Here is a 144,179-nt window from a genome sequence, read left to right as displayed (position 1 = left end):
TTAAAAAGGGGTAGAGAAAATTATCTATGTGTAATTTTTTTAATAATTGATAGAAGATGCCTCGTAGAAGAGATTTTTTGGGAGAAACATATTATCAACAAAGGAATGTCTGTGATGACTTTTTAAAACAATTAGGTGGGTCAACTAAAGATGTTCTTCAAGGTAAGAAATTAGTTCATGTTACACCTCATATAAAGACTATAGAGAGTTTATGTGATAGAGGGAATTGGACACGAGATGCATAAACTACAAATAATGGGTTGCAACTTTTCAAGAAGTGGTTTTCATAGAGAAACCTTTTTTCCCCTCATGAGAATGTTTGGAATTTTGACCTAGAAAAACTAGTTATACCTGGAGTTTTTATGCATTTAGATCTTTTAACCCTAGTTGCTAAAATCTATGATCCTATTGCCCAATGTGTTAGGGATGTAGGTGGAAACTATAAGGTTAAGATAATGCCTGAGAAAATTCATGAAGTCTTTGGGTAGGAACCTTTCTCTGCGTATCATGAAACCATTGATTTTAAAAGGTTAGAGAAAACCTATGCAACTTAAAAGGTTTACATTAGGAATGGACCATTAACAAAACATTTGGCAATTATTGGAAATTAACCTATGGTAACATCCTCAACTCCAAATCCTTTCTTAGAGGACTTTTTCAACTCCCGTGCCCTAGAGGTATATATTTCTTTTTGTAGGGTCTTTGGGGAGGATGAAAAAATCCATATGCCTATCAATTTTATATATATTATGGTTAAGATTCTTATCTATGGAGTAAATGTTATTTTTTATTTTACCTCTTTCCTGGCTGAGGAAATTCATAATGGATTGATTGGAATCAGTAAGGGCAAGGTTGAGAAACCTTTTAGTTAGTATTCAATGTTAATTAACATGTTTCTTTTCAAATTAAGGAGCCACTTATTTTGGTGAACAAATGAATTTGACTACAACACAAGATGATGAGAAACTACGTGTCCAATTATGGAGTGTAGATATTACTTGGGATAAAGAGGATGACAATTTTTTTAGTTTGATAGATACTTTGCATCAAAGCTAAGAACAATATTATCTCATGACAACACAAGGATCCTAAAAGCATTGTTCAAATTCATCAAGCTAAGGGATTTTACTACAAGATTAAAAGTTTCCCATAATTGGGGTGATATTATTCCTTACCCTTTTTCTACTATTTTAAGAATTTATGGTTTCCAAGGGACACCTCATGTTTTTCCTTATCAAGTTCCTCTTAAGGTTGATCTGGTAGAGGCTTTGTGGAAAATTGGTGGTTTGGAGGAAGCTAAACTAGTAGGAAGATCTACATTGAATGCTATATTTTATGACTTTGAGGGTTTTTATGAGATGTTCAAAATGAGAACTAAAGCTAAACATCATGCTCATAAGTTCTATTATCCTGAGGATGTTATCAAAAATGAGTTTTCCTTGTAGGAATAAGAAGTTAAGAAAGAAAAGTGGAGAGTCTACAGAAAGATACTTCATTTTTTGAATGTTTTTGAAAAAGATTATAATCCCTTAGTAGATGCTAAGACAATTGGTGACAAGATTAATAAATTAATAACATTCTTTACTAAAATTATGGAAGAAATGAATAAAAAGAAGGCTACTCTAATCCAAGCATATCTTGATCAATCTACATAAGTAATGAAGAGATTAGCCTTCACCCCTACCATAAAACCTGGTCAATATATCATTTAGAGGAAAGTAGGGTATTGTATTGGTAGGGTAGAAGAATATACAACCAAAAAGAGAAAATAAATAATTTCCTGCCATCCTAGTGAGTCAAGTGCACCTCCCCCTTCAAAACATAAGAGACCTTCATTTAAAAATCATCCTTCTAAACCAAAATTGAAAAATAAGAGGATTGAAGGAGATGTTGTATTAGGAAGTGTTGAATACACACCATCTCAAACCCCTCTCCATTTGGAAAGTGAACATATTTTGGAAGAGCACCTGGTGTACTTGGGAAGACAAGGTGATCTTCTTGTTACTACTTCTGAATTAGAAGAAGGGATGTTAGAAGAGAACCCTATACCAATTATATATCTAAATATAGGTGATTTAAAGTGGAAAGAACTAGATCCAGTTGTTAAATAGGCTTGCAAGAACTTTTTGTCTAATAATAATTTCATTAGGTCTAGATCTTTCATCTAGTTTCTTTGGAGGTCAAAATTTTCAAAAATTGAGGAAATATGTAATAAAAGACAAATATAGTAACCAAATAAGGAGGAATTTGTGATCATAGATGAGATTAAGGTAGAAATGATCTAGGAGTTTGGTAAGATTACTCTAGAGGAGGGAAGAATAAGGATAGAAGAAGCTGGAGTACAAATTCTTCCAAATTGGGACATTGCAGATGCCTGGTATTTGATGTAGTTAGAGAAGAAACAAATACCATGTATAAAATTGAAGAAGAGGCTAGGAAAGAATCCAGGGGAGTTAAATATAGTGAATACCATGCTGCATTAGTTTTGTGGTTTTTGTAGAGAATGAATAAGTCCTAGTCTATGGAAAAGTCAGACACTGATTTAATGGGTAGCTTGATTGTGAAAAGGGTTGAAGAAACTTCAAATGAAGAAACTATTGTCATGAATAAAGAGAAAAAAACAATTTCACTAACAAGAACAAGAAAGGAAAACAAAAAGATAGATGAGCTACATGTTAGGTATGAAGAAGTTTTGGTAGCCTATAATGAAGAAAGGAATACATGAATGGAAGTTGAAAGAAGGATTCCTATTCATGAAAGGAAACATATTAAACAATTAAAGATATGGGAGTCTTCTCACAAAATGATTGCATCATCACTTGCACCTCCACCTATGACTTGTCCAATTTTTGAGATACTAGAGGCCCCATTACATTTGGAAGGTAGTACTTAGGAAGAATTGGAAGAAGGAAAAGCCAAACTCAAGGTTGCACAATTAGAAGTGTTACAAAGATATGAAGATAAAATCAGAGATACACTTCTATTTTTAGTCAATTGAATTAATTGGGAATTATTTCATTTTAGAATGTCTAAACTGGTAAATTTGTGGGTTATAGTAAACCAAATGAAGTTATATTCATAAAAATCTTGGATAAGTGGATCCATAGAGAGCATAAATTTGATGACTTCTTTTTGGCCACCTAAGAAGATCCACAATTGAAAGAAAAAATAGAAAAGACACATCTTCTAGTGACTAGCTTAATGAAATTTGATATAAAAAGTGAAATATTGTAGAGGAAGATGAAGGGTTGTTTCTCTAGATATGCCAGTAATAATTTTGATATTTTCTCTCACATTATAAATAGGAAAACTTGTATTAAGCCTAAAGAAAAATGGGGAAATGAATTAAAGCAATTTTTGTGACCATGAATAAATGATAGAATAAACAAGGAAGACAATATATTGTTTACATGAATGGTTGAAGAATTCACAAATGTCCAAATATTCTTTGATTCTTCTAGGACAAAGTATTATGGTGAGAGAAAAGGAGATTATTGAATTTGATTGGCCAGATGATACTATTTGTAATGAATAATTGATAAAGTATGGCTCAACAAAAAAGGACCCACAAGTAGAGGTAGAAGAAAAAGGGGAAATAGGAATAACCCCACAACTCACATAAGAGACAAAATAGGAGAATATACAGGTGGAAATTAGTGAGTTTGATTAGCATGAAACTGAAGGAACTTTTGTTCCACTAGAGATAAAGTAAAATTAGGCTACATATGGCTAATGATTAGCAAAAGGGAAGGAAATTGTTATTAAAATAGAATATCTTACTTTTGTGATTCATCCACTATGGGTATACCTACATGAAAAATGCTAGATGTGTCATTTTTAAAAAGAAAATTTCCCATGAAATTGTTTGTCCTTTGTGTAACAACGTTTTGTACTTTATTAAAAGGAAGGTGTACTTTCTCTCTAAATTTGAAGCTTGTTGTAACTCACCTATATAAGTGAATTCCCAGAGCTAGAGAAGGGTCCAAATTTTTGTGAAATGAATGTATTATCTTTTTTGTATAGTATTATTAACCACATCTCCTTTTTTATGGTAGCTGAAAATAAGAAATTTTGAGTATTTTCTCATGAAAGTTGACACTGAATTGTATATTTTCAAGGAAGATAATACAAATTGAATACATGTTGGTGACTCAATTTGAATCTTGTCTCTTGTTTATGTTGTTTTTAAAATTTTATGAGATTTGATAACAAAGTTTATTGAGTTTTAGTTGTTGAAAATAGATTGATACAAGTATGAGAATGTGTTTCAATCATTGTTTTATCACTGATATCAAACCTGCTACTTGCTGGTAAGACAATTGTTTAGTTGATTTGAGTACTATCATTTGTTTGATTGATGAAGAGGATTTGATCAAATGAGATAACAAAAGAACTTAGAGAAAAAGGTTGAGTTATGGTATGAAAAAGAAGTACAAATATTAGTTAAGATAATAATGATATAGTGCATTGATTATCTACTTAAGGTTGCAAAGGTTAGATACACTAACTAAGTCTAGAAGAACAAGTAAAAATAATTGAGTCTACCAAGCTTTACTGATTGGACAATAGGTGCTGAGAAAAGTTAGTGCAAGTTGAGCAGAAAATTAGTTGGAGTCAAGAAAAGTTAGAGTTCAGTGTATTCTGAGTGATACAGTGTAAGCCGAGTAAAGTTTAGTTGATGCTGAGCACTAGTAAAATTTAGTGTTTGCTGAGTGATCTAGTTGAAGATGAGTGGAAGAATGGTTTGGAAGCTAAGTGACAACATATTGATTCTGAGTGCCATTATTCATGTTAAATTGTATAGTTGACAAACATGAGCTGACTATTTTTTTTCTTGAATTTTGTGAAGCGTGTGGAAGATAACTATGATGAGTTGGTGGCACAAAATTTATGCTAAACTATTTTGAGGCAAATTCAAAGAGGATTGAAGGAGAAGTTTCTAGAAAGGACTAAAATGAAAATATGGGTAGATTCATTGAATCCTACCTAATCCTACCTAATCCTAAAATGGACGATAGAGGATATATGACAAAAGATCTTAATTTTCCATTTATAGAGATGGCTGGTTAGAAGCAAGGTTGGTCAATGTTTGAGAACCTAAGTTAGACAAGAGGTCTAAAGTATTGCTTCATTCAAAGACTAAACATAAGAGACTTCTATTGGAAAGAAAAGCAAGAAGGCTTAAGAGTATGAATTCTTGAAGGGTGAACAAGCTATTAGAGTTGAAGTGTGTGAAAGCCAAGTAGAATGGAGGACTAAAACAAAGATCTATAATCTACAAGTGAGTTGTAAATTTGTTATCCTATCAAGAATTACTATTACTTTCTACTCATTGTACTAGTCTAAGGTAAATCTTTTGGATTAAGGTTGACCTAACAATCATTTGTAAATCCTTTAACCAGGTGAAATTCCAAGTGGATGATCTAAAGTCCTCTAACAAGGCTCACTCCTAATAGGTTGATTGAAATCCTCTAACTAGGTCATGTTTAATAGTGTGTATTGTAACCTTTAATAGGGTTGGCCTTTCATAGGGCATCACTTCAAAAGAGTGAGAATGAGTAGTATGTTATTGGTGGTTTTTTCCAAATTGGGTTTCCACATAAAATTATTGTGTCAAATGTGTTATTGAATCTATTATGTTTCATGCTTACATTTCTGCAAAGTTGATTTGACAATAACTTACAAAGTTTAAGTGATTGTATGATCCAATGGATGCATGCATGCATATGTTTTATGAATATGGGTTCACTAAGCCGTGAAAATTTTTATTTTTACATTTGGACCTTGGATAACTGATTCACCCCCCTCTTAGTTATTCTAAAGAATTCTAACATTTAGTTTTATTTCATTTGGATTATATCTTCTTCATATCTTGCTAATAATCAAATTGGTTATGTAAATGCTTGATGTGAATTAACAAAATTGAGTATTTCATAAAAAGAGTCTGATAAGAATGAGATTATGAGTTGAGTATTGATTTCCTTTTCACAAAGTGGGAAGATAGATACAACTTTACATGTCAATTTTGTGAGTAAATAGCCCAATGGATAAAACATGAGTCATACAAAAAGTTGATGGGATCTTGATAAGCTACAGGGTGTAAAATTCATAAATTAAATCTTTTAAATCTTTATTGTTTGTAGATTTGAAAAGGTAGCTTGCACCTAATTCATAGAGTTTTAGGGTTTTAAGAAGTAGCTTTTTTTCATCCTTTCTACAGTCCTTGAATTAGAAGAGTTAAAGAAAAATCCATTTTTTATGCTAAAATTTATGTTTTCATATTGTTGTTGAGGAGAAAAGTAATAAATTCCAAGGTGCACCCACCTAAATCTTGCAGAATTCAAAGGAAAGAAGATTGAAAGGTCTTAATAGTTGGTCTTGTTAATTTGCTTTGAATACTCATTGTTGGTGTTGTAAAACTACTGAGCAACAAAATGCTCAATACCAAAAGGATAATACTTATGCAACCTAAGGACTAGCTATTTCCTATTTTAAATTACACATACAAACCATTTGGATCCAACATTAACAAAACCAAGAATGGTTTTCTTCTCTTTAGGCTCTGCAAAACCAAGGTGGGTATACCTAGGGATGATTCTAAAGCAAACTATTGTATGAAATTATCTTAGTTTCATTCTGATTTTCATCTTCTATCCTTAGGCACATACACAGTTTATCAACTACTTTGAAACTCTCAAATCTATATGCATCCCCTGTAAGCATATCTGGTCCTAATTCTCCTAGAATTTACAAGTATTTTTGGGAATAGTAGCTATCTGTGACCCAAAAAACTAGATGTAAATGAGTGATGACTAGCATTACAACCTTGAACAAAATAATACATGAATGATTTTGAATTTATAATAGTTTTAACATGTAGAAACATAATTTACATGTGATAATTTTTGATTTATAAGACTAGTACCTTATTCAGTGGGCAATAGAGTCGATTTATTAGTAGGAGACCTTATTCAACTAACTTGTAATTGAATCTATCAACTATAATAACCTATTTCCATTCTTACATGATATCCTCTTCATAAACTCATGAATTCTACAAATTTATTGAAGCATTTACATAACTCATTGAATTAAAAGCAACAATATAATCAATACACACCCCATCTAGAATGCATTCAATCAGATGAACATTATCCAAATGATCTCAAAACTGATAAATTTATGAAAAGGAGACAGAAAATAGTAACATAGATTTTGGTGTAAATATCCCTTTGTACTATCCTTCTTGCTGACTAATACAATAACTAATAGGAACTTAGTAAGGAACCTAGAGGATCATATTGACTCTGCATTTTTATTTTTTATCAGAAAATATCTCTGAAAATAAACTCAGGAATAACTACATATGACAGGACCAAATGTACTTGCTTAGAACAACTGAAGACATACCAAAATTTTTGGACCATCACAATGCCCTAAAAACTCACTTATATAGGCATGAGTTGTAACAAGCAACAAGATAATGTGATTTACAAGTGTCCTTTACACAAGAGACATGAAACACCTATTAGAAAAGACAAAACTCTAACCAACAAAAATACATGCAAATCAAATATTCCTTTGCGGGTCCCTTTCTATTACATTTCATTATTTTGATTTGGCTGCAACTCTGATTCCTTCATGTGTGCAACTGCTAAGCCCACCAATGACGAAATCTATTTTGAATATTGGAAACTAATCTCAACCATGGGTTTCATCATCATTATTCTATATTGTGAGAGTCACTCTTACCTATCACTACTCCTTGGTTATATCGATATCCCAGGGTAATGAGATTGTCACTTAATATGAAGCATTAGAGTGTCAGAGGCAATGTGGCTATCAAATATAACAAACTGAGCATTTTCTGCTTCCTCAACCTTATCTGCATTCAAAACCATTCCTCTACCAAAATATGTCCCTCTTTTGAAAAGAAATACGTGCATTAACAAAAAGTAAAAGTAATTATATGCATGAAACCCACAAGTATAAAATCTTCTTCATCCTCTCCAAAAACTCTGCACAGGGCTCTATATATCTCTACTACCTTGGTATTGAAGTATAATTTCTTGAAAAATTCTTTAGAGAATGATGTTATTGATGACAGGATTCTAATCTTGCCAAGTTCACCCTTTTCTCTTTTCACTACCTTAGTGACTCAATCATAGTTCTTTACCATGGTCTCAAGGAGATTATAATCCACAAAAACACCCTGGATTACTAGTCTTCCTCAGTTAAATTTCCATATACTACCCAGTGGAGTAAACAACTTCTTCTCTACAAACCATCTTTTGAGAAAATTTAAATCAAATTGAGAGCTATCAGCATCCTGGACCCAATTGCCTTCATTAAGCAATCCCCCTACTATCCACAACCTAAGATTTGATGAGTCCATTGGAGGGATTTGTTGAGTATACTTGTAGGACTGGAGCACAACATAAATTATGGTATAGCTACTTAATTGAAGTTCTTTCTTATTTCTTTCTGCAATTCTGCAACCTTTTCATGAAATAATTTCTTCACACACTTTCCAAATACAATCTTCTCATTAATTACTTCTACTCATAAAAGGCTTGAAATCTTTACCCACATAAGGTGGGACTGCAAAAATCTTTTGTGTTATACTATGTTCTGTTTTACACATGCAAAGCTTTCATATCAAATAAATACATAGAGAAGCACCACCTTTTGTTTTTAAAATTTGCACCATCGATCTTAAAATATCCTATGATCAAGGGATATAGAAAGAGGTAACAAGTATTCCACTTCACAAGTTGGTCAGTCAATCTAATGAGGGTGGACCACGTATATAGCTCCCTTCCTGGTGGCATCTCCATTTGGACCCATTGGCAACTAAGGACACATGTTGACAAGTTGCTACCTTTCTATACATTATAGAATGAGCACCTTGCCATAGCGAAGTAATGACATCCATTGATTTGATCTTGATCATGTGGATGACATGCAACTGTGTTGCTCAAAAGAATAGTGGTGGGCCCCATATTCTCTATCTTGTTGTACGTATCCTTCGAGAAACTTTCCATAGCAAGATAGCAACAGTCATTGATCTGAAATCAATCCAAGGGTAAAGAAACTGCATAAACTTCTTTTTCATGGTGAGATAACGAGAATCGTTGATCTTAGCTTGATCTGATGATCAAAATCCCTCTTGCATTTTATGAATGGGGGCAGGTCCAGAAGACTGATGACGTGATAAATTCTACATAGCTAGCAAAATAAAAAACAATATTCTAATTCCAATCATCTTTCTATGTTGCTTGGGTTCCACCATATGCTCATTTCATAGAAAATCTCTATATCGCTAATGGCGAGAGACCAAATTTTTTTGATTAGCAAGGTAGCAAGCTTCAGTGACTTAACAAAACTTAGTGCCAGAAAAAAAAAGCATGCCACATCATAGTTACCCACTTAGTAGTTCTGGCACAACAATGATATCATCATTTATTATGCCACTTGGGACTCTTAATGACCACCAGGAAGTTTGACGACTGTTGTGATGTGGGTTTCTAGGTTGATCGCTACCTTACTCTCTACAAGAAACTTGAACTTCTCGATGACAAAGACATGAATACCAAAGCCTGAAATATTCTTGGGATCCCTAGTTACTTTTCTAGCTCAGGGAGCAAAAAAAGTTCATGTGACTAAAAAAAAATGCAAAACATTTCCACTCACTGCCTCTATTTATTCAAGTACTGCAACTTAGTTTGATAGTGGTTGTTATGTCGTGATGGTCACTTAACTCACATCTTATCATAACAAAAAAGTGATAGCCCTCGATCTTGCCATGATCGGGTGGTGCTCCTTAAAAGGAAAAGAGATGCAGGGCATGGAATTTAAAGAACATAAGGGGATATTCAAAAACTTTTTTTTTTCTTAAAGTTTGCATGTCAAAAACACAAGATGCCTAGGGTTCACTTAAGGTATTATATTGGTTGTGTTGAGAGACAAACCTTGAGAATTTAATAGATTTCAACAACACATGAATCAAGGCATGACTAAGGTATCTTAAAATTATGAAAATTGTGAAGACTAAAAACCCTAGTCTGCAAAATGCAAAGACCTAAACTGCATTTTCACCAAAATTTTAGACTTTTTCCACACTGTGAAAAATCAGACCAATAGTGGCTCTATCTTGGGATAATAGACTACTTGAGTCTATGCAAGAATTTAGAATCTATGGAAGAGCAGACCACATACTTGACCCTTTAAATGAAAACTTTTTCAGAGAGCACAGAGCAACACACAGAAACAAGAAACCAGGCTATATAGAGAAAAACACAAGGATCTACAAAATATACACAATGTACAAGCACAAGGAAACCCTAAACTACTATTCATGGAAAAGCAGATACCTTAAGAAAAGTATCTCTTCAAGAATTGTCCATGAACTGGCAATTCAAGAATATCTCCAGTTAGATTTCTCAAAAAATATGAATCTCCTCCATGTGTATGACAAATGTTATATAGGCTGAGCTAGATTGGGTCAAATTTACCATGCTTTCCTTTATCTTCCACTCTAGCATTCAACATCAGTACCATGTCACCTATTTCAAATTTTCTCTCAATGGCTCTTTTGTCATATAAATGCTTCATTTGTGATTGCAACTTGGGATTTCAAATAGAAGACTCTTTCCTTGCTTCCTCTAGTTGCAATATGTCATCCATTATGAGTTGCATTTCATCAATGACATCATCTTCGTATAATTGAACAAATTTATACATCTCTTTTAGCTTATTTTGTGGAAGTCTAGCCTGTATACCATAAACCAGGTCAAATGGAGCACATCCAATAGCCCTTTTCATAGTAACCCTATCAGTCCATAGGGCTAATAGCAATTTTGAATGCAAAGCTTTTTTATTTTCTCCTAAAATCCTCTTGGTGATTTTTAATATACTCTTATTACTTGACTCTGCCTAACCATTTACTTGGGGATGATAGGGTGATGAGTACTCTGTAATGCCATATCTCTTACAAATAATTTTATATTCCTTTGATCTAAAACACATAGCATTATCTGTTACAATCTTCTATGGGCACCCAAATCTGGTCACAATATTATTTAGAATAAAATTAATCACCAACTTACTTGTTGCATTCTTAGTAGGGATTGCCTCAACCCACTTGGTGAAATAATTAGTGGCTATTAAGATCCATGAATGTGCACCACTAGATTTATTTTTGATCTCACCTATATAAAAATCAATTCCCCACTATTGAAATGGTACCTGCACTTCAACTGGTCTCAATGGAAAATTCCTAGAGAATTTTAACTTTCCACTAAACCTTTGACAAACATCACAAACCTTTACAAACTCATGAGTATCTTTGAAAAGTGTTGGCCACCAAAAACTAGCCATAAGAATTTTGTGAGCAATGGTTTTAGCCATATAATGACCATGAAATATGCCTTCATGCATATCTTTCAAAATTCTTTTAGACTCAATCTCATCCACACATTTTAAAAGTACTCCTTCCATATTTATCCACTACAATTGACCCTGCACTATGACATACCTTATGGCTTGTAGCTTGAGGGATCTTTTCTGATTGTCTGTTAATTCAGATGAAGATTTCATATTTTGCAAATAATAAATTATATCTTTGTACCAATCAAAGGTATCCATATCACAAAAATTATCCTTGCAACTATCATCAAGTTTGATTTGGTTTGCCTCTAGATTGGTTTCTATCATCAATTTGGCCAAACCTTGAACCCTAATTAGTTTGGTAATCTAAATATCAACATTAAACTCTTGTATCCTATTACTCCATCTACACCTCCTGCCAGATACCTCTTGTTGTGAAAAAATGTCCTTCACAATAGCAAGAGGAACAAAAGAAATGATAGTAGCTCCTACTAGGTAACATCTAAAATCCTTTACTCCCTTTACTAGTGCATATGCCTGTTTTTCATTAACTTTATACTTAAGTTCTACTACTTGCAAAGAATTTCTAAAGAATGCAATGGGCTGCTCATAACCTTCTTCATTTTTTTGTAACAATACTACAACAATAGTGTGAAATGAGGCAAAAGAAAATATATGAATTGGTCTATCATAATTTGGAGCTCTGAGAACATGGGCATCTTTAATAGCTTGCTTAATTTTCTGGAATGCAATATTAGGTTCGCCATCCCATTTTATCTTAGATCCTTTCTTTAGCATCCTTGATATAGGCCTACTAATTTTTGCAAAATTTGTCACAAATCTCCTAAGAAATTTGATATATCCAAAGAATAACTGAATGCCTTTAACACTTTTGGGTTTCTGAATCTTATCTATTGCTTCTACCCTTTCAGGGTCAATCCTCACCCCATGCTTACCAACTAAATGTCCTAGCAACCTTCCTACTGTAACACCAAAATTACACTTCCTTGGATTAAAAGAAATACCATACTTAAGGGCTCTGATAAATACCTTTTCCAAATGTAGGTAATGATCATTTTCATTCTTGGAATAGGTAGTGAGGTCATCCTAATATACAACCCTAAACTTGTCAATACTATCAGCAAAAGTGACATCCATAGCCCTTTGAAAAGTAGCTCCAGCATTAGTAAGCCCAAAAGGCATCCTGACATAAACATAAGTACCCCATGGAGTAGTAAAAGTAGTCTTAAAGTATTCTAATTCTTTAACAACCACTTGATTGTAACCTAAAAATCCATCCATCATTGACATAAGCTCCAAACTAGTAACTCTTTGCAACATAGCTTCCATGTTTGGAAGACCATAATTATCTTTTAGTGAAGATATATTAAGATTCCTAAAGTCAATGCATAATCTTATATCTCCATTTTTATTCCTGACAGGAACTAAATTGGATACCCAAGAAGAATGTCTAATAGGCTTTATGATTCCTGCATCTCTCAATTTGATTAATTCCTCTTGCATTTTGGGAGCCAAAGTTGAATTTATTGGTCGTTGTTTCTACCTAAAAAGTTTGGTATCTAGTTTCAAAGGGATTTCATGCTGAAAAAGATCCTCCCTATAGGCCTTCAGGTCATCATATGACCATGCAAACACATGTCTACACTTCCTTAATAGGTCTATCAAATCTTTCCTAATTTTAGGAGACAATTTCTTACCAATATATACCCTTTTAGGTGTTTCTTGAGTTCTCAAGTTCACCTCCTCCAAATCTTTTACATTGTATTCATTAATATTCATTTGTGACCTATCCTAATTGTCAAAAATTATTTCCAAAACTAGACCCTTAGGCATTTTATTTTTCTTCAATTGCACAACTTCCTGCCCAAAAATAGTATATTTTCCATCTATATTCTCTACATAAGCTGCATAATTAATTTCTTGTCCTAACAATGTACTATCATAGTTCAACAATCTTAGGATATCTTTATCATCTTCAAACACTTGCCAATTCTGAAGATTATTAGGGATAGAAGGTCTAGTTTGAATCTCAATCTTAGACACATCAACAAATGTAATATCATCAGGTTTTATTGCTATGTTTGCCAATAACTCTACCATCTTATTATTTGTCCTATCTTTCCAAATTATCCCAAATGCATCAAAACATTCAATCATATCCCATGCTACATTTCTATACTATTTTAACCTTTTGTTCTTTGAAACATAAGCATTTCTTACTTGGGATACCACCAATTCAGAGTCTCCTACAACATGTAAAAACTTTATACCGTGCTTATGAGCTAATCTAAGACCTATAAATAAAGCCTCATATTCTACTATATTGTTAGTACAAGGGAAAATTAAAGTAAAAGAGAACTTGTATGTTACCCCTACTGGAGATATTAGCAAAATGCTTGCACTAGATCCATCTTTGCAGCATGCACCATCAAAAAACATAGTCCATACATCACCCTTGTCTATTTTTGTGATAGCTTCCATTTCCATCTAAGACTTATGTTTGGATTTCTTCAAATTCAAAACTTTAGCTCTAAATGCATTGATGTCTATATCGACAAAATTTGTCATATTGTCTTCCATATCCTCCTCTATCATGTATATACTTTTAAGATCCCTATTTAATTTGATCAAATTCCCCTCAATATTAAAAGTGGCAAATGAAAAATCATATTATAGACTCTCACCCATGGCAGCACTCCACTTTCTTGATAACAACATGCCATATTGAGGTGGAATGTCAACAACCAACACACTCATAGTAAGTTCTTTGTCAAGATACGTTGTTAATCTATATGGCAAATAATTTATAGTGCCTATGAATATAACTTCTCTTTTTTCCATAGCACAACATCTTCCTTGAGTTGTATCCACCTTTAAACCTAATTCCTTCATTATTTCAAAAGGCATCACTGTATTGGAGGCACCAGAGTCAATCATGCATTTTTTTAATGTCTTACCATTTACTAAAATACTTAAGAAAAATGGTTCAACATTTCCCAAACATTGATTCATAGAATTATCCAAAAACATTTGAGGAATTTAAGACACAACTACTTCAACTTCACTAGCCTTTACCTTTTCTTTACTACTCTCTTTGGGATTGTGGTTTTCATTGCACTCATGTCTCACATTTGTACTAGTATTTCCCAACCATGTTAAAGCTTTATCTCTATGTTTAGGGATCCTTAATAATTTAGATAAAGGGACTTTGATAGTGATTTGTTATAACATTTTAGTCATATTTATAAAAGAATCATATGAGCTATCAATGGTTGTACTCCTTTCATCATGATTCTTATCAAAAATACTTACCTCACCTTGGTGATTCTTATCACTTGTAATGATTACTTTTGGTATCTTCTCATCTAACTTTTGTGGAACACTATTTTAATTCACCAACTTTAGGATTATTTCCCTTCTTTGGTTCCCACTTTTTATTTGTAATATTACTCTTCTCAGCAAAGATCTCTTTAGCCTTCATAGCTTCCCCTTGTTTAGAATTAACTCCCTTTATAAACATGCCAGCCACCTTATCATTTCCTTCCCTTTTAGCCATGTTTCTAGTCTGTACTTGAGCTATCATGTTTGCAGTAATTTGGTCAATATCTTCCTTAGAAGTCTTCCTTAAAGTGATTTCTTCTTTAGCACTTACCATGTTACATACAGTATCTTCAACATCACTCTCATCAAAGAATACTTGCTGTTGCACTTTACTCTGAAACTGGCTTTGCTCATTTAGATCTTTTTCATAATCCTCATAGTCAGAATGATCATAATGTGATTCAAACATGTTACACCCTACATCCTCTTGATCTTCTTGATATTCTTGACATTTATCTACTACATTCTAATTTCTAGGGAAAGACAAGGCTACTACACAAGATTCAAGAGCATGGGGTAATTGACACACAAAACACCATATGGGTTTAGTAGTGAATTCAGGTTCATCTACTACATTCACAAAGTTTTTAGACAAGAGATCAGGGGTGACCCTATTGTTTGTATTCTTGGGGGAAGGGACATTTGGCTGACCATCTTTCCAGGTGGTAGTATAAGGCAAATTTTGCAACCTATTTTGTCCATTGCAATTTGATTGGTAAGGGACCCTATTTTCAATAGGATTCCTATCATTTTTCACTTGAGGGATATTTAAATTATTTATAGCATTTAAAAATTGACTTATCTCACTAGGCTCTTGCTTTTTCCCACCTATACCTTTGTTATCCTCCTTTCTATTTCCTTTATTTCCAAATAATCTAGGGTCATCTCTCTTACTTTCAAGCCTTCCTAAAATTCTCAAATTATTTTCCACATTTATGGCAATTTTGAAAGCATCTCTTAAAGTCCTAGGCTCTTTATCCCTAAGTTGGTATGCCATTTTACCACCAAGAGCATTCAAATAAGTAATCAAGCATACCTTATCGTCTAATCACATGGCCTACATAAGTTTGTACATTCTCTTCTAGAATCTAATGTTAAATTTAGTGATAGATTCATTAACTAACCTCTTAATATTATTGAATTCAGTCAAAATGTAGCTCTAATTTTTCTTATCACCATATTGTTCCTTGAAAGAGTATTCAATATCCTTCCAATCAACAATAGATAATTCAAGAAGTCTTTTGAACCATTCTATAGCATCTTCAATTAAGGAATAAGCAAACAACTTCATAATAACATCCTTAGCCTCAACCTCGTAATCACTCATCATATCAAGAAAAATCCTCAAATGGTCTTCACAAGATATAGTATTTTTCCCAACAAATTTAGGCAACCTTTTTCTCATTTCTAGTGGAATAGGATTAGGGTAACCAAGGATTCCATCAAAACATATTTTCCTATAGCCTTCTAACTGGACAAATCTTTTATGTAAACCAGGCTTAGGATAATGGTCAATATCTTTCCTCATGTTACACATAGTATTACTAGTACTAGCATCAGCAACAAATTTGTTAAGGTCTATTTTATGTGAAAATGAGGATAAGAAAGGAGAAGGTACCTTAGTAGTATTTTGATTTACATAATTAGATCCAACATCACCTTTAGGCATAGTTGTAGATTTCCTTTTAGCATTTTCCAAGAATTTGATCTTATTGTTTATCTTAGAGATGGCTGCTTCATTTTTTGCAATCTCCAATTTCTTAACCAAGGAATCCTTCTCTTTTCTTTTCTTTTCTAGCTCAATATCTAAAAGTGACATGGATTCATGGATCTGAACAACTTTTGCTGGTTCATTAATCTTAACACCAATTTTCTTTTGTTTTCCCTTATCTTTAACTTTGACAGTATGCCCTATGTCCTTTGCTTTGTTGTTGTTAGCTTCTAGAGCACTGTAGTTTTTAATCTATTGTATTACAGGTCCTTCTAGGTTTAGGTTCTAAGTTTCCAGTAGCTTTTGTTCTTGTATTTTAAGCTATTCAACTTGACCTATAATCTCTAGTTGCCATATGTTAGCTACTATTTCATTTTTCTTCTTTAGGGTAGCAATTTTCCTAAGTAATGTTTGTTTTTCTTCAAAGGCTTTTGTAATCTTTTCCTCCCTTTCCTTTTGTAATTTTTCATTTATAGCTTCTTGATTAGCCAACTACATTCTCAAGACTTAAATCTCATTAGGATCTGGGATAGTAAACTCGAAACTAGGAGTTTTTTCATCATTGAAACTCTCAGGATCTAAATTTTTTGGTGCTACTTCTCCTTGGGAATAGTCAGACAAGAAAGGGTTCGTACTTCATGGAAAAAGATCATTGCTATTCCTTTTGTCTAAACTGAGTGTATTATGTAGCTCTGTAGTTTCTTGGCATATTACTTTGGGTGGGCTAAAAAAGTCATCACTAGATAGCCTAGGATGAGATCTAGAACTCTGGCAAGATGATTCCCTTTCCATAGTAGAAAAATGAACATTCTCTCCCCTTATTTCTTGCCCTTGGGGATAGTCTTCTCTATGCATCTAAGATCTCTTCACAGCCTAATTTTGTCATCCCCTAGGAGGGAGATCAGTTTGTAATTTGATTCTTAGGTTTTTCCTCACATTTTCCCATGTGTTTCTTTTATTTTCCATGATTTTGTGATAACAAATCTTCTAAATTATGACATTGGTTAAAACCCTATGAGTTGTCACCCACCCTATGTGAATAGGAATTTTTTTTGAATGGATCACACTTCTTTCACTAAGTTCCATAGGCAAAATATGAATAACCTTCAAGATCACAGAAAATATCTGAATAAAACATCTACCTCACACTCTACCCAAGGGAAATACAGATCTTAAATGATACACTAGTTTATGACACATAAAGCATTGTCCCCAGTAGAGTCACCATTTTGTTGGTGTTTTAAAACTATTGAGCAACGAAATGCTCAATACCAAAAGGATAATACTTATGCAACCTAAGGACTAGCTATTTCCTATTTTAAATTACACATGCAAACCATTTGTATCCAACATTAACAAAACCAAGAATGGTTTTCTTCTCTTTAGGCTCTGCAAAACCAAGGTGGGTATACCTAGGGATGATTCTAAAGCAAACTGTTGTATGAAATTATCTTAGTTTCATTCTGATTTTCATCTTCTATCCTTAGGCACATACACAGTTTATCAACTCCTTCAAAACTCTCAAATCTATATGCATCCCCTGTAAACAGATTTGGTCCTAATTCTCCTAGAATTTACAAGTATTTCAAGGAATAGTTGTGACCCAGAAAACTAGATGTAAATGAGTGGTGACCAACATTACAACCTTGAACAAAATAATACATGAATGATTTTGAATATATAATAGTTTTAACATGTAGAAATAGAATTTACTCGTGATCATTTTTTATTTATAAGACTAGTACCTTATTTTGGGGGCAACAAAGTCGATTTATTGGCATGAGACCTTATTCAATTAACTTGTAATTGAATCTGTCAATTATAATCACCTATTTCCATTCTTACATGATATCCTCTTCATAAACTCATGAATTCTATCAATTTATTGAAGCATTTACATAACTCATTGAATTAAAAGCAACAATATAATCAAGACACACCCCATCTAGAATGCATTCAATCAGATGAACATTATCCAAATGATCTAAAAATTGATAAACTCATGAAAAGGAGACAGAAAATGGTAACATAGATTTTGGTGTAATTATCCCTTTATATTATCCTTCTTTCTGACTAATACAATAACCAATAGGAACTTAATAAGGAACATAGAGGATCATATTGACTCTGCATTTCTATTTGTTATCGAAAAATATCTCTGAAAATAAACTCATGATAACTACATATGACTGGACTGAATGTACTTTCTTAGAACAATTGAAGACATACTAAATTTTTCAGACCATCACAATGCCCTGAAAACTCACTTATAAATGCATGAGTTGCAACAAGAAACAAGAAAATACGATTTACAGGTGTCCTTTACACAAGAGACGTGAAACATCTATTAGAAAAGACAAAACTCTAAACAACAGAAATACATACAGATCAAATATTCCTTTGTGGGTCCCTTTCTATTACATTTCATTATTTTGATTTGGCTACAACTTTGATTCCTTCGTGTATGCAACTGCTAAACCCACCAATGATGAAATCTATTCTAAACATTGGAAACTAATCTCAACCATGGGTTTCATCATCATTATTTTGTACTATGAGAGTCACTCTTACCTGTCACTACTCCTTGGTTATACCGATATCCTAGGGTAATGGGATTGTCACTTAATATGAAGCATTAGAGTGTTAGAGACAATGTGGCTATCAAATATAACAAAATAAGCATTTTCTGCTTCCTTAGCCTTATCTGCATTCAAAACCATTCCTTTACCAAAATATGTCCCCATTTTGAAAAGAAAGACATGCATTAACAAAAAGTAAAAGTAATTATACGCATGAAACCCATGATTATAAAATCTTCTTCATCCTCTCCAAAAACTCTACACAGGGCTCTATATATCTCTACTACCCTAGTATTAAATTATACTTTCTTGAAAATTTCTTCAGAGAATGATGTTATTGCTGACAGGATTCTAATCTTTCCAAGTTCACCTTTTTCTCTTTTCACTACCTTAGTGGCTCGATCAAAATTCTTTACCACATTCTTAAGGAGGTCATAATCCACAAAAACACCCTAGATTACTAGTCTTCCCCAATCAAAATTCCATATACTAGCCAGTGGAGTAAACAGCTTCCTCTTTGCAAACCATCTTTTGAGCAAATTTAAATTAGTTTGCGAGGTATCTGTAAGGAAACTCAGGTGCGGAAACAGCTTCCTACACTAATCTCATAAGGAAAGTATGATGCAAATCCTATTAAAATCTTCTACACTTACAAATTCAATATCATGTAAACAAAAATATTGCAGCCAACCATGCATACAAAAAATAGATAGAGAAAGAAACACATAAGGCAAGGATTTTCCAGTGGGGAAAAACCTTTCGGTAAAACAACCCCACCCCTTCAGAACCTGCACAATGTATTATCTTCAACATGAGGTTATAATACAATTGCAATGCAAGTTCAACATCAACAACAGAAGACTCCAGTAGCTACTCGCAGTACCAACAATACAACCTTTTTCGGATCTCATCTCTTTGCAACCCTAAAAATGCTTATAACATGCGCTTCACTTTAGGGCTACTCCCAAAAGGTAAATCGTATTAGGGTTTTACCATTCTTTGAGAAAATAGGAACCCCAAAAACTATTGGGGTAGAGTGTACAGTACTCAAATATCTTAGTTGTCACATGTCCTCACCTATCATTGAATCTTCCTAACATAGCTCTTACGTGTCATAGGAATCCATCATAACCATTTTAGTCATAATCTCCTTACACACAATTTAAGATGTCGACACATCAACATTATTTGCAAGAAATACATTTTACAAAACAAATAATAAGAATAGGAATTGTACAAGGTTGAGACACCTTATTCCTAACATTCTCCCACTTTTCAAACACCTTGTAAGAGTAACAGGAACATAACAGGAACTAACCGCTATAGGCCGAAAGGCCCATAGACTTCGAACACCATCTGAACTTCTTAGTACCCACTGGTTTCATTAATGCATCTGCAACATTCTTCATAGTATCTACCTTTTCCAAATTTACCTTTCCATCTTCCACCATATCTCTCACAAAGTGATACTGCACATCAATGTGCTTCATTCTGGCATGGAAAGTTGGATTCTTTGCAAGGCAAATAGCACTCTGACTGTCACACCAAATAGTAATCTGTTCTGCATCAACACCAACATTAGAACACAATCTCTTAAGCCAAATGGCTTCCTTACAAGCATGAGTAGCAGCCATGTACTCAACTTCTATAGTGGACAAAGCAACCATAGGTTGTCGCTTGCTCATCCAACTGTTGGCACCACCAAACATAGTGAACACATAAGCACTGGTGGATCTCCTATGGTCAATATCACCTGCCCAATCTAAATCCACAAACTCATGAATACAAACTGAATGCGAAGATGCAGAAGAGTTACCATGATAACATATGGAGTAATCTGATGTACCCCTCAAATATCTGAATACTCACTTAACTACATCCCAATGTATCCGTTCAGGATTAGCCATAAATTGACTCAAGACTCCCATTGCTTGGGCAATGTCTGGTCTAGTACAGACCATAGCATACATAAGACTACCAAGTGCACTAGCATAAGGTACTCTACTCATGTCCTCCATCTCACTAGGAGATTTTAGACAATCATCTATAGATAAATTTGTTCCCATAGGAATAGGAACACATAGTGGTCTACAATCTGCCATGCTGAACCTGTCCAACACAGACTTCACATACTTACTCTGACTCAACCAAAGTTTTCTGTTAGACCTGTCTCTACTAATTTCTGTACCCAAGATTTATCTAGCTGCCCCAAGATCTTTCAACTCAAACTGTGCTGACAACTAAGATTTAAAATCAGAAATCATACCCTTACCCTTCCCAAATAGCAACATATCATCAACATATAATGCAACAATAAGAAGGCAATCATTTTCAATTCTGAAATAAACACAATGATCTGATTTCGATCTTACAAATCCAATTGACAACAAAAATGCATCAAACTTAAGGTACCACATCCTAGGAGATTGCTTCAAACCATATAGAGATTTCTTTAATATGCAAACTAAGGATTCTTTACCTTTAACAATGTAGTGCTCAGGCTGTGACATATAAATCTCTTCCTCCAAATCACCATGAAGGTAAGCTATCTTCACATCCATCTGTTCTATCTCTAAATCATATGATGCAACAAGACATAACAAAAATCTAATCGATGTCAACTTTGCAATAGGAGAGAATATTTCACCATAATCTATTCCCTCTACCTGTGAATACCCCTTTGCAACCAATCTAGCTTTGTACCTTTCAACGCTGCCATCTGCATAGAATTTCTTCTTGAACACCCATTTACAGCCAATAGATTTTCTCCCTTTAGGAAAAGGTTCAAGGTCCCATGTTTTTTTTTCCTCTAATGAAGCCATCTCATCATCCATAGCCTTAATCTAGGAACTTTCATCTTCCATACCCAAAGCCTCTTTCACAAATCTAGGCTCATCAGTGTTAGTAATCAAAGCAAAAGCACAACTAGAATCTAACATAGAATAACCAAACCTTTCTGGTTGCTTTCTTTCTCTCATGGATCTCCTCAAGGGTTAAGGTTGAGGTTGTTCTTCCTCTTCTTTTGAACTATCAGAGATGCAAGAGCTCTCCTCATCATTAGATCCAACATGGTCTCTCTATTTAGTCTTCTCAGGGGTAGGAGGCAACTGAACAACATCTTTTTCCTTTTCTTTTTCATTTGGTTGTAGCACAATAGGAGATGTTAGCTCTCTAAAAATAACATTTCTACTATACAACACCTTACTAGTCACAGGATCCCAAAGCTTGTATCCTTTCACACCAGCACTGTACTCAATGAAAATACATTTAACAGCTTTGTTTTCCAACTTAGATATTTTCTCCATTGGAACATGTGCATAAGCTTCACAACCAAAAAAATGAAGATGTCTAATTGAAGGCTTCTTACTAGACCACACCTCCATGGGTGCCTTACCAACAAGGGCTGATGTAGGAGATCTATTAACCAGATAACAAGCAGTGGCCACAGCTTTAGCCCAAAACTTTTGTTCTAAACTAGCTCCACCAAGCATACTCCTAGCCTTATCCATTAGTGTCATGTTCATTCTTTCTACAACTTCATTTTGCTATGGGGTATACGGAGTTGTCTTATGCCTCTTGATACCTTGTTCTTTATAGAACTGTTCAAACTCTGCTGAGAAAAAATCACCACCATTGTCAGTTCTCACACACTTAATCTTCTTACTAGTCTGATTCTCTACAAGGGCTTTAAATTCCTTGAATCAACTAAAGACTTGTGTCTTAATTTTAAGGAAATAAATCCATGTCCTTCTACTATAATCATCTATGAAAGATACAAAAAATACAGACTTGGAGATTGAAGGAACTTTTATAGGACCAAATACATTAGAATGAATAAGATCCAAAACATCAGAAGATTTGTGAGAACTAGAGTAAAATTGAACACGATTTTGTTTACCATATACACAGTGTTCACAGAAGTTGAACTTGAGATTGCAATCATTTAACCCCTCAACAAGATTTTTATTTTTCAGGGTTCTGAGACCCTTCTCACCAATGTGACCAAATCTCAAATGCCACAACATTGTCTTTTCTATAGGAAGCTTTCCTTCCAAAGTGTTTGCACCCTTAGGTACACTTGTTGCACTACCATCAGAACCACTAACCACAGTCTTCTTTATTGCTTGTTCAGATGGTGGGGATGAAGTGATAGCTGCTCTCTTCTTTGAAATAGAAGAACTATTACACTGAGAAATGTGTGCATCAAGCTGAAACAAAGTACCTCTCCTAGTACCCTTAGCAAGCACCATAGCTCCTCTCATCATCTTACATCCATCTTTAGAAAAAAAAACTTGCACACCTACATCATTTAGCATACTTACAGATAATAGATTTTGTGCCAAACTTGGAATGTGCATAACTCCATTGATTCCCTTTACTCACCCATCAAGAAATTTGATAGTGACCCTTCCACATCCAACTATCTTTAGGTGAGAATCATCACCCAAGTACACCTTTCCACCATCAAACTCTTCATATTTTGAGAACCAATTTCGATGAGAGGTCATGTGAAAAGATGCACCTGAGTCAACCAACCACACATCATCAAATGCATGGGCTACCAAAGCTACGATGAATGCATCGCCATCTTCTTAAGATTTTTTAGAACCAGAATCTGAGGCTTTCTTCTTCTTCTTAGGCTCTTTACAATCTTTATAGAAGTTCCCAGTCTTATCACAATTCCAACATTTTTCCTTGGACTTATTGGAAGTCTTTGACTTCCCACAGGATTTGGATCTACCCTTATTGTCAAACTTATTGTCATTTTTCTTCCCTCTTTCTGTGGATCTCCCACAAATAGCAAGGGCTTCTTTTTCCCAAATAGAAGCCTTTCTCCGCATCTCCTCTGATAGCAGCGAAGACACCACATCATCCATTTTGAAGGTGACTAATGTGCTTCTGAGAGCCATCACAAGATGGTCCCATGAATCTGATAAAGAACACAAAAGTGTGTAGCAACGATCCTCCTCCTCTAACTTGACACCAGCTGATGTCAACTGTGTAGCCAGCAGATTAAATGCATTTAAATGATCCGTTAAGGATCCACCTTCCTCCATTCATAGAGAATACAATTTCTTCCTTAGGAACAACTTGTTCACCAAAGATTTGGCCTGATACACGGCCCCAAGTCTCTCCCACAAACTATATGCGATTTTCTCATCTAGAACATTCAGAAGGACTGCATCGGTTAAACAAATTCTTATGAGATCCTTAGCTTTATGATCTTTGATATCCCAATCTACTTGAGCTATAGTTTTTGGTCTTGTAGCGCTTGTAGTCGCTTCCCATAGGTCATGATCTTCAAACATGTGTTCCATTTTGAGTTTCCACAACTCAAAATTAGTGCCATTAAATTTCTCCACCTCCATTCTTCCATATGATGAACTCGCCATCTCAATCTACAAATAAGATTCAGGATGCTCTGCACAAGACTCCCACTCAACTTGAGATTAGCTCAAAAAAAAACCCTACCCAACAACTAGGATCAAAAGTTGATCAAGCTCTGATACCATTTGTAAGGAAACTCAGGTGCGGAAATAGCTTCCTACACTAATCTCATAAGGAAAGTATGATGCAAATCCTATTAAGATCTTCTACACTTATAGATTCAATTTCATGTAAACAACAATATTGCAGCCAACCATGCATACAAAAAATAGATAGAGAAAGGAACACATAACACAAGGATTTGCTAGTGGGGAAAAACCTTTTGGTAAAACAACCCCACCCCTTTAGAACCTGCATAATGTATTATCTTCAACACGAGGTTACAATACACTTGCAATGCAAGTTCAACATCAACAACAGAAGACTCCAGTAGCTACTCGCAGTACCAACAATACACCCTTTTCCACATCTCATCTCTTTGCAACCCTAAAAATGCTTATAACATGCACTTCACTTTAGGGCTACTCCCAAAAGGTAAACTGTATTAGGGTTTTACCATTCTCCGAGAAAATAGGAACCCCAAAAAAACTCAAATATCTTAGTTGCCACATGTCTTCACCTATCATTGAATCTTCCTAACATAGCTCTTATGTGTCATAGGAATCCTTCATAATCGTTTTAGTCATGATCTCCTTACACACAATTCAAGATGTCGACACATCAACATTATTTGCAAGAAATACATTTTACAAAACAAATAATAAGAATAGGAATTATACAAGGTTGAGAAACCTTATTCCTAACAGTATCAACATCCTAGACTCAATTGCCTTCATTAACCAATCCCCCTGCTATCCACAACCTAAGATTTGATGAGTCCATTGGAGGCATTTGTTGACTATACTTGTAGGACTGGAGCACAATAGAAATTATGGTATGGCTACTTAATTGAAGTTCTTTCTTATTTCTTTTTGTAATTTTGCAAATTTTTCACAAACAAATTATTTCACACACTTGCCAAATACAATCTTCTTATTAATTACTTCTTCTCATAAAAGGCTTGAAATCTTTATTCGCATAAGGTGTCACTACGAAAATCTTCTATGTTATACTCTATTTTTTTTTACACATGCGAAGCTTTCATATCAAATAAATAAACAGAGAAGTACCACCTTTTGTTCTTAAAATTTGTGCCATTGATCTTAAAAAATCCTATGATCAAGGGATGTGAAAAGAGGTGAAAAGTAATCCACTTGACAAGTTGGTTAGTCAATCCAATGAGGGTGGACCACATGTATAGCTCCCTTCTTGGTGGCATCTCTGTTTGGACCCACTGGCAATTGAGGACATGTGTCGACAAGTCACTACCTCGCTATACATAATAGAATGAGAACATTGCCATAGTAAAGTAATGATAGTTGTTGATTTGATCTTGATCATGTGGATGACACGCAATTGCATTTCTCAAAAGAATAGTGGTGGGCCCCATATTCACTATCTCATTGTATGTATCCTCTGGGAAACTTTCCATAGAAAGATAGTGACGACTGTTGATCTAAAATCAATCCAAGGGTAAAGAAATTGCACAAACTTCTTAAGATGAGGTGTCTCCCACATTCACTATCTCACATGGAGTAAACCACACACTTCTTTTTCATGGTTAGATAATGAGAATCATTGATCTTAGCTTGATTTGATGATCAAAATCCCTCCTATATTTTATGAATGGGTGGTAGGTCCAAAAGACTGATGACATGATAAATTCTACATAGCTGGCAAAAGAAAAAACAATATTTTAATTTCAGTCATCTTTCTACTTTGCTTAGGCTCTAGCATATGCTCATTTCATGGCAACTTGCTATATCACTAATGGTGAGAGGCCTAGATTTTTTGATTAGCGAGGTAGTGAGCTCTGGTGACTTAACAAAACTCGGTGCTAGAAAATAAAAGTGTGTCCCATCATAGTTACCCACTTAGTAGTTCTAATATGACAATGATATCATCATTTATTATGCCAATTGGGACTCTTAATGACAACCAAGAAGTTTGATGACTACCGTGACATGGGTTTCTAGGTTGATCACTACCTTGCTCTCTGTAAGAAACTTGAACTTCCCGATGGCAAAGACACAAGTACTAGAGCCTGAAATATTTTTGGGATCCCCAGTTACTTTTCCAGCTCAGGGAGCAAAAAAAAGTTCACGTGATTAAAAACCAACGTGAAACATTTATGCTCATTGCCTCCATTTATCCAGATATCGTAGCTTAGTTTGATGATGATCTCTATGTTGTGAGGGTCATTTAACTCACATCTTTTCATAATGACAAAGTGACAGCCCTTGATCTTTCCTTGATCGAGTGGTGCTCCTTAAAAGGAAAATAGATGCAGGGCACAAAATTTAAAGAACATAAGGGGATATTCGAAAACTTTTTTTTATTTTATTTTAAAGTTTGTGCATTGGAAACATAGGATACCTAGGGTTCACTTAAGGTATAATTTTGGCTATGTTGAGAGACAAACCTTCAGAATTTAATAGATTTCAACAACACATGAATCAAGGCATGACTAAGGTATCCTAAAATTATGAAAATTATGAAGACTGAAAATCCTAGTCTACAAAATGCAAAGACCTAAATTTCTTTTTCACCAAAATTTTATACTTTTTCCACACTGTGAAAAATTAGACCAAAAATCACTAGGTTATTTAGCTAATTTCTAGGTATTTCTTGCATTTTCATAAGGTATTTGAAATCCTATCAAATGAACAGCTACCATAATGGAAAATATGGAGAAAATGGCTCAAGATAAGGAACAACAGAAAGGGACAATCATCATTGAGGATGAAACCCCTGACACTAAATTGTCCAATGTGACTCTAGCTATCAAAGAGCTAAAAATGATAGTGTCTATCGAGTAAGAAAAAAAGGTTGAAAAATCCTAAATCCATTAAAGAAACTTTCATGGACATGACCAAATTAGTTATTGTACAATCATGGAATATCCAAGGATTAGAGAGAAAGAAATAGATCAAAAGGTAACTATGACTATAATTTAAACACCAATAGTTACTATTTATTACAATGGACAATTAAAAAAAAATATACTTGTCATAGATGTCAAGGAACAAGGAGTGTCAAATATTGAAGAGAAAAGAGATGGTGAGCCTATTAAGGCAGATGAGATCACAGAGGGTCACATTGATAAGAGGAATGCTCAAGTAGATAATTATACTACTAGAGAAATAAGACTACAAGTCTCAATGCCTCTTAATGAGGGAATACATGAGTTAATGTCATCTAGTGATACAAGGACTAAGGAATAGGGTTAGGACCTGAAGAAAGTAGAGGAAGAGAAAGGACTGAGTGTAGAACCCCTTACATAAATTGAAGCTTAAAAAAGTGGTACACTTGAATAGTGGGTAATTGCAACTCAGAAGGAGTCTACTTCAGTAAGTATTGATGCTAATGGTGCACAAGAGCTAAAGAGATCAAGTGTGGATGTCTCATCATACTCACTACAATTAGCATTGTTGAGCAATAGCACCCTAGAGTCTAAAAGGAAGAAGATGTTGAAGAAGAAGGAAAGGTCATGCGAGAAGCCAATGACACTTGATGAAGTAATTGTGATTCCCAAATTTGACACTGATAATTCAACATACAAGAAAATGAAAACCTTGCAAGAATTAATGGAAAGGAAGACTAGGGAAGAGGAATTGAGAAGGGAGCATCAACAAAAATAGGTACTACAAGAGATAAAAGATATTTTTGTTGATGCACATGATATAAAAGATGTTGATGAAAATGTTGGAAACTAAAATTGGAATAATTTTTGTATTGTCATTGCTGTCAAATCTACTAATGAGACATGTTGCTATATGATCAAAATGTCATATCTATTTGATTGATGAAGAGGACTTGTGAAATTTCTCATAACAAAAGTACCTAGAGGAAAGGTTGAGCTATGAAAAGGAAGCTAAAGAAGATATTTGATTAGTTAGACATTGACAAGAAAACGTGATTGTTTAAATCATGTTGATGTTCAAGTCTTGATAGTGAAAACCAAGTTAGATCACTAATTTAAGACTTGATCAACCAATAGAGTAAAATATCAAGGAACTTTGAAGTTCATGCCAAGTGATGCTAGTGTTAGTCGAGCCACAATAAGTGTAGAGAAAATTTAGTGTTGATTGAGCATCAATATTGACTAAGAAAATAGTATTGATGCCAAGCTAGAAACTCTACAATGATCAAGAAAGTTAGTGATGACTGAGTGTCATAACTTGGTAATGACTGAGTGATAGTATTTTTAATGCGTATGAGAAATTGTGATTCCCATCTGACTCAATTGATTTCTTGGGATATGGAAAGTTGTTGAAGATAAGTTTGATTATTTGGATAATTTAATTCAACAAGAGGATTAGGTAAGATACCTAATGAATGAATTCAATGAGAGGTTTCTAGAAGAAAAGGAAGATGAACTGATTCAATGAACCTGATGAATCAAATTGAGAACCCTAAGATCTACGATGAATGTGAAAATGAAAAAGGACCAAAATTATGTATTTAAGGAGGTACAAAGATAATTTTTTTATGAAGAGGTGAGAAGAGAATGAAAATGATATATGCAAAGAAGAGAGCATAACATAGAATTTGTGCATGTTTCTAGTAAGATGGAACAAATCTTCTAAGGTTGATAAGAAAATCTAAGCAGAAGGCTTAATTTTGTTGTGAAGAGAAGGTAGAATGCTTGAAGTGTTGCCAAGAAAATCAAGGACATAGGTGACAAGGAAGACGTATCAAGGGAATCAACATATGAATTGAACAAAGATTTGAAACTATAGAATTAGTTGTAATCATATAGATCAAACCCTACTATTTTATTTCTAATCATTGTAAATAGTTTGTAATGAAATCCTTTTAATCAAAGATTGACCTAATAGTCATTCAGGACTTAACACTCTATGTAAATCCTTTAACAAGGTGACATTCTAATGGAATGATCTAAAGTCCTATGACAAGGCCACTCCTAATAGGGTGACTAAATACTCTAACAAGGTCTCATTTAATAATGTGTATTGTAAACCTTTAATGGGGTTGACACCTAACATGGCTCACTTCAGAAGAGTGAAAAAGTGGTGACATGTTGCTGGTGGTTTTTCCCAAATTGGGTTTCCACATTAAATCCTAGTGTCAAACTTGTGTTGAATGTTTTATGATGTTTTACATTTATATTTTTACATTCAACAAAGTCTATTATCTTAGAATAGTGAACAACTAGTCAATATTGTTATTCAAATTATAGTAGAGACAGAGTTACAACAGGTTAAATAGAAAAAATAATGTTTAATGTTTGATTTTTCAATTGGTACTTATGGACCTTGAGTAACTAATTCACCCCCCCCTCTTAATTACTCTTAACATTCTAAAAATTGGTATCAAAGCTCTGGTGCTTACAAAGAGAAGTTTGAAGGTATTTAAAGCTAAAGATAATGACTCACAAAAGGGAGGTACCAAATTTGAACAAGGAGAACTTTCCTGCATGGAAAATGTTGATGAGGTTACATATAGATAGTATTGGTGATGCTACAATAAGCTTTGTGGAAAATTAATATGTGAAGATAACAACTATTGCTTTGACTACTCAATAATTGAAAAAAAAGAAAGAACACAACGAGGCAATGTTGGAAATTAATTCAATGCTAAGTTATGCTGAGTTTGATAATATAAAAGAATGTGCTAGTGCAAAATAGATGTGGGATAAACTAAAGACCATATATGGAGGAGATAAAAATGTCTTAAGAGCCAAATCAAAGAGCCCAAGAGGAAAATTTGATGAAATGAGAATGGTGGAAGGTGAGAACATAGTGCAATTTTGCATAAGAATCAAGGAAGTTGTTAATTCTACTTGTGGTGCAAATGGAGAGGTTAAAGATGAAAAAGTGATAAGAAAGGTATTAAGAACTCTACTTCCTATATATTCCATTAGGGTCTCTGCAATACAAGAGCTGAGATGCACTCCTGGTAATGGTTTGACTTTGGAAGGTGTAATTGGTAGACTTATTTCTTTTGAGATGTCTAATTTTGACAACTATACACCTGCTACTATTGAATATACTTTTAAGTCACAATTGGTTCTTAGCAAAAGAAAAAATAAACATGTTAAGAGTGATAGTGACACTTCTAATGATGATATTGATGAATTTGAAGCACTTATAGAAAATATATTTGGAAGAGGTAAATACAAATGTAAATTACCTATAATTTATTTTTCATGCACCAAGGTTGGTCATATTGCTGCAAGATTTCTTGAAAGAGAAGACAAGGATGAGAGGAAAGAAAGAAAGTACAAAGGAAGAAGAGATTACTGAGACTACAAGAAGAACAAGGATGACAAAGGTAAGAAATCTTGTTATATTGTTGAATAAAAAATTGAGATTGAATCTTAAAGTAATGATGAAGAAGTTGTTTGTGTTTCTACGAAAGAAGATTCTGATGAAGATGAGAAATCTTCTTTAATTTCATATGTAAACAAAAGTTATAGATGGATAATTGATAATGGATGCTCAAATCATATGACTGGTGATAGAAATAAATTTGAGGAAATTGGACAATACAAGGGTGGCTATGTTAAATTTGGTAATGATATTCCATGTGTTGTAAAAGGAAAAGGTAAAATTTAATTGATTGAAAAAAATCAAGTGTGACAATGTTTACTGTGTAGAAGGACTTAACTATAATTTTTTGAGTGTTTCATAGCTAGAAAAATAGGTCATAGAGTTGAATTCCATCATACAAAGGCCAATATATATGAAACTAATGGTAAGCTAATTGGAAGTGGTGATCAGACAAGAGGTAACTTGTTCTATTTAGATTTATCGAATGAGAAATGCTTTTTTTCACACCAAGAAGATGTTTTGTTATGGTACAAGAGATTATGCCATGTAAACTTTGACAATTTGGTGAAAATTAGTAAAATGAAGAAAGTAAGAGGGTTGCCAAAACTAAAGAAGCCTGACAATGCTATGTGTAAACAATGTCAATTGGTAAAAATGACAATGTCTAGTTTCAAGAGCAAAACATACACATCTAGTGATATTTTAAAATTGGTTCATAGTGAACTTTGTGGACCTATTGATGTTCAAAGATATTGCAAAGATAAGTATTACATTTTTTTTTTTATGATTACTCTAGGATGATGAATGTGATGTTTCTTAAAGCTAATTCTGATGCTTTTTAGCTATTTAAGTGGTTGGATAATTGATAGTGGATGCTCAAATCATATGACTGGTGATACAAATAAATTTGAGGAAATTGGACAATGCAAGGGTGGCTATGAAAAATTTGATAATGATATTCCATATGTTGTAAAAGGAAAAGGTAAAATTCAATTGATTGACAAAATGAAGTGTGACAATGTTTACTGGGTGGAAGGACTTAACTATAATTTTTTCAGTGTTTCATAGTTAGAAAAATCAGGGCACAGAGTTCAATTCCATCACAGAAAGGCCAAGATATATGATACTGATGATAAGCTGATTGGAAGTGGTGATCAAACAAGAGGTAAATTGTTCTATCTAGATTTATCTAATGAGACATGTTTGTTTGCACAATAAGAAGATGTTTGGTTATGGCACAAGAGGTTATGTCATGTAAAATTTGACAATTTGGTGAATATTAGTAAAATGAAGAAAGTATGAAGGTTGCCAAAACTAAAGAATCTTGACAATGCTGTGTAAATAATGTCAGTTGGAAAAAATGACAAAGTCTAATTTCAAGAGCAAAACATACACATCTAGTGATATTTTAAAATTGGTTCATACTGAACTTTTTGGACCTATTGATGTTCAAAGATATTATGGAGATAAGTATTTCATTTTCTTTGTTGATGATTACTCTAGGATGATTATTGTGATGTTTATCAAAGATAAATATGAAGCTTTTTAGTTATTGAAGTGGTATTTGGTAAGAGTTGAAAAAGAAACAGGGAAGAGTCTAAAGTGTTCAAGATCTAATAGAGGTGGTGAATTAATTTCTAATGAGTTCAAAATAATTTGCAATAACAAATAGATTAAAAGATAGATATCAGCACTAAGAACCCCTCCTCAAAATAGGATAGCTAAAAGGAGAAATAGATCAATAATTAATTGAGCTAGAACATTGATGATGGAAAGGAATGTATCACATAAATATTAGAGAGAAGCTATCAATATTGTTGTCTATACCTTAAACAAAGTACAAGTCAAGAAAGGTACATATGCTACACCTTTGAACTATGGTATGGATATGCTCCTAATATGAAATATTTCAAAATGTTTGGAAGAAAATGCTATATATTTAAAGATAATAGGAATGGAAAACTTGATGTCAAGAGTGATGAAGGTATATTCTTAGGATATTCCACCAAGAATAAAGCTTACAAGTGTTTAACACTAAAAAATTGTGGAAAGTACAAATGTGAAAGTTGATGAATTTTCAAAAAAAATGATGTTGAATATAAGGAAGAACCTAAAGATTATAGTACATTCATATATGTGGATGATGGTGCTCCCAACACTTCTACTGAGTAAGTAAACAATATTGTAGTTTCCCAACAGATAGAGAATGATGAGGTGCAACAATAGGTTGCCAAGAAATAAATAGTGGGGGCCGAGAAATAGGAAGAAGATGCCAAGTCAAATAAAGAAAATGTCAACCATTAGGTAGATAACACCAACCATTAGGTAGACAATGTCGAGTGTGTAGAACCAGAACCAAAACCTAAACAAGAAAGAGATAATGTTCTTGAAATTATTTTTCAAGATGAACATGTTGAAGAACAAAGAAGGAGACCACTTGTGGTTGCTAAGTATACAAGAAGATATCATAAACCTAAAAATATCATTGGAGATGTAGAATCTAGTGTCCTGACAAGAAAGAGACTCATAAATGATACATGCTTACTTTATGAATTTGAGCCCAAATAAATGACAGATGCTCTAGACAATAAAGATTGAATCTAGGCAATGAATGAATAAATTAAATAGATTGAGAAGAACAATACTTGGACCCTAGTTCCTAGACCAAAGGAAAATAATGTTATTAGAACAAAGTGGGTTTTCAAGAATGAAATAAATGAAAACAATGAAGTTAAAAGGAACAAGGCTAGATTGGTATTCAAAGGATGTGCTGAAGAAGAAGGAGTTGACTATGGAGAATTTTTTTTCTCTTGTAGCAAGATTGGAAGGAGTTAGAACACTGCTTGCATATTTAGCCAATAAAAACTTTAAGGTATATCAGATGGATGTCAAATCCACATTTCTGAATAGTATACTTGAGGGAGAAGTGTACATAGAACAACTTGAAGGATTTGTGGACCCAAACAAGAAAAATGTGATATGTAAAATCAACAAAGCTCTATATGGATTGAAAAAATCTCCAAGAGCATGGTATGAAGATTACATGATTATTTGGTGAAGATTGGTTTTGAAAAGAAAAATGATAATAGTTTTCTGTACTTGAAGACCAGTAAGAAAAATGAAGTACTACTATCTAATTTTTTTGTTGATGACGTTATATTTGGAGGAAAAGAAGTATTATGTAAATAATTTGCTGATGAAATGAAGAAGTAATTTGAGATGTCAATGTTTGGTGAAATCAATTTTTTTTTTTGGCATGCAAGTATGTCAAATGAAGTTTGGTATTTTTATTACTCAGTCCAAATATATCAAGGATATACTAAAAGCTTTAGGAATGGAAGAATCAAGACCATTGAGCACACCTATGTCTATAGGACATAAGTTATCTAAAAGTGATGAATTTGCTACTATGAACCAAACAATATACAAATTAATGATTGGAAAATTGTAATATGTTGTTCATAGTGGATTGATATTGCATTAGTTGTTGGGATAGTTTCTATATTTTCAAAAAATCCTACGGAAAATCATATGATGGCAGTGAAAAGGATACTGAGATATTTGAAAGGTACAAAATACTATGGATTGTATTACAAGAGAAGTGATAGATTTGAACTAAAGGTATTCACCGACTCTAATTGGGTAGGAAACATTGATGACAAAAACAATACTAATGGAGGTACATTCTTTCTAGGAAAGATATTGGTATCATGGACAAGCAAGAAATAGAACTGTATTTCCCAATCAACAACTAAAGTTCAGTATGTGGTAGTTTTAGTGAACTATTAAAACATTATGTGGATCAAAATTATTAAAAGGAATGAAATAAGAAATTATATATCCAATGGTTATCTATTGTGATAATACAAGTTCTATCAACATATCCAAGAATCTTGTGATGCACACAAAAACAAAATACATTTCCATCAACTATCACTACTTGAGAGAACTAGTTCAAGACAAAGAAGTCAAGCTAGAATATGTGCAAACCAAAGAACAACTTGTTGACATATTCATTAAAGCCTTACCTAAAGATGATCATGAATATTTTAGAGGTAAATGAGAGGTGATTCCCTTAATTAAAGGAACTTAAGAAGAAATGGTGCATTGCATCAAATGTGCTAATTAGAATAACCTACACATTGATGCAAGAAATTCTACTTTAGGAGGTGCCTAAGGTAGTATAGTGAAGAATAAGGAGACCAACATAACATATTAGTCATAGATAAATGACAAAATTCAGCTAGACATGCACTTATCTACATAATCAAGATGTATGAAGAAAATGAAGCCAAGAAAGGTAGTGTCTTTGGTATTGTTGTGAAAAAGGGAGAGAATTACTAAAGAGGGAGAGACTCATAAAGAGATTTGAATAGAAATGGAAAGTATGCATATAAGAGGATGTCTGAAAGAATTACTAAAGAGGGAGAGATACATAAAGAGATTTGAATATAAATGGAGAGGATGTATACACAAGGATGTCTGAACTCCAAACTTAGAGGGAGTTTCTAATATTGCATGAATGAGAATCAGAATGAAATTAATGATATTGGTTGCTTGTGGAAGAGAAATCTTTTTGATTGCATGGTAAAAAAGAGGGAGAGTGTATTCCTATAAAGAAACATATTTGAGGTGTTTCCATCAATGCCAAAGAGGGAGATTGTTAGAAAATGCAAATGAAACAATTGTTGTATTGTCATTACTATCAAATATACTAATGAGACATGTTTCTATTTGATCTAAATGTCATATCTATTTGATTTATGAAGAGGCTTTGAGAATTTTCTCATAACAAAAGAACCTAGAGGAAATATTGAGTTATGAAAAGGAAGCTACAATGGACATTTGATTAGTTTGACATTGACAAGACAAAGTAATTGTTTAAATCATGTTGATGTTCAAATATTTATAGTGCAAATCAAGTTAGATCACTAATAAGACTTGACCAAGCAATAGAGTAAAAAATCAAGGAACTTTGAAGTTCATGCGAAGTGATACTAGTGTCAACCAAGCCACAATAAGTGCCAAGCAAATTTAGTGTTGACTGAGCATCAACATCAATTGAGAAAACAATGTTGATGCCAAGCTAGAAAATCTATAGAAGCCAAGAAAATTAGTGATGACCAAGTGTCAGAACTTGGTAATGGCCAAGTGACAATATTTTGAATGTGTATGAGAAATCATTATTCCTAAACAACTTAGTTGATTTCTTGGGATATGGAAAGCATGTTGAAGATAAGTTCGATGAGTTGGATCATTTAATTCAAGGAGAGGATTAGGTAAGATACCTAAAGAATGAATTTGATGAGAAGTTTCTAGAAGAAAAGGAAGATGAATAGATTCAATGAACCTGATGGATCAAATTGAGAACCCTAAGATCTATGATGATTGTGAAAATGGAAAATGACTAGAATTACCTATTTAAGGAGGTATAGAGATGAAATTTTAATGATGGAAGGATAAGAGAGTGTGAATGATATATTTAAAGAAGAGAACATAACCAATAATTTGTATGTGTTTCCAGTAAGATGGAACAAAGATGTTGAGGTTGATAAGTGAATATAGACAAAAGGCTTAAGTTTTTTGTCAAGAGAAGGGAGGATTCTTGAAGGGTTGCCGAGAAAATCAAGGACAGAGGTGACAAGGAAGACTTATCAAGGTAATCAACACATAAAATAAATAGAGATATGAAATTATAATGTGAGTTTTAATCATACAGATCAAACCCTACTATTTTCTTTCTAATCATTGCAAATAGTTTGTATTGAAATCCTTTTAATCAAAGATTGACCTAACACTCATTCAAGACTTAATAGTCTATGTAAATACTTTAACAAGGTGACATTCTAATGGAATAATCTAAAGTCCTCTGAAAAGGCCACTACTAATAGGGTGTTTAAATCCTCCATCTAGGTCACATTTAATACTATGTATTTTAAACCTTTAACAAGGTTGGCTCCTAATAGGGCTCACTTTAGAAGAGTGAAAAAGTGGTGACATCTTGTTGGTGATTTTCCCAAATTGGGTTTCCACGTTAAATTCTAGTGTCAAACTTGTGTTGAATGTTTTATGTTGTTTTACATTTATATATTTAAATTAAGAAAACTCTGTTATCTTAGGATAGTGAACTACTAGTCAATATTGTTATTCAGATTACAATAGAGATTGAGTTATAGTAGGTTAAGCATAATAGATAATGTTTAATGTTTGATTGTTCAATTGGTACTTATGGACCTTGAGTAACTAATTCACCCCACCCCCTAGTTATTCTAAACATTCTAACATAAAATTCCCCTATTATAGCTCAATTAGTTCATATTATGAATAAGGTAAATGTTGATGACATTGATGTAAATGAAAAAATGCTAAAATGGTCTAAGAAGAAGTTTAAGAAGAAAGTTTTGGAGAAATTGTTAGCTCAAATTGTAATAAGAAAGGTTAAAATTTGTACCTGTAAATAATATAGAGGAAGTTTTAAATAGTATCATTTCTTTGTATAAAAATTCATGTGATGTTGAATTGTTTCAAAAGGACAACCAAGAGCTTATTGGTAGGTAGAGAGATCCTCATCTCTCTATTGTTGATAGTTTGGTTGATATAGCTTCTTAGCTAGAAATAAAAATTTAAGCTTTGGAATTTGTTATAACAAGTTGGGATAATGTATTAACATAGATTATATAGATTCACAAACAATTTTTGGATAAATATGGTTTGACCCCATCACCCCAACAGCCTTGAGTGACAAAAATAAGGGGTAAATGACTCAAAGGGGAAATGAATAGGGATGTGAACATAAATGGGGAAAAGAAAATGACATGGATATGATAAAAGGTATGGTTCTTTGAATTGTTTTGTAATGGATACTCATTTTGAAGTCTAAGTATGTCAGAAGTCATTTATATATGTTTTATATATTGAAGTCTTTTTGAAGACCAATTCATATTCTAAGAGGGGGGGTACTATTTTTAGTTTTGGATGTAATGATGAACTATGACAAAGTGTTTTTTCTACTAATGTCAATAGGGGAGATTGTTGATCCCTAAGGTGTGTTGTCTATTAGTGTCAAACACTTAGTCATTAATATGGAAGAGTTGGTCGGTCATGACTATGACTGAGCCATCCTACAAAGGTCAAGCTATGTATATTGGACTTGTTCATACTTTAGTTAAAGCCAAGAAATTGTTATTTTCAAGAAAGTCTATGGTTGTTAAATACTCATATACATGCTAAGTGAGACAAATGCCAATATAAGTTGAGCTATAAAAAGTTAGTTCATTCCAATTCATACAATATGTACCAAGCATATAGAAGCTGAGGGATAGCATGAGGATTAGTTATGACTAAGCATTAGAGTATTCATGTGCCAAGAAAGCTAGTTTTGGTATATTTGTTTAGAATTGCACAAAAACCAAGTTAAACCATCTTTGGATGACTTAATGTATGATTTAATAATCATGGAGACATTTAAGGAGACGATTACACATTTTTTATGGATCATTAATCTCTATGCAAGGTGATTAGGTAATCAAAAAAATGGAAGGACTAAGAAGCAAAAGTGAAGGATCTGGATCATTTATTTTGATCTAGAAATAGTTAGCTATAAGAGCAGGATCTAAACCTTATTTTCAATTTGTGTGTAAGTATGTGTGAGAGAAGCTAATTTTGGATGCTACAAGTGAAGTTTAAAGGTGAAATCTGATAGAGTGACTAACCAGAGAAGTGAAGGGCAGAATAATGATATATCAAATTAGAGATCAGTTTAGAGATTGGAAAGAGAAGATTTGTAATTAGAATATTAAGTGCAAACTAAAGGATTAGGTATTTGTACATCCTAGCAAATTTTTTAGGGTAAATCTCTTAATAGAGTGGTCCTAATAGACCTTTGAAAATCTTCAGATAGAGTGCTTACTTAATTGCAAGATTAAATGCTTTAATCTAGGTAGTTGAATAAGTCTTGTAAGATCTTAATAGGGAAGAACCCTCATATATAGGGTAGATCATCAAAAGAAATCAAAATTACAAACCTAATAGAAAAACTTGATTTGTACAAGAGTGAATATTTATAGGTGTCATCTTTGTTGGTATTTCTAACAATTGTTGTAGTCTATTAGTGTCAATCACTTAGTCATTTACTAGGCATAGTTAGTCATCACTGTGATTGAGCTACTCTATATAAGCTAAGTCAAGTACATAAGTAAGTATCTACCTATCTCTATAGGAGCAAAGTACTTTTTTGGGTCATAGAGTATTTTTGTATATGAGCTGAGATCATAAGCAACTGAGCAAGTCATCAGTCTTTGAGAAGTTTATTGAGAATACAAGTGTCAAGTTACTTAGTGTGTACTGAGCATAATGAAGGTCGAGCAACAACAATGCCCAAAATTAGGAAATAGGAAAGGCTAAGCTACACAGAGTTTACATGAAAGTCAAGAATGAAGCAGAGTTTTAGACAAAATGATTATCAAGATGACTTGGAAGGGATATTTAATTTTTGAATAGGTTTTAATAGAATATTTAATACTTTCAGGGGTTGTTACAAAATATTTACACATTTTAGATCACAGATCCCTATGTTGTGTGTTTGACAATCAAGATGAAGAGGAAAAAAATGGAATCATCTAGAAAAATCTTCATGAAACTCTTTATATAGCGATGATCGTAACCTAGATCATATGCCAAAAGAGAAGGAGATGAAAAGAGTTTATGTCTGAACATGAAGCTATTGACAAAAAAAGATTGATATAAGTTTAGAAGTCATTAGAAGGTTCTATTATCAGATGAGAGGAGAGGATTAATTAGCAAGGAGGAGACTTGAAATTAGCTTATAAAGCAAACTGAGAGTCAACTACTAAATCAATTTTAACAGACTTGAATCAGGGTGAATCTCTTAATAGAGTAATCTTAACAGATATTTGTAAATCTCCTAATAGATTCCTTACTTTGTTGTAAGTGTTAAATCCTCTAACAAGGTGAGACCTAGCAGCCTCTTAATCTTTTAATAGGGCATACCTCTCATAGGTTAGATCATATTTTATGATCAAGCATTGTAACCTTAATTAGTTAATTTTATTACTATAGTAGTGAAGATTTTTGGGTGCAATCCCCACCCTAGTTTTACCTGCACCTTGGAGGGTTTTTGGGTAAAAAATGCTATGTTATGTGTTTTCCTTTAATGCATATGATTGATTAGATTAAAATGTTACAACAATTTTACATTACTAGTTTCACATGCACAAGTTATTGATAGAAGTGGATGAATCTATGAAAAGTAAATAGTGTTTTAGATTCTAATTCACCCCCCTTTGAGTATCTATGTTATCCCATTTATTCCTCCATCAATTAACAATTGGTATTAGATAACTGGTTCTTTGAAAGAAGCTTAAAGGCTTATAAATTAGATCTTGGAGATTGAGGCTTTCAAACTAGACAAGACTATTGACAACTAGGTGATTGACATTCAAATCAAACTGTAGAAATTGGAGAAGGCAATACAAGATCTGAAGGGTTCCGTAAAAAGGAGAAAGGGAATTGCTATCCAAATAAAACAATACTCTTATGAAGAAGTTGAAACTAAAGGACTATTTGAACCAATCAATCCAAATGAAAAATCATCTATTGATCTAATTGACAAGAAAAAACTCTCAAATGAAGAAATAAGAGGACTGAAAAAAGAACATGAAATCCAATGAGTAAGACTATGATTGAATAAAATAAGAAATATGGAGAAGAAAAGAGTGTGGTTGAAGAAGAAAAAATACTAATGGCTACTAGACTTGAAGAAAGGATATTAAATGTGCAAAATCTCACAAATACTCAACTGGACATGATGAATCAACTCATTCTTGCAAATAAGGAATTGAATCACAAGGACATGGAAATTGCAAATCTAAAATCACAAAATGACATACTGAAGAATGAATTGAGAAATGAGAAGGAATCCATGGAGAGATTCAACAAACCAAAGGAAAAAAATGAAGTAATTTGAAGAGATAATGAAGTCATCAAGTTGTTTTGATGGGTCAGGACATTCTTGCATTGAAAAAGGAGAATCATCCAAGAATGGAGAAATGAGAAATGCAAAGCCAAAGGACAAGACAACATGCTATCACTATGGAAAACTTAGTCATACCACAAATATCTATAGAAGTAAACATGGTATGCAAAATCATAGACCTATGTTTATTGGTTACTAATTTTATTGATGAAAACAAGGGCGTTAGATACACGAGTGTAGGTCAAGACTAAGGAATTCATCTGCTACACTTAGATTTGAAGGTTATTGTTATAACTGTCAGAAATATGGGCATAGAGCATTTTAATGTAGATCAAAAATAAAAAACTGTTGGCCAAATTAGAGGAAGAAGAACTATGCACCTAACAATACATGTTCCAAGTGTCACAAGTTTGGACATCAAAGCAAGAATTGTATGACACAAGTACATTCAAAAAATTAGACATTGAGCAAGTGAGAAATGAAATGAACCAGAAATGGAAAAAGAAAATAGAAGAAAAAAATAGTGGAGATAATGGAGCTAAGGTAACCCAATCCAATGGAGAAGGTGATAATATCATCTCAAACTAAGTGAGAGAGGAATTTATGGAACTATATAATCAATTGATATGTCATACATCAGTTCCTTACATGATAATGTGCCAAAAGTTCATATCTACATATACAAGATGCATAAGAAAAAAATTGTGAAAGGCTACCAAGTGTAAGAAAATTTATTTATGATGATCAAGCATTGCAACATGGACCAAGAATTTCAAGAATGATAGAGACCAAGTGACATGGAAGAGACCAAGCTATAAACCTAGTTGAAAGGCACATATATCAATTGAGACAACTAGCTTCCACTCATCTCAGTACAAAAAAATAATATAGACCCTAATTGATTAGGAAGAAGGTATATAAAAAATTTTGAAGACATTTTTTCATACCTTTCATTCATATTTTTGAGACCATAGAACAATTGAACAATTTAATAAACCAAATTTTTTTAAAGAGTGATTTAATTAAAATGCTTGAATGAGTAAAGAGTGTAAATGAGTATCGAGTATTGAGAGGAGGAAGAACTTAAAATCCTATCTATCATGGAAACTTCATCAACCACTAGAATAAGTCAAGAGGTTAGTAAAATTCAATTGGTGAAGAGTGACACCTATCCTCCAACTAAGTTTCATGCTATTCTAGAGATTCTTATGAAAGGAAACTCTATGGGTGCACTATCTTTGATACCACCTAAGGTCATTATGATCCATGATGTCAGAAGCTATTATATGTGCAAAATTGGAGGAGTAGGAGATAATTAAATTAGAGAAGCCTATGAGAAGCTATGTAATGAAGGAATCTTGAAGGACACATTTTAAATTATTGAAAGGAAAGGGTTAACTCATGCCCTAGAATTCCTAAAAAATTTCAAAGTTGAATGGATAAAAGTTGTTTTGAGCAAAATTCATGATATGAAATATTGGTTACAAAATGGACCAATAGAAATAAAAAAGAAAATGATATATAGGGTCATAGGTTATCCAATCCTAGACAAGAAGAATACCATGTGATGTTTGAGCCATGAAGAAATTGAGGCTAACACTGGAGCTAAGTAGAATGGATGTGGTCTATCCATTGCAAACATTCTTGATCCACTAATTAATTTTTCAATGACAATCATCGCTCAAAAATTCTATGAATTGAGTAGGTTGAACAATGTACCTTGTATGGTTGTGGATCAAGTGTGGAAGATTGTGATGAAAGATCATGGGTATGATCTTGCTGGGCTACAAAAGTTACAACTCACAAAAAATTTGTCATCAATAAGAAAAGAGAAGAATTCAATGTGTAAGTGTTGATCCCTCGTTGTTTGTATTTTCTCTTATATCTAGAATTATTTTCTAGGTATTGGACATGTTATATGGCAGAAAGATAAACTAGTGATGCAATAAACCAATGAGTATATTACTCAATAGGGAGACAAATTTGAAAATGTAATGGATGCTTATTTTGATGAATTTAAGAAAAGAATGAAAATGAGAATGAGAATTCTAGAAGAATTGGTCACAAAGTATTATAGTGACATTTTTTCTTGTTGACATGGACAATAATTTTGTCCAAGTAGTTAAGCTGAGGAAGGCATGGTTACAAAGCTTTGAACATGAAATAGAAAGTGATGTTGTAAGTGAAAACATTGATGTCCTACTTAAAGAAGAGAATAATTTTGAGGATAAACCTTTTGGAAGATATGAGGAATCTAAAGAAAGCATACGTGTGAACATACAGATAGCTTCCAAGGAAAGGAAAAGGAAGAATATGATTGAAGATCTAGAAGCTAAGCTGGGCACCCTAGGCAAGGGAAAAGAAACAATGAAATTGACACAAGGTCTTGGTGAAGATGGAAAACAAGAGAGTGGTGATGAGGAAGATGTAGTAGAAGAAGGTGACAAGGGTAAATCTCTCGTTATTGTCATCCCACTAAGAAAGAAAACTCGAGGAACAAAGAAGAAGCAAGAATTGACACCTCCACCACTGAACAAGCCAAGGACTAGGGCAACTGCTAATGATGACAAGACTATAAATAGTTTAGGAGCACCTTCAATTCCATCCATTGCAAGCACATTAGGAGGATAAAAATTCAAAGGTTAGGGTAGTAGTTGGATCTATAATCTAATGATAGAAATAATGTCCAAATTGTAAGGCAAGGAGAAAATAGGTGTGTAATAAACCTAGTTGTCTTCAAGTTAGATTGAATAGGAGAAATCTAATTTTTTGTGCTTGCTGGTCATAGGAAAGCCCTAATTAGGGTTTTGAGAGAAAATATCTCTTTCCTAAAGATTCCATCATGGGAAAAATCTAATCCTTGGTTGAAGAAAAGGAGGGAGGATTTAATACATGAATTTTTGGGTCTCCTACTAGGAGGAAGAAGATGTTGGGAGTAAATACTAAACCCTCTGGACAAGTATCTACATGTGACTGTCGAGTTTTGGGTTTTTGAGGCACAACTTGGCCCAGGGGTGGAAAGTAAACATAAATCCTTGGATTTAGATGTTTTGACATATTCATAAAGTGTTCCAATAGGTTTTTTTGGAAGATGAATATAATGCCTAGTACTTGCTTTGTAAAAGTGACCTAATTGGCCTTATTAGGCTTAGGAGAGAATTGTAAACAACTTGAGTTAAGGGATTGGTCAGATGTCCTAACTTGGTAAGGATTTTTGATTAATGGATTGAAGAGTTTGGAGGTGTTTAAAGCTTTTTGTGGTGGAGTTCGAGGAAGCTTTCCTTCATAAATCCAAGATTTCTCCTTGTAGCCCTATTTAGAGGTTTGGGTGTGTAGTTTGATTTTCCAAAGAAAATATTGGGGAGTTTGTGTTTCAAACATTTTAGATTTGTATCTTAGTGTTGGAGAAGACCATATTCCATCCCTAAAAAAATTGGTCTTGTGTTTGTGTCTTGTCATGCCTTAAAGAGGTGTTCTAGACTTTGAATTAGATCTACTCTAGATAGTATGGGTTTTGGGAATAATTGTGGAGCCCTAGGTTGTATTGGTAAAGAGTAGTTTTTGTGCACTCCTAAGAAGAAATTTTTGATATAATTAGGGGTCTCTACTCCAAGTGGCATATGAGAAACTAATTATATAATTGGAGAAAGAAAAAATTTCAACCATGTCAGATGGTGGAGAAGAGAATGATAATGAACTTCCTAGTAGAATGACAAATGCTAAACTATTGAGGGTGGTGAAAGAGCATGATTCATAAAAGGAATAAAATGAAGAGAGAGATGGAAAAATTGAAAGAACAAGTCAAGAAAGGATTTTATGGAAACTCTAAGATTGAGAAGGAGGGGAGTGATGAAGAAACCCCTTGGAAGGAGGAAGAATAAGAGATTCCTATAGAATAGAGGTTGTTCCTAGAGACTTTGAAATCCATGGAGAGAAGGACCATGGACACCAAACTCAATCTTCCTATTTACAGTGGGAAGATGGATCTAGAAGAAGTAATGGATTAGATTGATGCACTCACTAGTTTCTTTGATTGTGAGGAGATACCAGAGCATCAGCAGGTTAAGATAACCAAATTCAAGTTGAAGGGGCCAGCCTTAACTTGGTGGAATTTCAATCAAGAAAAGAGGGTGAAGATGGAGAAAAATTAGCTAAGTACAAGGAAGAAGATGGTGACCTTGATAAAGAAAGCCTATGTACCTAAGGAATATGAGATTATACTTCATAAGAAGAGTTAGAGTCTGAAGCAAAAGGATATGGACATCTCTAGTTACACTGAGGAATTCCACAAACTCACTATGAAGTCCAAGCTAGTGGAACCAAAGTGTGTCAAACTTTCTAGGTATATGCAAGGGTTGAGGATGAACATCCACGATAAAATAACTTTGTGCTCTCCTAACATAGTCTAGAAATGTTTTCAATTTGCATTGAAAGTGGAGGAAAAGCTTAAGATGAAGCAAGATCAAAGTAGAAAAGGAAGAGGCCAGAGAGATTTTGGCAATAGAGGAAGAGGATGAAGTAGTGGTAGAGGAAAAACTCCTAGAGACTATGGGGAGACTAGTCAAGAGAATTCCTTTAGTTAGAAAAATTATAGAGGATCCTATAGGGGAAGAAGAGGAGACTCAAGGGGAAGATTTGGAGGGAGATCATTAGGACCTCCAATGTGTTATAGATGTAACCAACTAGGACACTTGGCATATAAGTGTTGTGAAAAGGAAAAGAATTAAAATGATAGGAAGGAAAACCTAGTGAAAGAGGAAGAAAATAAAGAAGAGGAAACATAAGGATCTTATGAAACACCTAAAAAAGGAGAAGTTCTTATGATGAGGAGGACACTATTGAATGCCCCAAGCACTCATTAACCACCTTAGAGGAAGAACTATTTACAACCACTTGCAAGTGTGGGGATAAAGATTACAAGATGATGATTGATAGTGGGTTTACAAATAACTTGGTATTCGAAGAGTTAGTAAAGAATTTGAATTTGAGAATGGTACCACATCCAAACCCTTAGAAGGTTTCTTGTCTCAAAAAGAAGTAACAAACTATAATAGAGGATCAAGCTTGGATGGAATTCCAGATTGGAAAATACAAAGACAAAGTCCTTTCTGATATTGTACCAATGGATGCATGTCATTTGCTACTAGGGAGACCTTGGCAATATGATGTGGAGGCACACCATGATGTAAAGTTGAAAACATACACCATCAACCACAAAGGTGAAAAGGTAAATCTCTTACCCTTACTAGATTCTATAGAAGAACAAAAGGATCCTAAGTTGTTTTTGATGGAAAAGAGTTTCTAAAAGTTATGAAGTAGGAAAAGGTTCCATGCTATGCTATAGAAATTTTTCCTAAGGATGACAGACTTATGAAGGTTGTGAAGGAAGTGAAGCCCTTGAGACATGTAGGTCCTAAGGAAGTTACAAACCTATTGGACTAGTATAAGGTCATTGTCACTAAAGAGTTTCCAAGTGAGTTGACCCCAATTAGAGACATAAGCCATAAAATAGATTTGATCCTAGGAGCAATATTGCCTAATAAAGAAACATACAAACAGACTCTAGAGAAAAAAAAAGAAATGGAAAGAAAAATACAAGAACTCCTAGATAAAGGTTTGATTAAAAAAAGCCTCACTCCTTGTGCAGTACCTTCCCTTTTATCCCCTAAAAAGGAAGAAACATGGAGATTGTGCACTGATTATAGAGCAATAAATAGAATCACTATTAGGTATAGATTCCCTATGCCTAGAATAGAAGACTTATTGGATCAACTAGTGGGAGCAAGGTACTATTACAAGATAGAATTGAAGAGTGGCTATCACCAAATAAGGATTAGGGATGGTGATGAGTGGAAGACTACATTTAAAACCAATGAGGGCTTGTATGAATGGAAAGTGGTTCCTTTTGGCTTGTCAAATTCTCCAAACACATTCATGAGACTCATGAATGAAGTGCTCAAGCCATTCCTTGGAAAAATTTTCATAGTATACCTTGATGACATCCTTATTTTCAGTAAGAGTAAAGAGGAACATTTTGAGCATCTTAACTTGGTTTTAAAAAGATTGCATGAAGAAAATATTTTCATAAACTTGGACAAGTGTGTACTTATGTAGGTAGAACTTGTTTATTTGGGATTTTTAATCTAAGAAGGTAATATAAGAATGGACCCTAAGAAGGTGGAAGCCATCTTGAGTTGGCCTTCTCCTAAGACCATGACTGAAGTAAGAAACTTCCATGGGCTTGCTTCTTTCTATAGAAGGTTCTTAGAGGCTTCAGTTAGTTGTGTGCTCCTATCCTTGAGACCATCAAGGGTGGGAAAAAATTTAGGTTTGTGTGGAACAAGGATTTTGAGGAAGCCTTCCAAATGCTAAAGAAGAAGGTAATGGAGAAACCTATCTTAGTGTTCCCTAATTTTCAATAGATTTTCACTATTTAATGTGATGCTTCTAACCTAGCTATGAGGGCTGTCTTGAGTCAAGAGGGAAGGCCAATAGCCTTTTTTAGTGAGAAGCTTAATGAAGCCAAGAGGAAATACTCCTCTTATGACTTGGAATGATATGCCTTAGTATAATCATTGAAGAAATGGAGGCACTACCTCCTTCCAAAGGAACTTGTGGTTTTCACAGACAACCAAACATTGAGTTTCTTAAATAAGCAAGAGAAACTAAGCCACAAGCATATGCAATGGGTGGAATCAATTCAAGCCTACAAATTTTCAATAAAACACAAGAAGGAAGTTTCCAATAAGGTGAAAGATGCACTAAGTAGGAGGAAACTACTTGTGTAAGAAATCCAACTCAAAGTGCAGGGACCAATGCATTAAATGGCATGTATAAAGAGGATAGTGATTTCAAAGACATTTATAAGGTATGTTCTAGATTTTATGAAACCTATTACACTGAATATGAAAACTAATTGATTTAGAATGGGCTACTATTCAAGGGGCACCAACTATGCATTCCATAATGTTCAATGAGGAAGAAAATCATTAGGGAGAAACATGTAGACAACATGGAAGGACATTTTGGCTTGGAAAAAACCTTGGAACAAGTGAAAGGTTCTATTACTGGCCAAGACTTCAAATTGAAGTGAGGAAGATTGTGGAGACATATACAATCTATTAGAGGACCAAGGGCACATCCACTAATATAGGACTCTACAACCTTTTTCTATTCCTACAAGGCCTTGGGAGAGTTGCAACATGGAATTTGTGATGGGATTTCCAAGATCATAGAAGGGAAATGGTAATATTTATGTTGTAGTGGACATATTTAATAAAATGACCCACTTCATCCCTTGTAAGAGCACTAATGATGCATCAAAAATTGCAAGTTTATTCTTCAAGGAAATTGTCAAGATACATGGTTTACCTCAAATGATATTGTCAGATAAAGATGTGAAGTTTATTGGTCATTTTTTGAGGACCTTTTTGAAGAAATTGGTAACTAATATGAGTTTTATCTCTTCCTACCATCCCCAAATAGATGTGAAGATAGAGATATGTTGGAAACATGAATTTTGATGATACTTCTATGGGGAAGTATTGTAAAAACATGATTAGATCATTATCATGATGATATGTTACATTCATGGCTGTGTTTGTCATTGATGTCAACATAATAGTTTTCTATGGTATCTGATTGAAGAACAACATTAAAGATCAACTTGATATGGATATATACTTGAGCATTTTCACTAAGAGTGGTTAAAGGGAGATCATACTAAGTGTCTAGTATATGTAGCTAACCTCAAAAGCATAAGATAAGTATGGAAGAGGTTATGCAAGTTTCAGTGAAAATTATTTTAAGATAGAGTTTATAGAGGCATGCTTTGGTAAACTTGTTATATCTCTTAGTAAAGTTGTTATTCTAAGAAGCTAAAGTTAAAGATGTGAAGAAGACATTCTAGAGATGATGTAGCTAAGATTTCTTGTCATAATGTTACATGTGTGAAATTTTTTTCAAGTTACAAGGCAGAAGACTAATGTTATTGCTAAGTGTAATGTGTTCTTAATGTGGTCCTATAATAATTAATTGAGAAGGAGTAATAGTTGACTTAGGGAATTATTTTATGGATTTGGTATAAAGGAAGGACATTTTTTTTTATCATGTATGAGTGATGTATGAGATGTATGAATGATTTCAAGAAGCATGAAGAGAAAAATGTGAAAATAAGAAAAGAAAAGAGTGAATGTGAAGTAAACTTCATTGTCGAGGTTTTATTGTATGATTCAAATTTTGATACTTGGATATGAGGTTCATGACCTAGTCTACAAGGTTTGACAGTGATTCATCTGGTTGATAGGACAAAGGAAAGAAGTTAAAGTATAGTTAAAAAAATTATTTTGTAAAGAATAGTTGAAAGATTAGTTGGACAGTGAGTTTGGTGATCTTTCCCCAGAAGTTTGGACAGTGGGTCCTTCTGCCTTCCACAACTCCTAATAGGGTTGGAAAAACTCCTAATAGTGTTGGAATCTCCTAACAGTGATGCAAAGTCTCCTAATAGGGACTCATATGTACTAAATGTTGTAATAGACTCCTAATAGGGTCCATTCAAATATTTATATTAGTACATCATCTTGTGAGCATCATTCCCACTAGGGTTTTCCCTCTGATCAAGGGTTTCCCTAATTAACATATCTGGTTTAATTGTGTATGTGCATATTTGTATGGTTGTTGTTTACTTTGATTGAATGGTTAAGTTTATTTAAATTTGATAATTATCAGATAACTGATTGACCCTCCCCACCCTCTTAGTTATATTGGTGGATTATTGTTTCTAACAATTGGTATTAGAGCATCAAGTCCTTGTAGATAAAGTTTAACAACTTTGGGAGATCCATGGAAAACATATTCATAAAGGATCATCCAAAGTTTGATGGAACAAATTATGGTAGTTGGAAGGAAAACATGAAGACACACCTATTGTGTATGGGTCTAGGATATTAGATTTTGAAAAAATCTGAAAAGACAATCATTGGTGAAAAATATTTGGAATCTTATATTGAGGAAGAAAGGGAACTTTTCATGTTCAACATGAGAGCTAGAGAAGCACTATTATCTGCACTTCCTAAAATTGATTACAATTAGGTAAAATCATTTAATAATTCTCATGATATTTGGAAAGCTTTGGAAAATAGTTTTCAAGGTGATGAAAATTCTAAGAAATTGAGGTTACAAAGCTAGATTTCTACATTTCAAGATGCTAAGATGACAAAAAGGTAATTAGAACGAGAACTAGATCTAGAGGTAATGTATTTTAGCTGAATCCAACTGAAATGACATGTTTGGTTGCTAAGGTAGATGATAGTTGGTTATGGCATAATATATATATTTATATAAACTTTGATATTATTGTGAAAACTAGTAGTATGGTTGCAATTAGAGATTTGCCTAAGATTGTGAAGCCTACTAACACAATTTGCAAGGAGTGTGTATTGGCAAAGTATACTAGAATTTCTTTTCCATTCAAGAAGTTTACTACTACATCTAAGCTAGATATTATAAATAAAGATCTTGGTGGTCCTAAGAAGACTAAATAATTCTATGGTGAAAGGTATTTCATGATCTTAGTTGATGATTTTTCTAGAATGATGTGGGTTTCTTTTCTTAAAGAAAAATCTAAGGCATTTGGTAAGTTCAAGATATTCAAGAATAGAGTTGAGACTGAATTAGGTATGGAGATTAAATGTTTAAGATCAGATAGAGGAGGATAATTTACTTCAAATGAGTTTAACATCTTTTGTGAAGCTAATGGAATCAAAAGATAGTTATTAGCTCCGAGAACCCTTGAAAAGAATGGCATTGTAGAGAGAAGAAACAAGTCAATAACAAAAGCTACAAGAGCTATGTTAGCTGAGAATGATGTATACAATATGTTTTGGAGAGAAGTTGTGAATATGACAATCTACATTATGAACAGAGTGCAAGTCAAGAAAGACACAAACAAGATGCCTTATGAACTATAGTTTGGTCACTCACCTATAGTTAAGTATTTTAGAATTTTTGGTAGTAAATGTTATATTAAAAGAGACGATGATATTGGTAAATTTGATGCTAGAAGTGATGAAGGTATGTTTCTTGGTTATTCAATGAAAATCAGAGCCTATAGATGTTATAATTAGAGAACTAAGACTATTGTGGAAAGTACAAATGCAAGAGTTGATGAGAAATTCAAGATACAAGAAAGAGTAGTTGATTACAATTCTGATGATGAGAATGTTGTCACTAAGCTAAGGAATGATGAAGTATTCTTTGAGACTAACAATGATTTGCAAAATGAAGGTGAGAAAAGGTTGGAACAAAGCTCAGAACCTTCAACAGAGCTAAGAGTTGAGATAACAACCCCTACTTTTGGTAAGAATATAACAAAGAATCATCCACTAGAGTAGATCATTGGAATTAGAGATAAAGGTGTGATGGCAAGAAGCATAATCAATGAAGAACTATGTTTGATATCTCAAGTTGAACTAAATAATGTAGATGAAGCATGCAAAGTTGACTATTGGAAGAAAGCTATGAAAGAGGAACTAGAGCAGATAGTGAAGAATGAGACATGAGAATTGGTTCCTAGACCAACAGATAAGAATGTGATAGGAACAAAATGGGTATTCAGGAACAAGATGAATGAACAAGGTGAAGTTGTAAGGAACAAAGCAAGATTTGTATGTAAAGGTCACTCACAACAAGAAGGAATAGACTATGATGAAAACTATGCTCTTATGGCAAGAATAGAAGCAATAAGGTTGTTCTTAGCTTATGCAACACATAAGAAATTCAAAGTGTATCATATGGATGTCAAGTCAGAATTTTTGAATGGAGAACTTGAAGAAGAGGTATACAGATAACAACTTGAAGGTTGTCCTTTAATAGATGACAAGGACATAGTATGCAGATTGAAGAAATAATTGTATGGCTTGAAGAAAGCACCCAGGACATGGTATGCAAGGTTGGACAAGCATTTAATGGATTTAGCAAAGGCATGGAAGATAGTAATCTATAATGGAAATAAATAGATGATGGATTGATGATTTTGGTAATATTTGTTGATGATTTCATATTTGGAGGAAATGATGATGAAAGTGACAAATTTGAAAAATAAATTAAGAAAGAATTTGAAATGAGCATGATAGGAGAAATGAAATATTTCTTAGGATTACAGATTGTGTAGGACAAAGAAGGAACCTTTATTTCTTGGACTAAGTATTTGAAAGATCTACTAAAAAGGTTTGGTTTGGAAACATGTAAACTAGTTGGAACACCTATGGCAATTGGACACAAGTTATCTACAAAGGATGAGACACCTACTGTTGAGAAGAAGAAGTACATATCTATGATTGAAGGATTTTAATATCTGACTCACACAAGGTCAAATATAGAAAATGTAGCTAGAATTTTTGTGAGATTTCAAGCTAATCCTAGAGAAGCACATTATGCAGTAATCAAAAGAATATTTAGATATCTTAAAGGAATACAAGAGTTTGGATTGTGGTATGATAGATTGAATGATTTTACTCTATATGTTTATACTGATGCTGATTAGGAAGGGAGTATGGATGATAGAAGAACACCAATGGTGGAGCCTTCTTTCTTGGAGGAAGATTGGTTTCTTGGTTAAGCAAGAAGCAGGACTATATCTCACAAAGTATAGATGAAGCAAAATATGTTGTAGTAGCAAACAATTGCAATCAAGCTATTTGGATGAAGTAGATGCTAAAGGATCCAAGGATAGAACTCAATGAACCTATTGTCATACATTGTGATAACACAAGCATAGTGAATATGATGCAGGAGCATCCTGGGTTTCTTTGTAATCTTACACATTAGTTCATTCTACCTAGTTCATATTTGGCTAACTTTGCTCACATTTAATTTTGGTATAGTTAATTATATTTGATGAGGGCTGACTTGTGGTTTCTCTATGTTCTAGAATTATCCGTAAGCCATTTTGGCAAGTATAAGTAGGGTGTTTAGGTTTAGGGTTAGGGCATATTTTTGGTGGGAGAGTTCAAAAGAAAAGAGATATGTGAATTTAAAAAGCTGATTTGGAGATCTAGAAGTTGTACATTTGTAATTGGCCATAACCCAAAAGGCCTTACAGCTGGGCACGTATGCTGAATATTTGATGAATCAATGAATATATCCTTGTTCTCTCTTTCCTTGGTGCTACTCCTCATGTTTGCTTCCATTGTGTTAACTCTTGTAGGGTGGTTTGGATAGCTAGGTGTGCCTTTGGCCTAGTTATTCATCCTTTGCCTGCCTCAGTTGGTATCAGAGCTTGAAGTCCATCCTTGTTGAGATTGGATCATGTAGAACCCTAATTTGGATCTAGTTGTAAGGTGGTAGATCTATGGATTTGACCTATAACTTGTAGAAGGTTACGATCTTGCAGGAACCTGATTTGTAAAGATGGTTTGTGGTAGAGGAAATAATGTTGATAATGCTATATTGGATCAGTTAAGACAAATTACAGCCAGATTAGATGCTATGGAGACAACCCAAAGGAGAGAAGCGTATCTTAAAGATGTAAGTGATGATGAAGCAACAACACCAAACCATAATCCAGAACCTGAAGAAGATCGAGATGAGGAAAGATTATTGCGATTATTGTCTAGGGAAAATTCAAAGCCTACTGAAGAAATTTGTTCCTTATAAAGGGAAATTGGATACAAATATTATGTTGGATTGGATCTCTAATATGGAGAAGTTCTTTGAGTATGAAAACACTCCCAATAACAAAAAGGTGAAGATTGCAGTCACTAGGCTGAAAGGTCATGCATCATTATGGTGGGAGTACTTGCAAATTGATAGACAAAGGAGAGGAAAGGAGAAGATAAGAACTTGGCCAGAGATGGTGAACAAGGTAAAGAACAAATTCCTTCCTGCTGATTACTAAGTTAGCTTATTGAGAAAGATGCAAAATTTGAAACAAAGGGACATGATTGTGAAAGAATATACCGAGCAATTCTATAGATTGGACATCAGATCTAGACATGTGGATGATGATGTTGAGAAAATTGCAAGGTAAATTAATGGATTGAGATCTAGAATTCAAGATGAGATAATTTTTGTGAAGTTGGACAATGTGGAAGAAGCATACCAATATGCCTTGAAGGCTGAGGAGATCTTGTCAAAGAAGCATGAACAAAGACAAAGAGGTAGATGTGGTAGATTCCAAAGAGGTAGAGGTAGATCTCATGGAGAAAGTAGTAGATCTAATAATTCTATGCAAGATAAAGGCAAATATGAATGGAAGAGTGATGATAAAGGAAAGACCGAATGGAAAGGTGGTAATTCTTATCAAGGAGGCACTAATTCTTACCGGGGAAGAGGTAATTCCTATTCTAGAAGTGGATTTCATGGTAATTGCTTTAGATGTGGCGAAGAAGGGCATAGATTTTTTGAATGTAGATCCTCTGAAAGTGGACAAAATAATAGAAATACTGTGATTCAAGAAGACATTGAAAGTTCACCAAGTGGACTTGAAGTTGGAGAAAATCTTATGGTGAGAAGATCCTTATATAATAAAAGAAGTGATGACAAACCTGTTTTAAGGAGAAGTCTTTTCAAGACAAGATGTAAGATGGTTGGAAAATGTTGAAAAGTGATCATTGATAGTGGGAGTTCTACAAATTTGGCATCAAAAGAGCTAGTTACCAAGTTGCAGTTAGAGAGGTTGAAACATCCCAAACCTTATCATGTTTCATGGATCAAAGATGAGCATAAGATATTGGTAAGTGAGAAATGCCTTGTGAAATTTAAAATTGGACATTATGTTGATGAAGTTTTGTGTGATATTATGCCCATGGATTGTTGTCATATTTTGTTGGGTAGACCTTGGCAATATGATAGACATGCTATACATGATGGAAGATTGAATCAATATACTCTTTGGGTGAATGGGAAGAAACAAACATTGTTGCCTTTGATTGAAGTTCCAGATGAGGTTAATTGTACTACTGTAAAGATTTGTATGGTTAATGGGAAACAATTTGAAAAGGAAGTGAAGAAGAATTAGGTTTGTTTTGCCATAATTTCAAGAAAACCAAGTTTTGTCAATGAAGGCCAAGTGCAAGAGAATAATGCTAACCGAGTGCTAGATAGTGGTGACTGAGTGACAGATGGTAGTATTGACCAAGTGCCAGAAGAAATTGAAAAATTGCTCAATGAATATAAAGACATTATTGTTGATGATCTTCCTAATGGATTACCTCCAATAAGAAGTATAAGTCATTGTATGGATTTGATTCCTGGAGCAAGTTTGCCAAACAAAGCACCATATAGATTGACATCTATAGAGAATGAAGAACTTAATAGACAAGTGCATGAGTTGTTGTAGAAAGGTTTGATTGGAGAAAGATTGATTCCATGTGTTGTACCTACTATATTAGCACCTAAAAAGAATGGAGAATGGAGAATGTGTACTAATTTCAGAGCCATTAACAAGATAATAGTGAAATATAGGTTTCCTATGCCAAGGATGGATGACATAATGGATTGTTTAAGTGGAGCAAAGTATTTTACCAAGATTGATTTGAAGAGTGGCTATCATCATATTAGAATCAGAGAAGGTGATGAATGGAAGACTGCTTTCAAGACAAAAGATGGTTTGTATGAATGGTTGGTTATGCCTTTTGGTTTGACTAATGCACCTAGTACTTTCATGAGGTTAATGAATAAAGTTTTGAAAAGATTTTTGGGTAAGTTTGTGATTGTTTATTTGGATGATATTCTGATATTCAGTAAGAATAAGGAAGAAAATCTTGAGCATATTAGACAAGTATTGCAGAGGTTGAAAGAGGAAAAGTTACTGATTAATCTAAAAAAGTGTTCTTTTATGCAAGAGGAGATTGTGTATCTGGGAGTTGTGATCTTAGCTAATGGTTTGAAGATGGATCCTGAGAAGGTTAAAGCAATTTTGGAATGGCCTACACCTAAGAATGTGAGTGAGGTAAGATCATTTCATGGTTTAGCTAGTTTTTATAGAAAATTTATAACGAATTTCAGTGTTGTTTGCAATGCTATGATTGAGACAATGAGGGGAGATAAAAAGCAATTCAAGTGGACACATGGAGCTGATAAGAGTTTTTAGACTATGAAACAAAAGGTTACAGAATTACTAGTATTGGCTTTGCCTAATTTCAACAAAGTATTTCAAGTTGAATGTGATGCAAGTGGTAATGAAATAGGAGCTATATTAAGTCAAGAAGGTAAGCCTATTGCTTTCTTTAGTGAAAATGTGAATGATGCTAGAAGGAAATATTTTGTGTATGATCAAGAGTTTTATGCTATTGTTCAAGCATTGAAGAAGTGGAGACATTATTTGATGCCTAAGGAGTTTGTGTTGTATATTGATCATAAAGCTTTACAATACTTGGGAAGTCAACATAAATTGAATCAAAGACATGTGAAGTGGGTTGAATATTTGCAAAGTTTTACATTTGTGATTAAGCATAAGAGTGGAGTTACTAACAAAGTTGCTGATGTATTGAGTAGAAGACGTTCTTTTTTGATTGAAATGAAGGTTGAAGTTCTTGGTTTTGATGAGATGAAAGAGTTATATGATGCTGATTTTGATTTTTTTGAGGCATGGAGAGAGTGCAGAGCACCAAATCTGGCAGATCACATAAGTAAGTATGATGAGTATTTCATTCAAGAAGGTATGTTGTTCAAAGGAATTCAGTTGTGTATTCCTAGAAGTTCTATGAAGTTAAATCTAATTAAGGAAAAGCATAGTGGTGGATTAGCTGGACATTTTGGAATTCATAAGACATTGGGTTTGCTGAAAGAAAAATATTATTGGCCACAAATGTATAAAGATGTTCAAAAATTTGTAAAGAGTTGTGGAGTTTGTCAAGTTGCAAAAGGAGTGAGTCAAAATACTGGTTTGTATACACCTGTTACTGTTCCTGAGAAACCTTGGACTGCCATTAGTATGAATTTTTTTCTTGGATTGCCTAAGACAATGAAAGGGTATGATTCCATATTTGTGGTAGTGGAAAATTTTTCTAAGATGGCTCATTTTATACCATGTAAGAAGACATCAAATGTTGAGCATGTTGCTAAACTTTTTTTTAAAGAGATTGTGAGATTACATGGATTACCAAGAAGTATTATTGCTAATAGAGACAGTAAGTTTGTTGAATATTTTTGGAAGACTTTGTGGAAGAAGATGGGTACTGAGTTGAAGTTTAGTTCTACATTCCATCCACAAATAGATGGATAGACAGAGGTTGTGAATAGAAGCTTGAGTAATTTGCTAAGATGTCTGGTTGGGAATAAGCCAAGTAATTGGGAGATGGTATTGGCACAAGTTGAATTTGCATATAACAATTTTGTGAATAGGAGTACAGGGAAGAAACCTTTTGAGATTGTTACTGGAATGCATCCTAGAGGCATATTAGATTTGAGAGATGTTGTTGGTGAAGAAAAGAGAAGTGGTGTAGGAGAAGAATTTGCTGATTTTATGGAGTCTTTGCATAAGGAAGTGAAGTTGAGATTGGAACAAAGTAATCAGAAGTATAAAGAGACTGCTGATCAGTCTAGAAGACACCATGATTTTGAGGTTGGTGATGAGGTGATGGTTCATCTAAAGAAAGGAAGATTCCCAGCTAGAACATACATTAACTTGAAGATGAAGAAATTTGGACCTTGTAAGATCTTGAAAAAGTTTGATAGTGGTAATGCTTATGAAGTTGAGTTACTTGATGACATGGATATATCTTCTATATTCAATATTGCTGATTTGTATAAGTATCATGAGTCAAAGGATGAAACTTCTATACCTGATGATTATCCTAAGAAGCAAATCAAAGAGGTTGAACAGATATTGGATCAAAGAGTTGGTAAGAGCACAGGAGGAAAAGATTACTATAAATATTTGGTGAAGTGGAAGAATAGACTAGTTGAAGATGCTACGTGGATTTATCAGTCTGAGTTGGATTCAGCTCAGGGTGTGGCACTTGCATGATTAAGGAGAATCATTTTTTTCCCAACCCTAGTTGTTTGATGCAGGAGCATCTTGGGTTTCTTTTTAATCCTACACATTAGTTCATTCTACCTAGTTCCAATTTGGCTGACTTTGTTCACATTTAATTTTGGTATAGTTAATTATATTTGATGAGGGCCAACTTGTGGTTTCTCTATGTTCTAGAATTATCCGTAAGCCATTTTGGCAAGTATAAGTAGGGTGTTTAGGTTTAGGGTTAGGGAAGATTTTTGGTGGGAGAGTTCAAAAGAAAAGAGATATGTGGATTTAAAAAACTAATTTGGAGATCTGAAAGTTGTACATTTGTAATTGGTCGTAACCCAGAAGGCCTTACAGCTGGGCACATATGCTGAATATTTGATGAATCAATAAATATATCCTTGTTCTCTCTTTCCTTGGTGTTGTTCCTCATGTTTTCTTCCATTGTGTTAACTCTTGTAGGGTGGTTTGGATAGCCGGGTGTGCCTTTGGCCTAGTTATTCATCCTTCTCCTACATCAGAATATGTCTAAGAATCTAGTGTTGCATTCTAAGATGAAGCATATTTCTATCAAATATCACATGTTGAGAGATATAGTTGATAAAAAGAAAATTAGATTGGAGTATGTAAGTACCAAAGAGTAGATTGAAGATATTTTAACCAAGCCTCTTCCCAAAGAGACTTTAGACTATTTGTAAGGTATGCTAGGAGTTATGCCCCTTCCCACATTAGAGTAGATGATGCAAGAGTGAATCAGTCCAATGTAATAGAACATTATTGTCTGTTTGGATTGAATGCTGATGCTTCTTGTCTGGGGGAGTATATATGATGGACAGAGTCATCTAGGACTCTGGTTGGAAGTTATTTTGAATAGTGTCTTTTGACCCTTGAGCTAGTCAAAGACATTTGTTGTAGAAGTTGATGGTTGTTGAAACATTTGCCATTGATGTCAATGGGGGAGAAGTTACAACATGAAAAATAGTTTGCAAGAGGTTATATTTTGAGAAAAATAATTTGAGCATTGAAAAAAAGTTTGATACATAGAATATTGAGGTATATCAATGAGGGAGATTTATTGATGAAGAGGATTTGAAAAGAATGGTTAACAATCTTTTATTCCTACTATTTTTGGAACTAGAAATTTTTCATCTATGTTGCCATCGATGCCAAAGGGGGATATTGTTCGAAGCATGGATGCTGATGGTACTTCTATGGGGGAGTATTGCGAAAACATGATTAGATCATTATCATGATGATATGTTACATTCATGATTGTTTTTGTCATTGATGTCAATAATAGCAATTTTCTATGGTATTTGACAGAAGAACAATAGTAAAGATCATGTTGATACAGACATCTAGTTGAGCATTTTCAATAAGTGAGGTTAAAGGGAGATTATACTAAGCATCTAGTATATGTAGCTAACTGTTGGGCATTCATTTTGCACAAGGTCAATAGCAAGAATCCATTGCATAATTCCTCTCTAGAAAATAAAATCTTTTTAAGGATCCACTCCAAGGTTCAGTGTTTGTCTTGCGATGTACCAAAGTCTTCTTAGTAGAAGATAAAAGTGAGTGTTCACAAGGAGGCCTTTACTAGTTCTAGAAGACTCTTTTATCTTAGAATTGAAGTAAATCTATTTGCTGTCTCAAAATATCACACCAAAAGAACAATATTTTTTGTATTTTCTATTTTTCAATGAATGCAACTCTAACAATGTAGCTACTATGAGGTCCTATTCTAATAGGGGGTTAGTAAAGCAAATAACAAAATTGAAAGAAAATAACAAAACTGAAAGAAAATAATATGAAATTGAAATTCTTAAATGGACATAAGCTACAAAAAACAACACACTGCGAGTTAAACCTTCGAAGAAATTGGTAGGAAACCAATGAAAATAGGGGCAGTGCTTCCTAGAATCCACTTATGCAATTGTCAGTGAGAATCTTTGACAAATCAAATGATATTTCACTCTTCATCATATTGCAAAGCCACATAAAGTGCACTCATTCGAGAAAAAAATCTATGTAGACACAATCAAGTGATCTCTTCTCAAGCTTGTTACATAAGCAGAATTCTTATATCTGTAGAAAACACCAGAACTCAAAGATTGCAAAACCAAAAATAACACAATAAACCTTTGGCTCAATCACAATCTTATGAATAAAATCCATAAAAAAATGACACATTCAGGTGAGAATGAGTACACTCCAAATGTGAGCACTAAAAGCATAATTTTATTGCATAATAATGATAGCCCCAATTACATATTACAATGGATTATTTATTAGAAATCATCTCCTAAATTTGTGTTGAGAGTGAGAGATATCTTCATGCAATAAAATGCTTTTAATTTAATAAAACAAACTAATTATATACAAACTAACCATCTAACTGGTGCTAAGTAAGACTCCATCCCTTTTTATATTCATTAATTGGATGCATGAGCCTTTACATGTCAAAAAAAAAAGAATAAATGAGAGAGAAAGTAGGAGGAAGCCATCAGTAGAAGTTGAAGTTAACTTTGACACATGCCTAGTGAAGGGCCAGCTTCTATTTTTGGTGACACCAAAAATAGAAGCTGGCCCTTCACTAGGCATGTGTCAAAGTTAACTTCAACTTCTACTGATGGCTTCCTCCTACTTTCTCTCTCATTTATTCTTTTTTTTTGACATGTAAAGGCTCATGCATCCAATTAATGAATATAAAAAGGGATTTTGAGTCTGACTTAGCACCAGTTAGATGGTTAGTTTGTATATAATTAGTTTGTTTTATTAAATTAAAAGCATTTTATTGCATGAAGATATCTCTCACTCTCAACACATATTGAGGAGATGATTTCTTATAAATACTCCATTCTAATATGTAATTGGGGCTGCCATTATTATGCAATAAAATTATGCTTTTGGTGTTCACATTTGGAGTGTTGTCATTCTTGCCTGAATGTGTCATTGTTTTGTGGATTTAATTCATGAGATTGTGATTGAGCCAAAGGTTTATTGTGTTGTTTCTAGTTGTGTGATCTTTTAGTTTGGTGTTTGCTATAGATATATGAATTCCAGTGACATAACGAGCTTGAGAAGAGATCACCTAATTGTGTCTCCATAGCTTTTGTCTCGCATGAGCATACTTTCTGTGGCCTTGCGATTTGATGAAGAGTGAAACATCATTTGATTTGTTAAATATTCTCACCGACGATTGTATCAGTGGATTCTAGGAAGTGCTACTCCTATTTTCATTGGTTTCCTACTAATTTATTTGAAGGTTTAACTCACAACGTGTTGTGTTCTGTAGCTTATGTCCATTTAGGAATTTCAATTTCAAGTCATTTCAATTTCATGTTATTTTCTTTATCAACCCCCTATTAGAATAGGACCTCATAGTGACTGCATTGTTAGAGTTGCATTCATTGAAAAATAGAAAATAAAAAAAATATTATTCTTTTGGTGTGATATTTTGAGATGGTAAATAGATTTACTTTCATTCTGAGATAAAAGAGTCTTCTAGAACTAGTAAAGGCCTCCTTGTGAACACTCACTTTTATCTTCTACTAAGTAGATTTTGGTATGTCGCAAGACAAACATTGAACCTTGGAGTGGATCCTTAAAAATATTTTCTTTTCAAGAGAGGAATTATGCAATGGATTCCTGCTATTGACCTCATGCAAAATGAATGCCCAATAGAAGTGGTGCTAGAAGGAGGGAAACAAACTAAAAAAAATGCTCCCAAAAATGAAGAAAATTTGACAAAGTTTCAGAAATTTTTTTTGCACCCTTGCAATAATCTACACTCTATAAAAGTTTAGAAATTACTTCTAAAATTTTCAAAAATTTAGGCATGTAGGTCCACAAGTCCACAAGTTTGCAGCTTCATAGGTTCACAGGTCCATAGGTATGTAGGTTTACAGATCTACAGGTATGCAAGTCTACAAATCTGCACTAGAGGTGCGCTTTTTCTAGAATTAATGCAAGCTAGAGGATATTGATCCAAGATCCCCATTTCAGTGAGCATTAAGGTCTATGCCAAGTGCACATGAGTTTCTCAAGCTTATCCACTTTCATAAACCATGTAGTGACAAAGGAACATCTCGAGTTCAACCACTTCCTTTCAAACTTTCATCATCTTCTTCAACTCCACCTCCACTCCAACCACCTAGTGAACCACCACATACTCCAATAGCTACTCGCCAAAAACCACTGTTAGGTCCACCAAATCCTCTAATGGCCTTTTTCACAAAAATTGTAGACTCACCAATAAACTTGAGAGGTGCACTCCATAACCTCACAAAGAATCCCAAGAAGTTTTGCCCAAGATTCACCTATGGTGAAACGCAAACTGCAAAAGATCATGTCAAGGTTTTCAAAGAAATTTACAACTAAAAGTAGGTGGCTAATGAAGATATGGTTCTTCATTTATTTCCCTACTCTTTGGGAGAAATTTCCGTCAATTGGTATGTCAATTTGCCACCTAGATGCATTGGAGATTGGGATACATTCAAAAAATTATTTTTGGAACAATTCAAAACATTCATCAATCCAGCTGTGATACATCAACAATTCATATCAATAAAAAGGGACCTAGCTGAGATAGTTTTACACTCTAACTATCACTTTCATATGGCCTACCACAAGTTGGAAATGCCATACACCATACCAGTTAAATCCGCTATTTAGATTTATTTGAATGCTATGGACCCTCTTACTCTGATCTTTCTAAGAAGACCTCCTGCAACAAATATTGACACATTGGACAAAGTCTTTGTAGAAGTTAGCATGTTAATGAAGCAAGCCAATCCTAATGGAGGAGGAATGATGCTTCTAGCACAAGCAGTACCTACAATGCCAACATACCCTATGGGAGCACCCACCATGCCTAGCCAGTTCATACCTATGAACGTAGTTCCATTACAGTAGGCACCTACTCCAAAAACTCAAGTGATAACATATCCAAGATATGAGCCTCCAAAAACAACTTTCTTTGAATAGAAAGTGATGATTCCTATGGAAGCAGATAACAATCTTCTTTCGAAAGTTGGTCAGATGAAGAAAACCATGTCACAAATGAACAACGAGCTGACACGTCTTAGATTTTCACAATGACAAAATAAAAACTTCCAAAGAAATAATGCTGGCCCCTACAACAACAATTTTGGTCACAATTACAATAGGAACTTCAACAATAATAGTAACAACAAAAATGGCAAAGGAAACAACTTCAATCCTCCTGATCACAACAATGGAACTCTCAACCAAATAATGGAAGCATTCCTACTAATAACAACAATAAAAATGTTCAATATGTTGATATCATTTAGTATGATGATAGCCAAAATGTGCCTAGCAATGATGGTTCATACTACAATAGTAATCTAGAGGTGAATCAAAACTCACAAGTAAATGACAATCCTCCTCCTATTCAATTCAATGCGATGCTATTGGAATCTCATGATTCTATATAGAATACACAAGTGGAACAACAAGAAAATGAGGAATTCTCATTCTTGTTTAGCCAAGAACTTGACCTTCAACATGATGAGATGTTTGCGTTTCAAAATGACAATTGAAATATGTATAATCTTTGAAATAGAAAGGATCCCTTGATGGATGGGATTCCTCTAGGTTTGCAACCAACTCCACCTAATCCAAGAGAAAATAACAATTTGCCACCAGTAAGACTAGTCCAGGGATGACAACAGTATCAAAATCAAGTGAACATACCAAGAATAATAAAGAATCTAGCTTGGTCTATCAAAAAGTACAATGCAGTAGAAGATCTGAAGAAAACTAAAGCCAATATGTCCATGTTTGACATGTTACAAAATTTTCCACAACAAAGAGAAGCACTCATGAAGACATTGGATAATATAAAGGTTTCCCACAATATGAATGCTATCCCTCAAAAGATAGTGTTGCAACAAGTAAATGTTGTAGAAGTGATGCGCACTATGTTCAAGGATAAAGTTGAGGTACCCCCATTTTTGCTAAGTATAAGGATATATGAGAAGAATCTTCATAATTGCCTCATTGATTCAGGAGCTTCATGTAATGTAATGCCATTATCAATAGCCCAAAGGCTAGGAGTTAGTCCTCAACCCTCTAATTGAGTGGTGATACAGCTGGATAAAACAAAGGTAAAAGTCATTGGTGTAATGAAAGATGTGCAGATACAGTTAACAATTGATCCTTGGATCCAAGATGTTATTGACATACATGTGGTAGATATCCTAGAGACATATGGATTACTTTTGAGCACAGAATGGATGAAATTTTTGAGAGGATGGTTCTCTATAGACTTCACTCAATTGTGGTTTGCATGGAAGGGATTGAACAATCAAATCAAGATAGATGTTGAGCCCAAATTGAAAACAATGATCACAGATTACAATGCTCCAAATGATATAACATTCCTACAATCAGATTTGGGTTCATACAAAGTGATGGTATTAGATATGGTTCCAAACAATACACCTCATGATCAAAATGAAGAACCTAAGGTACCGGTACCCAAAAGTGAAATAGTGACATAGTTCATAGACAATATGGTGACTAGTTTACAATGTTTAGGAGAAGAAGTTGATCCCAACATCCTCCTCCTTCCAAGATTTTGTCGATTACAAAAAGTTAGTCACTCTGAATTCAAATGTTCATTATGTCATGAAGTAGTTGTGAAGGTATTGACCCACATTATGGAAAACAAGGATATAATTACCTCAACACATGAACTCACAGAAAGTCAAAATTCTATGAACTCATCCCGCTTTGTTGAAAAAATTGAAGAAGAAAGTGAAGATCTAAATGTATTGTATAGTGATACCTCTTTAGATGGTGGAGGTTTGTCTTCTCCTCCTCTAGGGATGATCAAAGTCCAGAGAAGAAGATGATATGTGAAAGGTAAATGATGGACCTCAGTAGTCATTCATCCTGAACCTAAAGTTGAGGAAATCAAAGAGCTGGTAGGAGAAATTCAAGAAAAATAAGAAAAAAACACACTTCCTCTATCTATAGGATATGAAGGGGACTCATCAAGTCCCGCACAAGGAAAGTTAAATGGGTTCCTAAGAAACAATCATTCAAGGCTCAAGTGAAAGAGAAGTTAAGGATGAATAAGCATAAAGTTAGAAAACCCAAGGAAAATGCAATTTGGACACTCCACTTCAATGGTTCTAGGTGCAAGATGGGAGCTGGTGCAGGTATCAAACTAATTAGCCCAAAAGGTAGGTCTTTCTATGCCACATATCAATTGCAATTTAGATGTACTAACAATGGTGTAGAATATGAGGTGTTAATATGAGGACTCCTCTTTGCACTAGAGAAAGAAGTTACAACTCTTAAAATTGAAGGGGATTCCCAATTGGTCATACGACAAGTAAAATCCATATACTCTTGTAATGACAAAATATTGCTTGCTTACAGGAAAAGGGTATGGGACATATTGGATGACTTTGAGGCCTTAAACATCAAGTCCATTCCAAGAAGAAAGAACATGGTAGTAGATGCTCTTGCCATCTCAACTAGTGCATTGCAACCAATTGAAAAAACCAAGTTAAAAAGATTTTTAGTAGAATTGGTCATTGTTCCATCCATCCCTGATAATATCACAAACTTTCAAGTCTTTCAAGATGATCAACATACACTTGAGTTTATCATGTGTAGTCATAATTTTGAGGGACAAGAAATTGATGATACACCAGATGATAGACATGAAGATGATGGACTTGAAGATGAAGATGGGATTCTAAATTTAAAAACTAACACTATTTCAAAAGGGACGGTTGAACTTGAATGCATCTTTGATTATGATGAATCAACACTCAACAGAAGGGAAACTCAAGAAAAGGGAATCAAAGAATGTGATTCATACAATTTGGGTATTGATGAAGAGCCAAAATTGGTATAGATAGGAAAAGTGTGCAACTCACAAGAAAGGGATGACATGCTCAAATTACTCACTGAATATAAGGATGTCATTTCCTGGAGCTATGAAGAGATAAAGACTTATGATCCTAAGATTATCACACATGACATCCCATTGAAACCCAATGCCAAGACATTCTGACAAACACAAAGATTGATAAATCCTCTCAATGAACCATTGATCATTGAAGCTGACCCTTCACAGGAGAGATTCATCTTTATGTTGACTTTTGTAACTTGAATCTAGCATCTCAGAAGGATAACTATCCTCTACCCTCACTGGATGAGGTATTACAAATTGTTAATGGTTAAAAAATGATGTCATTCTTGTATGGTTACCTAGTATATAATTAGTTGATGGTTGACAAAGAAGATAGGCTAAAGAAGGCTTTCACAATGAAGTGGGGAATTTTTGCCTACAAAAGGATGCCCTTTGGACTAATCACTAGTACATTAGGCCCCCATTTTCAACCAAAATTTTTGACCAGAGGCCTATATGGGTTGTTAAATTCATTTTTTTTGAAAAAATGGTCCCGATATGGTCAAAATTTTGACCAAATTTTGACTATGGTAAAATTGTTTAAATTTTGACCTTCAGAACATAAGATAAAAGGTCACGAAAGTGTTAATTTTATTTTGGGGTGCACCGTGATTGCAATGGGTGGGAGTTTGGTGCAGGGTCAATGGGAGAGGAGAAAGGAGGTAAGAATTTGGTCATTAGATATCATTCCAATTTTTTATCTATCAGAAAGTTACAGAGGCAGATTCTAAAGCTATTCAATGCTTTTACATTTTCTCTTTCTCTTCTACTCATTGCAATTTAAAAAATAGAGCCACTATTAATTCTTTTAGGTCACAAAGTTGTTTTATAGATGATGTTTAGGTTCAAGGTTAGGATATATTTAAGTGCAAGGATGAAGCTGTGGAAAATTTATATTTCTGATATAATGCACTATTCTTTTTTTGTATTTCTTTTGCATAAAGGGAATCTTGAGATGTCTTGGTGTTGGAAAACTCTGGATCAAAAACAAAGAATGTAATATGCCATAGCTTCTCCCATTTGCTTTTTCACTCAAATTAGCAGCATTACCTCTGACAAAATTTGATCCAGACCCATTCACATAGGTTTGTGGCCATTTTACTATAGATTTCTTTGCAAGACATTAAAAAAGAACTCAATCTTTGGGAGGATTGATATATTGTAGAACATCTATATCTGCATTCCTTTACTCTTCATTCCAGTAGTTTATTTTCATCCTTTTGTATGGCTTGCATCCACAACATGACCTTGTTGAGTCAAGAGTCTTTTCACTACTTTATTTAAAGAAGAAAGGAAGCTTAGCTTGCAAGTTTTCAAAAGAACTTCATTGTAGAGTTTGGAGCCCCAGCAATGTAAATACTATGAGGAAACTATATGAGATGCATTGTTATAAGTTATACAAGCTTTCCTGGTGCAATCTAGAAGTACCATTTTAAGGAACTATTTCTCCAAAATAGAAAATGTAATGTAGTGATTCTAGCAGATGATGTGTAGATGGGTATACTTGTGTGGGAGAAAAAAGAAGAAGAAAAGAAGCAATTTTCTTTATCATCTCTGGCTAAAGACGTAGCTCATACTCTTGAAGTTGTGTTATATTCTCTCATAGATAATCTTGCTATGAATAATTGTTCATTTTTTCCCTCATGCTTGTGCTTTGAATGATTAGGAGTAGCGTGTATCTTGTTGGTGTTTCAAACTACTGAAACTATCAAGCAACAAAATGCTTAATATCACAGTGAAATGGCTCACACAATCTAGGGATTAGCCAATTCCCAATATCAACTATATGAATGAATCACTATAACCCAACTTCAAAAAAACCAAATGATGGTTTCCTACTGTTCTGGCTCTGCTAAACCAAGGCAGGTATACCTAGGGATAATTCTAATGCAATTGTGTATGAAATTATCTTAGTTTCATTCTGATTCTTATCTGTTACCTTCACATACATACACAACTCACTTCAATTCTTTAATGCTCTCAAACTTATACACATCCCTTATCAGCAGATCTGGTCATAATTCTCCTTAAATTTATAAATATTCCTAGAAATAATAGCTACCTAAGACTCAAGAATTAGATATAAATGAGTTGAGACCAGCATTTATAATTCTTGAATAGGATTGAAATAATTTTGATTTTATAAGATGACTTGATATGCAACAACAAAATTCATCCTTGTTTACTTCTGATTTATAGGACTAGTGCCTTATCCATTGGGCAAGAAATTGACTATTGGTGGGAGATCTAGTTCAAAGAACTTGTATAAGAATTAATCAACTAAAATCACCCATCTCCATTCTTATGCAATATCCCTTTTATGAACTCATAAACCCTACTGATTTAATGAAGCATTTATATAATTGCTTGAATTAAAAGCAACAATAAAACCAACATACAACCCATCCAGACTGCATTCAGCCAAATAAACCTTATTTAAATGACTTCAAAGTAAACAAACCCATAAACTAGAGATAGAAATTGATGAATTAGGCAGGCTTCAAGATTTAAGTTTCTAGGTATTTATTCGACACCATTTCCCCATAGCCTACTTCCACTCTCCCAACTGCACCTAAAAACTACCAATTGTACCCTTTAGGACCCCAACTACACCATGGATGTAATATTCATTGTCTAAGCACAATTGGGGGCATCTTGAGTCATTTTGGTCTTTTGGGGTGTAATTTTCTCTATCAGAGCTCATTTGGTTCACAGACAGCACCTATTTTAATCAAAATTCACATCTAGGGTTTCAATTTCATGTTAGGACCTGGAGTAGATGACTTTTTGTTATTGATGGTCTATTTACAATATGTGGCAATCATTGGGAGAACACATTCATTGAAAAACTACTAATGCTTGTTTCTAGGATGTTGTTGAAGACTTGTGTGCTTGTTCAAACTCTATGCATGGTTTTTATAGCTTAGATAAAACTTTATTTGGTTCACCAAAATTAACTTTCTATACTACTTGGTGTTTATGCATGGTTTAGAACTCTAGGAGTTGCATGGACATGTCATCTCCCCTTGTTATAGATCTTTGGTGCAAGATAAAATTGTGCAATTTCTATAGAGAGGCCTATCTTGGACCCAAGACTCATCACTTGGTGAGCCCCAGGGAGCGACCTTGAAGTGGTGATGGGCCAAAACTAGTTTTCAACATTCCAACCACTATAATACAATTGATATAATTAATGTCATGTCAATGGTATTGTTGTGTGATAGCTCTCCTCTAGTATCTATATGGTGTATCAAACCCTAGTTCTTAGGGCCCGAAGAACTTCTGAGGAAGTTTGTTATTCACTTTCCAAATGAAATGATCACACTAAATACCTTGTTTTAGAGACCAAAATCCTTTCTACCCACTAGCTCAAGGGGTCACTAATGCCCATGAAGACATCCCATATTCTCACATCCTTAGTAGAGACAATAGTCCCTAGGGAAGTAATGCCCCTTGGGAACCAAATCTTGGTAGCCCCAAGAAGTGAGGGAGAGCCTATGGTGCTAAGATTCTAAGTTGTCCACTCTAGATAAGCATGGATGAACTTCGGTTGAAGTGGGAATTCAATGGAATATACAGTCTTAAATCCTAGGTTGTGATGTAAAACTATTCTTGTCTTATTGTGCCTTGTGTGTGTGTAAAAAATTAATCAAGATAAAGAGAAACTTGAAAATTTACACCTTGGATACTATTCAAACACTTCTCAAAAAATTTCAACATTGTCAAGACATTGTAAACTTTGGTCCAAAACACTTGAAACTTTGAAAATATGGATACTTGTAACCTTAGGAGTGTTTGGCATGACTTAGATTACACCTTTGCATATCATCCACTTATATTTATCATTCTTTGAGCTTCATGCTTGCATCCTATTAGTAAACAGATTTTTCCTTTGGATAGAAAAATAAAAGAGAACTCAACATGCCCAACTAGGAAAGACAAAATACACTAATAGTTGGATTAGTTATCATTGATTGATAACTATCCTCTAAATTAAGAGGTATAGCTCCATCATTTATATATTTTCAGTGAATTTAATGATAGGATATACCTTTAATCCAAAGGTACTAAGGTTTTCTAACATTTATCCATAGACATAGGATGAATACGATTGCTAGATTTATAAACTGAATAGGAAGAGAAAGCCAAATAAGTAGCCACAAGAATATCTAACCAATGTTTTGTATTATAGGAGAGGGAGAGGGAGAGAGAGAGAGAGAGAGAGAGAGAGAGAGAGAGAGAGAGAGAGAGAGAGAGAGAGAGAGAGAGCGCTAAAATTGTTATGTTCTAAAGGCAATTTTTGTATAGTTACTTTTTTTTTTTGTTATGTATGATATCATTATGGGACTTAGAAAAATTTTCCCAAATGTTTCCATCGATGCCAAAGGAGGAGATTATTGGAAATATGGTCAGTTATATGTCTTGATGGTTTTCATTTATGGAAACATACATTCAACATTTCATTTATGCATGTAAAGATAGAAATTGTTTAAGTATTAAATAGTTTGCAGCAATTCAGAGAATAGATCTTGAGAGTATCAATGATGCATTGAGAGTTATCTTATGTGTAGTTGAGGAAATCTTCATGAAAATATCATGATGATGTGTTCCATTGCATAGATGTGTATGAACAATATGACATAAGTTATAGTAAGATTAAAAGTGTGGGTATTTAATAGTGCAAAACATAGCATAGTAGTAAACAAAGTTGTATGACTTAAGGAATTATTTTGGTTACAAAATAATTAATAAGTTATGTTGAGCTGACTATGTGGATATTATTCCATAAGCTATTTTATATTACGTCAAGCATGTGAAGACATGAAGGTTATCAGTGCAGAGTTTTGTTAATGTGAAAGGTATAAGTAAAGATCTTATCTTGCGCAGAGAAGGAGGAACTTGTGTGATTAGATGTGACATGCAAACTATTATGAGAAATATCTATAAGTTTTATGTGATGTGAAATCTAATGTAAGATCAGAGCAATTTTGAGTTATAGTAGCCAAGAAAGTATTGTATGTATACCTATTTTGTGAAGGAATTGAATTGTATAATTGCATGTTAGGGCAGTGAGATATTCTTGCATGTAATAGTTATACAAACTCCTAACAAGGTTGTAGCAACTCCTAATAGGGTTGAGGATTCTAACAAGGTCTAGTCCTCTATCAAGGACTTGAAATAATATATGTACTTCATAGACTCCTAATAGGGTCAATACCCTTAATAGGATCCTATTGTTTAGTGAATCATCTAGTGGGTACCATCTCCACCAGGGTTTTCCCTTGGCCAGGGTTTCCATAGTTAAAAAATAATGTTGTTATGAGTTCTCTATGTGCATGTTTATATTTACTATTCAACAATTATGGTTTACTTCCATATGCAAGTTAGAAAGTAATTAACAATCTCCCGTTGTGTGCAAAAGTTTGTAGAATATTGATTCACCACCCCCCCTCTCAGTATTATCTATTTCTAGCATAATAAAGATCTTTCCAAAAACATAAATAAGAATATATACTTTGACTATATATGCATATATTCCATTTTTATTAATATATAGAATATATTAAACACAAGATATATATGTTAATATATATACTCCCACACATGACATTAGCAAAAATTTAAATAGAAATAAGGAATGGGAATGATCATTAGCAATAAATTATGCATTTATACCTACCTACCTTTAATGTGTCTAACTTATTTCCTTCTCATGTATGGCCACACCACCTAGTTAAACACCTAGTGTACTTTTCTACTAACATATATACACTTAGGTCACTTTTATAATGGTCTACCTTTTTTTAATTTATATGCCTGAATGCTTATATTCTAGGTGATAAGGACCAGTCAAACATGAAAACTTGAATGATGTACATGATGTGAATATAACACCAAACCCTTAAATGGGTCCAATCCAAGTGCCTTAATGTGCCTTGATTTTCACCATCAATATCAATTATTATAGTTAGAAGGCCTCCCCTTTTCTTTACTAAAAAGATTAATGATGACATGTCACTTATTTTATAACTAGCCAGAGAGTAAAGTGATTCATCCTTATGTGTCTCTCATAATATAGGAGGAACTAATACATCATCTAAATGAGTGATAGGAGTGCATGAAATAAAGATTTTTTGCATTGTATTCAAACAGAGAGCATGATAATATTTATGTAGAGGCATCATCTTGGTTTATATAGGATAGAGAAAATTTGTAGAGTTTTTAAAGTGATTCTTATTGCTTTCCACTCTACATATTGTTAATCTACATCTACTACCAGTGTGTGTGATTAGTAGAGAACCATTATATGTGTGTGTGTGTGTGTGTGTGTTAATCCCTTATTCATTTCACACCCCATCATGATCATTAGGTGTGAGTCTTTCACTACAATCGATTTGGTGTCGATCTTCCACTGGGATTCATTTGGTATGAGTATTCATTTGTTTCTAACCCACATTATGATGCATAATGTCAAGTTGCAACACACCAACGCTGCCACAATACTCTTTGTAAATGTTGGAGATAGACCTTTGTGGACCTCAATTGTAGAGATCCAATATCATTCATTAAAAAATATATTAAAGGAACCCTCTTCTTAGAGGAACAAGAAAGTGGTTTATTGTCCATCCATTTACTATAGCTCTATATTGAAAAAAATGGGTTTGTTCTTCATATAGAATATTGCACTGAGTATCCTTTAAGGTAGTTTGTAGTGAAGCACTCCAAAGCATCCTTGAGTTCACACACTTGTGAGTTGGATGGGAAGTCTAGAAAGAATGCTTAGAATATTCAAGGTATTTTTTTATTTTCTTGCATTTATAGTTAGGCTTTGATACCATGTTGAGTAACATGGATCATTTTCTATAAATGTAATAACATTGCCAATGTTATTAATGATTTCAAAATGCAGACTTGGATCTCATATAAATATGAGAGGAGGAGACATGTCTCTATAGTTAATCGTCATTATATTAAAAATATAAATAACTATTTGTATAACTCATCTTTAAGCATATATGTAATATGTTATTATATTATTATATAATAATATATAATTTATATTATATAAAAAATATGTTACATTACATATAAAATATATAGGATATTTATCTTAAAGATGTTTTACCATCAAATCAATCTGATAGAAGCTACAACCTTAACAAAATGAATCATCACCTCATCACCAACTTCAAAAACATGATGTCTCTTAGACTTATCAACATTAACTATATACTTTTGATTACTTTTTTCCAAGTTCAACTTCACTTCTTCATAAAAAGACTTCATAAAATCAGAAAATTCTTCCCTCTTTCTCTTCTCTTCACTACCAACATCCCTCAAATTTGATAGACCTCTAGGTTACATTCTAATGACAATCTCAAAACATGTTTTTTCTATACTCATATTCACAAAATTATTATATGCAAACTCATCTTGTGCCAATACAACATCCCAATTGCTTGGCTTATCTCCAAATAAACATCTCAAAAAATTTCCCAAGCTTCTATTTACAACCTTTGTCTTTCCATCTATCTGTAGATGGAATGTAGAACTAAATCTCAACTCAGTACCCATCTTCTTGCACAAAGTCCTCCAAAAGTAACCAACAAACTTACAGTCTCTGTTAGAAATAACACTTTTTGGGAATCCATGCAATCTAACAATATCTTTGAAGAAAATCTTAGCAATATGCACAATATCTCATGTCTTCTTACATGGTATGAAATTTTCCATCTTAGAAAATCTATCCAAAACAACAAATATGGAATCATACCCTCTTGCTATCTTAGGTAATATAAGAACAAAATTCATATTAATGTCACTCCAAGCTTTCTCAAGAAGAAAAATAGGTATATAAAAACTAGTATTCTAACTTACTCCTTTTGCAATTTGACAAATTCTACAAATCCTTACAAAATTCTAAACATCATTGTACATATTTTGTTGATATAACTTATCCTTAAGAAAAAGAAAACTCAATGTCTTATCAATTCCAAAATGTCCATCCAAACCACCACAATGTTTTTTGTTAATCAAATTAACTCTCATAGGACTTATCGGTATACACAACTAATTATCTTTGAACAATATACTTTATTGAATGAAATACTCATCATACTTACTTTTTTGATCTGATAGATTTGGTGCTCCACACTCTCTCCACACCTTAGAAAAATAGGGGTAGTATAAAACAATTCCTTCATTTCATCAAAACCAATAACTTCAACCTTCATCTCAATCATCAAAGAACATCTTATGCTCAATGCATTAGCAACTCGATTAGTAACTCCACTCCTATGCTTGATCACAAATGTAAAAATCTGCAAGTATTCAACCCATTTCAGATGTCTTTGATTCAACTTATATTGACTTCCCAAATACTATAAAGCTTTATTATCAATATGCTGCATAAACTCCTTAGGAATCAAATAATGTCTCCACTTCTTCAAAGCTTTAACAATAGCATACAACTCTTGATCATACACATAATAATTCCTTTTAGCACACAGATATAGTGTAAATACCCTATTGTATTATCCTTTTCATATGACTAATATAATAACCAATAAAAAAACCAATTGAATGCCTAGAATACATTGCCATTTTTGTCATTTCAATTTGCTTATCAGAAAGTACAATGGAAGCAAACTCAAAACCCCTGCATACTATTGGACCGACTATATATGTACTCTTCTTGAAAGAAAAAAAAAGATTACACAAGTCTCGAACCATCACAATGCCTTGAAAACTCATTTATATAGATATGAGTTGCAACAAGCAAAAGGAAAATGTGATTGAGAGGTGTCCAAGGAACAAAACATTACACAAAAGAAAAAAAGGTCACAACAGAATGCCAGGTGTATCAAATATTCTTTAGGTAGGCCTATTCCTATTACTGCTATACTTATTAACTTTTAATTTGTCTCTCATTATTTCGGATCCTCAAAATACGTGGCTGCCAAGCTAGCCAATGAGGGGTGATCTTGTGATGCCTTCAGATCAGTTTGTTCCTATGGGTTTTCATTGCTTTCACCTTGAGTAGGCACTATTTCCTTTTCACTTTCTTCTTCCTTCAATTCTAGTGCTGATGTGTCAATGACCTGCACCTCATCTTATTGTTCCCTATCATTATCTGAACTACCTTCCTCCAACTGCTGGTTCAAAGGAATATCTACCATCCATGTGTTAAACTGTATGTCATCTAGCCAACTGAACCGCAGGATATCATATTGTTTCTTTAATATATAATCAGCCTCCTTTTCAAAACCAACAAATTCTTGCCTCAAAGAATCAAAAAATAACTAGACTTTAACCAATTCCTCTATCATGGTGGCCCACCAGGCATGCCCCTTTTCATTAACAACTTTATTTATCCTTATGCAAAAAAGGTCATCTAGTTCTTTACTCCATTCATCCTTATTTTTCAATTGGTTCTATCTATCCAAAGCACAAGGAAACAAATCAAATTTTTGATTCTTGTATTTATTCAAATAAGAAACAATTTTTAGTTGCAAAGCAACTCTCCTATTATCAAAATCTGTCAAGTCATTACCAATATCAGATAATTTTTCAATATGGTCATTTGAAGACCTTATAACTGAATAACATAAAAGGGTGATTTATTTTTCCCTTTTTCCCCACTTGTTAACAATAGGCTTGAGGATTTCATCATGGGTTTTTAGCTTCTCCCATATACTTATTACTCTTGCCAACTGATCAAAAAACAAGGGCCATTCAATCTTATCTACCAAATACATTAGGGCCTTTCTAAGCTTATCCTCATATTGCATATTTAACTCTACATCTAAAGCCCATAGCTTATTTTTTCCTTCTTCAAAATCCTCAACTGTATAATATTCTTTCCTTTGAGGTGTGTTTGGTAGTTCTACAAGGGGGGTGGATTTAAAAGGTTCCACTGGAGGATGGGGGTATGCTATTCTTGGCCTTGTGGACTTCCCCATTACCTTGTTTTCAAGTTCAACTCTCCTTTTTACCTCCTTATTGTAGGCCTCAAGAAGTGTTTCATATTTACCTTGTAACTCAGACATGGACTATTCCTCCTTCTTTGCAGTATCCAAAAGAAACTTGGAAGATTCCACATTCCAAGATGCTGCCTACACATGTGAGGTATCAGCAACTCTTCTCACAATTAAGCTTCCCATCAAGCCAGAGTCATTTGACTATGATGATGTGGCTCTGGATCCTCTTCTCAATGACCAACTGACCAATGTAGCTTGATCTTCAATGAATGTAGTGCCTTGAAAGTTCTCTTTATTCTAGTCTTGCAAAGTCAATTTATTTGAAATAGAACTAAAAACTAAAGCATCAACAATATCCCAATTTGGCAACAATAAAATTTTAGATGCCTTGACCATTTTCCTCCCTTCCTCAGGGCTTATATTCTATAATTATTTTATCATTTCTTCTTTAGTTTGGTTCTGAATGTAAGTTTCATCCATTTCTAGATGCTCTATTTTCATCTTTTTACATTTCTCCTCAAAAATGTTCATGTTTTCCCTCCATGCAAACTGCTGAAAAGACCTAGATTTAACAAAATGGTCATTAGTCAAAAATTTATGACTTGCCTGCTCTAACATAGGGTCCAATTCTCTGCCACTATAATCTACTACAGTTAGATCCAAAGTTGGGAGGGAAGGTTCTGGAGGGTTACCCTCATCTTATTCTGCTTGAGTAATAAAAATACCTCCCTGTGATCTCATCTGTTCGATCTATTCACTAGTGAGATGTTCTTCTCCAATCCTTAGAGGGGACTAAGTGGGTGAATATTCCTCAACTTGAAGCCTTTCTTCTGTTATTACCTTCTACCTCTTAGGACTAGGCTCATCAGGTCTCTCCTCTTAAGCTATACTGGTGGATCCTTTTATTTGTTTGCCCTTATATATAGGAACCCTTTTATTCTAAATTATAGTATACCTAGGCCTCTTTTGTACAATTATTTTACCAGCTCCCACATTTGGGGTGAAAGCCAATCTCCTTATGACCTCTCTGGCCTTATCAAGATAGGAATCAAAAAAATTGTTTCTTTTCATTCACGACTTCCATTACTTCAGGGAAGGTATTCATGAGTTTACTTATTTTGTCAGCCTCTGTAGTGGCATTATCTAAAGGATCATATTTATTATCAAAACAATGAATGAATTCTAAGACCTGGGAATAAACTCTCCACTTTTCCTTTTTTGTTTCTTGCTCCTTCAATGAGAATTCATTCCTTATAATGTCCTAATTTGGATAATAAGAATTGTGCTTGACCGGTCCCAACTTGATTCTATGCCTCAACATTTGATTGAAAAATCCTTCAGAATCACAAAAACGGGGATGAGAGACAGCCATCATATATTGCTCCATAATTTTATGCAAAAAGAGCCATCCCCCTTTTGTAATCACAAACCGATGGGCCACTGTGCAGGTAGGGAAAATTGACCCTAATTTCCTTTTCAACAAAAACATCTCTTCAACTCCCCCTAACTGCCACAAAAATTCAGCCACTCCTACCTTCAAAGGTACTTGGTAAGGCAAAACATGAGGACTCCCTTTAAAACCATATATTCTAAAAAAAGTAGAAATAGAGTAAGGGATAATATCTCCCCAATTATGTGAAACTTTCAAGTCATGGGGGTTATCCATAGGCCTAATGAGACTCATTAGTGCTTTAGGGATTCTCAGATTGTCACTCAATATAAGGCACCTTAGCTGAGAAGAAAAATATCTATCAAATCTGACAAAACTAGCATTACTTGCATCCCAGGTCATATCTGCACTCCACAATTGGACTGGCAATATTTCCCCATTCTCCTCTCTATTTAGTTCTATCTCATTACCGAAATATGTCACTCCTTTGAACAAAAACATATGCATTAATAGAGAGTACTGACCAAAAAAAATTTCCACCTTGCCCTTCACAATCCCAACTAAACCAATGTGAATTTCTTCAGCCAAAAAGGAAGTTAAATCAAAAATAACATCTACATCGAAGGAAGCAATCTAAACCATCATGTACATGAAACCAATGGGCATAAATTCTTTCTCATCTTCACCAAAAACTCGGCATAAGGTCCTATATATCTCTATAGCCTGGGAAGTGAAAAGACTCTTCTTGAAAGGCTCTCTAGAGGCTGCAATAATTACTGGAAAATTTCCTATTGTACCAATATGTGCCCTTAGTGCACCTCCCCTAATTACATCCTTCTTTTCTTTATATTCATTCTCTAATTCTAGTAGATTGATTTGCACATGGTAGTCTGATAATGGTTCTAGGTGAAAAACCTCTCTAATTTCTTCAAGAGTAATTAAGACCAGAGGCACACCATCCTTTATTCTTACAACCCTAATGGCTTGGTCATAATTCTTAGTAATGGCTTCAAGAAAATCATAATCCATAAAAACACTTGGGACTACTAACTTTCCCAAATCAAAATTCCAGACATTAGCATGTGGGGCAAACAACTTTCTTTCTGAAAATGACTTTTTAAACAAGATAAGGCCAGTTTGAGTAGTTGTTGCATCCCTAACCCAATTCCCCTTGTCATATAGGCCATCACCAATTTTAAGCCTAGGGTTTAAGGAAATTAACTTTTTAACTTATGCAAGCTATACAATAGATTCTGGAAGTAATTCTAATAAATCATCGTGGACATTCCCATCCATATAATTAATTTTCCTAGAGAATGGTTTCTTAGAAGGCATTTTGATAGTATTGAGAGAATTGGAATGCCATAGAGGTTATAATATGAGTACTTACTTGACTTGCTGAACTTGTTCTTCTCTGAACTTCTAAAATTTCTCTTGAATGATAGAAGAATAGTTTTACGTCTTTACCAGGCTTAACACGACACAATCAATCAGGCTCTTGTGCTCAGAAAATTTGCAATCTCTGTTCGCGTGGGACTAGAATTAATGAAAATCTTTGTGTTATACTCTGTTTCTCCCACATGCGAAGCTTTCACTTATCATAAATGCGCCAAATAGAAAAATAGAGTGGCATCATACTTTCTTTTTTAAAATTGTGCCGTTGATCCTTGAAAAATCCTATGATTTGGGAATGACAACTAAGCTGACTCAGCTTTCTTCTTAACACATTGGCAGTCAAGCCAATAAAACACCTCCACCTATACCTTTCCTTCAATGTTGGTGCTCCAAACTGGGCCCATGGATGACTACAAACACGTGTCATCAACTTGCTAACTTGTTATACATAATGCTCGAGCACCTTTCCACAACGAGCTAGTGATGATCACTGATCTTACTTTAATCGTGTGGTAGATAATTGAAACAACCTTTAAGAACACAATGGTGGGTCCATTGCTTGTTAACTTGCTATACATAATTTTCGCAAATCTCTTTATAGCGAGTCAACGAGCGTCGTCGATCTAGACTTGATCTTGTGGATAGCAATTTTACTTCAATAGTGGTGGGCCACACTCGCTAACTCGTTATACTTAACTTCTGAGCACTTCTTCATAGCGAGTCAATGCCACCCTTTGATCTCAACTCGATCTCACAATCAAAAATCTTCGTACCTTGTACACAGGAAGTGGGTCCATGATATCGCTATTGCTGAGCTGGCTCAACATGGTGGCACATATATATTTTTTCTAATCTCTACATGACATCACATGTCTTGGGCCTCACCATGTCTGTGACTTTCAGGTGGGTCACTATATCGCTACCGGCATAAAAACCAACAATTCGGCTAGTGATATGGCGAGTTTCGACGAATCAAAATCTTCTTTCTCAAAGATGCTCAATGGGATGCCACCGTGTAACTCAATTTGCATAACTCAGCCTTATCACGTCACTCATTCAAGGCCCACCTTTGAGGATTTTTTGTTACATTACCATTTTTCGAGCAATCGCTACATTGCTACCGGCATGAATACCAACAAACCCGGCTAGCAATATGGCAAGTTTTGGTAAGCATTTTAAAATTGGCCTGGGGTAGCATGAGGGTGGGGAAAAATATTTATGGGGCCCTGAGCCCACATGGTTGGAAGTTAGAAGTTTGTGGTCGTGGGCGGTTAGTGTTAGGGGTTTGGGGTTATAGTGTAAGTTCTAGTTTTAGTATACGTTAGTTTATATATATATATATATATATATATATATATATATATATATATATATATATATATATTTGTTAGTTTTGATTATGTTTTTATTTATATATATATATAATTTAATTAATATGTGTCTTTTAAAAATTAGTTTAGAATTAATAAATTTAATTTAGTTTTTAGTTCTTAATTAAATTTATTGTTTGTGATAATTAATTTAGTTTTAGTTTAAAGATAGATTAGTTATTTAAAATAAGTTTAAAATTTAGATTTTAATTGTTAGGTAGTTTAATTTAAATGTTTTAAAACATTAAAAATTTATTGTTTGAAAGTTAAGTTAGTAGTGTTAATGTCTTAATTTTTATTTTTACTTTTTATTAATTTTAGTATTATGAGTTGTTAATGAGTAGTATCAGATAGTTTTAAAAAAAATTAGGGTTTTAGTATGTTTTTAAATTAGGATATTTGGCAATAGAGTGGTTTGTTTTGTATTAAATAAAGTGTTAGTTTAAATGATGTTAATTAGTATTTTTTTTTTTTAGTGGAATCCAATATAATTTCTTTAAAAGCATAGTTGTGTTAGTATTATTAAATAGTATCATTGTTAATTTATTTTTTAGGATTGTATCTTATAGACTAAATTCAACATATAATTATCTCTTCTTACACAATAATAAATTTACTTATCTATTTACCTTTATAATATATTTTGACAATTATATAAATATTATTAATTCTTATTTTCAATTAAATTTTATCAAAAAAAACTAATAATTAATATAGTGAAGTTGTAAACTTGTAATAAATTAAATTTTAAATAGGAATTTTTGAAATAAATTTTCTAAAATTTAATTGATATAAACTCTTGGAGAACTACTATGCTAAATCTATGTGAATAGTTTTTTTAATAAAAAATGATATAATATTTAGCTGAAACTTTAATAAACTTATTTTATACTCTAATTATTAAATTTAATTATTTTAAAAATAAATTTATATAATAAACTTCCCTATCTAAAATCTGATACTGCTCATTAAAAACTCATAATACTAAAATTATTGCCAAATATCCTAATTTCCTATTTAAAATTTAATTTATTACAAGTTTACTACTAATGTTTGCAAGAGCAAGACTGCAAATTAGAATCCTAAGCAGAAGTTCATGGGTCACTACCACAAATGCAACAAACAAGGACATCAGGCACATGAATGCAAAACCAAGACCTTGAGCACACAAAGATTTGAAGGATACTCCTATAACTATCAGAAGTATGGAGATAGAGCATATGAGTGCAGATCCAAGCCTAAGTGGTCATCAAACAAATAGACAAAGGTAAATCACAATGGAAAATCTTATAATTAGGATTACAATACTAGGTATAGTTGTCACTACTATCAAGAATATGGACATGTTCCTAAGAATTGCATAAGAACACACTTTAGAAGTGATTACAAAAAATGGTTGAGTCAACTACATGTTTTAGTTGGTTGAAGATTGGTCACATAAGTAAGAATTGCCCAACAAGGTCAAAAGTGCCAAGTAGTGATTCAACAAAGGCAGAGAAAAGGAAAATGTTGAGAATGTCAAAGCTGAAATGAAAAATACATGGAAGAGAAAGGAAGATTGCAAGACATCAAGTTCTGATGGGATCTCTTCACCCAATGCGTCAATTGATGACACCACCTCCAACTAAGAAATCAAGAGGTATGTGTGGGACTGATATTTAAATAATATATCATAATTATTTCCAAGGACTTAGTTTTGAAAAGATTATATTTTCATGAAGAAAGATGCAAAGTTTTGTTTAGAATCTTGAAGAAATCTTTTAGTTTTTCAGTTTTCATGTTACTGTCAAGCATGAAAATTTCCACTTAAGTTGTCGAGTGAAATCTAGTTGATATTGAGCTATTATAGGTTATAGTGTTGACCAATCTCATAGTGGTTTCTGAGCAAGTAGTAAACTTCATGGAAGCTGAGTGAGTTTAAATTTCTATTCAAGCTGAGCTTATAGTTGTGTAAGGACTGGGCATTAATTACAAAGTTCTGAGGTCTATATTATCAATTTTTTACTCATTTGACATCATTCAAATTTGGAGAGAGAACGAAGAGCTAAAGGAAAATTGAAGAGATCATTCTAAACATTTTCAAAGTGAATTCAACCACTATTCAATATTGTTCATCAAATTTTTGAAGGTATATATTGTATGTTGAGTTACACTATTTGAATTTTTGTAAACCATAGGTGATAATTATGGTGCCTAGTTCTTCTACTACCAAGGTTAAAGAGGGAAAGGAGGTCTTGAATGTTCAACTAATTAACAATGAGATTAGACAACCAAATTTCAAAGCAATCCCTAATATTGCACATAAACAAGATCTGTTTGGTGTGTTATCCATGATACCACCACAAGTCTTAATGATTCAAGATGTGAAATTTTGTTCACATGTAAGGTGGGTAGCATAGGTGACATGGAAATAAAATACCTATATGGAAAATTGTGTGAAAATGGAATACTAAAGGAGAAATACAAAATTGGAGAAATAAAAGGGTTAATCATGCCATAGATTTTCCAAATGTTTTCAAGACTAAGTAGATTAAGATTATTTTAATCAAAATTCATGATAAATCAGTATGGCTAGAAGATGGACCTATCAAGATAACCAAGAATATTGTGCAAATGGTAATAGGGTATCCAACCCTAGATAGACCTAAAACCATGAGGAGTGATGCAAAAGAAGTTATTGAGAAAAACATAGGGGCAGTGTGGAATAAAAGAGGAATGACAATGGATACTATCATAGATCCCCTAATTTCTTTTGTAGTAAGGATTATTGCACATAAGTTCTTTCAATCAAGAAGATTGAACAGTGTACCTTGTATTGATGTTGATGTAGGATAAAAGATAGTGAAGACGGATTGTACTTATGACCTTATCAAGCTTCAATTGCAAAAACTATCAAAAAATTTGGGAGCCATGATCAAAACCAAGATTGCACAATGCAAGTTTGGATCAATACTTGTATGTATATTTTTCTATGTGTAGAACATATTTCCTTCCTTTGGAAAAGTTTCAGGGAAGACAAACAAATACATTGTAGTAAAAATAAGAGAATTCATTGAGAAAATGGGAGAGAGCTTTGAGTCTATTATGACTATCTATTTTGAGGACTTTAAGTATTCAATGAAACAAAGACACAAGATACCAATGTCACTAGTTGAGAAAAATTTCAATGATGTTTTCTTTCTAGTTGATACTGATTTCACAAATGTACAAGTTGTAGCTCCAAGTTTTAATGGTTGAGATCACTAGGATATGAAGTCAATGTGGATGAGGCATCTATAGTAATTGCATCCTTTCTTGCAGAAGAAGAAGTAGATAATAAGGCTACTAACTTTGTAAATTATGATGTTGCCAAATCAAAGATAACTATGGATCTAAAGACAACATTAGTGATAAGGAAGAAGAACAAGATTGTCAAGAAATTGAAATAAAAATATGGTGAAGGGGCAAAGGAAGATGATGAAGAAGAAGATGTACCAGCCCAAGCACCATTGGCCCTAACACAAGGTCAGGGAGAAGATCAAGGAGAAGAGGAAGTTGAGCTTGAAGAATGTGTCAAAGGAGAAGAAGTTATTGAAGAACCTATAAAGCCTTAGTAGTCAAAAATTAAAGAAGGTCATAAAACCTAAGCCTGGAGTTCTAGCTACACCAACTAGCACAAGACCTACTACTAAGAAAGCTCAAGAAGTAGCGAAGAAAAAACAAAACAAAGCTAGGAAAGTTATACAAGTTGATGTGTCTAAGAAGAGACAAAGGAGAAAGTACATTGCTCCAACTAAATCATATGAAGAGAGGATAGAATTTGATGATAATAGCCAATTTAAAGTGGTAAGTCATAGTCCTTCTGATTTAGATAATCTATGTGAAAATATAAAGAATAATGTAGATTTGAGTGGATTTTCACATATTGGATTTGATAGACTTGGAAAGCTAGAAATGGATAAAGTAGAAGAGTCATTATATGCCATGATGGTAACATTTAAGATGACTCTAATTGAGATTTTGAACTCTCTACCAAATAATTAATATGATAGAGTTGAGAAAAGATGGAAATATAGTCTTATAATAGAAAGGAATATTAGAGAGACTACACTTGTAAGAGTGATGCCAGATTTAGGTAAAGCTAAGATGACTAAAGCCTTAAAGAAGTATGCAGGGAGATTTTCTCCTAAGTATCATGCATTTAATATTATCCAAACTAAAATTGAAGATGTTGTTCAGAAAAGTACACTACATGTGACAAAAGTAGACACTAAAATCATGTTGATCAAGGATGTTTCTGACACTATGACTCAAAAAATTAATTCACTAATAGAGGTGGACATGAAGAAGATACTACTAGACACCACCACCAAGGAAAACTTATGTAGTCACCCTATATTGGTGAGTGGAGATGAACTTAAGGAGGAAGAGAAGACATTTATAGAGGTGGAAACTCGAGACATCAAAAACCCCTTAATTTACTATGATGCAACCTACATTACCCATTGTAGTGTATCAAAGGAAAGAAACAACCACCATGGCTAACATCAAAAAATTGGTGCAAAATTTTTTATTACCAAAATTTTCTACTCAAGCACGGGATGGAACACAAGTTCAAACAAGACAGGTAGATACTCATCTACCTGCAACACAAGTTCAAGATGCAATTGAAATTGAAAAGAAAGAAGAGGAAAGATGGAAGATTCAAACTTGAATACATAGCCTTGTTAGAATATTGGAGAGATTTTTGGAATATTGGTTTTATGATAATATGTAACACTCATGACTGAGTTTTTCATTGATGTCAATATAGCATGTTTGATGTCTTATGTGGTATCTGACAGAAGAACAATGGAAAGATCAATTTGATATGCTTGACTGGTTGAACATAACAACCACTCATGGTTATGAGAGATACATTTGAGTATCTAGCATATTCAGTTAACATTAGAAGTAGAAAGGCTAAGTCTAGAAGAAGTTATGTAAGTTTTGGTAATGTTTGTTCTAAGATAGAGTTTATAGAGGCATGTTTGGGTAAACTTGTTATATCTCTTAGTAGACTTGATATATTGAGGATCAAGGTTGAAGAATTGGAGAAGACATGTTAAGGATGGCATGGCTAGGCTCACTTATAATAATATTATGTGTACAAAAAGTTATTCAAGTTGCAAGGTGGAAGATTTGTGTTATCCCTAAGTGTAACATGCTCTTAATGTGATCCTATAATAATTAATTGAGAAGGATTAACAACCAACTCAAGGAGTTGTTTAATGGACTCGGTATAAAGGAAGGATATTTTCCTTTATCATGGCATGAATATATGTGAATTATGAATGTTTGGAAAGTAGCAGAGAGTATGGAATGTGAAGTTGAGCAAAGTAGTGCTAAAGTAAAGGAAACTTCATTGCCAAGGTTTTTTTGAGTGATCCAAGGTTTGGTATTTGGATTTGAGGTTTATGACCTGGTGTACAGGGTATAATAGTAATTGGTCTTGTTGATAGGATAGAGGAAAGAACAAGCAGGGAAGATAAATAATAGTAAATTACTTGTTTGATCAATGAGCTCTTCTCGTAGTTGATATTGCATGTTTTGGCAATGGGATCTTCTTGCATACATTGTTCCACAACTCCTAACAGGGTTAGCACAACTCCTAACAAGGTTGGAATCTCCTAACAAGGATTCAAAGTCTCCTAATAGGGACTAATTTTACTAAATTTTGTAATAGACTCCTAACAGGGTCTATACTCTAACAAGGAATATTTATATTAGTACATCATCTTGCAGGCATCATTCCCACTAGGGTTTTCCCTCTGATCAAGGGTTTCCCTTGTCAACATATCTAGCATATTTATTTATGTGAATCTTTCTATTATTTCTATTTACTTTGGTTGAATGTTAAATTTTGTTTAAAGAAGATAAGTGTTTTAATTATTGGATAACTAATTCACCACCCCCCCCCCCCCCCCCCCCCCTTCAGTTATCTTGGTGGACTATTGTTTCTAATCAGCCTGAGGAGAAAATGTCAATAAAAACATTGGCTACCATACTAGCAACTACTACTCTTCCAAGTCAAGCACTTCAAAGGTCGAGTATAGAAGTGACACCATTATAATCACCAAGGTCTAGTACATCCAAGGTAGGTGAGGTTACATCATTTATTGATGTCAACTTGGATGAAGTGATTGTCCTACCAAAGTTTGACCTTGCAACAATCACAATTGAACAAATGGGCATACTAAAAGATGCACTTGCAAGGAAAAAGCATCAAGAGCTACTCAGAAGGGAGCATAGGTACAAGCAAGCATTGCAAGACATCAATAATATATTTATTGATGCATTCAGCCTGCCAACACCTGAAGAAGAAAAGCCTATCATGGAACAGTTGGTAATCATTTTAGAACACATCAATGATGCAAACCTATATTCAAATGTCAAACTACTTGAATGGTCTGAGAGAAAATTTCAAGGAAAGGTAAATGACAAGGTATCAAGTTCTATTACACTTAGTCAGGTTGAGTTAGCAACCAAGACTAAAAGTGTAAATAAAATCTTAGAGAATATTTTCTTACTTTAAACCAATTTGTGTGATACAAATTTGTTCACATAAGAAGTATAGTGCCATATTGAAAATTTGGAGGCAAAAATGAAGCTAATAGGTATTACTCTACCCAATTCTCTAGCTCAAAGTTAGAAGCACTTCAAGAATTTGATGAATTCCCAAGGTCAATTGGTTGACCTGCATGCTCAAGAAGAAAATATTTGGGCCACACTAATTATCATCCAATCCATGTTGACCCCACACATGGAAATACTTCACAAGAAGCTAGCCTTTGTAGAGACACTAATGCAAAAAGATCCCCATCTTTGTATACTAGAAGGCTTAGTTTATCTTGTTGCTAATTTGGCCATCCAAATCAAATCATTAGAGGTAGCTTGTGATAATTGGGATGTAGCTTTGAAGCTAATACTTGAGATCCATAAATCTTTTTTGGATAAACACACTATTCAGGTTTAAACCTTTGACATAAGTGTCAAAAAGGGGGAGTAATAAGATAGGAGGAGAAATAAGAAAGGGGGAGCATAATAAGTTTTTTAGTGACATTGACTCCAAGTAATGAATAGATATAGTTTTGGGGGAGACAAAATAAAGGGGGAGTCAAATAAATAAATAAAGTATAGCATATGCATATTTACTTAGCAATAGTATTGATTCAAGATTCAAGATATATTAATAAACTCAAGGGGGTTTATAAGATTTTGAGTTATGATAGTAAAGTCAAGTTTTGCAAAATTTTGAAATTTTGAAATTTTGTATTATACTGAGTAAAGATGGTGATTATCTAAGTTATGCTTATAAGTTAAAGATATTCATGCATGACCAAGTGTTTTTTGTACTCATGTCAAAGGGGGAGATTGCTAATCTCAAATTGGTTTTGACATATGAGTGTTTATACACTTAAGTCATTTACAAGATTAGTTCATGTCGAACAAGTAATACATTTGGAGCATAACATGTCAGATAGTGCATATCAAGTGAGATTCTTAGTGTATGTTGAGTAAACAGTTGGTGCCAATCCACTCAAGTTTCGAGTAGATAGATGATGTCAAGTGATTCAAGAGCTAAGTAATCAAAGGATGTTGAGTTATTTAGATGTTGAGTTCTAGCATTGAAGTTGTAGTTGATGTTGAGCATCAGGGAATTCTAGTGTCGAGTTATATAGTTTTGACATAGTTGTTTGTAATGGCACAAACTCCTATGTAAATCATTTTGGAACCAACTTAAGGATATATTTTAAGATCCTAGATGATAAGAATGAATCTTGATTGATTATTCCAATGCAACACACACAACCAATCAAAAAAAAGAGAAGGATTAAGCAATAGGTGAATCACAATTGTTGATTCATACCTAACCCTCAGTCACCAAGATCTTCATAAGGAGGGTAAACCCTAATATAGAATGTAAGTAAGGAGATGAGTAGAGAGAGAATTTTGTGCATTCAAAAAGAGAATCAAGGTGTGACTAAGGAATTGTGATCTAGAGACATGAATTATATAATATGTTAGAGGAGAACATAGTAAAGGAGTTAAAGGATAGAAGAGATACATCTAATCAAAGAAGGATCAAGAATACATGCAAAGAGGTGATCTAACATCAAGTAGTAGAGTGCTAAAAAAGGATCATTGTTGAGACATTTTAATAGGTGAATCATTTAAATCTCTTAACAGAGTAGTCCTAACATGCTGAGATAAATCCTTGAATAGGGTGCTTACTTCATTGTAAGTTGAAGTCCTCTCACTGGGCACACTTATAATAGGGTCTTGAAATCCTTTAATAGGGTAAGATGTAATAGGCTTTGTAAGCCTTTAATAGGGTAGATCATATTTCATGATCAAACATTGTAACATTCATTAGATATACTTTATAAATGTAGTAGTGAAGATGTATGGGTGTCATCCCCACCGCAGTTTTACCTTCTCATTAGAGGGTTTTTGGGTAATCATGTCTTGTGTCATATGTGTGAATGTTTATTTACTTTCAAGCTATGAATAGATATGCTTAATTTGGTATCTTAGTTTACATGCATAGATTGTGAGATGGATGTGTAGTGAATGATTTTAAGGATGAAGTTTTCAAGTATTTTATGGGACTTAGTATTATCATATATTTATTGACAAACCTCCCTACAGTAATTCAATTTAATCAAACAAAAAAAAAAAAAAGTAATGATTCACTTGACCCCATGTCACATGAATTCTGGGAAGGTTGGCGTCAGGTTGGGATTATATGGACGTTAAGTGGATTAATGTTATTTGTATGGGGAGATGTATAAGTAAAGTAAAATTTAGTAAATAAAAGATTTGGCTTAAATATTTTTGTTTTTTGAAAGGATATAAGGGTTAATGGCTAGTGGATAGGGAATTAGTGGTAAAATTAGATAAGGGGTGGTAGGAAGTAAAGCAAGATGTAAGGGATAGTTATAGTATAGTTTAGGAATGGTTAGTAGAAAATGTTAGGAGTAAGGAACTGTATATCAGATTACTAATAGAGATTATTTTAATTGATTTAATATTCAAATACTATAAGAAAATAAATTAAACTAAGATAATATACATGTTTATATATATAATAAATATATATAATTAATCAATTTTCAAAAATAATAAAACACACAAATTATAGCATTTATAACTATTCACATAATAAAAAAATGAGTAGCTCAAATTAATATAAAGATAAATTAACCCACTAACAAAAGACATTAACCTACAGAGGGACAAAAATAAAATGTGCACCATATCTTCATTGGGATCCTCCAAAATTACTTCTTACCTCAGAAGGATGTCGTCTTTGGAAAATCTGGGCATTTTCTATATCGCCATTGGCAAATCGCAAGTATTTCCCGCTAGCGACTTGGCGAATCGTTGGATAATTTTGAACTACAGTGACACCACTTGCAAGTTTTTTCTCACATGCATTCCTTCTTGAAACTAATAGGTCTAGGACGTATCACGTGGTCATAAGATCATCCCATGAACACATTTTACGGCATCAGATTCCACTTTTTAGTATCATAGGTAATTTTTCGTTGATCGCTATCTCGCTATGCGTAACATATGAGCATATTTCCATAGTGATTATGCGACAACCATGGATTAAAATTGGATTTGATGGTAGGACTAAAACCCTTTTTCATAAGACTCAACCACAATGTCCAAACAGGCGAGAGAAGAATATCCATTCTTCGCCCCTTTTTCCAAAAAGAATTCGCACCAGGGTAAATTTTAAAAGCCAAACCTAGGGTTTTTCATAGACTTTCAAAGGTATCAAAATACACTAGACTAAAACCTAAAACCCTATGACTTACTAGAGGATTCTCATCTAATTTTTTTTATGATTCAAAGAAAATTTGATATGCAAAAAATCAGACCAACATGAGCATTATCTTTTCTTATCATAGTATTTATGGGAAGTAATTGCCTCTGTGGCTTTCCACTATTCTCTAGTTCACAATTTGATTGTGGCATTTTGTTTGAAGCAAAGCTTTATAATTACAAATCTAGGATATTTTAATATATCATTTACTTGTGTGATGGGATAAAACCCATTTTCGTGCCCTAAAATAAGATAACTATATATAGAAACTTAATCCTTGAGACATTTTGTATGGACTTGAGCTATCTTGATCTAGGCTCAAATCTATTTCTATGCATTTGCTATAACTATTTCTGGGCTTTAATCTGCAATGTGAGACGCTTATTTTGTTGGCAGGTAATTTAAATAGGAAGCATTTTCTACTGCTAATGTCTGAGAGTTTGTTTTATAAATGATATCTAAGTTTATTATTATCAATATGCATGAAATATTTAAGATCATACAAGATTTGCTTTCATCTAGAGTTGTATAGGTGTTGAAACTCCTTTATTATATACAGGTTGTTGCTAGAACTAACTGTTTGAAAATTTCATAATGTGGGTTATTTTCATATTGCAACACTGTTAGCAAATCAGAAAAGATGTAGATTTGAAATCTATTTCACTTTTTTTTCATCCTAAATTAAAATACATCTACATTATTAATAGTCATTTTTTGTGTTTTAGGTGCAATTTATCAGATAACCCCCTTTTTGATATGTCTTTTGAGTTAGTCCTTTGCTCAAAAAATAAATTAAAAGATCATTTTATTGTAGGGCCCTGAAGTCAAAAGTGGAGATCTACCATAGCCTATCATGCTCACAAAGGACCAAGAGTTTATTTTCACAATCAAAAGAGGAGTGGGCTCTGAAGACTGTGTAAGCATGAATTATGATGATTTTGTGAATGATGTGGAGAAAGGAGACACACTACTTGTTGATGGTACGTTCTCTTGTGCTGGCTTGAAAATTAATTTATTAGGTGAAAAGAACAGAGTTACTAATGTTATTTGCAACATTTTCATAGCTTTCTATTTCTTATCATTATTTGAATTTCTCTAGGGGGGATGATGTCACTACAAGTGAAGTCAAAAAATCAGATTCTATAATTTGTGAAGTAATCGATGGAGGAGAGCTTAAATCACAATGACACTTAAATGTGTGTGGAAAAAGTGCTACCCTGCCTTCCATTATAGGTTAAGACCATTTTATCAACTCTCAGGCATGCATAGCAAATTAGATTTTTGTTGCTTATTGACATATACATCTCAATCTGCTTCTTTCTTAGGGACTTTGATTTCATTGTGATTTCCCTTTTTGTACCTAATATTGATTGATTGAAGTTACCTAGAATATAATTGAATGATATATTTATCAATCTTGAAATATTTGTAATATTTGTATTTTGTTGTTACTTGTATATGTCATGAGTTGTTTTGACCAACAGAGCATCTGAGATAGCTTAATTTGGTATTTGATAAAATCTATTTCTTGTCTTTTTTTTCATAGATAAAGATTGGGATGATATTAAATTTGGAGTTGAGAATGACATAGACTATTATGTTGTTTCCTTTGTTAAAGATGCTAAGGTGGTGCATGAGTTGAAAGATTACCTTAAAAGTAAACCTTTGAAGAATTTTTTTAACTTTCCAGTTTAATATAATCCTTTGCATACAGTATTGGGCTTGATATAGCATGTTTCCTTAATTTATATTTTAAATCAAAATTTAAAATGTGATAAAATATCAATGCATTTGTATTTGTAATTATGTGAAGGTTGTGGTGCGGATATCCATGTGATTGTGAAGATTGAAAGTGTTGATTCAATACCAAATCTTCATTCAATTCCTTTTGCATCAGATCGGGTAAGTACAGTCTCCCTAGATCAGAGGTTTTAGTTGGATAAGTTGTTACTTTATGATTGGTGATATTGCTTTGAATGGGGTTGATAAATTATGTGAAGTCATGCTTGTCAAGCATTATATAGAAAGTGAAATGCAGATGCTACTTTGTTTACTATTTAGTCATGCATGTATTTTTTTGGATGTTGGTGCTTTTCCATTGTTGGTTTTTGATGGTTTTTGTATGGCTTTGACGTAAAATACAAAATATTAAAGCTTTACTTGTGAATATGTTATAATCTTCTTTCAATTGTTGGCAAGGACTATGAGCTTCAGTAAAGATGTTTTTAGATCAATTTTTTTCATTGTCTATCATTCAATGAACTTAACTAGAATGAGACCATCATTTAGCTACCTGATTGATTCCTAGCTATTGAGTTTTTAGATTGTAGTTTCCTCATAGAGCTCAAGATGGTTCTATCAAGAAATGAGAGAGCAAAACTTAAACATGGATAGTAATATCTAAATTGACACTTTGAAAGGAGGGATAGATATATTCTTTATGCTATAATTTTCACATGAAATAAATTCATGTGATTTTTTTCCTGTGTGAGTAAAATTTGTGAGGCCATATAGCCTTCGGAGATTTTTCTAAATGTGACATAAGTTGGTTAAAATGGCATAACTCTCAACTATGAAAATCTTGACATCTTCCTCATTCTGAGACTGTTTGCTTCTAATGGGCATTTTTATGTCATCACAACTTCTCATAATTGATTGTACTAGGTACATTCCCATGCAAGACTTGTTGGTATCTTATGCTTATGAAATTTTAGTGTATGTATTTAAACATGGCATTCTCTTCAGATTCTATTGTCATAATTCATAAATTTGACATTAGTTCAATCTCATAAATTATGCCTTTGTTATCTTTGTCCTCTCCATCTTTTAGCTTCACAACAAAGGTCTTAGAAGTTGTGAACTGTCAAGAAACATTTTTCTGCAAGAGGAAATGCACTTTTCCAATTCCTGACAGAGATGTTGTGGCATGCAAGGGCTATGGGTATTTTTGTGCAGTTGTCATACCATGCATGGGAAAAGATCTTCTATTTGCCATATTTTTTGTCAGTGCTGCCTTGAGAAGAATTTAGGGTTAGCTTTAGGTTCATTCTAGCTCTGGTTCCATCTTGTCACCTTTCTTTTGGGTATGAGATGCCAAATTTTGAATATATAGGTTACAAGCTAGGTTTTAAAAGCTAAGAAACATTGTCTTAAAGGTTAGATTTCAACAGCTAAGAAACAATTGTCTTATTGTTTTGTTAATCTTTACCTTCTTTTGAACTTGGTATCCAAGATTTGTTGTTTTGTCTCTCGTAAACACCACTTAACAATATTTGGCTAGTCTCTAGCATATCTCACACACCCAAATATTTAATCGGCTCAGTTGAGGTTGAAAGATACCACCTAGAGGACTGACCAAGATAGTCTCCCAAACAACAACACCCTTGTCTTTTGTCCCTATTCAGGTAAATATTTAGCTTTCCAGATGTCCAGAGTCCATATAGTAGCTTATATATCAATCTGATTAAACTATGAATGATCATGGATCTCTTAGTATTTAGGGCTCCACTATTTTTCCAGACACCAGTGTCAAAGTGTAGAATTGTCATGGAGTAGTGTTTCTGCAAAATAGTTTGTGTTCTCAGTCTGTAAGATCTCCATTCTTTAGTACATTTGTCCAGTTTTTTTATTTGCAGAGGGAAGGGCACCATTTTTTAATGCAAGTGTCCATTTCTAATGATCATACAAGGTTGGAGCACCCGGATATTGTGCAAGTGACCTGTAGTGGTGAATATAAGTTGTGTGTCTTTGTCCTAGTCTCTGTCCTACAGAAGCATCCATCTTGAATGCTCGTGCTCCATTTGATTCTCTAGAATAAAAAATTCATGGATCCTTGTTACTATGTTTCTATTCCCTTTTCTTCTATCTGCTACTACTTACAATATACAGTTGTATAAGCTTACAGTTTTATGAAAGTACTTCCTTGGAGGTTTTTTGATATTTATATGCTAGTGGTCCCTTGGACATTATTGAATGTTTTTTTTCATTTAGTTTATTTATGACAAGCATTTACACACTTCTTGCATGCAAATGGTCATAGCCACCTTCATTTTTAGCCACACTCATTCAAGTTATGCATGTATTGAATTTTTTATGGTATTTGTATGTTGTTTAGGATTCTAACAGTTGTCTTTTCCTTCCTCTTCTTTAGGCTATGGTAGCTCAAGGGGATCTTGGAGTAGAGCTTCCTATCAAGGAAGTTCCTTTACTCCTGGTAATTTTATAGAGTTTTTTATCATTAGTTAAAATGTTACACATATCAATGAAATTCATTTCTTGAATTCTGTGTTTGCAACCATTCTTATTGAATTCCCTATTTACTACCCAAGATCAAGCTAATATTTCAAATCACACTGGGTATGATGCAGTCTTCCATGCTGACACAAGAAGTGTTAACTTGGAAGGGATTTCTATGCTTCCCTTATCATAAGGTGCACCTTCTTCTGCCATGGAAGTCCAATTAGATCCTCTTGGGCTTGGAATTCAATTAAGCTTCTTGACATTATTCATCTTACTTTTTAATTATTTGCAAGCCAAAAAAGCAAAGATGGAGGCCAGTTTCAAAATGCCCTCTAATTTGTCATCTTGTTTGGTTTTTTAAGAACTTTTTTTATCCTTCATTGTACTCATAATGCAATTTCCTAAATAGAATTTAGTTTTCACTTGCTTTATTTGATAGAAGAGCAAAATTGGGTCTAGAAGAATAGAATTTAGTGTTAAATTGTTAATTCACCTAGCTAAAGAGAACTACAGATTACTTAGCAATCAGGTTTTGAAGCCTGTCATTGGATCCATGATGTAACCTGCAAGAGTGAATGGTGGATTTAGCATTTAGACTTTGATCTATATTTTAATTTATTTTTTTATAATTTCTAAAATGAAAACTACTTTTATCTGTTTAGTATGTAAAGTTTTGATAGCAAGTTAAATTATAATACTTCTAGAACTAGAATTTAATTGTGTAGTTTTTCAGTTAAATTTGTTGGTCTATTTTTCATAAGTAATCAGTGATAAGAACCCACTTAACTAATCCATAATAACTTGTCATTTATTGCCTTCCTCTTTATTTGTCTTTTTATTGCATCCATCTACTACCATCATTCTCATGACAGAGATTCTTGTATACAACTACTCATGAGAAATTAGTTCATAAATTCAACTAAAAAGTCATAGATTTTTATATACAGCCAATCATTTATTCATGTAAATGAATCAATAGATTGGATTCAAAAATTATATAATTGAATTCTAATAATTTTCTTATATCTGGAATATATTTATACATAAGTAGAAAACATCAATCCATAGTAAATTGGTACATATGAAACTGAGTTTAACTATGAAAAGCTTTGTGATGCACAATTTGTTTTTTAAATTAATATGTACTGAGAATTGTTCTTTTTATTTCTTACCAGGCCAATCTTTGCTTGAGAGTGGTAGGGGAGGTGGAGGAAAAGCTCATGGAGAACATCAATAAGCTAAAGGCAGAAATGGTGAAATTGGAGGAAGCGAGACACATGGCAAGACTAAGAGATTATAGAAACATATGTGTGAGGATGAAGATTGTATATTATGATGCCTTCAAAGAAGTGATTTTCAAGGAAGAAAAAGAGAAGCTAGATTTTCATGCCAACCTTAGTAGGCTTAACCTTGTTGCTTTTTATGATAAGTTAGAAGATATGGTGGAAACCCATGATCGAATGGGGATTATGAGTGAGACCAATGGGGATAAATATGATGGGAAATGTCTTGTTGGGTTGAAGCATGGCCATGGAGTCTATAGATGGGTAGATGGGAGTTGTTATATGGGGACCTAGAGTAAGGGGTTCAAAGATGGGAAAGGTACATTTTATCCTGCATGCGGCAATCAGACTAGGCTATGCCACCTTTTGAAATCCTCACCTTCCAATGTGGATCAGCATGACAATCTCTTCGTTGATGAGCAATATTGTTGGAAGGAGAGAAGCTCTTCTATGTCTGATTTTGAGGTTTATTTGAATACTTCTTATGCCCCTAGTTCTGAAACAACATCCTCAAAAATCCTTGAATCCAGAATAGTAAGATCAAGTAGTGAGGAATTTGATGATAATGATGAGGGTGTCAGAACTTGTGATCCCAAAATTTTTCCTATGCAATTTGCTATCAAGAGAGAATATGTTCAAGGAGTTTTGATTAATGAGGCATCTAGAATAAATGTGCCTTCCAAGGCTATGAAAAGAGGGCATAAATGGCAGCCAAAAGAAAGTAAGAGACCGGGTGAAATTATCTATAAAGGGCATAGAAATTATGATTTAATGCTCAATCTACAATTGGGAATCAGGTTCACATATTTATTTTCATATTCATGCATATGACTAGTGACTTGCTCAATATTTTACATTTATATGGATATGCCTTGTAATGTTTATTGATTTTGCTAACAAGAAATTCAGAGTCAGACTAACAAGAGAATGAAAAATGTATATGTGTAATATTTGTATGATGAAAACAATATGATTTTAAAATGTGTATTTATTTTTAGTCAATTTCTTGTTATTGAAGAAGACTGTATTGAAATATACTATTGAGTTTGTGTGTTTGTCCCTAGACATATTGGATTCACAAAATTTTGAATTTTCCACACTTGGTTTTGGATGTACAAGAAATTTACATTTTAAACACCATCCATACTAATTTAGTCTCATCTATGCAATTTTTGCAATTAGTCAAAGAAAGTGGGAGTTATTGTTCTTAGTTTATTTGGCAATTTTTTTCAGCATCCTTGAAAATTGATGCATCTTTGTATCTTAAGATGCTAGCTGTAACTAAATGAGTCCTTTAAGCTATACATTAAGGTGTGGTAGCCAAGTAATGCTAGTTGTAAGGTACACAAATTTTATATTGTGGGATTCCTCAGTTTTCCTTAATGTTCCACAGGGTTTCAGCATCCTATTGTTTTTCTTTTCTTCATTGTTTACCAGTGTGACCATTTTACAGGTACTTCTTCATATGCTACCAAATTACTATAATTATGTTCATACTTATGAAAGCACATTGATCATTAAATTTTTTGGTCTACATAGTATCAAAGCAGTAGGAGGAAAAAAGTATTTTCTATACCTTCTTACTCTGTTTTCCATTTAATTGTTGACATAATATGTCAATTTTTGGTAACTAGACATTATTTTCAAAATTAAACATGGTGAGTGGGCTTAAAGTGGCAACTTGGTGGGGCAAGTTGGTGAGCTGACTTAGCGAGGCCACTTAGAGACGTGACATGGCAAGCTGACTTGGTGAGAAAGCTCGATGAGCGGACCTCAAGACTGACCTTGATGAGGCACTTTGGTGGGGTGACTTGATGACCAAACTCAAAGAGTCAACTTGGTGAGCATACTTATATACACCCCATAGGAAGTATGTCTGTGTTTCATAGCAGACCGGTAGTGCAGGGAAAATGTGGGGTACTTGTCGAGGTGCAAATCTTCAGTTATTTAGCCAATTAAAGTCATTTATCTCAACATATGGCTACTGAAGTTGTTCATCTAGACAACATGATGAAGATGAGTGGTTAGTATGTTCTTCAAGTTCCTTTCTAAATTTTTTACTATGAATTTGTTCCACTTGCAATACAGTAGTTTTACAAACATATTTCCATGGATACTACATGGATCCTCAAACTTGAGTTTATAGAAGTCTTAGAAAGTGCATCTTTTAATTTAAATTTCTCTCATGGATCATATGTTATAGCTATCACATTATATATCAGATTTGTGTGATCTCCATTAGGCAATTTACGACAGGTCTTGCCTAGATTAATCACAACTGCATGCATTTGTTGGAACTGTTGGAAAAAAGATAATGGGAAAGGACTAACACCATGCTATATAAAAACTACATATGTTGGGTTGTTTATTATTTGTTTCTTTTTGTTCATAAGTAAAAATGGATTTGTCATGTAACTATGCACCTCTAGCATAGTTATTTTATTATTGCTTTTTACTGCATAGTATTTCGTGGAGTTTGATATATTTATAAATATTGTATGTTGTCAACATATTTATTCAATGGCTGTAAATAGTAACACTACCTATGATTATGAGATTCATGCTTGCCTTATAGGTTTTATGAGATTGGTGTTGCAGCTGCTCTATATGCAAATGTTGGATATTCTCAGTCTAATATATTTATAGCTTTGGCTCGCTCAGGATGCAGTTTAGCAGGCCTTTTTAATCATTGTATATTTTGGTGGAAATGATTCTTTGGATCCTCACCCCTCAAGATTAGGTCCTCATGTACCACTTCCTGAATACATTGAGAACATTAAGAGAATGGAAACCTATCTCCAGGTATAATTTTCATCAGTATTCTATGTTTAGATTTCTTCAATTTTGTTTGAAAGATACAGATATTTCAATTTTATGATGACAATTATCTAATTTGAGTTTGGGGTAAACAAATCAGGACCTCTCAGAGTCGACATGATTTTTTAAAGTTGCCCACCTGTTAGTGAAGATTTGATTAGTAGTGCTTCAAGGTACTATTCTTCTTGTGTGTGTGTAATGGTTCACAATTTCATGATTCTGTAATCTACCTATTTGGCCTAACTTTTTTGGATTCTATAGTAGTATTTTTGCTCCAATAGTATGGAAAAATGAATTGTGTCATTAGTATTCTGAAGCCTGTGTGCAAGTCTACAAAGAGATGGGTGTCAATGTTATAGATTCATCACTACACTCAAGAATGGGCTCATCTTCAATCATCAGAAGATTGAATATGAGCCCATTCTAAACTGTAGCAATGAACCTCAAACCTCCTTCAATGTGAGCATATCATGTCCTTTGGATGAAATTTTTGAAGCTGCTCTAACATTGTATCCTTCAAACTTTAGTTTATATCTGCCAACAACAAGACTACTTTGCATTATTAGAATCATGAATAAGGAATGCAAAGGTAAGCTTTTTTGGGTTTTTGCTGAGAAAATGTTGATATTAAAGTAGTGGGGTTGCTTGGCATTTTATGCAAATTTGTTATGCACAAATAGGAATAAATTGAGTTTGAAATGATATATATCAGTTGTTATCTCATTTCAAAATGTGGTTAGCTTTAGGAATTCTTTTATAAGATGTTATATGAAATGATTGCTAGCTAACACCTACCAAGGAAATATAACTTGCTTCTTCCCACAGTGAATTCTGCTCAAGGTTTTAGCATTGTGAAGTGTAGCCTAGTTCTTTATGTGCCAATGGCAATACTTGAGAATGCTAAGAGATGGCATGGTTACTCTCATTGATGTTATTTCTTTGTTGCATTATATGAGATTCATTACTACACTCGGGAATGGGATCAGCTTTAGTCTTTAGAAGATTGAAGATGGGCCCATTCTAAGTGTAGTAATGAATCTCATTTCTCCTTCAGCCTGAGCAGATGATGTATTTCGGATGATCTTTCTGAAGCTACATCAATATTGTATCCTTCAGGTGTTTGATTCTTCATCTTTCTTCTTTATTATTCTATAGAACAATTCTTATGGCTTAAGTTTTTTAGCATCAATTTGTAATTTCAGTCAAAAATCTCTATATATCTTTTCTTGCCAGACAAGGTTGCTTAGTTTTTATGTAAATGTCTTTGCTTTTGCAGCTTGGACTTGGATTCAACACCAATGTTCTTTATACTTAGCTAACAATATATTTGTACCAAGTATAGTGCATTGTAATGGTATTGTTCATACAATGTTGATGGTTAATCAAGAATACTATTTTTATTTAGTTTTATTTTCCAAGTTTCCTTTTTAGTTTGATTTTGATCTGGTGATGCTTGAGACTCAAATGCCTACAAATAATTCATGTAGTGTCTAGTCTCAAGCCTTGATCACTAGGCAAGCTCCTAGCTCTTATTACAGTTTGCTTACTGCAATGTCACATCCAGTTTGCATGTGATTCTACTAACCTAAAGGATCCTTAACCAGAAACAATAGTAGTCTCCTCTACCCAAGATAATACAACTTTGTTTGGATTTAAATAAGAAAATCATAGCAGCATTATTAGTGAGGATTTGTGTCTGCTCAAAAACTTCTTATTTACGAAAGTCTTCCTGAGGGATATGAGCTTGTGTACTTCTCCTTTACATCAAAGGTTCAATGTGAGAATGTTGCTAAGACCCTGCCCAAGGTTAAAAATGCAAAGTGAACTAGTTTTTAATGCTTCTCACTAGCAATAAAGCATGTTTTATTAGCCCATTATCTAGTTGGTTCACCTTTATTTCAAATTTAATGCAGGGACAAGGAACTTCATGGTCAGGGTCTTGCATTGAATGATGAATTAGATCATGTGCTAGGGAAACACAACTCCATTACTACAAGGTCTCCTGTTACATGAAAAAGAAAAAAAGAGAGTAAACTAGAATAAATTTGGTAACTTTCCACATTTAGAATGTGGATTATACCTTTGAACTATTACATAGAGGGAGAGAGGGGGGTAGGGTGTTGCAGAACTATTGCATAGCCAAGGAGACAAAAACGGAGCCTCCTTGTCTCCCCTGCCCCGACATGTGAGAGAGAACACTATTACATAGAAAGGTACGTAGGCAACCGAGAAAGAACATGCACTAGATTTTTCCCTAAACTGGGTGTTCCCAAAGGTAAATAACTAAGGTTGTTCCACTTGTTTATTTTCATATTTTCCATTTGAATGTATGCATTAGAATATATTATCAATAACTTGGCATAATATATGTTTTGGTGACTTTGTCCATTGGAATTGGAATGTGGAAGATAGGTATGTGCCAACATTTTATTCTATTTGAGAGCACATGCTTTTCCCTCTTGTTTTATGGTCTATGGAAATCTATGGCAATCCAAATGACTGTTAGAAAAACCAATCTCAAAGTTCAGAATGGTAGAATGATAATATCTTCATGAGTTGATTTATAATCTTGTGTCATTTACATTGAAATATAAGTATAATAGGTTAAATTGTAGGTTCAATTCGGGGAGGGGTTAGGGTACATCTTGTTTGTGAATTCTTGTAATTTTTAAATGTAAAGAATTAGTTTCTAGATAGATTGTTATTCATGATCTTTTCCTTTCCACTGGTCTATTGGCAGTTGCTTTGCTAACGTGGTGCTTCAGTGCCTAATATACACAAAACCTCTTGCAGCCTATCTACTCCATGGATCGCATTCTCAAAAATCTATGTTATCATTTCTCACTAGATTTATCTTAGACACTGGCATTGCAATATTATTTGCAGCTTGCAAAAACAATAACCTATACTATTTTTTGGGTCTACTCAGGTCAAAAGAAAGACTGGTGCTTCATGTGTGAGCTTGAGTTTCTTGTCTTGAGGGTGAGAGGAGGAGATGGTGCCTTATCACCAAGTAGAATACTTTCTAGAATTAAAAACATTGGCAATCACCTTGGATATGGAAAACAGGAAGATGCTCATGAGTTTTTGAGGTAACATGAATTGCAAAGTGCTTAGAGTCTTTCAATTTTTAAATCATACTGACACATGGGTCAGTGCAAGAAGTTGGGTCTCACTTTTGGCCAAAAAGTGGAAGTGTTTTTCCTATTTTTGAAATTTTTTGCCAATTGATGTCAAAATTTGAGGTATTTAGAAACTGAATATTAAAAAACTCCAAAAATAAAATCTTTAGTGTTCGAAATCTAGTTTTTGAATATGTAATTTATTTGTGCACCCATATGATAGATTATTTTTTTGGTATGGATCTTTAAAAACCACTTTTTCAAAATGCCTGTTTCAGGACCATATCATGCTCGTGTACAGACACCATAATTTGACACAAATAAATGAATTTTTGCAAATTCTTTTAAGGGAGTTACCTAATACACCTAAGATTGATGAAAATATTTTTTCTTATTTCTTATTGAACAATTTTTTTATTATTAATTATTAATTGGCTGTAAAGGTAAATTTTAAAACCTCTCGTGTACAGACCACATAATTTGATCAAAATCTCACTTTTTTCAATTTTTTTTTTTTTAACATCAAAAGAATTGTATGTAGATTGATGACATATAAATTAATTTAAGGAAAATTATAAAATAAAAAAGTTATTAAAGTTTTAGTGAATGTCACTTTTTAACGTTTAGGAGATAGTTTTGATGAATAAATAATGGAAAAATAGAAAATAAACTAATAACACTATAAAATTTACATTTTTGAAATCAAAATAGCAAGACCTATAATGGGTTTTTGTCTCATCAAAAAATTCAATAGGAATGACTATAAAAAAATTATGACAATACAAGAAATTGTCGATTAAATGCCTTAGAAAAAAAAAGGAGCACAAAGGCATGGCTTGGTGGGACCAAGCCTATGCCATGCCTTTCCCCAAGGCAAAACCCCACGCAAAAGTCAGGAGCCATGCCAAATTCTCGCTCATGTCTCATGAATTGGGCACCCGATTTGTAATTCACAAATCGGGTGCCCGATTGCTTTGAACTGTTATACCGACTTTTTTAAAATCGGGCACCCAATTCTTTTAAAAATTGGGTACCCAATTTATAAATGGGTACCCAATTTTTAAAAAATTGAGTTCCCAATTTTTAAGAAATCGGGTGCCTGTTTTTGATGTACCTATTGGGTCCCAAAAGCTGCCCCACTAACCCAATTTCAATGATTGAAATGATTGAACAACAGTTTCGACCTGCAACACCGAATTTCATCACACTTATTCTATTTTCTTGTCCTCTTATACAATTTGCAGGCTACTGATTCAAATTCAAAATTGGTACAAACATGGGATCAAAACAACGAAGAAAGAAGAAAGCAAGAGTTCTGACAAATGAGGAGATTGTAGCAAATAAAGAGAATGAAGCACAACGTCAACGAGAGAGAAGATAGAGAATTAGAGACTTGAACAATGTTTCAAAGGAGAAAGACATTGAAGATACCACGATGGATGAAGAAGTCAAAGAAGAGAACCCAATACAAGAAAATTTAGGTGCACATTCTAATTATGCATTCAATACAGGTGTGTCTCCAAACCCTCAAATTTTCTCTCGTGATGAAATTGGTGATTTTTTAGAAGTAGGTTACGATTTAAATGATTTAAATTTTCTTCATGAGAAGCAATTGTCAAATGATCATGCACAAAAAACTCCAATTTAAATGCCTACCCCAAAAGAAATGCCAACAAAATTTGAAAATGATATTAAAATCCCAAATAACAGTGAAAATAGTAAAGTGTTTGAAAATAAAAATTGCATGAATGTAGACATAGAAACACCAACTACTAAACAAACATGTCAGGATGATAGTAAAGTGTCTGAACATAATTTTCATATTCCTAATGATGTGTTAGATAATCTTGAGGGATTGGTTTCATGGAGACAAATTAGGACACATGCTAATAGATTGTATAGGCATTTTTTTTATAATAAGAAATTTGGGTTTCAATGTCAGCTAATGTTGCAACTAATTAAAATGTCTAAAATGCGAAAAGTAATGAGAAGGTTGGGAATGTATGCAAAACCCAAGAATAGAAATGAGTCTTTAAAACAAGTTGTATTCGCTGTTGCTAGTGCCTTTGATGTTATCGAAAAGAGAAGTCAGTCTAAAGATAAAAATGCAACACGATGAGCAATAACAACAACTTTAGTTAACAAATCAACATCTGACAAAAGATTGATTACCAACATAAGTGGATATCTTAATGTGAATCGTAAGACTTTAGAAAGAGCTGTAAAGAGAAGGGTTAACTTTGACTGTGATCCAACAAATATTTTATGGACTTATAGTGGTAGACTCTCGAGATGTGATATGAAACTTACTAGTGAAATCAAAAGTTTGATTGAAATTTTTTGGCATGATAATACAAGAGTATCACCTAATTCAAGAGATGTTCTTAAATTGAGAATTGAGTCAAAAATACGTGATCCACATCCTAAACACCTTTTGGACATGACTCAAACTAAGTTGTTTAAAAAATTTGTAGATGGTAAGGTATTAAATATTACCATTAGTCAAAGATCTTTTGAAAAGTGTAAACCATGGTATGTAAGGATTAACAAGGAAAGAATCACATGTTGTTGTAAAACTCATATTCAATTTCGTTACCATTATGATGTATTTCAATCTATATGTGGTACCATGCATAGTAAAGCAATGTCGCAAGAATGTGGTATAAAAATATCACCTCAAACTATAAAAGATTTCATATCAGGTTTGTTTTCTAAGCCACCTAATGATCAATACTTTCTTTTCAATGCATGTCTTTCTAGTACATGTGATATATGTGGTAATCTTTCTTTGTTAGATGAATGTTTGCATGAAAATGCTTTGACTAATTTTGGACAACAATTAGTTAAGGTAAAAAGATTCAAAACTATTGAATATCCATTGAAGGATGGGAAGTTTGGAAGAAGGTGTGATCTAGTTACAGATAAAGTTAGTTGTCATGCATTTATGGATGCGTTTAAGAGTGTGATCAATATTCTAAATATGTTAAACACTCTCAATATTCTAGATGGTTTGATGGACAATTTCGCATATGTAAGAATACATTTCCAATTGGTACTATACTTTTAGTTGTTGACTTTGCAGAGAACTACACGCTTGCACCGCAAGAAGAGGTATAACCACAATATTACAATTCAGTGCAAGTAACAATTTATGTTCAAATAGTTTATAGGCATGCACCTAATAGTACAAAGGAGGATCAAAAAATATTGAGAGTATACCATTTTTATTTAAGTGATAATAAACTCCATTCATCTGAGTTTGTCCAATATTGTTCCAAGGTCTTTTATGATAATTTAAAAGAGAGACAGATTCAAATGACACAACATTGGATATGGTCAAATAATTGTACATGACAATTCAAGAATGCTAGAATGTTCTATTGCTCGAGTAGGACACATAAGAAAACTAGCTACTACAGGAGCAAGTGTTGGGCACAGGAATAAATTTTTGGTTTGCAATTGTGATGGTGTTTAAATGTTTTTTGTTATTATTAAATTTTAGGGTCTGAATTGCATTCGGGGTGGTGTTTAATTTTAGGGTTTAATTAATATTTTGTTATAACTTTAGTAAAGGTTTAAACAAACCTTTACGGGTCTGGTGGTTGCCAAAACCAGTTCTTAACTATTTGGCTTTGTTTATAAATCCTCTCTGAAATCTTTTGGGAGAGTATGATTTGAGATTTTTCATTTCTGTGTGAAGAAGGACTGAGATGAACAGATGAAATAAATAAAATTGTAATTCTTTCTTGCTACTTGGATTTTGGTTTTATTTTATTCACACTGCAAATTGATTAGGGATGAGTATGATAGTTGTTGTTTTCTAAATAAAATAGTAGTAGTAGCATTGTTTTCTTTTTGTAGAAGTTATCATTGTAGGAAGCCAAACTCACACTAGAATCTCTGGAAATTAAATTGGGCAATAATGCCTCTTGTTCGCATAATCACCATGTGAAGTGGCCTGAGTGTGGTGGAGAGCGGGTAGGAGGAATGTACATTACTTTCTTCATGGCCATTTGTAGGAATGGGCTATAGTTTGAAGAAACATGTGTTTGGTAAGGTAGCATCCCTATGTGTTGGCCATGAATGAACACATGTAACCTGTAAGGTGTTGTTCATATTTGGTGTTTCCCTGTAGTTTTTATTTATTTCTTCTTTCCATCCAATATTGAGCCTATTATAGGCTTTGTTCTTGTTATCTCCTCATCACTAGCATCCAACATGTGTGGAGTTTTTTTGAGGCTGGACATGGTAAAGGAGAACATGATGGTGTTGGTGCATGTGTGAAGAGAGCCCTTTGTAAAGAGCAATTAAAATTTGAGGAAAGAGCTAAATTCAAAAATGCACATGAGATTGTTGAATGGTGTAACAAATATTTATACATGGCATCAAGTCAAAACTCTACAATCAAACGTTTCTTCTACCTAGTTGAAGAAAATAATATCCCTTCAAGATATGATTGTGATACAATTAGTGGTTCAGCTAAATGGCATTCATTTAGGAGTTCAAATTCTAACACTTGGACTATATGGATTAGGGAGCTTGCTTGTTTTTGTCAATTTTGTCTTGCAAGTGAATGGGAAGAATGTGAGAATACAGAATGGGTTGAAGATTGGCAACAAAGATCATTAGCACCTACTGACACGCATTTTGAAGATGATATAGTAAATGAAGGCCAAAATGTTACTTTTGCATCAGAAGACTATGATCATATTTCAAACCTCATAGAACCTGGTATGCACAATTTAATTAGATTTTTTTGCGATCTCATGCTTCAATTTATATAATTTTCATATGTGCACGAGTGATTAAAGTGTTTCTATACTTTATCTTATCTTGTAGGACATTTTTATGCTGTTATTTCACCTAGTAATAATGATGAACAGAATGAGTATTGGCTAGCTAGATGTGTGGAACCTAAGAAAAAAATGACATGTCATCAAGTAGACGATGATGGTTTTGAGTATCCAATCGGGTCTGTTGTTGTAGCTGGCACCTAGCTACGTAGATACCTTACAAGAAGAAATGGTTTGCCAACATTTGAAGACTACCAAACCGAGAAGAAGATTTTACACTATTCTCATTTGGTTGTGGCAACAAATATCAAATTAGAAAGATACAAAGGGAGACCCGCCAGGTATTATGGAAAATTTCAATGGACGAGCACGAGACAATCATAGATGCATTGCAAAAGAGAGAGGATGCAGATGGTATAGTGGGATGACTACATTTAAATCAAACACATGTAAGTTTTTTCATTATTGTATTATTTTTATATATATGTACTTATATAATTTAATTATATGTATGTTTGTGTTGTCAATACCAATTTAGAGAACTTATATACCTCTTATTCAGGTCTCAATTACAATTTATGCAAATTCAAATGTTAAAGTGGATCGAACATCAACATCTTGTGCAATTTCACATAGTAAGTACATACAAATTATACATATATATTTACATAGTTCAGATACCTTGAATATTAATTTATGTGTTTATTAACATGTGTGTTTTTGTTTTACATTTTTATTTTACAGGACCTCATTTGAAGAGATGCGTTCAACCAATTTTATGTTTCAAATGAGTTCAGTGAAGTATAAATATATCATTGACATTGTCTTACATATATTGTGAAATATGTTATACAAACTAATTCAAAAATGAGAGTTTACTTCTATTTGAAAGTTAAAGGTATGTGCACTTGATAAATTATTATAAATTAATTGTCAATTTAAGTAATGACCTCCTATTTTGTTCTATTACTTTTACATTCAGACATGTTTAAATTAATGTTTGTTTGAAGTTTCAAATTACTATTGATTGTAATATTAAAAAAAAGTCACTAGCACATGATAATTTAAAGATCATTACTCATTGTATTGATTATATCTTTCATTACCAAACAACACATTAAGATCACTTATGATGTACATTGTTAGGTACGTTATCCATACATGTGTGTCTTAAGGGGACATGGGAGTCCTAATAAGTCATTATGTCTGTTATACATTATGATAGGTATTCATATGTTTACTACCACATAATAGGTCTTATTAGGTGATAACAAGTCTTACATTAACAAGAAACACATTAAGATCACTTATGATACATTGTTAGGTAAGTTATCAATACATTTTTTAATTGAGTAGGTCAATTTTATTTGTATGAATTATCTCAATGCATAAATTTGATGTGATATTTATCCAATAATGCTCTATAGATAGTCAAAATTATTGTTCATCTTGCATATATACTTACAAAATGTGTCATATGTTCATGAATAAAATATGTTAGAATAAAGAAAATGGTTTGAATATACTTAAAACATGGTGAAACATAGTAATATATGTACTACATATGCAAGCATGATAAGAAATCATAAAAAAATAGTAAATGGTCTAAAATACATCATAAGATGATCTATGAAGTGAAAAAATACATGGTCTAACATATAGTTTTAACTATCCTAACACAAAGTGTACATACATCATAAATAACATATATACATCATAAAAAAACAATCTATAGGTGCCAAAAATACCTAATCTATCTGATCAAATGTCCTCTTTGCTCCACGTGAAGAGGACTTAGATGGATCATCATGTGTAATATGAGCCGTCTCATCATCTCGGACACCCTGTGAGGTAGATGTATCACCCTATGTAACATGAGGCACGTCTCATCATGTACTTGCTTAATTGAAATGAGTCTCAAAATATTGCTTGCAAATAAATTAAATATTCACTACATAATAAAATAAATTATACCACATGAGATGGGTGTCCCTTAGTAATGGTAGGAGGTGCACTATCAAAACTACCAAATGCAGCAATGGTGAGGTCTTGTAATTTACAATACATACATTTTTTTAATTTGATTTTAGAGCATAATGAACTATACATTATGTACATAAATCACAATACTGACCTCAAATGATGATGTAGGTACCTCCATCTGGCTAAGTCCTGTGCTCTCAGCAACACTCGTGGTGACGTAGTCCTAAAATTATGGATACATAAACATTTAGTCAAAATTAAATATACATGAATATAATTACAAAGTACATAATTTGTACACTACATTTTTTATACACTATAAATTAAACATTTATAAATAATGTATATATCATACTTTAGTGGTAGCCAATGTCACAGATGTGTCTACAGGTATGCTAGCACGATAATCATAAGATGGAGTCAAAAATAGACTATATCGAGGCCTATATGGATGAGTATGATATCCATGCTCCTGTTCGTAAAATCAAAACACATAAAATATATATACATGTGAGTCAAAATTGTTCATATTATAAGTTAATAATAATGTACATACATAAAAATAATACAAATTATTTATCTTTAGTCAAAAGTTCATACCGCATGTATTTGAGGCTGTGCCTCAGTGGTAACTGGAGTAGGACTTGTACTAACATCAGTATGTGTAGATGCAGAAAATCCCTACAAAATCAAATAAAAAGAACATATGAGCACATGTTATTAAATTCAAATTTAAATGTACATTTTTATAGTGTAATTCAAAGTGCATATTGTATAAGGGACGCCAACATCTGTAGGTCTCAGAAAAAGACTATACTACCTCCTAGGAGGAACAGTGTCATCCATCCTTTGTTATTTGAAAAGTACAAATTAATATAGTTAATAAAATTACACATATATGTAGAAAGTAAATAATTATGTGCACTTTATATTTATATTGAAATTAAAATTTTACCTACTACTCTTGACTCTCTCCAGGCTCTCCCTGCTGCATGAGGTTAACAAATGATGACACGTCTATCTCGTCACTACCATCACCACGGGCAACATATACATCATCATCAAAATCTACACCCTCAGCATAATGGCCATCGTGTGCTGCACTAGGATCACTCTGGGGGCCTGTGCATATGCCTCTATAGCTAGCACAAACATGTCCAAGTGGAGGAGCATGTACTGCCTGCGTCCACTACTGTACTAAATTGCCTAAAAGGGCACTCAAATGGGTAAAAGCAAATGAAATTTCATGATGATGGTGAGGAGCAGGCACAATAGGCATAGGAAGAGGTACAAGGGGTTCAACTCACCTGCAGTTTCTCATTCTATCACTCAGCTTTGCCCTAGGCCTATCTTGAGGCATCCCTCTACCAACCCCCTGAAATGCTTTCATATCAAAATAGTTGGGTTTCAAACCCAAATCAAACTTAGCCCATAAATTCCTAAGGAAGTACATGGGCACCTCATGAATAGCATGTGGTGGATGGTCAAATACCATCCACCACCACTCCCAAAAATGTGCTACTATGTGTGGATGTGTACACCACCCAATGGAAATGTGAGGCTTCTTCTCACTAATTGGTTCACCTGTCTTAGGGTTTACAAAATAATGTTGAAAATTTCCTTTACCTATATGCAGGTTATAAACCTCTCTATATGATAAGCCATCAAAGTAGAAGGCACACATGCTTTCCCTCCATGATCTAAATGAATCGGTGTCTAAATCAAAATGATGAATGGATTCAACCATGCCTTGCATGCTATCTGCAAGACGTAGTAGGTGAGGGGGGGGTGCCTCTCATGTCAGATAGCCTCTATATCACTCATTAGGTCGTTGAGGTTATGCCTCATGGTCTCGCGGAGCTCATCCATGGTGGATGGTGGAGGTGTGGGTGGGGGTGGGGGTGGAGGTGGAGGTGGAGGTGGAGGTGGAGGTGGAGGTGGAGATGGAGGTGGCGGAGGTGGGGGTATGGGAGGGGAAGGGGGTGGCGGTGGGTCCATCAAATATAATCTGCATATATATTTAAACAACATAAAACATAAAACACATCAAAAATACATCACAACATAATACATGTATGACAAAATTACTATTTAATAAAATTTAAATCTAAAATTTATTAACTAGATCTATATAAATGTGCATATCTTTATTAAAATCATATCAATTAAATAAATAAAGTTAAACACTTAAGTCAAATTAAACATTAAATACTAAATTTTTAAGTATGAACTCATTATGGATTATACATGTTCATGTCTTAGGATGAAACAAAGTTAAGATTATGACGAGGTTATGGTTTACAATTTTGTTATGTTGACAGTTTTCATGATGGCTAAGCTTAAGATTATTATAATGATTGCGATCCTTTAATGTTAGGGAACTTATCTAGGATTATAGTTTTAGTTAAAATTATATTTACCTGTATCAAATATTTATTATGGTCCTAAGACGAGACTTAAGGTTACAATTATCTAATGAAATCTTAGAGATAGAATTATGATTTGATTAAAAAATATTTATGATTGTAGTTTGAATCCTAACTATTATCCACTTTTTAACATAAGTAGTTTTCTATCAACAATGAAACATCCAACATGAAAAAACATTAAATACCAAGGACAAAGGCAAAGACAATTATGCTATATAGAAAGGATAGAACAAACTTCACAATTCTTCAAAGAATCTAAAATCTATCACATGACATTATTGTTGTAAACTAGGCCATATGAAATTCTACAAAAAGCAGTTGGCTAATCAAAAATTGTTCTTGGAAAGGTGTCAAAAATGCTCTTGTCATAGAGCATTCAAAGGAGTCAACCTTCTATGCAATCATATGACCATATTACAAACATAATAGAATAGGGAGAAGAACAAAGAGAAAAACCTTGTGTAACACAAGTACAAATCTGAACACTTAAAATAGGCATCCCCATTAACTAAGTCACCTATGGATGAGGGGAATTTTGGGGCTTTTGGGAATGAGGGGACAATTATACTATATAGAAAGGATATGAAAAACTTCATGATTCTTCAAAGAATCAAAATCTAAAACTTAACTCATGCATTATTGTTGTAAACCTAGTCATATGAAGTTCTACAAAAAGTAGGCTAATTTTAAAAATATTTTCTAGAAAGGTGTCAAAAATACTCATGTCATAGAGCACATGCTAATAATTTCTCCATTGTTGATCAGATGATAGAATTATTAGCAGAAGTTTACATTACATTGCACACAAACAAGATGTTACAAGAAAATTGGGACAAAACAATGGCACTAATTCTAAAGGTATGTTCTGACTTCTTGTCACATTTTGGAATAACCATGTAAAATTCACCTTTGGCATTTACATTAGAAAGGGGGAAAAGATGTAAAGGTGAAAATATAAGAAGTTGCATATAATGTGTAAAGTATATTGAGTATATATGTATGGGGAAGCACCATCATATTATGTACATATACAGGTATTGAGATAAACATCTCTTACAAAAGCAATTTCAGAAGATCTCAAAAATAGAGTATGGCACCAAGTTGAAAACCTTCTTGCAAACTATAAGTGTAGATCATGTCAAGTAATGAACAAATTTACATGTGAACCCTATCCCTAATCATATAATAATCCTAATTCTAATCATAATCCATAATTCATTACCTTATGAAGCTTTGGCTATCCATTTTATTGCCAAAGTAATCCCTTGGCTATCCACAAAATGGTCCTAATAGATTTATATAGAAGACCAAATTGATTTAAATAAAATGAGCAGGAAGAAGAAAAAATTACACCCAATATTCAAGGAGAGAATCTTTTAACATACTTGAATTCTACCAACCAAAGTGAGATAATTAGAGTTCCAGTTGTTGAGTTTTCCAAAGATTTTCTTGTTGATATAAAGATACATTTCATTTATATGTTAGGGTTTACTACAAATGGAATCCATAGGTACCTAACCACTTAATTATGAAATCTCCATTTAATACCATATTTACTAAACAAGGTAGGGGACTCAATATTTAGTCCAAATAAGATAGATGTAGAGACATAAATCTTACTACCTGATACAAAGAAAAGAGGTCCAATTTGATCATTAAATGACTTGTGTTGCACTCTTCTAGCTTAAAAAGGATACAAATATATTATCAACAAACTATGTACCTTAGATACTTATTAATTATTTGGAGAGTAGATCCTCTAACTTTTAGAGACAACTGGTTATCTCTAAGGAGATAATGTAATGAGTCAATGTTCAACAATAAAAAATACAAATATATTATCAACAAACTATGTACCTTAGATACTTATTAATTATTTGGAGAGTAGATCCTCTAACTCTTCTAGATTAAAACGAATACAAATATATTATCAACAAACTATGTACCTTAGATACTTATTAATTATTTGGAGAGTAGATCCTCTAACTTTTAGAGACAACTAGTTATCTCTAAGGAGATAATGTAATGAGTCAATGTTCAACAATAAAAAATAAAGAGGATGCAAGAGGACACCCTTTCATAATTGATCTAGAGAGTCCTAAAAATTATGATCTAACTCCATTAATTTCTTTACTAAAACCTTGACACCAATCATAAGAGAGGACACCATTTGACATTTAATATTGGATCGAGGGCTTGCAACATCATCATAGTGAAACTCCATTCCACCCTTTTGTAGACATTTTCATAATCAATTACTTGAGCATGCCTACACTCTATCCTAGAAATGTTTCTCAATCCAAAGTCTTCCAATAGGTTATCAAGTTCTCCAATATGCATAAATATCCTTAACAAAACACTTTTGTGTAGGGTTAATGATCTTGGGTAGGATATCTTCTAGTCTAAAGGCTAAGACCTTGGTAATAATTATTTTGTATGATACACATTTAGGAGTGTCTTGTCTCTAATTTTTAATGAGATTCTTATCTCCCCTTGGGGATCAATTGATTACTTGACCTAGGGATTTTATGAGCCCTTTGTTGATCACTTGATCAATTTTATGAGCTCTCCATTGATTACTTGATGTAGGGATTTCTCATTACTAATTTTTTGGATGGAGGAGTTGATTTATGATAGAAATGGGTTTATCACTTGGAATAATGCATCTTCATTCTAGGAATGATGGTTCTCATTTTGTCCCTATCTTCTAAATCATTTTGAACTATCATCATCTTCTAACCAAAAAAATTGATAGTAAAATTAGGAAAAATATCTTACTATATATATCACTAAGGGGTGGGTATTTCTTTTTATAGAATAAGGCAATATTTTGTTATGTGGCCTTCCATTCTGCAAAGGTAATAAACATTTAGGCTACCCATCCAAGGGTCTAGTCCGGGCTCCTACTCGCACTGATGTGGACACCTCCACCTCTTGATGGTCAGGGAGGGTTACTTAATTAGATGCCTGATTCGTTCAAGTCTCTTCTAATTTTTTTATATGTATCATTTTGAGACCTTGATATCAATGTTTAATTAGTTTTAGGATTAGGGTTCAATTTGGTTTGTACTGTTTGATTAGGTTTACATGCTTAGGTTTCAATTAGGAAAAGAGTTAATAAATTGAATTAAGTTTTAAAGTGCTAAATTTGGTTTTAGATATAGAATTATAGTTAGAGCTTCTAGATTAAAAACCAACATTAATTCAAAAAAGTCAGGTTTGAATTTTGTTTTAAAGTGTTCAATATATTATTGAGTTCTAGTTTAGGGTGATTTGGTTTAGTCTTAAGGTCAACGTTTAACTTGGTTCAGTCTTCTAGGGTAATGGTTCAATTTGGTTAATGGTTGGGGAAAGGATTTTTAAGGTTAAATTCAAGGTTTCTACTCTTAAGTTGGGATATATAATTAGGTTTATGATCATGGTTTAATTCAATTTGGTTTATAAGTATAATATTAATTAGTTAAGGGCTAGGGTTACCTTTCAATCTTAGGGTTTGACATTTATAAAATTAGTACTCAAGGTAAGATAGGAAAGTTATTTAATTATTTATATATTACCTGGTGTAGGTTTTAGAAAATTAATATTACTTAGGTTAAGATGATAGTAAGGGTTATGATTCGAGTTAAATTCAATACAAATTGACATTATAGAACTAATCCTAAATGATGCCCAGCCAAGGGATCCAAAGAACTAATCAAAAGTTTTACTAAGCAAGCAATAACATACATACAATAATTTACATTTATAAAAAACATAAGAGATTGCATTCCTTAATGAGCACATTTACATTTCATTTTTAAATAATTATAAACTACTAAAAGTAAAATAAATAACACATCCACATGAAAGTTCATATTAACTACTTCAGTTCAATCCATTTAAATAATTTATATACATTTGTTCCGAATGCCACTTGGCAAATTAATTCAGAATGCACAATCATCCATTGTACATGTCACAAGGTATTAAAGGCTGAAAGAATATATATTTATAAAATAGTTAACATCATCCATTTTTGATCCATGAAACAAAGTAAAATACAATTTAAGTAAAATCATTTTAAATACTATAAGTTTTTTGTTTGGATCCCTTGGCAGTCTATTATGTGATTAAGTATTTTATATATGTTTAGGATTTTATTTATATGGTTAGGTCGAGATTATAGTTTAAACAATGAATTTAGGTCAAGATTATAGTTAAAACAAGGTCGAGGTTATATTTATTTATAAAATTATATGTTTAAACAATAAATTTACATCCAATCTAATCATTCAACATTGTAATAAATACATAAATTAAATACATTTCAAAACATCTAAAATAATAATTTTTTAAATAAACATTTACGAAACTATATTTTAATTAACAAATACAAAAATTTAAACATTTAAGTTCATTAACAATGTAAATTTATAATTGTACGTACATATTAAAAGTGAAAAAACAATAAATTAACATACATATTAAATTAAAAATTGAAAAAAATAAAGTAAAATAGTATAAAACATATTAAAATACCCGTGTATCAAAAACTAGCAGCAAGGGGGTAGTCGGTAGGGCTGAAAAATGGGCTCCCATATGCATCTCTAATCGGGCTCCCATTTTTGAGGTCATGAAAATGACCTCAAAAATGCCAAAAAAGTGCTTATATAAACTTTTACAAATTGGGTACCTGATTTTTAAGCAATCAGGTACTCAATTTTTTAAAACTCGGGTACCGATTCTTAAAAAGGCGAGCACCCGATAGTTAAGTGGCTTGGGCACCTAATCTGTTTTAAATATTGGCTACCCAATTTTTAAAATTTGGCTCAGGTGCCCGAAGCATAATTTTAGAAACAAGTACCCGATTTTTAAAAAATTGGGTACCCATTTCTGAGAAGTACAATTCTGCAAATCTAATTTCCACAGAATTGCAACCCAACTTCTTGCGGTCACCCATATATCAAGATAGAAATGCTCATAGAAAGGAGTATTTAAGGATATGCTACAAATTATGTGCACACAAAAATTAATCTCCATTGATGTGCTTAAACATACTTACATGGCACACGCATGCATGCTCGCATGTGTGCGTGCACAGACAAATTGATATCTTCTTTTTCTTTTTCCTTTTAGATTTGCAGTTGATAATATGCAATCAATATGCCTTGATGAAGCTGGTGGAGAGGAAGCCATTCATCCAATAGCACATGTGACTATGTTCATTCAACAAACATTTGGTGGTTATCTTTAGTCAAAGGTGGTGCTAGTATTAACTTTAAAATGCAAAAATGTCAATGAACAAATACATGTGATTTGTAGATTTTGATTATAAAATTTATTTCTACATAAGGAGTTCAGATTAGGGGAGTCAGCCCCGCAAGATGACATGGCGAGTCGACTTAAAGTGGCGAGTTGGTGGGGCAAATGGGGGTGACTTGGTGAGCTGACCTGGAGAGTTGGCTTAGGGGGCAGACTTGGTGAGTGAACTTAGTGTAAGGAAACTAGGTAATAAAGAATATAACCATTTTCACATAACCCATAATAGATTTTAAATAAATACGAAATTAAAATCCACATGCAAGAGAATAGACAACATACCCACAAAATTGTGACACAAGATATACCCTGGGAAACCCTCATTGAGGGGAAAACCCAGCCTCCAAAAGAATCCATAACCCATATATTATTCAACAAAAAATACCATTGCCATACAACCATGGAAGTCTTCATGGCCATAGCCACAACTGAGCAAACTATGTGAACAGGCATGAATCCACACATCCCATGCCATGCTTCCAACCTTCACAAATGCTCCCTTGGCTAACCTATCAAGCCTTGTCTCGTTCAACTCTTTCCTTTCTCAGTCTTAATCTACAACAACTACCCTTGTGGCTGCTTATATAGTAGCAAGTCCCAAAAAACCACCAAGTGGTATGTGCTAAAGCCATGTGCTACCTAACCCACTGACCCCACATTTAATATTGGGCATTTAATTCTTTTTTCCAATATTAAATAATTACATGAAATATTATCACAATGTTACAATACAACTCATCAAGAATATTTCATGGGAATCTTTACATGTTGCACGTCCATCTAGGCACAACATTACATAATAAAATATAACAATATTATGCAATGTGTGCAATACCTATTATCTCAACAATCTCCCACTTGTTGTATACATTGCATAGGGTCAATTTGTAGCTACATAAATGAACAAGGGAACAATCCCTCCCAACACATCCACCATCATGGATCAAAACACACCAAGTGCTCCATCCTGGTACCCACAACAAAATCAAAGTATCCAACATCTGAAATATGAATGATCTCACCTCCTATTATGCCACTACCACTAGACATACATAGAAGCCATCCAAAAGAGAAAGCCACCCAAAATGTCGCATTAAAAGATCATAAAATCTTGTATCAATTGAAATTCCAAGCACAAAAAACTTGATCCAAAGGTAATCACATGTATCCATAGTTGTCAAAATATCCATAGCTGAAATAGCACCCACAGCAAGTGCCAAACCCATCCAACTATCCATACCTCAAAGGTATAATAAGTGAATCTCATATCACTGACATATCCAATCTATAACCTGCAATCACAAGCCTCAAGAGCAATACCTGCCACATATTCACCAAGAAGCTCCCACTGAAAAAGATAATGTCAAATATATAACCAATCCACTCAACACATCTCAAAGAAGTGAATCCATGTAGTATCAAGGACATCCACAATACATAAACTAATATTCTGCAAGAAAAAGTCTCATAACAAGTCTCCAATGCTCTCCCATGTTCTCCACAACCAACAGAGGAAAGAGATAAAGGAATAACCATGTCATCTCTCACATGACATACATGAGCACAAACCAGTGATCACAATCTCTAACCAATCTCAAATCCAATGTAAGCAAAATTGAACATCCAGGAAGATAGCCAAGACTGGAGAAACCATGCAAATCATAACCTGTATCGTGTCCTTCTACACACACCTCTGGGTGTAAACTATGAAAGTATGATCTCCTCCATAAAACCCCAACAAAAAGTCTCAACAACACCCAAACCATACCATATAACTAATCATGGATGTAAGCCTCTCACAAGAAGATCAAACTCAATAAACCCATTCCTAAACCAAGGAATAACCATTCCTAATCCAAGGAATATGCCCAACATAAAACCATCTCCCAAACTCAACCAGCATAACAACATATGCACATGGAGATAACCAATGCTAAACCATCTCTCAAATGAACCCTCAAAAACTAACTCATGTACCATAGCTCAAGATCCATATCCATGAAAGATAAGCATAAATATAATGCACCTGAGAAAAAACAATGGGCTATACCTCTCAAGTAGCAAACCCCTGAGTAGACCAAGAGTGGGGAATGAGAATGCTCATCAAGATACCCAAGTCTCCAACCAAGACTCATCTAAGAACAATCTCCTCTCAAGTCCATATCAAATGACTGCCCTCGGACTTCCTATTGAAACTATCAACCGTCCCAACAAATACTTCTCTAATCCAAGAGAAATCGTCATCACCACCATCTCTAAGTATCCATGAGCACCTATAACCAATTAATCCATGCCAACTCCAAATGCAACATAGCAATATCATGAAGTATTTAGCTTATGATCAGTGTACTCAATAACAAGAAACTAAACCAAGATCAATGTCAAAGTTCCAACCATGGCCTCAGGAACATAAACATGACAACATGATCTAACCATCTCAACCAAAGAGATAACATGCTCTACATGAACATACCATAACATGTCACAACTCTAAATGCATATCAAGAGTATACCATGACATAATAATGAAACTATCCTCATACTAAGGATAACATGCCAAATAAAAGCATAAACCACACCTTTGCCAAGAACCCTATGAGTCCTCAAGATGCAACCATCTCCATACACCATGAAGAAAACCATCTCTATATACCATGAAGAACCATCTCCATACACCCTGAAGATAACCAAGAACTCCATGAGTCCTCAAGATCTAACCATCTTCACACACCATGAAGATAACAAGTGCACCATGCAAATGTCAAAGACGCTTTTGCAGCAATAGGATCTAAGATAAACCTCCAACATCTATAAATACTCAATAAATATATCAATGCCAACAACTCCCACTCAACCGTGGTACCAAGTCACCTATGGCATCATAAAATCCATCTCCTATATGAAGATCCAAACCAAACTAGGAACTAATCCTGCATTGTCACCCCATCACTGTCACAAGCTCCCACTAAACCATGTGTCCAAGCTGTCCATGACATCATGATGAAAAAATCCATCCTCTAACCATGAGAATCAACCAAAGCATCAAACCATCAAAAAACTCAAAGTGCACATCATGAGCTCCTCAAAAGAAACCAAATAACCATAATCCTCAACCAAGAAGATATACCACAATAACTAAATCAAAAATCCAAACTAATGGACATCAACGATGTACCTATATATCCAATCATGGCATGCGAAAATCTATGAAACCATGATCACATCCATGAACCGAGCATCTAGCTCTTAGTATGTCCAACCTGTCAGCATAAAATAGTCAACCACAATCCTCCACCATGACTATACTTGGTAACAACATCTCATCCCTTCTACATAAAGAAAATAGTAAATCATGTGACTTAGGGCATAGACAACTCAAATCCAAGCCACCAATCTAAATATGCATCAATAATGAAATATCAATGGGCAAAGACAACCCATAACCAAGCCATAAATGCAACCTGTAAGTATAGACTACTTACAACACTACACAACTTGTAGATCCAACAAGTCATCATACATATACAAACCAAATACTAATAACCATATCATCACAATACCAATTTGAATAATGAACTGAGTATACAATGACATCAAATCTTAAATCTCCAATGCCTTAAACTCGAAATGTTACCATAGTGAAAATATATCTATAAACTATTCAGATTAATATATTACAAAATAAATCATGCCAAACCTACACCAAATTTGAACCAATGTGTAGAGCTCTCCAAGAGCTTTCCATTGACTACTCGAAGTCTAAAATCTGACTCTGCATGCCCAAGTTATGCCCTAATCTGTGCTCAAAATAAATAACATCTGCCTTTAGTGCTCTTAAAACCTAAAAAAATGCCAAAATCATAGAACTAAACCTATACCAAGTTGTAGTGCTCTAAATTAGCTTTCTAATAACTATAAGAACTTTGAAATTCAATATTCTGAGAGAAAGTTATGGTCATTTTACTAAGACAGTCTTTTTACCATTTTCACTGCGACTTTTCATTTTTTTTTTGTGACAAAAATTTCGATGGGATTAAATTTGATGGCCATCATGGGCTGAAACCAAAAAACTCTTTCATTTCCTCTGAACATGGCCAAAACTAGGGCATATTATATATCAAAATTTATAGAAATATTGACCTGAATCCAATGGTGAGGTCTCTTTTTACCCAGGAGGTCATTTTTGCATGCTACCCCCCAAAACCATCATGTTAAATGAAACATCCAAAAAGTCCTTTTATCCAACAATTTCATATGCCCAAATCTTTAACATCCCATCATAACAACAAACCTAAAATCCTTAGATTTGCAATAAAAAACTCATATATCTTGCCCTTTTCTTTTTATCCTCTCGTGCATTCCCATGGATTTAATCTAGGGTTACAATAATAAAATCATACCTCTGATACCACTTGTAAGGAAACTAGGTAATAAAAAATATAACTATTTCCACATAACCCATAATAGATTTGAAATAAATATGAAATTAAAATCCACATGCAAGAGAATAGACAAAATACCCACAAAATTGTGACACAAGATATACCCTGGGAAACCCTCATTGAGAGAAAAACCCAGCCTCTAAAAGAATCCATCACCATATATTATTCAGAAAAAAATACCATTGTCATACAACCATGGAAGTCTTCATGGCCATAGCCACAACCGAGCAAACTATGTGAACAAGCATGAATCCACACATCCCATGCCATGCTTCCAACCTTCACAAATGCTCCCTTGGCTAACCTGTCAAGCCTTGTCCCATTCAACTCTTTCCTTTCTCAGTCTTACTCTACAACAACTACCCTTGTGGCTACTTATATAGTAGCAAGTCCCACAAAACCACCAAGTGGTATGTGCTAAAACGATGTGCTAAAACCATGTGCTACTTAACCCATTGACCCCACATTTAATATTGGGCATTTAATTCTTTTTTCCAATATTTAATAATTACATGAAATATTATCACAATGTTGCAATACAACTCATCAAGAATATTCCATGGGAATCTTTACATGTTTTACGTCCATCTAAGCACAACATTACATAATAAAATATAACAATATTATGCAATGTGTGCAAGACCTATTATCTCAACACTTAGAGAGTCAACTTGGTGAGCATACTTCAATTATTAGCTTGGTGAGCTGATTTGGGGAGCCGGCCTAGCGATCTAACATGGTGAGTGGGCTTAAAGTGGCAACTTGGTGGGGCAAGTTGGCAAGCCAACTTAGTGAGGCCACTTAGAGATGCGACATGGCGAGCTGACTAGACCTAACAACTGACCTTGATGAGGCACTTTGGTGGAGTGACTTGATGACTGAACTCAAAGAGTCAACTTGGCAAGCATACTTGCACTAGTACATTTGGGTTCATTTTTTGACCTTTATTGGTCAAATTTCTGACCCAAATTTTGACCAAATTTGACCAACCCATTGGTTGAAATTTTTTTGGTTGAAATTTTGACCAACTCACTAGTACATGATTTGTCTCAATCATATAACTAATTATATATGCTTCATATTAATTATTGTTGGTGTTTTTCAAGCATTCTATAAAACAGTTCACATGCCTTGCGTATGATATGACATTTTGCATGCATCCTGCGCTCTCTTTCATCTAGCTAATGATGGATTACGCAGAGTCCTCTGAAACCATGATGCTAAAAAATACACAATCAAATCCAAAATAAACTTGCACTACAAATGGATTGTGGAAATATGATATTGGTAAAATTGCATGCATGTCTACTAGGACAATCACAACTTAAACATACATTTTTCCTAGTAGACATGCATGCAAAATTAACAATATCAGATTTCCACAATCCATTTGTAGTGCAAGTTCATTTTGGATTTGATTGCGTGTTTTTTAGAATCATGGTTTTAGATCACTTTGTGTAATCCATCATCAGCTGGATGAGAGAGTGTAGGATGCATGTAAAATGTCATATCATAAGCAAGACATGTGAACTATTTTATAGAATGCCTGAAAAAAATTTACACCTAGTTGTTGGTGGAAATTTCCACCTTCATTGGTCCAAATTTCCACCAACTCCTGGGCTTTTTCTACCTTTTTTGGTGGAAATTTCCACCAACGTTTAAATTTTTTCCTACCTTTGTTGGTCGAAATTTCCACCTTCATTGGTTGAAATTTCCAACAACACCTAAATTTTTTTCTACCTTTGTTGGTCAAAATTTCCACCTTCATTGGTCAAAATTTCCACCAATGCCTAAATTTTTTTTCCACCTTTGTTGGTTGAAATTTCCACCTTCATTGGTTGAAATTTCCACCAATGTCTAAATTTTTTTTCCACCTTTATTGGTCGAAATTTCCACCTTCATTGGTCGAAATTTCCACCAACGTCTAAATTTTTTTTCCACCTTTGTTGGTCAAAATTTCCACCTTCATTGGTCAAAATTTCCACCAACGACTAAATTTTTTTTCCACCTTTGTTGGTCAAAGTTTCCACCAACGTGCAATTATTTTTCTACCTTTGTTGGTCAAAATTTTGACCAATTCCTATTTGAACCCACACAATGGCTTTGGTAGGTTTTTGACCAATAGATTGGTCAAAATTTTAACCAACCAATGAGATGGTCAAAATTTCAACTAGAAAAATATCGACCAACGGGTTGGTCAAAGTTGGTCGAAAGTTGGTCAAAAATTGAGTCAAAAATTTGAACAATAAAGGTTGAAAAATGAACCCAAATGTACTAGTGAATTAACACAGGAGCTACATTTCAATGTGCAATGGATGAAGCTTTCAAAGGATTGATTAACAGATGTATGGTTATCTACATGGATGACTTGACTATCTTTTCAAAAGATTGAAGTACCCATATTGCTGATCTGAGACAGGTATTCGATAGATGTTGTAGGTGTGACATATCGCTCAATCCCAAGAAATTTTCATTTGGTGTTACTAAAGGAAAGCTCCTAGGACATGTCATCTTTGAAGCTAGAATCTCCATTGATCTAGATATAGTTGAGTCTATTTTGAAATTAGCACCTCCACATAGTCAAAAAGAATTGAAGTCTTTCTTTGGGAAGATAAACTTTGTGCGCAAATCCATAAGTGAATTTGTAGAAATAGTCTATCCACTTAACGACTTACACAAGAAAGGGGCTAAGATGGAATAGGTGCTAGAGATAAAAAAGTCATTTGAAGATATTAGGGTCGCCATTACAACAACCCTAGTTTTGGTAAGTCTAGATTATGAGTTACCTTTCAAGATCTATTCCTTTGCTTCCAAACACTCTTGCACAGGGATACTGATACAAAATAGAGAGAAGGAAGATGACCAACCAATTGCTTTTATGAGTTTTCCTTTGAAGAATGCAGAGTTGAAATATTCAAACCTTGATAAATAGCCCTTTACATTGATCAAGGCAATAAAGAAGTTTCATCACTACATACTTAGAAGTAAGGTGTATGCAATTGTTCCTGATCTAGTAGTAAAGGAACTTTTGATGCATAATGAACTTGGTGAAAGGAGAGGAAAGTGGATGGCCATACTTCAAGAATTCAATCTCGAGATTCAATCTATGAGATTAGTCAGAGGTCAAGGGTTGTCAAAAATGAAAGCTGATAGCCAAGATGAAAATGAAAAGGATTTCAAGTTTGACGATGAAATAGACGAGGATGATCAGAAAAGGATGGTTGTCTTAGAAGTTGATATTAACCAAGGAGTGGTGATAGATGTGTGGTACCAAGATATTGTTTATTATCTCTTATAAGATCGATGCCCCAAATGGATGAATAGTTCACAACATAGGGGACTTAAGATGAAATGCAAGTCTTACATGTTACTTGATAACAAGTTGTATAAAAGGAACTACAAAGGGATCTATTTGAAATGATTAGGACATGAAGAAGCCAAGGATGTCTTGTTTGGAAAATTTCCATGAAAAGTATGGTACATGACATAGTTTAGTAGAAACAACAACTCATATGATTTTAAGATTGGTTATTTTTCACCCTCGATAGTCAAGGATACTTTTGAGCATGTGTGTTCTTGTCATATATGTCAAATGAGTGCTAACAAAGAAAGCTAACTAGCAATGCCCCTAAAATCGGTGTACAAGGTGTGCCCCTTTAGAAAGTGGGGACTGGATTTAATAGGTCTATTCAATCCACCCTCACCAACTGGACATGCATTCATCCTTATAGCTATGGATTATTGTACACAATGGATGGAGGTAGAGACATTTAGAAATTGCACTACTAAGGGGGTGACTAACTTTTTGGAAGAACACATTGTTACCAGATTTGGAATGCCTTTCACCCTTATGTGTGATAATGGGTCCACATTTGCATCTGCATCCCTAACCCAATGGGCATTTGAAAACAAAGTCATTATCAAGTTTTCTTTAAATTACTACCCACAAGGAAATGGGGTAGAAAAGTCTACAAAAAAGAACTTGATAACTTGATCATAGTAATAAAATGATTGTTGATGGAGAATCCTAGGGATTGGCATACACAACTAAAATATGCCCTATGGACAGATCAAGTGAGAGTCAAAAATGCCTTGGGGACTTCTCCATATTTTCTTGTTTATGGGCAAGAACTAGTGTTCCCACTTAACCTTAGAATTCCCATTTTAAAATTCATGAGCGGATATGTTGAAGATGCTGACAAAGTACAAATCAGATTGATGAATCTTTTATAGATAGATGAAAAATAAACAACTACATTGGAGCACATGGTTAAACATCAAGTTTTTGTGAAAAGGTGGTTTGACAACAGAGCCATGATCAAATCATTCAGAATTTCCAACCTTGTTCTACTTTGGGACAAGGGAAAAGAAAAGCCAGGTAGTCATACCAAGTTTCAATGCTTGTGGATGGGTCCTTATCAAATAGTGTAGATCTTGGGAGAAAACACTTTTAGGCTCAGTTCCTTACAAGGGGAATTTGTTCCCTCACTTGTAAATGGACAGTTTCTGAAGCATTATTTTGAAGCCTAAAAGACAAAAAAAAAAAAAAAAATTAGTTAGATTTCATTTCTGCATTTAGCTTAGATTTTCATTCTTGCAAGTGTGTTTATTTCTGCAAGTGTGTTTGCTTTCATGTTGCATGTTTTCTTTCTTTCATGTATTTCTTTTCAAAGTTGTGTTAGTCCTAGGGGGAAAGGTGTACTTGAGATTTTCTCTTAAGATTTCACTAACCACTCTTTGGTTTCAATTTTAGGAAGAGGTATTTCTTTGTCAAAACATTTAGATTATTATGTGTCTTATACCAACCAAGAAATGACTATTTCTTGTGGAAATAAGGGTTTTTAGTTTGGAAATTAGAGGCCTAGACCACCAAGCTCTCAACACTTTGAAAATTTAAAGATTTTATTATTTTAGGTGTTGTTGGTTTGAAGTCAAAGATGGCAAAAGATGATCCAAATTTCAACTAGTTCAAATAGGAGGGGTCTCCTCAAAGGGTTACTAAGATCATTGTTTGGCGTGGGAGTTTCCAAAAGGTTCTAAAAGAGGAATGTAAGGGAAGTTCATAAGAGATCAAATCCAAGAAATGACACTGATGTTCTGGCTACATAGTCTAAGCATAGTCAAGATACAGAACAAAAAAAAAAATAGAGAAAAGAGAAAGGTTGGTGTTAAGCCTAAAGGATTCTAAAGATCTAAAATGGAAAAATAAATGTTTTCAAAAAATAAAGTATCTTGTATTCAAAGTATTCTTTCATCAAAAGTAACATTTTGAATGACATGGAGCAATTATTAAAAGCTAGAGAAATTTAGAAAAAGGGAAAAATTGGCATCCCATCAAGAGCCCTCAAACTGATTCTCTCATTTGGTCAAGTAATTGATTGATAAAAGCCTTTGTGGAGACTCTGAATGAATGAGCAAGGAGGAGTGGAAGATTGCTTTCAAGTTATCAGAAAACTTTGATTCACTACATCTTGGCATGTAAAAAGGAATGAATACACAACACACACACAAAGTTGGAAGGTCTTGAGTTATGAGATTTTGATTGAAGAGTCATCCAAAAGGAGCTCAAGATGTTCAAAGTCTAGTTGGTGTTTGACACACGTTGGAGGAATGTTTGCTAATGAAGAAATGCCTTGGTCATTTCTTCCTTTTTTTGGGGCTATTTGTTGTGGTGTCCACAACACATGCCCCATTTCTCATAAGGAATGGGGACACCCTACTTTTTTTGACTCTCAGACTCACAATTCAAGAGTTAGGAGAAGAAAATTTGGTTAAATGTTTGAGTCGTAGAGTCAAAAAGTGCCAAAAAATATAAAAAATAAAAAATTGAGAAAATTACAAAAAAAAAGTCTCCTCTCCTCTCACCTATGTGCACACACACCAAGGCACACCATGCATTGCATTTTGCATGAGGGGAGGAAGAGGCTATAAAACCCTCCCCCTTGTTTCATCTTCATTTTTTTTAGAAGGGTTTGAAGGAGGGAGAGTTGAGTTCCCCCCTTCTCTTTCTTTTTGCACACTGCACCTTTATGAGTGTGTATGCATGCGACACTTGCACAGCATGGCCACACGGTGGCACTTATGCATAGCACCCATGTGGTGCCTCTACGATGCTTTATGTGGTGCCATCACGATGCCCTTTGTAGCACTTACATGGTGCCTATGCTCGCACTTGTGCGACACTCAGCATGGCACTTGGTGCAGTGCTTGCGCGATGCCCTTTGTGGTGCTTGCACAACACCTCTGTGGCACTCAACATGACACCAACATAACACCCTTCATAGCACTTGTGTGGTGGCACCTAGGCCTATGCATTGGTGCTCATGCTCACACATCAGTGCCAGCACCTGTATAGTGCCCTCATGCCGTATGGCATGCCCCGGCATTGTTTCACATTTGTTTTTTTCTATTTTATTTATTTTTTGCAAAAGGATTTTGAAAAATAAAAAATTTAAAAATTTAAAAAAAAAACACAAAAAAATTAATTTAAAAAAAGAAAGAAAGAAAGAACATAAAATTTTTTGAAAATAAATAAAATTAATAAATCCTCACGGGTGACATTTTTTTCCCTCTTACGTTGTTTTTTCTTTTTCACTATCTAGTGACTGATAACATTTTCTTTCTCATAATTTACATGTAATGTGATTAGATGGCATCCACATCTAGAGTAGTAGCGAAACTCATTGTTTTCAAGTTCCAAGGCATACCCCCAAAGTCAAGACTACTCGATGATTACACTAAAATCAAAGATACTAACCTCGAACACATAAACTTGGGAAAATTCTTGAGAGTTTGCAATAGTCTGACAAAAAGGTCAACCCTAAGATCTACATTAATCCATTTTGGATTAGTAAATGCAACATTGCATCCAGGGACTATATAGTAAACTAAATTGATCATGACTTTGTCTCGACACTTCGTTCCTGATGAAAGGGTAGTTAAGAGCATCAACAGAGAAGTGGTCTTAGATCTGCGACCTGACAACATCGAGAGGGTCTTCCATCTTCCCAGAGTCGATAAATTTATCTGACTCTCTTATGAAGTAGCTGAAAGATGGTATAAAGATCATCACCAAGAGGCCATTGATATTATACATTCCTTGTACTTCATTGAGAAGCCACCTCGGGAAAAAATAATTAATAAAGTGGATATGACTCGGGGATACATGAAAGATGACATCAGATACTCTATCATTCTCTTGAGTAGAGTCATGGGCTTACCTACAGTAGGTTAACTTGTTCCATTCATGGTCAACTTCATTAAGACCATTAAGCATGCAAAGATACCACTAGATTTGGCCACCACACTTAGTGAAAACTTGTGTGAGTAGCTAAGGATGGTAAAGGACAAGAAGAAGTTCTATATGACTTCTTATGTGGTATGCCTACTTGCAGCAAGGGCAATGAACTATCTTGGGTTATACAAGAAAGGCAGTATGCAGGACCCCAATGCTAGGCCATACATAGTCTATCCTCAGTTGGTGAAGAAGAAGCTCTCACCGTAGAGCAAAGAATACAAAATTATAAATGATGCTTTCATCTTTGCAATCATTCAATTCATTGAAAGGGACTACAGGAAGAGATTGTCTGAGGAAGAAAAGGTATATATCATAGCTCTCAGAGTATATTTCATCCAATTCAGGACATTTACATTTATTCAGGTAGGTGGTGCATCTATCAATCCAAAGAAACTCTCGATGTACCCAAGTGACAAGTTGGTCCTAATGGAAATATCCCAGTAGATTGAGTCAACTTATGAGAGGAACAAAAGACAATTTAGACCTTGTTGGGATTGGCCATTGGTCATAGGAGCATATCAGGTGAAGAGAAAATAGGATAGTCTGACATTTGAGTAGGAATGGGAGAACTATCCTCTTGAAGAGTACAACTCTCCTCAGCCATATTTTGACAATGTGGGCAAAGTGGAAAACCTGGCAGGGAAGGATTTCTATCATGAGGATACCATTGAAGATCATTGGATGAATGCCACAAATGACTACAATGTCTGCATTAGAGACTATTGTAGGATGGCTTTGTATCTAGCAGAAAAGGCTCTCCATTTGACCATCCTTGATGAGATAAGGCTACAAGACTCTAAGGAACTACTAGATGGCCTATTTAACATAGATAAAGTTGGTGAGAGACTCATTCTAAATGCAAAAGTTGATACAGAGGAAAGATATGATATCAATCATCGAGTGAGACATGTCATTCAAATGACAAAGAGTTGGATTAAGAAGCCTTTTCCACTCAATCTAGTTTTAGATACAATGATCTTCTACACACACGCTTGCCCAAAGAGGGGTAAAGGGAGGAAAGTCACTATTCCTACCTTTGCACTCCAATCTCCTATTAGGCTTGAAATAGATTACTAGTTTGATCACCCAGTGGTATATTATCACCCTTTAGAGAGAAAGGGAAAGAGGAAGGGAGCCTCTCCTCAGAGGATTCAAATAGAGCATGTTGTAGAACAGGTCTCTTCCTAGCAACATGAGCCAAGTCCACAAGAGCCCCAAGATGGTGGAGCTACCCAAATCTAGGTTGAACTTTAGTTGCCTCATATTCTACCAAGCCAACCAGAAGAGGGAGAGATTCTAGAGACCTCCATTCCTCCAGTGCATGAAGAGCTTGCTTCTCCTATGATTCTAAAGAGATAAAAGAGGATTAAGTTTAGGATGAACAAGAGGGAAAGAGTCAGTAAAAGATTAGTGCCTAATCCATATGTTCCCAAAACCATTTTGGAGGAAGAAATAGATGATGATGAAACAAAATCAGATGAGGAGGAGGAAAAAGTGCCCCTACAAGGTATAACTTAGTTAGCAAAAGTCATAGAATTGGAAAAAAGGAAGAGTGCCACAAGTACCCCACCACCCACCCAAGTAGAACCTATAGAACTCTCTTCTTTAGAAGATGAAGTGCAGCAGTGGGTGAATGAGAAAAGGGAGCAAGGTGAGGATGTTTTCTCCATCCTAGATTTTGATTTCATGCTTGTGGGTATGGAGTTAGTTGGAGGTAAGATCATGGACACCCCTACAGGTGAACTCCAATAGAAAGACTAGACACATATGCCACCAAAGACATAGGGTCCTGATCTCACTCCTCCATCTCCACCATAGGTCACTGTGGTAGATAAGGGTTTAGTAACTCTCCCACCTCCAAGTTTAGAAGAGGAACAAGTTCAAAAGGGAAAATCATCACAAGAGCAACTAGAACCAAGGGTTACTAATGAGGCATCAAAAGAGGCATAGATAGTAGACTATGTGTAACAACCTTCATAGGATGTTGAGGATCAAACTACAAGATCTACAAAGACCAAGACTATAGAAGAAGAGTCCTCATAGCAGGAGACTCCAAACAAGAGTGATAAAGGGAAGGAGGTAGTTGAACACAACCCTTCATCATCTAGAGCCAAGGTTGTAGAGAGACACATCCCAAGAAGGTTTCGAAAAGAAATAATGAGAAGTTTTGAGCATTAGTTTTGTGCCTCAAAGGATGACATTTGTGATATTGCAAAGATCTTGAACAAGCCTGAGTCTCCATTACATGATGAATGCCATTTGTGTTTGTCACTACCATATGGAACTAGGACTTATTTGCACAAGTGGCTCACCCTCCTGAAGGTAAAGATGTAGAAGCTATTAGTCTTGAGGACTATGAAGTGAAATATATTATGTTGGGAAAGCCTACACGAGATACAACCTAACAGATGATGACTATGGGAGTCAAAGATGTTCTCAAGAACATGGAATAGGATGAGATTGAAATTAGAACACTTTAAAGGAAAGTTGATATCCTAAAGGGATATCTAGCTAAATTTGTTGGTCCTCTCAATCTTGAATGCCCCAAGGAGACTCTAAATACCATTCTTAGAGAAGGGGAAGGTGTATGGATTAATCCATTTTTGAAAGCTTGTCAAGAATGGTGAGATAGCCTTGATGATAAAGGTGTCACTATAATCATAAGAAGTTTGAAGTTGTTGCATTCTATGAAAGAGAATGTTGATAAGATCATGGAAATTTTTGAGGTAGGACTTCAATATCATGGATGAGGTACGGGCATGGAGCAAAGATTTGCAAACTCTACAAGCCATAAAGGGCCAAAGGTACCACACTCTGATTAATGTATATACTAGAGAAGAGCTAGACATGATAGATGATTGGATAGAGAAGATAGAAAATGGGAATAAAGTGATGGAAACATTGCATGATGAGATACATAGGCTCAAGGACCAAGCCCAAGAGAAAATTTTGGAAGCAGAAAAGTTGTACAGTGATGCATGCTTGGACATCTTTGAAGATGAAGAATGAGAGAAGCTATTGTTAGTTGAGGTAGTAGTGGAGAATTTCAAGAAGACTTTAGAGGAATCATCTAGTGATGAAGACATCAGACAAGCCTTCAGGACAAAGGAAGCACTATTAGAGTTGGACACCAAACTCAAAGATTTTGTAGAAACTCAAATTGAGGTGGAAAACTAAAGATAGAAGGTCAAGGAAAAGTATGAGGTTTTATATCTTCTAGATGCTACTAAAATTATTGAGATGATAGAGAAATTCAAGTGCAAACATCCAAACATAGCTTTGGGATGAAGATGAACAAAACCCAGATGCTACAATTTCAATTTTGACACTTAGTCAAATTTTGAGTTTTTGACCCAATCGAGGTCTGCAGGTCCACAACTCTACATTTTCATGCAGATCTGTAGGTCTACAACTCTACAATTCAGAGGTGCATCGATAGTTAACTACTAGTTCAAAAAATAGCACTTTCCATGCATCGAGAGCACATTCTGATGGCAAGTTAACTTCAACACATGCCTAGTGAAGGGCTAGCTTCTATTTTTGGCGTCTCCATGCACTTCCACTTCTATTGATGGCTTCCTCCTACTTTCTCTCTTGTTTTCTTTTTTTTTTCCATGTAAAGGGCTTGTGCATCCAATTAATGAATAAAATATGGATGGAGTCCCTCTAAGCACCAAATTAGTTGATAGTTTGTATATATTTAGTTTGTTTTATTAGTTAAAAGCATTTTATTGCATGAAATATATCTCTCACTCTCAACACATATTGAGGAGATGATTTCTTATAAATACCCCATTTTAAATTGTTACAAAGGCCGCCATTATTATGCAATTAAATTATTCTTTTGGTGCTCACATTTGGAGTGTAGTCATTCTTGCCTAAATGTGTCATTGTTTTGTGGATTTTATTCATGAGATTATGATTGAGCCAAAGATTTATTGTGTTGTTTTTGGCAATGCAATCTTTTGGTTCTAGTGTTTTCTATAGATATACAAATTTTGTTGATGTAACAAGCTTGAGAAGAGATCACTTGATTGTTTCTACATAGCTTTTCATCTCGCATGAGTCCACTTTTTGTGGCCTTGCAATTTGATGAAGAGTGAAACATCATTTGATTTGTTAAAGATTCTCACTGATGATTGCATCAATGGATTCTAGGAAGTGCTGCTCCTATTTTCATTATTTTGCTATTGATTTATTTGAAGGTTTAACTCGCAGCATGTTGTGTTCTATAGCTTATGTCTATTTAGGAATTTCAATTCCAAGTCATTTTGATTTCATGTTATTTGCTTTCAGTTTCATTATTTTCTTTACTAACCCCCTAGTAGAATAAGACCTCATAGTAGTTGCATTATTAGAGTTGCATTCATTGAAAAATAGAAAATACAAAAAATATTGTTCTTTGTTGTGATATTTTGAGATAGCAAACAAATTTACTTCGATTCTAAGATAAAAGAGTCTTCCAGAACCAGCAAAGGCCTCCTCATGAACACTCAAATTTATCTTCTACTGAGCAGATTTTGGTATGTCGTAAGACAAACACTGAACCTTGGAGTGGATCCTTAAAAAGATTTGTTTTTCAAGAGAGGAATTACACAATGGATTCCTACCATTGATATACAAATTTTATTGATGTAACGAGCTTGAGAAGAGATCACTCGACTATGTCTACATAAGTTTTCATATTGTATGAGCACACTTTTCATGGCCTTGCAATTTGATGAAGAGTGAAACATCATTTGATTTGTTAAAGATTCTCACCGATGATTGCATTAGTGGATTCTAAGAAGTGCTGCTCCTATTTTCATTGGTTTCCTACCAATTTCTTTGAAGGTTTAACTCACAGCGTGTTGTATTCTGTAGCTTATGTGCATTTAGGAATTTCAATTTCAAGTCATTTTGATTTCATGTTATTTGCTTTCAATTTTTTTATTTGCTTTACCAACCCCCTGTTAGAATAGGACCTCATAGTAACTGCATTGTTAGAGTTGCATTCATTGAAAAACAAAAAATACAAAAGATATTGTTCTTTTGGTGTGATATTTTGAGACAACAAACATATTTACTTCAATTCTAAGATAAAAGAGTCTTCTAGAACCAACACAGGCCTCCTCATGAACACTCACATTTATCTTCTACTGAGAAAATTTTGGTATGTTGCAAGACAAACACTGAACCTTGGAGTGGATCATTAAAAAGATTTTCTTTTCAAGAGAGGAATTACGCAATGGATTCTTGCCATTGACCTCATGAAAAATGAATTCCTAACACTAACCTTGGAAGGATAAGATATTAAGTTTAGAAGAAGTTATGCAAGTTTTAGTGAAGATTGTTCTAAGATAGAGTTTATAGAGGAATTTTATGGTAAACTTGTTATATCTCTGAGAAAATTTTTTATTCTAAGAAGCTAAAGTTAAATATCTGAAGAAGACATTCTAGAGATGATGTAGCTAAGCTTGGTCATCATGATGTTACATGTATAGAAAGTTATTCAAGTTACAAGGCATAAGACTAATGTTATCACTAAGTGTAACATGTTCTTAATGTGGTCCTATAATAATTAATTGAGAAGGTGTAATAGCTAACTCAAGAAATTATTTTATGCATTCAATATAAAGGACATTTTCCTTTATCATGTATGAGTGATGTATGAAATGTAAGAATGATTGCAAGAAACATGAAGAGCATAATGCAAAGATAAGTGGAGCAGAGAAAATGTGAAGGAAACTTCATTGTTGAGGTTTTATTGTATGATCCAAAGTTTGATACTTGGATCCAAGGTTTGTGACCTAGTCTACAAGGTCTGATAGTGATTGGTTCATTTGAAAGAATAGATTAAAGAAGTTAAAGTATAGTACAAACAATTATTCTGTAAGGTATAGTTGAAAGATTAGTTGGATAGTGAGTTTAGTTGTCTTTCCCTAGAAGCTATTTTGATAGTGGGTCCTTCTATCTTCCACAACTCCTAATAGGGTTGGAATCTCCTAACAGGGATTCAAAGTCTCCTAACAGGGACTCATATATACTAAATGATGTAATAGATTCCTAACAAGGTCCATCCTCTAACAAGGAATATTTATATTAGTACATCATCTTGTGGGCATCATTTCCATTGGGGTTTTCCCTCTAATCAAGGGTTTTACTAACTAACATATCTAGTGTAATTATGTATGTGCATCTTTGTATAGTTTCTATTTACTTTGATTGAATGGTTAAGTTTATTTAAGGTTTATAATTATTGGATAATTGATTCGCCCCCCCTCAATTAAATTGGTGGACTATTTTTTTTAAGAAGGTGGTCAACGAGCCTCTTGGGAATGTACTTAGATGCTTGGAAAAGAAATATGAAGATAAGTGGGAATCAATCCTACCACATGTAGAGTTTTCATTTAGTGATTCAGCCAAGACGAGTATAGGGAATAGTCCTTTTCAATAGTTTATGGGAAAAATCCAAGAGGCATCTTAGAACTCAGGGAATTACCTTCAAATACTCCAATCAATGCTCATAGAGAGGAGTTTGTAGAAAGAATGAAGGAGATTCATGAATTAGTGAGGTTGGCACTTGAGAATTGTGTAGATAAGTATAAGAAGGAAAAAGACAAGCATAGAAGAGATGTTCAGTTGTAAGTTGGAGACTTGGTATGAGCATACTTGAAGAATGAGAGGTTACCAAAGGGCAAGCATACCAAACTACTCATGAAGAAAGTAGGACCTTGTTAGATATTGAATAAGCATGGAATGAATGTTTATGATATTGAGTTTCCCTTAAATATTGTCATCTCTCCAATATTTAATATTTGTGATCTAACCCCATATAAAGGTGATGTGAATGTAGGTTCAAAAGTGTAGCTTGAAGAGCTTGAAGAAGATGTTGCAGGGATACCAAATCATGAACCAAGGAGACTTGGAAAGATCTTGGATATAAAGGTCATCAAACAAACTAGGAAGAATGTATACAAGAAGTATTTGGTTCAATGGCAGGAATGTCCTGAAGAAGAGTTTGTATGGATGGATGAACAAGAGATCCATAAACATGACCAAAGTTTGCAAGACCTTATCTCAAGAGGAATTGAGATCAATGCACCCCAGGAGTATTGTGCAAGAGCACCTTAAATTCCATCCATTGCAAGCACATTAGGAAAATTAGAAAAAAAGGTTTACGGTAGTAGTTGGATCTAGAATCCAATGAAATAAATAATGTCCAAATTGTAAGGCAAGGAGACAATAGGTGTGTTATAAACCTAGTTGTCTACCTTAGTCATTTTATGGGGAATTTCTAAGTTAGAAATAGGAAAAATTTGTTGAAAAGGTTGAATAATGATTATATTATGACCATAACCTTTATAGATTCCTAGTTAGAGTCTAGGATTAAAGTTTATAAGAGTTTGCTAACATTTGACAACTTTTTTCAAAAAGTTGTCAATGTTGCATAATGCAACTTTTGTGAAAAAATGCAAAATTTGAATCCCAACATTCACAACCATATTTTTAGGTTGGAACTAATTTTTAATGTTATAAATAAGGTTGAGAAACCTTTCTCAACATAGAAGTGAAGAATCTAATGTATATTTGGCATTGAAATCAATAAATTCCTTTGTTTCCTACAAAAACTATCTAACAACTTGATTGTATGGAATTGTACAAATGCATGTGAATCTCTAAAGAATTGTACAAGTTGAGTAAATTTCTTATGAATTATTTTCAAGTGGTTTTAAGTCTTAAATTTATATTGAAAAGGAGAAATCCAATTTTGTGTGCTTGCTGGTTGCAAGAAAGCCCTAACTAGGGTTTCAAGAGAAAATCTCTCTTTCCCAGAAATTCCACCATGGGAAAAATCTAAAACTTGGTTGAAAAAAATGATGGAGGATGTACTATAATAAATTTTTGGTCTTATACTAGGAGGAAAAATATGTTGGGAGTAAATACTAAACCCTCTAGATAGGCATCTACATGCAACTGTCCAATTTTGGGTTGTTGAGGCACAAATTGTCCCAGGTGTGGAGTAGAAACATAAATGATTGGATTTAGATGTTTTGACATATTATTAAAGTTTTCCAATAGGTATTTTTTGAAAATGAAATGAATTACTAGTACTTTCCTTGTAAAAGTGACTAATTAGCCCTATTAGGCCTAGGAGAGAATTGTAAACAACTTGAGTTAAGGGATTGGTCAGGGGTCCTAACTTGGCGAGGGTTGTTTATTAATATATTGAAGAGTATAGAGGTGGATAATTCTTTCTATGGTGGAGTTCCAAGAAGGTTTCCTTCATAAATCCAAGATTTCTCCTTGCAGCCCTATTTGGAGGTTTGAGTGTGTAGTTTGATTTTCCATGGTAAATATTGGGGAGTTTTTGTTTCAAACATTTGAGATTTTTATCTTAGTGTTGGAGAAGAACTTATTACATCCCTAAAACATTTGGGCTTGAGTTTGTGTCTTGTCATTCCTTAAAGAGGTGTTCTAGACTTTGAATTGGATCTAGTCTAGATAGTGTGGGTTTTGGGAACCATTGTGCAGCCCTAGGTTGTATTGTTAAAGAGTGGTTTTTGTGCACTCCTAAGGAGAAATTTTTTATATAATTTGGGGTCTCTTCTCCAGAAAAGCAAAGATTAGTAGAGTATACTTGGCCTAATGCCCCCAAAACCAAAAGGAGATTGATCAAAGGATCACCTCAAAGGAAGAAAAAGTCTATTGATGAGGTATGTTTAGAGATAAAGAGTTCCCCAGGATTATCTAGTTTATAATTTGTGAAATATGATACACTAGATAATAATGACAAGAATAAAATTGAGGAGGCTATGATAGAAATGATCTCAAATTTCAAGATAGCTCCTAGTGAAATAGAGAGATAGATATCCATAGCTTTATATGAGAAACTAAAAGGAAGATGGGAATAGGTAGTGCAGGTAGAGAAAATGATAAGGACTAACACATTAGTCAGAGTTATGCCTGATCTATCACAAGATCAAAAGGACACATTTTTGGAGCAGCATAGGAATCTATTTGTTACAAAATATAGAACATTTTTTATATTGATAAATAAGGAGGAAGTTGTATGAAAACTAAGAGAATTGTTGTGGAAGAGCATTTTTGGACTAACTACAAAGAAGGTAGAGACTATAAATATTGATGATGAATACAATAGTGGAGAAAGATCAAATGTGTTGAGTCCACAAGGAAACAAGTCTCCTATATATACCAACACCCTTGACACTTCTAAAGATGAGCAGTCAAGGCTCACAAATGAAGAGGAAGATGGTGAAGATAGAGAAACAAAAGGAAATGATAAGATTGTTTTAGCACCTCATACTAAGGAAGAAAAAGAACCAAATAAAGCTGAAAAAAGTGCAACTATTGTTGTCTCGAGCACAGATGCACAAGCAAGACTGAGTGGTGACACCCCATCACCAACTCACATGAAAGTGTCAAGTAGCAACATTTCCTCACCTAGTAGAAAGAGGAAAGCAATAAAAGATGTTTCGCTAGATATTGAGGTTAGTCTAGATGAAATTATTGAGATGCCACAATTGGATTTGGAAAATTTCACCTTAGAGAAAAATATTTTTCTGCAAGAAGTTTTGGCAAAGAAGAAGAGAAAAAAAGAGCTTAGGAGGGAGCACTGAGAGAAACATGTATTATATGATGTAAAACATTTTTTTTTATGCTTTTGACATTTAAAATTTTGAATAAGGTGCACCAATCATAAACTAGCTTGTAAATATTATTGATCAAGTGAATACTAGAGTTATGGAATCAAATAAGAAGTTGGTAGACTTGTCGGCAAGAATATTTGAAACCAAGGCTATGGACAAAGTTTCCATAACTATTGCCAAACAAAAAGTGCAATTACAGGAGGAAGCATAGATTGTGATTGAGTTAATACAAAAGGTAAAATATTTGTACACAATTTTGTTAGTCATGCCAAGATTTACTCATGCTATTCAAGCGCAAATAAATAAGACTCAAGCTAAGATGAAGGCATCCAATAGTAATATTTTAGAGTCAGTAGGATCAAGAATTGATCATTATAAAAATTTACTAAATGATCTTGAGGTACATTGACCAAGCTTTAGGTAGCTAATAGCAACATGAGATCCAAATTGATCTCTATTTAGGAAATTTTGATACCTCATTTGGAGATCATGTAGAGAAAAATGAAATCAACCCAGGATCTTATCGTAGAAGATCATAATCTTTTGGTGGCTGACAGTTTAATTAATTTAGCTACAAGATTACAATTGTAGAATAATGTTTTGGAGGTAGTAATAATCACATGGGATCATTCACTATCCATGATTACCACAGTTTGAAAGGAATTCATTGAGACATATGGACTACTTCAACCCATTCAACCCCAACAATTGTGACATATAGTGTTAAAAAATAAGGAGGAAAGAAACACATGTGCAGAAGGACAGAGATGTGAATATGGGAAAAGAGAATTGAAGAGGGATAGAGTAATATGATGTGAACAAGATGCAACAAAGAGGTAAAAGAAGATGTAAAATGTATAGTGTACAGATTTGAATAAGGATGTAATGGTTTTGTTATTAATTTTTGCATTATTCATAAGTCATAAGACTTACGGGGAGAACTCTTTATCCAATTGTATTGTAAGGATGTAAATATGACAAAGTTTTGTTTTCCACTAATGTTAAAGGGGGAGATTATTGGTATCTCTAACCATTATTTTCTATTAGTGTCAATCACTTAGTCACTTACAAGGAAGAGTTAGAAGGTCATCACTATGACCAAGCTACTCTATATAGGTAGAGTAATGTACATAAGTAAGTATGTACCTAGCTCTATAGGAGTCAAGTAATTTTTTGGGTCACAAAGTATTTTTGTATATGAGCCGAGCTCATTACCGACTGAGAAAGTCATCAGCAACTGAGATTTTTTTTAAGAATACTAGTGTCAAGTTACTTAGTGTATACCAAGCATAATGAAGGTTGAGCAACAACAATGTTGAGCATCAGGAGATAATAAAGGATGAGCTACATAGAGTTTATAGGAAAGTCAGGAATGGAACAAATTTTTAGGAAAAATTATTATAAGGCTAACTTGGAAGGGCTATTTAATTTTTGAAGAGGTTATTATAAATCATTTCATACTTTCAAAGGTTGTTACAAAACATTTACACATTGTGGATCACAGATCCCTATGTTGTGTGTTCGATGATGAAGATGAAGAGGAAAACCATGGAATCATCTAGAAAAATCTTTAGGAAACTCTTTATATAGTGATGATCTTGACCTAGGTCATATGTCAATGGAGAAGGATATGAAGAGATTTTGTGTGTGAACATGAAGCTATTGATAGAAAAAGATTGAGATTAGATTAAAGGTCATTAGAGGGGTCTATTATCATCTAATAACCTAAGTGGCCTAGTCATTATAGTGAAGTGAAATGGGAAGACACACATATTAGATTAGAGCAGAGGATTAGTTAGTAAGGAGGAGACTCAAAATCATCTTACAAAGAAAACTAAGAGTAAGATACTGAATCGGTTTTAACAAAGTTGAATTAGGGTAAATCTCTTAACACAGTGGTCTTAATAGATCTTTGTAAATCTCCTAATAGATCCCTTACTTTTTTGTAAGTGTTAAATCCTCTAACAAGGTGAGACCTAGTAGTATCTTAAGCTTTTAATAGCATAGACCTCTCACAAGGTAGATCATATTTTATGATCAATCATTGAAACCTAAAGTGGTTAACTTTATTACTATAGTAGTGAAGATTTGTGGGTGTTATCCCGACCCAAGTTTTACCTTCACCTTGGAGGGTTTCTGGGTAACAAATAATGTGTTATGTGTTTTACTTTAATTCATATGATTGATCAAATTCAGATGTTACAACAGTTTTACATTACTAGTTTTGCATGCACAAGTTATTGATAGATGTGGATGAATGTGTGAAAAGTAAAAGGTGTTTTACATTCTAATTCACCCCTCCCCCAGTATCTAGTTTATCCTATTTATTCCTCCATCAATCAACAATCTCCACCTACGTTTTATCTTCACCTTGAAGGGTTTCTAGGTAACGGAATTCTTTGTGTTATGTGTTGATCATTTACTTTCATGTTTATGGATGTGATTACCTATTAGATCTAATACATCATTGTAGTATACATTTATGTAATTTATGGTATTTCCATTAGAATGATTAAAGGTGAAGTTATCATATTTGATAATTGTTTCAAAGGGAAAAAGTTGTATAGATCCTTATTCAACCCCCCTCTCAATATCTTACTTTACCAATAGACTTCCAACATGAATAACATATTAAATTTTTTGAATGATTGACCTATACAATGTCTCATTTACTTATGTAGAATCATCATTCTTTGAAAGTTTATGTCTAGTAGTCATAGATGTTCAAACTACTCTTGAATCTTCCATTCCAAAAGGCCTTTAGTATCTCCTTGATATATTTTGATTGAATAATATATATACCTCCCTTCATTTGATAGACATTCAAACCAACAAATAATTTTATATCTCCAAACATTGACATCTCAAATTCTTTCTTCATCTTATTAGAAAATGATTTTCACATTAAATTATGCCCTCCAAATATGATATCATCAACAAATATTTTAGATAACAATATCTTATCCTTTGATTCACTTTTTAAATACAAATTGTCATTAACATTAGTTCTTGAAAAACTAATTCTCACCAAATATGCATGTAATGTTTCATACCATGCTTGTAATGCCCTGCCCGGAGATCCTTGGAAACAAGGATTCAAATCAAGCCAAGATTTTTTTTTTACAAGTATGAATGCACATGACAACATCATACAGGGATCGCAAAGATCGCAACGGAAGACTCCACCAAAATCCTGGCAACCAACAGATCTCTAAACACCACAACCAACTGACACACATGAACAAAAGCCAACAACCACCACAAACAAGATGAGGGATCAAGAAACAACCACTCATCAACAAAACACCAAGCTGGGGTAAAATGTAGAATCTTGAAATCTGGCTAAGCCTGAAATCTTGAAGCCCTAAAAATTGGCTAAGTCTAGATTTTTGAAACTCTAAAATTTCCTAGAATCCATAACTTATCTCCGAGAGGTCTAAAACCTATCTCAAAATATTTGTTGCATATATTAAAATATATCTTCTTATACTTAAACGATATATTTTAAACCCCAAGAGACAACAACAGAACACAAAAAATTGCATTGAACGAAAACCACCAGAATACAAAATGCAACAACATAGGGTCAAAGAACGCCCAAAAGGGTATCCAAAACAACTCACAAAAAGATCATATCATGAAGAAAAGTGCTGGCTGGTGGCACATGTAATTTTTTCACAAAAACTATGCAACACTTTTTACTAAGGGAGGGCGACACTTCTCCTTAAGGCATGCGACTCTCTTCCAGTGTCGTACAACATTTCTCAAGAAGGCATGCAACACTTTTTAGCATCGTACAACATTTCTCAAGAAGGCGTGTGACACTCTTCCAGTGTCGTACAACATTTCTCTAGAAGGCATGCAATACTTTACAGTGTCATACGACATAGTTTGCATGGGCGTGCGATACTTTTTAAAGTGTCGCACCATGCTGAAAAAATGTCGCCCATAGAAAAAAAACACTCCCAGAAGAAAAAGGGACCAAAATAGAGCAAAGAACCTCCACACTAGGGAGTACCAAATCCACGTGAATCGAGGAATGAACACTCAAGTGCAAGAACAACATAGAAAGAAGAACATCTATCCATCTAAACTACAGCAACAAATAACACACTGAAATAAACATCGCAGAGAGCTAAACAACCAAACTAAGTACGTGGTTCCTCCCAACCGTCAATAGCATCAGAAGACCATCGTGGGTCCTAGTGCGTAACATCCCAAGCCACCGACAAAATCATCAATACTGTCATAATAGGGATGTTACTACTAAAATATGCAACAATATAAGCATAAAGAAATCTAACATGCTAGTAGAAAAGCATAAGATAATCCTACAGTACGTAACATCACCTATCACATGCTACACAGTAGTAAGCAACATATATACTACTAAATCAATTAACATCATCTAATCATATGCTAAACATCATGATAAGGGAATGTGTCAAATAAAATAAGATCATCTAAACATGATATACTAGCATCCCAATGAAAACATAAATCACAAGAAAGCATACTCTGAAACCCGAAGTACCAAGTGAAGACATCCAGCAATGGTTGCACTAGGAAAAAAGATCATCTCTGTACATCGATCCCTAGCAATGGTAAAGGTAGCTATGCCTCCCAACCACGTGGCACCCATAGATCCACACCCATTGTGCTGATGGAGATAATGATCCAACCACAAACTCACATAAAACACAACATCCATGACTAACACTCATGCTAGATAGTATGATGGCTACAACCAAGAACCTAAGACAATGCAAGGAGTATAGGTCCTAGTTAGACACTCAATAGGCTACTATGTAGGGACTAGCATCATGGAGATTTGCTTGGCATCAAAAAGCCCAAGCTTGGATCATGCATTTCAACTCCTCAACAGAGGGCCCCACACACACATTTTATTATCTTAAGTTTTATTACCAGTCACACATTTTCTTTAATTATCACTTATTTAAAATTTCCTATCCTCCGCCAACCCTATGGGACTAAGGTCACCAGGTTGCGAGATAAAATCCCCCTCCATATGCTACCCTACCCTACCCAAGCTCATCCTACAACAAGTGCCCGTGGGCATGCATACTCCCATCCAAACCCCAATGATCATAACTTCTAGCAAATCCATGAAAGATCGAGCCTCGCAAGTCACCCAACAAATGTACGTGCATGTACTCGTGTGTGGCGCACCACCATCACGAAGATCATAACACAAGGATAGGAATGAGAACACAATGCAAAGAAAACACCCAACTGAAAGCAACACGGGAAGTGTTGTTTAGTGTGGAGCCTGATCAGTCCCCAAGTGGGAGATTGTTAGATTGTGGTGACTAATCAGGAAAGTACTGTACATACTTCATAAATAGTGGGGTTCAGGAAAAACAAAATTTGGGCAGTAGCTGACATGGTAGCCGACATATTATGGCTGACATATGGCCGACATGTTATAACCCTAAAGCGGTTTAATACTTGTATAAAAGGGCTTAGGGTTGGGTATTTTTCATAATGTTGTGATGCGAAATTAGTTCTTGCGGCAATATTGAGCTGTAAGGGATTACAGATTGTAATCAGGTTGTAATCACTGGATTATAATAAGATCGAACTTGCTGTTTGGTGGACGTAGCCCAGGGATTGGGTGAACCACATTAAATCTTGGTGCCTTGTGTTCATTTCTGTGTGTTCTATTATTTTCTGTTATTGGTTATATTTGCATGTAGTTTTTTTATTTCTATCCGTGGTTTATCCTAACAAGTGGTATCAGAGCAAGGTTGTCTTTCAGTTATCCTCTACAAGAAAGTCTCACGGTTAAGTGGGAGTCTCACAGTTGAGTGGGAGCGATGGCAGATGAGGGTAAGTTGAGGGTTGACAGGTTTAATGGGCAGAACTTTCAGTTATGGAAGATGCAAATGGAAGACTATTTATATCAGAAGGATTTATGGAAGCCGTTGGAAGGAAAAGCCAAGAATTAGGGAACTATGTTAGAGGTTGAATGGGATCTTTTAGATAGAAAGGCACTTGAAAGCATTCGATTATGCTTGGCACCATCGGTGGAATTTAATATTACAAAAGCAAAGAGGACAGAAGATTTGATGAAAACCCTAGCGACTCTGTATGAAAAGCCCTCGGCTTCAAATAAGGTATTTCTCATGAAGCGTTTATTTAATATGAAAATGGTAGAAGGTGGATCTGTTGTAGATTATTTAAATGAGTTTAATACTATTACTAGTCAATTATCTTTTGTGGGTATCAATTTTGATGAAGAAATTAGGGCTCTCTTGATTTTGTGTTCTTTGCCTGTAAGCTAGAATGGCTTGGTAATGGCGGTGAGTAATTTTGTTCCTGGATCTAGTACCCTAAAATATGATGATGTGATCAGTGTTATTTTAAGTGAGGAAACTCATAGAAAATCCTCAGCTGGATCTACATCAGGAAGTGCTTTAAATGCACAATGCAGGGGCAGAACGACTGAAAGAGGAAGTAACTCTAGAAATCGTGAGAAATCAAGAGAAAAGTCAAAGGGGAGGAGGTCTCAATCGAGAGGACCAAATGATTGTTGGTACTGTGGGAAACCAGGGCACAAAAAGACAGATTTCTAGAATCGAAAGAAAAATGAAGGAGATAAATCAGATGGAGATAAGGAGGCAAATGTGGTAAGTAAAAAATTCGAAGAGGATGCTTTGCTTTTGTCTTTAGAGAGTGTTGATGATTCATGGGTTTTAGATTCTGGTGCTTCATTTCATGCTACACCTCATAGAGGTTATTTCATTGATTATGTCCAAGGGGATTTTGGGCTTGTTTATTTGGGGGATAATGAACCCTGTCAGATTGTTGGAAAGGGAAAAATTAAGATTAAGCTACAGAATGGGAATCATTGGCTACTACATGAGGTAAGACATGTTCCAAAATTAAGTAGAAATTTAATTTCAGCAGGGCAACTCGGTGATGAGGGTTGTGTAGTTACTTTTAATAATAAAAATTGGAAGGTTCCAAAAGGTTCCCTTGTAGTAGCAAAAGGTGTGAAAGTAGGCACCTTATATCTTTGTACAGGTCATATTGTT

Source organism: Cupressus sempervirens, chromosome 5 (assembly GCF_028749045.1).
Source record: "Cupressus sempervirens isolate cs-2001-9-10 chromosome 5, ASM2874904v1, whole genome shotgun sequence".
Lineage (NCBI taxonomy): Eukaryota > Viridiplantae > Streptophyta > Pinopsida > Cupressales > Cupressaceae > Cupressus > Cupressus sempervirens.
This window is presented reverse-complemented; position numbering follows the sequence as displayed.